Source organism: Genypterus blacodes, unplaced genomic scaffold (genome assembly GCF_046128005.1).
Source record: "Genypterus blacodes isolate CSIRO-AG114 ecotype Tasmania unplaced genomic scaffold, CSIRO-AGI_Gbla_v1 ptg000022l_1, whole genome shotgun sequence".
Classification (NCBI taxonomy): Eukaryota; Metazoa; Chordata; class Actinopteri; order Ophidiiformes; family Ophidiidae; genus Genypterus; species Genypterus blacodes.
Genome location: NW_027466835.1, coordinates 4,450,067 through 4,584,593, shown reverse-complemented (window position 1 = coordinate 4,584,593; position 134,527 = coordinate 4,450,067). Strand labels below are relative to the sequence as shown.

The 134,527-nt window shown below is 44.7% G+C and overlaps 17 protein-coding genes and 1 non-coding gene across 28 annotated transcripts in view; 6 read left to right on the top strand and 12 right to left on the bottom strand.

Moving 5' to 3' along the window:
- The window catches only part of LOC142992355 (uncharacterized), a 5,547-nt gene extending 5,106 nt beyond the window's left edge, over window positions 1-441 (top strand). Inside the window, exon 12 of the mRNA XM_076142740.1 lies at window positions 1-441. This exon is cut by the window's left edge and continues 897 nt beyond it. The gene's annotated coding sequence lies outside the window, so the exon portion shown is untranslated.
- Window positions 442-1,159: 718 nt separating this feature from the next.
- atxn2l (ataxin 2-like) lies at window positions 1,160-11,411 on the bottom strand. The gene is made up of 23 exons (XM_076142709.1): window positions 11,294-11,411; window positions 10,847-10,889; window positions 10,319-10,375; window positions 10,160-10,231; window positions 9,875-10,076; window positions 9,507-9,625; window positions 8,863-8,954; window positions 8,472-8,678; window positions 6,880-7,187; window positions 6,505-6,588; window positions 6,140-6,280; window positions 5,824-5,901; window positions 5,637-5,698; window positions 5,234-5,547; window positions 5,006-5,075; window positions 4,731-4,877; window positions 4,537-4,600; window positions 3,942-4,108; window positions 3,542-3,662; window positions 3,317-3,432; window positions 2,654-2,836; window positions 2,396-2,564; window positions 1,160-1,941 (listed from the first exon to the last, which is right to left on the bottom strand). Exons 1-23 carry the CDS (start codon window positions 11,308-11,310, stop codon window positions 1,883-1,885), a joined length of 2,892 nt encoding a protein of 963 aa, XP_075998824.1. The 5' UTR covers window positions 11,311-11,411; the 3' UTR covers window positions 1,160-1,882.
- Window positions 11,412-16,232: 4,821 nt separating this feature from the next.
- Window positions 16,233-23,616, bottom strand: sh2b1 (SH2B adaptor protein 1). 2 transcript variants are annotated; one of them, XM_076142710.1, is made up of 10 exons: window positions 23,435-23,616; window positions 20,525-22,665; window positions 19,851-19,952; window positions 19,510-19,598; window positions 19,024-19,106; window positions 18,710-18,865; window positions 18,191-18,402; window positions 17,936-18,110; window positions 17,086-17,176; window positions 16,233-16,380 (listed from the first exon to the last, which is right to left on the bottom strand). In XM_076142710.1, exons 2-10 carry the CDS (start codon window positions 22,244-22,246, stop codon window positions 16,359-16,361), a joined length of 2,652 nt encoding a protein of 883 aa, XP_075998825.1. In that variant the 5' UTR covers window positions 22,247-22,665; window positions 23,435-23,616; the 3' UTR covers window positions 16,233-16,358. The 2 variants fall into 2 exon arrangements, with proteins under 2 accessions (XP_075998825.1, XP_075998826.1); XM_076142711.1 differs by lacking the exon at window positions 23,435-23,616 and adding an exon at window positions 23,200-23,368.
- Window positions 23,617-24,964: 1,348 nt separating this feature from the next.
- On the bottom strand, window positions 24,965-28,361 carry tlcd3ba (TLC domain containing 3Ba). The gene is made up of 6 exons (XM_076142735.1): window positions 28,183-28,361; window positions 27,529-27,612; window positions 26,620-26,845; window positions 26,189-26,284; window positions 25,685-25,794; window positions 24,965-25,580 (listed from the first exon to the last, which is right to left on the bottom strand). Exons 1-6 carry the CDS (start codon window positions 28,299-28,301, stop codon window positions 25,340-25,342), a joined length of 876 nt encoding a protein of 291 aa, XP_075998850.1. The 5' UTR covers window positions 28,302-28,361; the 3' UTR covers window positions 24,965-25,339.
- Window positions 28,362-29,830: 1,469 nt separating this feature from the next.
- Window positions 29,831-37,602, bottom strand: nlk1 (nemo-like kinase, type 1). The gene is made up of 11 exons (XM_076142722.1): window positions 36,275-37,602; window positions 35,434-35,563; window positions 35,260-35,315; window positions 34,741-34,847; window positions 34,291-34,376; window positions 33,907-34,116; window positions 33,652-33,753; window positions 33,395-33,481; window positions 32,981-33,179; window positions 32,675-32,768; window positions 29,831-32,543 (listed from the first exon to the last, which is right to left on the bottom strand). The coding sequence occupies exons 1-11, from the start codon at window positions 36,580-36,582 to the stop codon at window positions 32,495-32,497; spliced, it is 1,428 nt and encodes a 475-aa protein (XP_075998837.1). The 5' UTR covers window positions 36,583-37,602; the 3' UTR covers window positions 29,831-32,494.
- Window positions 37,603-39,683: 2,081 nt separating this feature from the next.
- Window positions 39,684-44,740, bottom strand: maza (MYC-associated zinc finger protein a (purine-binding transcription factor)). 2 transcript variants are annotated; one of them, XM_076142721.1, is made up of 7 exons: window positions 43,746-44,740; window positions 42,093-42,243; window positions 41,511-41,899; window positions 41,170-41,426; window positions 40,955-41,018; window positions 40,205-40,376; window positions 39,684-40,037 (listed from the first exon to the last, which is right to left on the bottom strand). In XM_076142721.1, exons 1-7 carry the CDS (start codon window positions 43,776-43,778, stop codon window positions 39,712-39,714), a joined length of 1,392 nt encoding a protein of 463 aa, XP_075998836.1. In that variant the 5' UTR covers window positions 43,779-44,740; the 3' UTR covers window positions 39,684-39,711. The 2 variants fall into 2 exon arrangements, with proteins under 2 accessions (XP_075998836.1, XP_075998835.1); XM_076142720.1 differs by having other exon boundaries at window positions 41,170-41,899.
- A 2,551-nt stretch (window positions 44,741-47,291) lies between these two features.
- On the bottom strand, window positions 47,292-49,257 carry cdipt (CDP-diacylglycerol--inositol 3-phosphatidyltransferase (phosphatidylinositol synthase)). The gene is made up of 6 exons (XM_076142669.1): window positions 49,020-49,257; window positions 48,334-48,468; window positions 48,067-48,220; window positions 47,867-47,948; window positions 47,695-47,776; window positions 47,292-47,614 (listed from the first exon to the last, which is right to left on the bottom strand). Exons 1-6 carry the CDS (start codon window positions 49,060-49,062, stop codon window positions 47,466-47,468), a joined length of 645 nt encoding a protein of 214 aa, XP_075998784.1. The 5' UTR covers window positions 49,063-49,257; the 3' UTR covers window positions 47,292-47,465.
- A 1,136-nt stretch (window positions 49,258-50,393) lies between these two features.
- On the bottom strand, window positions 50,394-64,842 carry taok2a (TAO kinase 2a). 2 transcript variants are annotated; one of them, XM_076142667.1, is made up of 20 exons: window positions 64,373-64,842; window positions 60,688-60,828; window positions 59,430-59,501; window positions 59,233-59,334; window positions 59,093-59,138; window positions 58,868-58,964; window positions 58,660-58,773; window positions 58,464-58,555; window positions 58,284-58,377; window positions 58,100-58,181; window positions 57,818-57,988; window positions 57,508-57,717; window positions 57,209-57,337; window positions 56,840-57,076; window positions 56,486-56,614; window positions 56,151-56,354; window positions 55,793-56,032; window positions 55,371-55,592; window positions 54,838-55,020; window positions 50,394-54,715 (listed from the first exon to the last, which is right to left on the bottom strand). In XM_076142667.1, the coding sequence occupies exons 2-20, from the start codon at window positions 60,817-60,819 to the stop codon at window positions 53,822-53,824; spliced, it is 3,450 nt and encodes a 1,149-aa protein (XP_075998782.1). In that variant the 5' UTR covers window positions 60,820-60,828; window positions 64,373-64,842; the 3' UTR covers window positions 50,394-53,821. The 2 variants fall into 2 exon arrangements, with proteins under 2 accessions (XP_075998782.1, XP_075998783.1); XM_076142668.1 differs by having other exon boundaries at window positions 55,380-55,592.
- A 2,375-nt stretch (window positions 64,843-67,217) lies between these two features.
- Window positions 67,218-78,035, top strand: LOC142992606 (transmembrane protease serine 9-like). Its single transcript, XM_076143093.1, has 13 exons — window positions 67,218-67,291; window positions 68,436-68,456; window positions 68,912-69,074; window positions 69,422-69,687; window positions 70,546-70,694; window positions 70,793-71,071; window positions 73,103-73,207; window positions 73,370-73,511; window positions 74,379-74,399; window positions 74,884-75,046; window positions 75,352-75,620; window positions 76,865-77,013; window positions 77,112-78,035. The coding sequence occupies exons 1-13, from the start codon at window positions 67,240-67,242 to the stop codon at window positions 77,397-77,399; spliced, it is 2,067 nt and encodes a 688-aa protein (XP_075999208.1). The 5' UTR covers window positions 67,218-67,239; the 3' UTR covers window positions 77,400-78,035.
- A 1,723-nt stretch (window positions 78,036-79,758) lies between these two features.
- On the top strand, window positions 79,759-84,238 carry LOC142992658 (trypsin-2-like). The gene is made up of 6 exons (XM_076143159.1): window positions 79,759-79,913; window positions 80,781-80,801; window positions 81,286-81,448; window positions 81,754-82,022; window positions 83,066-83,214; window positions 83,313-84,238. Exons 1-6 carry the CDS (start codon window positions 79,862-79,864, stop codon window positions 83,598-83,600), a joined length of 942 nt encoding a protein of 313 aa, XP_075999274.1. The 5' UTR covers window positions 79,759-79,861; the 3' UTR covers window positions 83,601-84,238.
- A 140-nt stretch (window positions 84,239-84,378) lies between these two features.
- Window positions 84,379-88,038, top strand: jmjd8 (jumonji domain containing 8). The gene is made up of 9 exons (XM_076143160.1): window positions 84,379-85,023; window positions 85,407-85,502; window positions 85,631-85,679; window positions 86,088-86,184; window positions 86,267-86,335; window positions 86,427-86,546; window positions 87,019-87,086; window positions 87,447-87,581; window positions 87,690-88,038. The coding sequence occupies exons 1-9, from the start codon at window positions 84,920-84,922 to the stop codon at window positions 87,768-87,770; spliced, it is 819 nt and encodes a 272-aa protein (XP_075999275.1). The 5' UTR covers window positions 84,379-84,919; the 3' UTR covers window positions 87,771-88,038.
- Window positions 88,039-88,277: 239 nt separating this feature from the next.
- LOC142992646 (E3 ubiquitin-protein ligase CHIP-like) lies at window positions 88,278-92,572 on the bottom strand. 6 transcript variants are annotated; one of them, XM_076143143.1, is made up of 10 exons: window positions 92,309-92,572; window positions 91,986-92,022; window positions 91,788-91,841; window positions 91,443-91,656; window positions 91,157-91,355; window positions 90,745-90,914; window positions 90,558-90,641; window positions 90,421-90,477; window positions 90,213-90,329; window positions 88,278-90,125 (listed from the first exon to the last, which is right to left on the bottom strand). In XM_076143143.1, exons 3-10 carry the CDS (start codon window positions 91,790-91,792, stop codon window positions 90,000-90,002), a joined length of 972 nt encoding a protein of 323 aa, XP_075999258.1. In that variant the 5' UTR covers window positions 91,793-91,841; window positions 91,986-92,022; window positions 92,309-92,572; the 3' UTR covers window positions 88,278-89,999. The 6 variants fall into 6 exon arrangements, with proteins under 6 accessions (XP_075999258.1, XP_075999261.1, XP_075999257.1 ...); XM_076143146.1 differs by having other exon boundaries at window positions 91,982-92,022; window positions 92,423-92,572; XM_076143142.1 differs by having other exon boundaries at window positions 92,423-92,572.
- Window positions 92,573-93,049: 477 nt separating this feature from the next.
- LOC142992571 (calpain-15-like) lies at window positions 93,050-101,011 on the bottom strand. The gene is made up of 13 exons (XM_076143052.1): window positions 100,802-101,011; window positions 98,687-98,992; window positions 97,882-98,641; window positions 97,529-97,737; window positions 97,191-97,374; window positions 96,787-97,010; window positions 96,583-96,708; window positions 96,266-96,418; window positions 95,982-96,143; window positions 95,325-95,545; window positions 94,985-95,130; window positions 94,490-94,668; window positions 93,050-94,282 (listed from the first exon to the last, which is right to left on the bottom strand). The coding sequence occupies exons 1-13, from the start codon at window positions 100,960-100,962 to the stop codon at window positions 94,105-94,107; spliced, it is 3,009 nt and encodes a 1,002-aa protein (XP_075999167.1). The 5' UTR covers window positions 100,963-101,011; the 3' UTR covers window positions 93,050-94,104.
- Window positions 101,012-103,900: 2,889 nt separating this feature from the next.
- On the bottom strand, window positions 103,901-109,269 carry amdhd2 (amidohydrolase domain containing 2). The gene is made up of 11 exons (XM_076143168.1): window positions 107,864-109,269; window positions 107,578-107,714; window positions 107,303-107,442; window positions 106,904-106,958; window positions 106,523-106,735; window positions 106,109-106,197; window positions 105,521-105,665; window positions 105,150-105,257; window positions 104,776-104,844; window positions 104,567-104,668; window positions 103,901-104,472 (listed from the first exon to the last, which is right to left on the bottom strand). Exons 1-11 carry the CDS (start codon window positions 107,944-107,946, stop codon window positions 104,393-104,395), a joined length of 1,221 nt encoding a protein of 406 aa, XP_075999283.1. The 5' UTR covers window positions 107,947-109,269; the 3' UTR covers window positions 103,901-104,392.
- A 589-nt stretch (window positions 109,270-109,858) lies between these two features.
- Window positions 109,859-111,694, top strand: LOC142992290 (C-reactive protein-like). Of its 2 annotated transcripts, none has more exons than XM_076142655.1 (4): window positions 109,859-109,962; window positions 110,099-110,164; window positions 110,722-110,923; window positions 111,169-111,694. In XM_076142655.1, the coding sequence occupies exons 2-4, from the start codon at window positions 110,104-110,106 to the stop codon at window positions 111,569-111,571; spliced, it is 666 nt and encodes a 221-aa protein (XP_075998770.1). In that variant the 5' UTR covers window positions 109,859-109,962; window positions 110,099-110,103; the 3' UTR covers window positions 111,572-111,694. The 2 variants fall into 2 exon arrangements, with proteins under 2 accessions (XP_075998770.1, XP_075998771.1); XM_076142656.1 differs by having other exon boundaries at window positions 109,919-109,958.
- Window positions 111,695-112,249: 555 nt separating this feature from the next.
- On the bottom strand, window positions 112,250-112,321 carry trnat-cgu (transfer RNA threonine (anticodon CGU)). The gene has a single exon. It is a non-coding gene; the product is annotated as a tRNA-Thr (tRNA).
- A 329-nt stretch (window positions 112,322-112,650) lies between these two features.
- On the top strand, window positions 112,651-123,508 carry LOC142992364 (polycomb protein suz12-B-like). 2 transcript variants are annotated; one of them, XM_076142755.1, is made up of 18 exons: window positions 112,651-112,994; window positions 113,613-114,796; window positions 115,588-115,744; window positions 116,816-116,862; window positions 116,957-117,021; window positions 117,869-117,937; window positions 118,084-118,133; window positions 118,228-118,313; window positions 118,400-118,670; window positions 118,824-118,926; window positions 119,019-119,124; window positions 119,218-119,392; window positions 119,629-119,717; window positions 119,855-119,998; window positions 120,114-120,271; window positions 120,390-120,588; window positions 120,714-120,793; window positions 120,872-123,508. In XM_076142755.1, the coding sequence occupies exons 3-18, from the start codon at window positions 115,615-115,617 to the stop codon at window positions 121,389-121,391; spliced, it is 2,292 nt and encodes a 763-aa protein (XP_075998870.1). In that variant the 5' UTR covers window positions 112,651-112,994; window positions 113,613-114,796; window positions 115,588-115,614; the 3' UTR covers window positions 121,392-123,508. The 2 variants fall into 2 exon arrangements, with proteins under 2 accessions (XP_075998870.1, XP_075998869.1); XM_076142754.1 differs by lacking the exons at window positions 112,651-112,994; window positions 113,613-114,796 and having other exon boundaries at window positions 114,982-115,744.
- Window positions 123,509-123,574: 66 nt separating this feature from the next.
- crlf3 (cytokine receptor-like factor 3) lies at window positions 123,575-133,762 on the bottom strand. The gene is made up of 9 exons (XM_076142756.1): window positions 133,654-133,762; window positions 129,771-129,891; window positions 128,215-128,422; window positions 127,634-127,721; window positions 127,349-127,526; window positions 126,927-127,164; window positions 126,654-126,792; window positions 126,438-126,550; window positions 123,575-126,020 (listed from the first exon to the last, which is right to left on the bottom strand). Exons 2-9 carry the CDS (start codon window positions 129,885-129,887, stop codon window positions 125,755-125,757), a joined length of 1,347 nt encoding a protein of 448 aa, XP_075998871.1. The 5' UTR covers window positions 129,888-129,891; window positions 133,654-133,762; the 3' UTR covers window positions 123,575-125,754.
- Between the last annotated feature and the right edge of the window lie 765 nt (window positions 133,763-134,527).

Sequence of the window (134,527 nt, the reverse complement as noted above, 5' to 3'; positions counted from 1 at the left end):
TGTTTATGTCATCTTGGCTGACAGTCAAGACTTGAGTCAAATCTGTATTTCAAGTAAGATGTCTTTACTTTGAAAAGTGCACAACAATGTTTTTTTTTTATTGAAGTTAAGACGACAGTGTTTGTATGCTTTTTGTTTCTTACGTTGGTTGACCTTGTTCCCCACAGTGCACGTCTGATATCGCCGGGTATTTTCACGATACGGTTACCAAGGGTTACTGATGGTGTGTAATTGGGATGAATACATATGAGCTTTAGTTTGATTTGCTGACACTCCTGAGAACGTCTGATTTCACAACTTTTTCTGGTTTTATTTATGTGCTGTTACCACGTTAGCATCGTCTTGGATTAATACTGAACTGCATGTTAATTGTAATTATTTGATGTTTTTCAGCCATTACGATTCAATAAAGTGGAAACACGCCTCCTGCCTTTTACCTCACTCCTGTTTTCGTTTGTTTCCCAGCATGCTTTAGTGTTTCCTTTACATTTCTACATAGTTTTTACCATTTGGCCTCTTACCTTAATTCATCTTCACTACTTTAAAAATGTGCACAGACCTGAAAATTGCTCCACAGCGTGATTTCTGCTGGTTTAATCCTGGAGATTACTTTCAGTTCAGGAATGAATTTAAATACGCAAAATCATAAGCACTGACACTTAACATGACTGTAGAAACGTGTCATTAATATAATTAAGAATTATAAAAGCCTTGTGAGTGCTGAGTGATCTGATCTGACCTCAGTGAGATTAAAGGTGATATTTGCCGCAACAGCATCATCTGTTCATAGTCTGGTTGTTATCTGTATCATCGGCTCCTCTCCTCCTCCTTCATCCTGGTCTCTCGGGGGAAAGTAAACTGTGCATAAAGGACGACTTAAGAAGTAGAACAACGAAGAGAGGTTCAGTGCTGATTTTCACTCAAATATGCCTGGATTGTCTATTTTTAAAGCATATTTCAGCTTTGAGTGACTTTCTCCAATTTTTAGAGGGTACCTAAGAGATGCACCCATCTCAGCAGCTGCAATGAAAGTAAACACCCCCACACCCCATCCAAATATAAAGGCAGCTCAGAATTTACTTCCTGTGATAAAAAAGACAAACCTGAATAGGAAATGTAAACAGGTGGAAATCAATAATAATAATAATAATAATAAAGGTGTGTTTCTGTTCCATTTATTTTCTTTGATTTAATATTTGAAAAACATTAAAAAAGGATGGAAATAGACCCTGTAGTTTGCACATTAGAGGGAGGAAGCGGTTCAGTGGCGCCCTCTGGCAGGTCAGACGTGGTACTGAAATCAAACCTAACTTCCTTTGTTGTCTTGTTATCTACAGCAACTGGATCAGTTGTTGTTGTTGTTGTCAGCACAGCACCATCAAACGTTCAGAATATCAGATAAAAGTGTCAAAGTGTTAAAAGAACCAACTTCCAGGACACTTCTTAAGAGAGAGAATGTTTAAGTTTAGTTTTTCAATTGTTTTATTAATAATGAAGTGGTTTCGTCTGTAAAAGGAAAGGGGGAAAGAACAGGGGGAGAGGACAATGTTCCCATTGTCTTCAGTCCAGAAGTTTCCACCAATAAGTCCTGCTACATCTGCTTCATGTCCACGTGTGAACAGAGTCTGTACTTTAAAACCACCACCCTTTCGTCTGATCAAGGCAGTCCAAAACTCCTCATTTGAGACATTTCTAACTTTCCTTTGCATTACTAAGAGAAAGGGGCGTAAAAATTAATTAAATGTTAATTTGACGGCAAGAGGAGGGAATGTTGTGAGTGGGTGCAGTTTGTCGGTGTGTTTAGGGCGTTTTTAGGTCGTCACAGTAACGTTGCCTTCCTCATCCTTAAAGATCCGTCAGTGAGCCTGAAGCTGCGACGGTTTCAGTTCCCAGACGGGTGGAAGGAGAGCTGCTGGCTGGGATGAGCCTGAACCTGAACAGCTGAAAGACACAAACACAAAAGTCAAGTCAATCAACACTTTAATCCAGACACCCCCGCGCACTTTAGCAGGACTACACACACGCAAGACTACACACACGCAGGTACCACCATCATCTAGACGACATGGTGCCAATTCAATCAAGTACAAACAGTTGGGAGGCAGAGCTCCACCCAGTACAGTGCCACTGTTATTGAATTCTTAACTTATAAAGATTCATTCTACAGGTTTTCAAGGTCAAACAAGTCAGATTATACTGTAAAGTCTTCAAATGTAGAGATGTGTAGAGAGAAATGCAAGCTTTGGGTGCAAGTGCAAGAGAAACGTTTGGCGTTGTTGAAGGTTTGCTCTCTGGCCGCCTCCTTTTTCATTGCTACTCAGGTTCTGCGGGGGTTAATGAGTCGTTTTCCGCGGGATGCTGTAACCATGACATCGCACAGAAAAGGCCTATTCACCTTGGTGGGGTCCGATGTAGTAGTGCTGAGGTGCTCCCTGCTGCTGCCCGTGCCCGTGCTGAGGGTTGGCGCCTGCGCTCTGCTGTTGGGGGGCGTAGTGCAGCATGACGGGCGGCGGGCCGTGGCCGGCAGCGTGATGAGGCCCCGCCATTCCCCCGGCAACGTGAGCCTGCGGAGGGAAGACAAACAATCAAATGATCCAAAAACTCCTTGGGTCTGTCTCGTCTCTGTGTACATTCAGCATGTTGAGGGTCTCACCTGTGTGAGCTGACTGATGGAAGGGAAGCCGTGTGCCATGGCCTGGTGGGGGGGCAGACTGTAGCCCTGCATGGTATAGGAGGCCTGTGGGGAGCTGTGGCCCGGCACCATGTTTGGAGGAGTCTGCGCCGTCAGGCCCGCAGAGTGGAACATGGACTGAGGCTGAGGACCTCCCTGGCCCGCCTGTGAGGGGAGCGTCAGACAGAGGTAAGTAAGTGGAAACAGTCAGAACATGTCAATCATATTCACTGTCAAACTGCAGTGATGTTCACATTTTTGTATGTTTGACATTGTGTCATTTCTTCTCCACGTTTCATTGTTTTGTGTTTACGTTCAGTGTTGAACATTTGGCTTTGTGAGCTGGTGGGGTCATTTCATTCCACTATCCTGTTGGTTTAACTGTGCCGTGAAAAATCTAAATTGAGACTTGAAGATTGACATTGGAGCGTATGGCAGCATGACTGGCTTTATTTTCTACTGTTCAGACGATCGTTATGTGGAAATGCAATTGGGATGGTGTCTGGGTTTGAAGCGTTCAAGCTGCAACACGCAAACTACCACACAGCGACCTTTCCAAAATCTCTGCTGGGCATTTGTCCAAATTCCTGTGGTGCTTCTGCCGAGGTCTTTTTTTGGGTGCAGCAGGCAGTCAGAGGCACTGACCTGATTGTGTCCTGGGCTGGGCGCCGTGTGCTGGGGTTGGGGCTGATTCCCGGTCGGGGTGCTGGAAGGCTGCGGGTGGTGAAGGGCGCCCGAGTGGTGAGAGAAAGACTGAGGAGCTGAGTGGGAGAGAGAGATGGAGAGAGGGAAATTGCAACACTCAGATTCCGTTTCGATTGGATATGACCTAGTCCCACAGAGAGAGACGGAGTTCCTCTCTGTTCTCACCATAGATAGCCTGCTGTGGACCTTGTGGCCCCTCAGCCTGACCGCCATATTGAGGACCCATCTGCTGAGGAGCCCCAGACGTCAGCATCCTCGCACCTCCCTGCAACACTGAGTAAACTGGCTGCAATCACAACAGAGACACAACAGAGATTTGTTTAGTTTTTTAGGGTTTCTTTCAACATTTCAAGATTCTGAGGAGAAAATGTGTTTGTTTTATGTACAATGAAGAACAATCTGACTTTTTGATAAATTAATTCTGAAAATGTTTTTTTTATCTTAAGTAGCAACAAAAACAAGGTCACTGTCTTTGAAATGACTTAACTAGTTTGATTCCGCTTTGGATTACAGACTGCAGCTTTACGTTTAATGTGATGAAGAGCGAAGAGTGCGGTTGCCGTACCTGTCCATGGTAGTGCGGGGGCATGGCTTGGATGACCTGACCGTACTGCAGGTAGGATTGGGGGTACGGGGAGGCCACCAGTGGGGGTCCTGCCGCTGAGGCCGCCGCAGAGATCATGGGGGACGCTGGGGAGGCGTGATGCTCCGGACGAGAGCTGACCACTGGGCCTGCAACAGGAAAAACTGTTTATTTGACACGGCTTCATCTGGAACATAAGCGTAACCATGCACTTCAACATCCCGCAGCAACACCTGGTTATTATTGACAGCAAGGGCACTATCAGGACTATGAATGCACCTAAATGATCCAATCTGAACTCCTCTCATTTGTTTCGTCTTGTCAGAGTGTAAAACAAGCAGCTACGATGGTCTGTGTGTGTGTTTGGCAGAGTAGAACTATGAATTGCAAAATAAAGTTAATGATAGTAATTGAGAGTGTGAGAGTGTGAGAGTGTGAGTGTGTGTGTGTGTGTGTGTGTGTGTGTGTGTGTGTGTGTGTGTGTGTGTGTGTGTGTGTGTGTGTGCGTGTGCGTGTGCGTGTGCGTGCGCATGTGTGTGTGTGTGTGTGTGTGTCGTCCTACTCGTAAGATATCCACCTTTGGCTCTGGGGTATTTTCCCTGGTTGACTGTGGACATGGTGTACTGATACATCTGAGGAGCCTGAGAGCAGACCAAGAACACAAGAACATCACGTCACTTACTAGGTTTTAAAGAGTCACTTCTTTTCCCTGTTTTGGGAAGATAAAGTCATAAAACAAATAAATATTGAAACTTTTAGAGGGATGAGGACCTGAATGGGGATGGGTGAGACGTAGGACAGGTAGTGACTGGGGGGGCTGCTGTAGATGGCTCCGGCCCCGGGCTGTCCAGGAAGAGGCGGCAGCACCACTGGGCTGTGGGGCGTCAGACGCGGTGGGGTGGGCGTCGGCGCAGGTTTCTGTCACAGGGACGACAAAGAAACAACCAGGTTATGTGTGTTTGTGTTATGACATACAGTGCAGGGTGGAGTGTGTGTGTGTGCGTGTGTGTGTTTGTAATGGCTTCAACAAACAGACCTATACTCACCAACAGTATAGGTCCTTTGACAGGGAGAAACTCTTTTGCATTTGGATTCAGTGTTGAATTTTTCACGTGCCTGTAAAGAGAAAAACAAATACAGTAGATATATTAAAAAGTAATGAGAAATAGAGAAATAAATGATAAATCAAAGTCATCCCATAGCTCCATGAACACATTGGTATCCAGTGTGGAACTATGAATGGAACATCATCATCCCTAGTTTGCTGCACGTACACTGTGGCCAGGGGAACGCTCTCAGCTCGTTCACTACTTTCTGACGCCGGCTGCTCGCTGCCGTGGGCGGCGGCAGGCTGGGGCGCTCCAGGCTGCGGCCCCTCCAGACTGGCGGGTGCTGCGGGGGCAGGGTTTGGAACAGAGCCGTTTCCATCGTTGGTTTGCTGCAGGTCTTGGGCAGAAGAGGTGAGGGAGGGGCCCGGTTTGGGCGGGGCAGGGGAGGCGGAGGAAGACGACTCTGTGGGTGGGGCGGAGCTGTGCTGAGCAGGATCTGCTGAGGACGGTGTTGCACTCGGAGAGGAGCTGGGCTGCAACTAAGAGACAGAGATAAAGAGTGAGTGCTTTATCACTCTGTATGACCCCTGTACACGACACCGGGCTCAGAGAGTCAGGCTGCTCTTACCCGGAACTCTTTTCCGAATTTCCGAAGCTCTTCAAGCTGGTTTCTTTGCTGGACAGAGGGAACTGAAAAAGAGAGGAGTGGTAGAGGTGAATGGAGGTGAACATGATCAGACCTAATCCCTCAGTCTTGATATCAATCCTGAATTAAACTTATGTGAACAATTAGTAGAATGGATAAGGGGTTCTACCTTTGTTGCTCTTTGCGTCCTGTGGACCGGGCAGACTGTCAGTTCGCTCCTTGGCTGCTGTGCTGAGGATTTCATTCACTGTGGAGAGCAGAGAGAGGAGCATCCATCGTGAGTCGGCAAGCTTCTTCTCATTAAAAGTTACGCTTTCAAGTGTAGGTAAACACCAAAGCTGAACTATGCAAACGTACTAACAGGTCCATAGAGCAGTGAGGAGAAAAACAATCAATATTTTATTATCATATCAACAAATGGAGGTGAGACTAAATACGGATTTCTACATTTCTGATGATTTCATTCAGAATCCATAACTCCTCACCATCAACAGGGAAAAGAGGGGTGGGGCCAGAGGGTTTGGTGGTGGTTGCTGAGGTGACTGTGGACGGGGAGGGTTCCAGGTAGGCGGGGCCGACCAGAGGGAGGTCCTGGGGAGGGGCGTCCGGTTTCAGGTTGCGCGAGACTGAGAGGTACAAAGACAAATACAGAGTGAGATGGAGACGAGGTGAAGAGGACGGAGTGAGGAAAACATGAATGTGGACGTTTTAGGAAAACATGTTCAACAACTTCATGGGTAATTTCATGTAAAATCATAGCGTAATGCTGTGAAGTCCCATGTTTCTCGGTTTCTCCTTGTCATGATTTATCAGAAACATGTGTGTGTAGATCTGTGTGTCTCTTGTGTACCTGCGGGGGAGGACAGGGAATTTGGAGTGCGCAGGGTTCTGCTGCTCGGAAGTCTCTGGGATTTCGGAGAGGTTCTGGATGTGACTGAGATGGAGAGACAAAAAAGAAACTAGACAAAATCCTAAACACACACACAATTCCTCCCAAACTGAATTATAAATCTGGCTGAGTGAGGAAGACACAGATCTGCTGGACGAAGCTACACAGCTGCGCAGTGGTTAAAGTCATGCCATTCATCTTATTCTCTATGCACTCAGGTTCAGAAGCACCACTGTTTAAATGTAAGATCAGATGTGTTTTCTGGGAAATACTACAATCCAAGAACATTTGTATCAGCCTTCTAATAACATGGGTGTGATCCAGCTGCCTCCATACCTCCATTGACAGAGGAGCGCGTAGTGTCGGCCAAGGCCTGTGGATGTGAGAGGGAGTGAGGCAGGATGTGATTGGAGCAGGGAGGGCTGCTGGCTGCTGGCGGGCTGCCCTGGGATTGGTGGGGGGAATAGGCGGTTCTGACGGACAGCGGGCTGCTCCTATCAGAGGACGGTTTGGGAGAGGAGCCGGGCACAGGGTGCCTGGAGGAGCTCGGTGGTCCTGACCGACTGGACGCTCCGCCTCTCATGCTGTTGGCAGACATGCCGACCTCCCGGGCCCTCTGGGGGAGAGGAATGTATTTACCTTCCCTGGAAAACAAAATCCAGGAAAAAAGGGACGGAGTCAAGAGTCATTCTGGGACAGCGCTGCGCTGAATGAGCTGTTTTCAATCAGAGAGGAATTTCTGTGCAGATGACAGACCTCAGCACTGACATACAGACAAGTTCAGCAGAGCGGCCAGTATTCCACACACAGAGCTGAGGCAGTGCAACATGTTATGCTCTGGTAACTCTTTTATGTCTCAAGGACGCTTGGATTGATGCCGGCAACACCTGTGGAGTAATTTCAGGTTTCAGTATTAAGTTGGCTAAACCTGACAGAGGACGGGGATACTGGTGATGTTTCAAGGTTTAATTTTGTTTCTGTATCTGCAGTTTTTCTTTAGATTTGTTGTCGACCCGTTATAAATGTATGAGACTTTCATTTCTGTGCTGTGCCTTTAGTCTTCACACATTAAGATACAATACTCTTACACTTGTACATTCTTTGAACCAGCCTATTTTTTAAATGTTTAAATCTATGATACATTTATCACCGACACATCCAGACTTTATCCAACCGAAACCAAGGAAACGCAAGAGTACAAAATCATACATTACAAATCCAAACATAAATCAATACCTCACGCTCTCTGTGTTCTCCTTTAAAAAAATAAATGCCAGATCTCTTAGGTTGCGGATATGAAAATGTAAACGTGGGATCAAATGCTGCAGTGTATCAGCAGCTACTTTTAAAAGCTCCAATGTCTGCAAAGAATTCGAGGAATAGACGTTTCTTCTAGCATTCCAGGAGCTATGGGAATGCTGGGGATCCCCACCCAACCAAACCGCAAGAGTCTGAGCTAATACATGAGCCCAGTGTAGCAGGTCAACAAAGAGAACAAAGTGTTTGGCTGCAATGCGTTAAGATTCCAGCACACATCATGACATTAAAGTCATACGGATATTTGACCTTCACTTACGCGGTCCGTACACCTGTGGCAGGACTCCTATGGATACCTGGGCTATTACTACGGCAACAACACGCCAAAATAAAAGGTCAACGTGAGATTTAGATGCAGGGTCTCTCATTTTAGCACCTTATAAAATAAGAGATCATACAGGGTAATATGTCACAGGACAGACTGGCTGATATAACTGTAACAAACTAAATATAACTTCATGTCCAGGAGCTTTTAGAGGCTTTTCACCACAGGGATCTGTTCCATACCAACCTGCAAAGTGAAAAACAAATGCCTCTAGAATAACCTTGTTGACATAGAAATAAACTGTGAATCAACCAAATGGCCCTGGGGGAGGACAGAACCTTCCTACCTGCTGCTAGAGGTGAAACTGGGGCTGCCCCGGCCTTCCCGCTCTCTGATCACCGAGCTGTACTTGTCCTCTTCGCTCCTGCCTTCGTCGTTCTCTAGGGAAACTCGTCGGCGGTACTGCACGCTTCCCTCGATCTCTGTGGCCAGCCGGGCCGCTCGGGCCTCTCGCTGTCGGTAATTGTCGGTGTTCCCCTTCTCCAGAGGCACGCTGGAAGAACACAGACAGGAAACCAGGTTGCTGATACTGGCCTTTCGTCTGAACTGTACGCCAGCTAGGAGATTTCATCATGCTGTGTTGTTCTGATTTAAACTAAACTCAAAACGGTGCAGTACCTTACACGGATCACACACAAATCTCTGGCTAAAAGCATTAAAATGTTGGCAAGACTTACGTGTACATGGAGAGGCTGGAGTCATAGGTGGACTTCACACCGTATGCCTCCTCGTTAAACTTGAACATCTCATTGGCATCCCAGCCGTTTGACTGACGGGGAGAAAACAAAACGTAGAGAGTCAATAAGCCAAAATGTTCTGGAGTAGATGAACACCGATAACTGGACAACAGATAATCATACTTTAAAACTGAGTTGGAAAGGTAGAGATTGATGTCCAGGTTTTGGGGTGACAGATGTTTACAGAAGCACGGTGCGTTTTGTGTAGACCAAAGAAGAGGAGGAGATGTTCTTCAATTTAATTACAGAGGACATTACAGTACAGCTACGCCAGCCAGAGAGGAACGGCTCACCGTAAATTATTTATCTAGAGCTGCAAGAGGATATGTGTGCCGAAGGCTTTGACACACTGTGGCAGGTCTTACATTACAAATGGACACTCGGGCAAAGGCACTTAAACACAGACAGAATGGAGGATATAGTGATTATTGATTCCTGCAGAGCTACGAAATTGTGGAGAGCCCACCCTCTGATTTTAATATTGTGGGATGAGAATGTGGAGAAACTGCATCTGACACAATCAATCCTAGCAGACTGCATTCAGTGAAACTATTCTGGGTTAGAGTGTATTTGTGTGTCCTCACCGTGTCCATCTCCAGGTCGAAGTTTTCTCCATTTCCATCTCCATCCCACCTCTGCAGAACCTTCTCCCTGTGCTCCCCGTTCACTCGGGTGGAGCTGATGGCCGTATCTGTAAACGTGTCTATCACACACACACACACACACACACACACACACACACACACACACACACACACACACACACACACACACACACACACACACACACACACACACACACACACACACAAACACACTTCAATGGAAGCATTTATGCTGGCACCTGAATTGAACACACTCATCTCTAACGCTGTTCACATTTACATCCACAAACTATCGTGTGTGTGTGTGTGTGTGTGTGTGTGTGTGTGTGTGTGTGTGTGTGTGTTACCTCTGACAGCAAAGGTCAGGTCCACATCACGGCAAGTCATTGTTACCAGGTCACTGGGGCTGAAGATCATAGTATCAGTGATATCTTCAATCTTGGGGAGTGAGGGCTGGTTGCCTCCTCCTCCTCCTTCCTCGCCTCCCCCACCTCCATCTCCAGTAGCCCCTTCGCTCCTCTTATGCACAGCATCCACAGCAAGCTCACACTGACAGACAGAGCGAAATGTAAACAAAGTGCTGACAGAATAAATATCACACACACACAGAGCAGTGCAAACAGGCTTTTTACCTGTGAACTTAGAGTCTTGAATATTCCCTCATACACGGAGCCGTTTTTCACTCTGACATCACAGGTGGAACCCTGTGAACAACAACCACACTTGGGTCTTTTTGCAAATGATGCACACTCAGCCAGGTGTTTAAGTGAAGAGGACAGTCCACTACTCACCACTACTGCTGTGAGGAAATGAAGCATCCGGGCATTGTTGTACACGCCTTCAAATACCTGCAAAAAGCTTTCATGTAAGCCGATTGTTCACTGAGGGATGAATAGAATCCTTGTTGACAATTTCTCAGAAACTGAAACTGGAACCAAAATGGATATAAATAAAACCAATCATTTAAAATCCAAATAATATTTAAATCTAACGTGACAGCATAGTTCACTCAGTCAGTGCAGCCCTTTTAGCCCCTGTCTGTGTGAGCAGACATGGGACTTGTTGGGCTTTGTTGGCGGTATGTGCTCACTGAGTGCGTTCTAGTTCATCGTATGTCCTTAAGAGACCTTCGCAGAATCACAGTGTGACATGGCGGCGGGAACAAAGCGACTTTCTCTGCATTAACAAAACACTAAGTCTGTCCTTCTATCTGTCCGTGGTGGTGGAGAAACAGTGATCAAGGCAAAAGTTGCTCATTTCTGCACGCAACCATTACAAACACGACACATGCTAGGTAAAATAACCCGCAGTCTACTTACAAGAGATGACTGAGTCTGCGGTGGCTTCATTGTGTTCCTGGTCCTGAAAAGGTGAAAGTATTACCGCAGTTTTAAGGCAAAAGGCGTTGACAGAACACAAAGTAACGATGCTCCGTCTGCGAGAACAATAAATACGAGCCGAACAGACAACAAAGCAGCCTGACGTGCTAACTAGCGAGGGACCGAAAAGCTTGACATCGTTAAGTTAGGTAAAACGTGAATGTCCTGTACATATTAAGACCGTTGTTCTAACTGACAAACTCACAAAAGCGACCTTGATGTTTAGAAAGGTAACATTAGCTAGCCGAATTGGCTAGCATTAGCTAGCTCGGCGTAGACGTCGACTTTTAAGCGCTACCTAAACAGACACACTGGCGAGCGTTAGCAACTGAGCTAGGACCGCATTAAGAACTAAAAGGCGAACTAGTGTTGGCGTGTATCGTTTACTTTTTAGTCATGTGCATCCCTGTTATTCCAGTCTCGTCGTTCCAGTGGAAAAGTCAAACGGGTTGACAGGCCAAACACACGATACACCGCTGACAAAACAACAACAAAACACGGCAGCGGGGACGTTTGATTTGATGACAAAGGGCGGCCGCTGCACTAGTGCTAAGCTCTGCTCTGGCGGGCGGGGCGAGCACCGACGTTAAAACGTATATGGAATTAATTTTTTGGTACCTTGGGCTTATATGCCATATTAATTCACTATGTTTTGATATCAAACTGTTTCAATTAGACATCAAAAACATGGTAATGTTGCACAAAAAGGTTCCGTGTTATACAATCAAACGGGATGTGTGGGCAAACGTAACGAACGCACCCCTTCTTGGTCCGTCCCACGGATTTACAGTGAAATCTGATTGGACAAACATCCCGTCAATCCTCACGGATCCTCTTTCCTATTGGCTTGGTTTCGTGACAATTAGAAATCACGCGGAGTGACCTGAAGCCGGTCCTAGTTAAGGTCACGTCACATTAATAATTCATGTGGTTTGTTAGTGTGCAATACATTTCCAAATGACAAAACTACAGCGTCACACTTTCAGGCGCTCTTAATACTTCGTAAACACTGTTGTACTAGCTAAATGAAAAACATGCCTGACATTGGGCATGTTTTTATTGAAACACCAAATAAGCAATGTCTTCCAACCTACAGCAGAACCTTACTTTCACAACTTGGTGTGGTTTTAATATAGTTGTTTGTTTGTTTATTTGCAGATTTTCAACATTACAATTTCAATCTAAGAAACACTTGTATCCTCTATCAAATCTGAAGAATTGGCATCTGTTTTACTCAGTTAAATTGTTTTTTTTTGTATTTGTTGTGGAGCCTCAAGGAGACAAATAGTGCTTCTTCGTTGAGTCAGTCTGTTGTTTTTCCCATCTGGAGTTTGGAAATGCTGTAATGTTGCAACATATTAGTGAAACAGAATACTTTTCTTTTGTCAGAGGGGTACATGCGTCCTTTGTTTATTTCATCTGAAACATGGCCAAGATAGTGGAGTAAACAAGACTCAGCATGGATGGTTGCCCCCAGGTATGACCAGCTGGGGATTTTGAAGAGTAACTGAGGGCGTCTTGTTTGACATGATACCGGAAAATGTCCAGGAGTTAAACAGTGATTAATAAACATAAAAGATACCTTTGGGAGTGGAACGACATGGCTGCCAGGTTACTGCCATCACACAGTGAACTCAAAATATAATATTGGTGTTGGGGATACTTAAACTGCAGACTCAGGAAGTGTAAACCAAGCAGGAGATTGGAGAAGGAGCTGGTCATCATCATTTTCAGGACACCACCTTGAGACAAATATTTGGTAAAATGCGACATTATCCATCTTGAAATATCCATTTTAAAAAAGTAAGCAACTCCTGACCTTGTTTACACTTGAGCATTTAAAGCGTCATCTGGATCATATCTGGATTAGGTCAAGCCACATCAAAATGCAGATGTTAATGCAACCATGACAAAGCAAAGTTCCAACTTTACCACACTAGGTGTAAATGAATGAAAGTACAATCCAGATCCAGGTAGCATTGAAATAAGCAAGGCTAAACAAGGCACCATTGCACCACCACCCTTTACCTTTGACTTCAGATAGGATGGTTCCCTGTTTGGCCCCACAGTCAGACCCAAGCAAGTCTCACCAAATGTGACAGACTGGATTTGGACACATTAACAGTGTTCCAAGTTCACAATCTCAAAACCCACAAGCCTGAGCCACGGATTTCCTCATCAGTTCCAGTTCACATTTTTTCAACAGTATTTACACCCATTAATGCCTCAACTGTGATTTCTGATGTCAATTTTCGAATTCAGTTTTGCCATGTTGGGTACAGATCCCATTTGAAGTCTAAGTCTAAGTCTACATCAGAAAGCCTGTGAAGAAAATGAACTAGAAATCTTCTGAGGAGGGAAGCCAAGACTGGGCTGAACTAGAGTCTGGAGCAATTCAAGCACACAGGGAAACAAAATAACCACACTGCACCCGCTGTGTTTCACTATATTTATATTATATCATTATCATTAAATTCAATGTAGTACCTGAAACTAACCACACGGGGTAGACAACACTGTCTGCCCTCAACACACGGTCCCAGCAAAGAGAGAAACAGAGACAGAGAAAGGCACAAAGAGTTTTGGAACTGAGAAAAGGACACAGAACATGATGATTAGGGATAAAAGGTGCACATACAGCCGAATATATGACTCAGAGCAAGAAATAAAATAGAGACCGGTAGAAATGTCAACAACTGGCTGGGCATGAGGCGCGTAAAAGTAAAAAGGCAACCTTTTAGCTGAATGACAAACAAAGACAGAGCGACACAAATGCAGGCATAGGCTGATAACAGGACGACAGACACAGAAAGGCACAAGTAGAAAAAGTAGGTATTTTCATTGACATTTTTGTTTTTCTGCTATTTGAGTTTTTTTTTTTTTCCTTCCCATTGATGAATGGAGGTTTGGATGAGGTTGAGGAGGAGAAAGACAGCATGAAAGAGTGATGAGGGACAGGCCTTGAGAATGAGGCATTTATAGCAAGTTATTTTTTTCCTTCTTTTTTATCCCACAACTAAAAAGGCACAAAGATATTTCAACTGAATTACAGGTGGGGGAGGGGTGGGAACAAGTGTTACACGTACATGGGAGTAAGCATACAAAATAAAAAGGTATCTTTAAAAACAATAAAATTAATACTATTATTTTGACCGTCATTATTATTTCCATCAATATTATTGTTATTGGTATCAATAATTTCTCTCTGAAAGAAAATAAATCTCTCCCAGTTCAGCCTTTTTTTTTGTACCAGAGAAAGAGAAAGAGAGAGAGAGAGGGAGAGAGAGTGAGAGAGAGATAGAGAATGGGTGAGGGAGAGAGAGTGAGAGAGAGACATACGGAGTGAAGCTGCTGAGTGACTGAGGTAAATGTTTCCTGCCTGCTCTAGTTTATGTGCCATTTAGTCCCAATACACTGCCGTCTCTATAGTGTTGGAAAAACGCCAAATAAAGCTCCATTTAACATCTGATGGAACATGGACGTGCCATGGGGCCGCCATCTTTCAACTGGCACCCACCTGAACGTCACATGCTCGCATCTTGTGTGACCTAAACAACATCCTGGTGGGGCATGATGAGCCACCTAAACTCCACCAATCAGTTTATTGGTCTTGGGGATCGCTATTTAGCGTGTGAAAACGATTACATAATGTATTCCGTAGCTGTGGAGGGCACTGTGCAAAAACAAAGAGATTGAACCATATGACATCACATGGTTTACTTTACAGGAGGGGAGGGGCTGAATCTGAGTCATACGGGTCACTTTAACCCAAAGTTGCACATTGACCTCTACAATCTCAAAAGCCCTTACATGCAGTTTTCCCACGGCCGACAAACTGAATCTAATGTATAGAATTCAGGGCTCATGCATGGAAATCCTAGAAATGTCACGGAATTTAGAAATCTTGTTTTCCAGGCTTGGAAACATCATGGAGAAAAAAAAACAAAAAACATAAAGAGTTTTGGAAAAGAGATGGAATGTTGAAAGATATTGTTTTTGTATTTTTCAATGGGTAACCAGAGGAAGCATTTGGCATAATGCTTCTCACGTTGTTAAAAATTCACATTCTTTTCATCACACTGTAAACGGTGTCTGCCAACAAGAATGAACTGTTAATACCAGTTTCCTATTAGTAATTAAAAAGGGTATGCAAGCATTTTTTACATGCAACATGATTTTGGATTTCTCATATACTCCATAAAAAAAATCCATCCAGATCAAAAGTCCATGGTGTGAAATATCAAGATCATTTTGTTCACGGTTGGTTTTGCAATTCACATAATCAAGAACGCGGGCACGGAAGCGAGTTAACAATAATACTGTGTCGCAGCTAAAGCGGTGATTCTGTTCTCCTAGATCACAAAGTTAGCTGAAAGAGGAAATGTGACACAAAAAGTCACAGGATGCTGAATAATTATTGAAATGCTGTGGAAAATTGTTCAGTCAGTCAGTTTGATTTTAGCTGCAGTGATTGTCTACAGAGTGCTAATGTGCTGCTCATAGAGTCTTAAAATGGAGGCTGCTGCTGCGAGCCGCCCTCCGTACGAGTGAGACGGTAACGTATTGAGTCTATTTGCCACAGTATTAGTGTGTGTAGAAGTGTGTTTGGCCTCTGGCTAGCGTGTGCTGTCTTGGCAGGACCACTGTGAGGTATTGGGACTGCTGGCTTCACAGGGCTTAAGCTCTCACTACGGTTTATTTGCACATACAAGAGCCTGCTGTGAGGCGTACCGGCACAAAGCTTATCGGACTACAAAAAAAAAAAAAAACTAAACAAAAAAAGTACCGCTAGTTAGTGTTGTAAAGCTGCTCTCACTCGTCTCTCCCTCTGCTTAGTCGGCTCTCTCTCTCATTCAGTGTTAGTACTTAGTCCTTTTACACCTCATCCTCCACCTCTTCACCTCAACCTGGCTAACAAAATAAAAATACTGGTTATGAATGGCTATGATGTACGCCGCCACATCCATTCTCACATTCGCTCTCACGCACTCACACACTGGCAAACATACACACACACACGCACACACACACACACACACACACACAGGCACGCACACACACACACACTCTCTCCCCCTCCTGCCCTTCCCTTCATCAGAAGAAGGAGTACTGGTTATCGATGGCTCGGGGGGCCCTCGCTCCTTCCCTCTCTTCTCCCTCCACGGCTTCTAGTTGGCGGAGGGGGGTATCCCTGTCCCTCTCCTCCCAGTCCTCTACTGCTCCTCCACTACCACCGCCACTGCCGCCACTTCCTCCTCCCCCTCCTCCCCCTCCTCCTCCCCCCACTCCTCCTCCTCCTCCTCCTCCTCCTCCTCCTGCTGTTGCCGTTGTCGTCACTACTGCTGCTGCTCCACCTCCCGGCTCGTCTCTCATCTCGTTACCTCGCTCCTGAGGTGGGGTGGGGGGAGGCGGTCGGCCAGGTGGCAGGGGAGGAGGAGGAGGCTGCGGAGGGCTACGGGGTCTGCTGGTCAAGTCTGCATGGAGAAGGAACAGAGGAAATGGAGGCAAAGGGGGAAATGAGAGAAAAGTGTAAATAAAGGAAGGCAGAAGGGGGAGGAGGAAAGGAGGCCAAAAAGTGTAAGGGAGTGAATTGACAGCGTGGTTGTAGAACAGAGGAAGAGGAAGGAGGAAAGAAGACAAAATGTGAGTGAATACGTGGGTTAGATGGAAGAAGTCTGCAGTCATGGAGTCCATTGGAGTCATGGAAGCAGTCCAATTCATGGAACAAACACACTCACACAGCTCTACTCACAAAAACCATTTAGACACTGTCCAGCAAATGTGTGAGCTTGATCAGCCTAGTGTAAAATAGGTTTATATATAACCTTTGGTCAATTAATTACCATCATCAAGGGTCAAACAAATCTAAAATATTATCAACTGTGTGGTCTAGGTATTTAACAGAAAATGTACCTACTTACAGAGGCAGACAGGTGGTGCTGTTGAGCAGCTGTCTGGGCTCACACACACACACGGCTCCATCATGATCACATGTCCAGGATTTTTAGTTATCAGATCCGAATAAGAGTGTGGATATATTCTCTACGTCCAAGCTTCCACAATGTCTCTACCTGCTTCAATTCAGTTCCATCCAATTTGATTGCTTTTTTTCCTTTTTGTTCACCTCACACACTAACAAGCGCTCCCTCTTCCTCACACTTGAGCCCGGTCGCACTTACACACAGTCAGAGATGGGGGTTGATGGAGAGTCGGGATGGCGCGTGGTGATGACATCACAGACCGTAGGCCGGCTGCCTGCTCTGTCCCGGCCTGCAAGGGATGAGCCAACGGATACAACAGACAACAACAAGGACAGCCATGTCAGAACGACGGGTGCGATGGGTCAGTGGGTTGATGGAAAGCATTGGGCCATTATGTAGGTGAGCAGAGTTTGTCTTACCTTACTAAAATATTCATTTTAAATATTACATTATTAAAAACAACTCAAATGGTAAAGTGTTCAACGTGCCAGAGGAACACTGACAGTTCTCCTCCCGTTGAATGCAGACGACACAACTCATTTGTTTAAAGGGGGAACTTTGAGGAGGGGATAGCAGAGGATGTGGAGACCCCGGCGGGGGGGGGGGTCTCCACATGAAATGAAATGAAATGACTGATGAGCAAAGGTTTCCTGCATTCAAAGGGGTCCTATGTGTTCGAGGGGCGATTAAATGGCAGCATGCATGCCTTGGCAGTAGTGGACATCATGCAGAATCTACATTACAGCACACAGAAAGACGTGGCCAATGTGAACACACAGGCACCTGGCAGATTCAGGAGAAGCTCAACAACACACACACCCATTAATAATGACTTGGCTTTGTCAAACAAATACGTACAGGCTTGTTGACACAGGTAGGTAGGACATGCAGACTAAGTCACTTTTACAGTAACCCATTGGCGCCATTAGATTTGCCATATCCACTTACTGTATATACAAAGTGTTGAGAGCAACCATAAAGCAGCTAACCCTTATCTAATCTTGTCTCATCCTCCCTATACATGTAGCAAGAGTGTCACTCAGTATACCTGGCTGGCGAACAGCTGTAGCACCCACAAAGCTGATGAGTGTGACATCCGAGGCACCGCCGGACTCAAGGGGGATTGGGTGCACCCGGAAGTGCTCCAGCATGTCAAAGATGGACTGGAACCACAGGTGCTGCACGCGGCACTGGCCGTCCTCGTTCAGGGACAGCCGAAGGTGCTGTGGGCAAGCAAGCAAAGTCAGCTTGTGATCTCCCGTCAAACGGCATGCGAAAGCACAATTAGGATGTCACAACATACCTTGGCCTTGCCCTGGAAGTTAAAGGTGAGGACATATTCACCACGCCGTGTCTCACTCTGGCGCACCAGGAAGACACCGTGGCTCGCCGGGCCACCAGCCAACACCAGCTGGGCAGCCTTGAGGCGGGACAGGGTGCCGTGGAACCACTGGCACTCACTGAGTGGGTGCTCCACCGTCTCAGCAGCCGTCCCCTCTGAGAAGAGGAAGGAGCCTAAAGGGGTGAAAGAATGTAACACTTAACACACACCTTAGATTAGGCATAAAGTGTTTTTTTTGGCTTAGATCTTCTAGTTCTGTTATTACTTTTTATAAACGTACCGATTCTCTTTCTCAAATATGTTTGCATGGTGCAATCCTGTATTGTATAGTGACACTGAAGTTGACCTTGGGCTATGTTTACGTAGCCAATGCCAATAAACATATGGATAACCCCAGGAACAATTAGAAGCCCTTTGCTAAATAAAATAAAAACATTTTTATTCTTTTCAACAAGATCTGGGTCCTGTCACCATACTCACCTGTAGCATCGGGCGTCTCAGCAAAAGGTGTGCCCAGACTGGCCCCGCCTCCCCCAAGAACCCGGCCGTCTGGTTCATCCAGAGGGGCTCGAGGTGGCAACTCTGGCGGGAGCTGATCCATCAGAGGTGAAGACCCTCCAATACCTCCATAACACACTGAGACAAGAACAAGAGAGCCGTGTTAAGAAACACAACAGAGCTCACAGAGTCCAATCCATCTGAACAACACAACAACATTAATGCAGTATTTTTGGAGAAGCATGAACACGCCCACAACTTCCTCCAGATGCTGTGAATCACACACAGAGACTTACCTTGTGAAAGACGGTCAACAATCTCGGGCGTTCCACTAATATCTAGTGGCCCCCCGCACACACCTTCAGCATCTTCCTGCTCACTGTAGGAGAGAAGAGGGTGGTTATAAACCAGAAACACACACACACACCTGCTGGAGATCCTACATGACATAGTTCCAGTTCGCCACCTGAGGGTTTCTTACTCACATCTGTCTTCAAAATTTGGCTTAAGGCACTTATCCAAACACAAGCAATGGATACTGGAAGTCTTACGGTAGCTGCTGTGTTATGGTTAAAACAGCAAACCAACACAGAAACTTACACACCAATCTCTCCCTTCTTCATTATACTGAAAGGTGCTTCTAATATTCTGACCAATCTGAACACATAAATGAGAGAGAACACAATGCAGTCTTCGCCTCTCTGACACAATGTCAACACAAACGTCATCAGCGTCACACAGCGAGGCTTTGACACTGCTGGTGACCCCGTGACCCCCGTTACCTGAGACAGATGCCGTTCCTGATGTCCCTCAGCCAGGCTCTCATCTGTACAGCATCGCGCGTCTCAATCACGTACTGCACCGACTCCAGCTGAGCAGAGGAGAGGAGCTTTAACCCTACGTGTTCACCTCTTTGTACCCAACATTAATGAATTCAATTCCTTGGAACTTGAGCTAAGCGTCATCATCACTTCATGTGTTTATATTAATATATCAGCAAACGCATACAAGCCTCAGTCCAGACTCTAGTTTGCCCTTAGTCCCTTTTGTTAAGCCAGCTATGCTTTTATAGTTGAATAAAGAGAAAAACAGAAAGCCTGAGGTGATGGAGAGCAGCGGTTACCTGCAGCAGAAATGTGTTCTCCTTGTCAGGCACCTCCAAAGCTGTGGTGCTCCTCACATCCACAATAGAGCAGCATGGGACAGTCAGCCTGGGCTTGGACGACTAAAGACACAAACAAAAACAAATACTTTAATCAAGAACTGACAACGTACTATTCATGCTCTTTATTTACACATCTCTGTTGAGGGGTTTGTAGTATGTTAATAACATTCTGAAGAGCTAGTTTTCCTTATACGTACTGTAAACATTGCAGATATTACAGGCTAACCCAATTAAAGAAGAAAGGCTGCTTCATCCCCATTTCATTTGACTGCAGGAGCATCCTGCTGAGGTTTGCACACTGCTGAGGATGAACTGTGATTACTGCTCAGCATATTGAATCTTGCCTCTGCATTAATGTGAAACTGCCATCTCATATTGACAATGTTATCAATCGTTCCGAAATGTCATCATTGACTTCATTGCAGCAATGACGGCAGGACGATGTAGGTTTGATGTTTGTGTTGTTTGGTATTGTTTCCGTCCCATTTGAAGATGAGTGGAAAACAATCAGAGTTGGAGGGGTTTTTTAATGCATAAACACATCACATCATGCTGGAAAGGTCCATTACAAGAAAATCCATGGCTAACAAGAGTCATCATGTTTTAATCATTTGCAGGAGGGGAAAACTTACTTTAGGTGGAATGAAGAATTCCAGATAGTACTCCTCTCCTCGCTCAGCACCTTCTTTGTCCCTGTCCCTAAGGACCAGACGACACTTGTGCCAGCGGCTTCCTCTCCAGGGCACGTTGCCGCCGCTTGCCAGAGGCTGCACTGGTCCTGCCTGAGCGGCAGAGGCAGCGTTGTTGTTGTCCGTACCGTGATGTAGCAAACCGAACGAGAACCCAGAAAAGCCGTGGCTCCCGCTTAACTCGTCGTTGGATGAACTCACGCTCACTCCGCCCTCCCGCACAAGCCGACCCACCTTCCTCGGAGGTCCCACAGCTGCGGCAGCTGCACTGCTAGGAGGCAGTGAGGAAGAGGTGGAGTGCGAGCCGATGGTTGCTGAGGTGAGGACGGGTGGAGGGGATCGAGACAGCCTGAGCTTCTCCAGGCGCTGGCTCCATTTCTCCTTCTCCCCGCTCTCACCGTTGCTCCGCCGACGATCCCGAGCAGCCTCAGAAAGGGAAAGAGAGGTGGCACTGCTTGAAGACGAGGGAGGCAAGGAGGAGGAGGAGGAGTGGGGCAGGGAGAGAGGCATGGACAAGGAGACGGGCATGGAGGAGGTGGGTGTTGGCGGCTGTGTTCCAGAGTTCCTCTTGGAGGTTGAAGCCAAAGTGGCATCCTGCACACCCATAGTGTAGCTGTAGCTAGAGGGCAGCTGGCTCTGGCTCTGAGCCGAGTCACTGGAGGAGCTTCTCCAGTGGAGGATGCCCCGGACGCTGCCACGCACACTGCGACCTACGCTCCGCAGGGAGAACCGCTTCTTCAGTTTGTTTTTAGAGTTAGGTGTACCGCTGCCCTTAGAGCCAGGTGGAGGAGTGACAGAGGAGGAAGGTGAAAACTGTGGAGTGTGGGAGGGGTCTGTACCTTCCACGCAGACCTCTGTGGACTCTGATTCCCCATCTTCTGGCTCAACATCTTCTCCCACAGCCGCCACTCCGAGCCAGCTGTCCTCCTCCTCCTCGACTGGTGCCTCCCCATTTCCAGGAGCAATCATGGCCCCCCTCTCTTCGCGTCTTCCATTGTTCCCTCCTACTGAGGAGCAGCATGACGATGATGAAGATGGAGGCAACATTTGGCTGTGGGCATAAGAATCTTGAAACCTCTCCCCACTGCGGTTGTCCAACACTAGCCGTGTTGGAGCAGGTTTGGCTGAGGCTCGTGTTGCGTTAGTCGGGGCACACGGGAGGACGGCTCCTCCAGACGCCGACAGTGGAGAAACCGCCTCCTCCTCCAGGGAAGTAGCATCTGACTGGGGAGCCCAGCTCACCATCTCCTCTCTCCCAGTAGCACAGCTTGGCGGGAGCGCACACTCCAGCTCATTCTGGAAGTGACGAACAAAGCGGTCTGTGAAACGGCGGCAGAAAGCGGCTGCTGAATCCGGGGAATAATGGGGGTTTTCCAAGAGAAACGCCCGAAAATGACGCGCAAAGTCTCCGGCTGCCACACGGGCGTGCAGTTCACAGAATTCGGTCCAGCTCAGGCAAGGGGAGGGAGAAGGTGTGGGGGTGTCTGACAGCGAGGACGGGTGAGCCTGGGGCGGAGGGCTCACTAGAGGCGGTAGAGGGGGGGGCCGCGTGGACAGGGGCAGCAGAGATGGGGACGGCGGGGATGGAGACGGGGATGGTGAGGGAGGTAGAGGGGAGGAATTTGCCGCCCGTGGGCTGGGCGGGGTTAAGAGAGAGCCATTCATTCTCCTGAATGGCCAGGGGGGCAGATTGACTTATTTTCTATCAAATCACTTCAAACCTACAACAAAGCCTGAAGCGATTGCACAGCTGGGGCGACTGACGGGGGGCAAACACAGCACATTGGTCTAATAATTTACAAATAGGTGTGAACTTAAGTGTGGTGCCCGGCCCCATCCAGAGGGAACAGTTAAAAAGACAACGCACCAAACCCATACGTGACAGGGTCAGAGGTCAAATATCACCAAGGAGAAGCTCTTTGCTACATTCTTTTATAAGATTAAGCAATTTGTAACATTTCAATAAAAAGGAAGGTGGTGGAGGGGCAAACAGAGGGATGAAGGAGGAGGTTAGATGTGTGAGATTGGTGAGGTCCGTCCCTTCTTCATCGTCTATCATGCACCCAGAGAAGAGTGGCCGTATCCTGGAAAACAACAAAATAAGACAAAAACACATTTTAAACATGAGGATATCAGCTCACCTTCACCTCCACCTGCACCTCCAAGGCTGCAGACACTGAAGATGAGGAGGATGGAATCAATCAACTCCATCAGTAATCAGGCCAATATCTGCTTGATCATTACATACTTGTGTTTGATCTAAATATCGATCTGGACCGGTTGTCTACGAGAGGAAAAGTGGGTTGGGAAGCTTGTGATAGCTTTACATGACGCATCGTTAAAGCTACACGCTACACTCATGAAATCACTACTCGACAAGTAGCTAAACATAACAAACTAAACATCACAACCCTCCGCTCACCATCACTCACCCAGATCCGTTTAAGTGAAGTAAACACTGCGTTAGACATCCACTCATCCATCCGCTAGCTTGCTAGCGTGAATTAGCGAGCAGTGTAAGTCTTCGGGCTCATTCAGCTCTTAAAAGACGTGTAACATTAGCTAGCTAACAATTGCTACCTAACGCTACCTTGCCTACGGGCCTGTCACATATTTACCTCCATATCTGAAGATGGTGGTTAGATTAGAGGGCTTTGTTATTGCTTCTGTCTCCTGCCGTTACTCGGCTCCGCAGATGAGCTCATATTGAACCTCCTCGCTACCATGAAAGATTCTTCACGAGCTAAGCTAATGTTGCTACCGCTAGCCAGTCAGCTAGCTATTAATAAACCTGCTAGCTAGCTAGCTAGCCGTCAATATCACTTCTCCACAGTGTGTTATCGTTTTCTCTACCTGTATTTCACATTCCAACGTTTCCATCCGCGTCCCCTTGTGATTCTAGGTTACACTTCAATTTTCTTCCATTCCAGCCAGCGAGACAATCATTTTGTAATGGTTGTTGTTGTTGTTGTTGTTGCTAAATATGAATATTGCTATGCCTTGCCTCTACACGATCTTCTCGTACTAGCCCGACTCTCGCGATAACAGCCAGAGAGCGCAGTGTTCGTCCGTGATGCCTTCGTTGAGAGTAGTTGTGCTGCTGTTGCATTCTAAACATAATTTAGATCGGTTTGACCGAATAATAGAAAATGTAATAACATATATGCGATGAATTTTCCAGATTGTTCAAAGAAAATAATTTTTTACTGGAGATCATTAATTGATTATATAACCGGAGAAAAAAAACCTGAATACCGCCCAAGTGTTTACAGTAAATATATATTAGTTTGTTTGGTTTATTTTGAAATCCCAAATTCTTCTTTGAATGTTGTGATTTCTTTATCATTTTTATAAGGGGCCCAATGTGAAGCTTTACAACAGAGGTGTCTCACAGTAGGAGGGTGACAGTTCCATGTGAGATGCTCTTTGTCCATTTTTTATTTTTTTAACTTTACTATCGTACATTTCACGATGCAAAGCAATCTTTCATGTTGTTTCCTTTTTATCGTCAGCCATGCTCATAATGTTTCTCAGATAGAATTCTGTTGGTTAACTTTTTCTGAAATCAAGGAACACGTGTATGGAATATACAGTTATGTCAGCTGAATGGAAGGATGTTGGTCAAAATGTCTCTGTTGAGTCTGATTTAGCCAATAGATGGAGACAAACAGCCATCAATGGTACAAATAAACATCAGTGAATGACAGCTGCCAGAGACTTTGACCAAACAACAGGGTTGAGAGCTGAAGATTTACTTATTAGTAACAAAGGGGTTGGAATCTATCAATAAAAAGTAAAACCAATAATGTATTAAATTCATGAGGATTCATAAAAGTTAATATAAATAAACATGTATAGAATTGAATTTAAAAAATAGAAAAAGTCTACAAAACTATACTGTGCTGCTTTTAAATGGGTGAGTAAAGTGTTTAAAGGCAAAACAAATCAGTCCCCCTCAATTATAATTTCAGAAACGTACTGAATGTTACATAAAAGCTTTCAATCATTCATAACTGGCTAGTCATTTCAACAGAAATAGCCAAATACTACAACAATCAATGAAACGTTAAATTGTGACTCTATGTCAAACTGGTGAAATATAACAGGAAATATTTCACCACTAAATACAAATTTGTTTTAAACAAATATGACCCAGCAGATACATAGTTTTTTTGTTGTTTTTTTACAAAAGGTGTAAGATGTAGAAATCCTTTACACGACAAAGTGTTCAAAAATTAGTGTAAAATGTTGAAACGTTTTATTGCAAAGTCAATCGAACAGCCCCCATGAATGTTCAAGCTTTAACCTGTACATTAAGGAATCTATGGATCTTTGTGACTTTGACTCTTACATGCATAATGACATTGACTGTTTTTTCCCAGTCCTTGATGTGAGACAGCTATTTGCATTTTCCCCTTTGATCTTCTTGCATCACAACACACCAACTCACATTTACAGCCTCTCTCTCTCTGGATTTTCATGCTCTTGGTCGTATGAATTATTCAGCAGTTCCTTGATGTTTTCTCCTCTCCCATCCATCAGGGCTTTTGAGGCCTGCATTCTGGCTCTTCTCCCTGCATTTAAAATTATAATGCACTGCTTCCACTCATTTATTTGGATTTGAATATAAAATGAGGAGAAATGTTTTTTTTCCGCTTTCAACTTGCAGCGTCACTAAATGCTTTCCTCCATTTTGCTTTGCCTCATGTTTCCTCTGGGCAGAATTTGCATCCTGTCTTCTTTCTCTCCATCTTCTGGTCAGTGGCTGTTATTCTCTCTGTCCATCTGATGGGATGTGCAACCATTTGTCAGGGTCAGGCAGCAGACTGGGTCCCCTTTACTAGATGCTGGAGGTTTCAAATGTCTTGTGAAAAGTCGGAAAGCACCCCTACAGATCAGCGCAAACCAGTAGAGCTGGAGGGCCCAAAGGAGAGCGGCCCCCACGTTACACAGCCACGGTGCCACCAGAGGCACTTCGTAGATGGGGATGGATGCATACCTGCAACACAGGCCAGCAATTGTGCCATTTATATACAGTTGAATGGGGGTGCTATTTACTATTTACTTAACCTATATGAAGACGGGGGAGATACAGTACAGTACCTGCTGTAGGCGTAATAGAGGTAAGGGAAGAGCAACACACGACAGCAGAAAAAGCTGACCAGCATGAGCACGCCGTTCACTTTGTGCAGGAGACTTTGCTGCTTCTTGTACTGATGGGGTCAAACGCAGACAAAGAGAAGAGAGAAAAATGAAGAAATACACAAGCTTAAAAACTTACGTCGGAACAAATTTCTATGTGTATATCCATATATGTATATCTTTGTCACCACAGAATGTTTCCTATAGTTTTTCTGTGTTTTGTGTAAATCTGACCTTTATTGCTGAAGTTCTAATGATTTCTTGCAAGCATAGTAGAGCAGACTTGTCTTATTTCAGGAAACCTGGAAGTCCCCTTAATCATTTAGTTTACATTGTTTATACTGTATATGTATGTATATTTTTATGTATATTCTGTTTAAAACGTTTTAGATTTTAGACCCATGGCAACAAGCAGCATTAGAGCAACATCAGGCCTGGTGGACGGGTGGATGCAGGGTGGATTACCTGGATCAGGACTTTCCCTAGAGAGACAGACGGCGTGCTGATCTCAGCCAGAAACAAGACGCCCTGGAAGTAATCCCCCCTCCCCTGCCTCCAGAGCTGAGGCAGACAGGCAGGCGGACAGGAAGGAAGGAAGAGCAAAAACTTTGAAATCAAAAATAAGTTTGTGGTGAAGCTCTTTGCTATTAAGCTTGTGGTAAAGATGTTTGTAGAAGTTGCAGGGTGTCACTTCTTTGATTTTATGTTTTTGCCCTTCCAACGCCTGAATTTTCTGGCCACATTTGTTCTGAACATGGCACTAGAACAATCATATCCAAAACACAACACTAGGTTAAGGCAAGGCAATCAGTGTTCTGCACAAGCGTATGTTTTGCCCACAAGGTGGCGCTAGGGATACATAAGCAATTGCCCTGGTCCTGTGTTGTCATAGTTACCACTGAGGCAGGGAAGCAGACAGCCACCATGAAGATATGATGAAGCACCATGAGGACCTCACGTCGCAGGTAGCTCACCACGGCAGCGCCCATCGACGTTGACCTTGCGCCCTCCTCCTCGTGACCTTTAACCTGCAGCTTGTGCCAGTGACACAGGAACATGGCGTAGATATCGTAGGCAAAGTAAGGCGCAGCGAAGAGAATGTAGGTGTTTGTCAGCCAGTGCCTGAGGAAAGAAACGCGATGAGGCCACCAACAATCTTAACTCACGCAAACCTGAAGAGAGCAGGCGTGCGCGCTAACGTTCTGTGTTAACATTGCATACCGACTCTGGTTTGTTGGGTCAGTACGGCAGCATTACAGCCAGACAAGGCTCCTGTGATTCAAAGTGCTGCTGGTAGGCTGACGTAGGGTCAAAGCTCTTGTTACCCAGGGTTGATTTGGTAAACAAATGGGGCTCAACCGACAGAAACTCCACACTCCACTTTGACTGGGAAATAAACCTTCCACCAACCATCCACCTCATCCACCCTTTCTTTCCCCACTCCTTCCTCTTCATTCCTTGGTTGCCTGTCCTCCTCAGCATGGCAGATTAGTGATCTCTGCTAGAGTCTTAGCAGGACTGAAATAGATCTGCCACTGCTGATGAGGGGGCTAATAAGGCTGAGGTCGTAATGAGATTATTTAAGGCTGAAATTTGAGGTATTGTCCACACAATGGACATGTGGATGTGTGTTATCAATATTGTCATGTCAGAGGTGAGAGGAGCAGGTTACAGTTGAGTTTCAGTCATCTAATGAACTGTTGAGCACAACCGCAAAACAGGATTGTGAAGAACAGTGAATTTATGTGCAAGTAGAAGTCAAAACCATGCAAAACAGCATTTGGCACGCAGTCAAACATACTCACTGGTCCTCCATGACGTCCTGGCAAGAGGAGATGATAATACAGCCGACTGAGGACGCCATGATGGCCTGTACGGACGACACCACCCTGGGACACCAGGCAGAAACATGTTGTCAGCAACTATTCAGTCTGTCACTTATACTGAATGTTCTACTCTCATTCGTTTGCCTTTGTTTTCTATTCATTCTAATAAAATGTTTTGATTCTTGTGGTCCTTTAAAGGTACAATCTGTGATTCTGATGTAAACACAAGGGTCGGCCCTATCATCAATAACCACAACACAGGATGGCGTCCCTGCTGTCATTAACATGAGATGATGAATTAAATGTTTGTGTGTTAATGCTGTTTAAGGTTCATTTACATCAGTAGTGTCAGTAAACACATACTTGTATCACATGTTTATCATTTATCTTATTTGCTGTTCCTTGCTAATGTCATTGCTAATTTTTGCTTTATCATTGAGATGCACTCTTCAGTTATTTATGCAACTGCATCAAAATGTGTGTGTGTGTGTGTGTGTGTGTGTGTGTGTGTGTGTGTGTGTGTGTGTGTGTGTGTGTGTGTGTGTGTGTGTGTGTGTGTGTGTGTGTGTGTGTGTGTGTGTGTGTGTGTGTGTGTGTGTGTGTGTGTGTGTGTGTGTGTGTGTGTGTTCTTACCGTGTAGAGAGGATGGCAGCGTCTGCTTCGCTCCATCCCAGCACCCGTCTCAGACCCCGTTTGGACAGCAGGAAGAGGCCGGGGAAGAAGACAGAGCCTGCAGACACCAGAGACAACATGGCTCCTGAGCTGCAGGGTCTGATCGACTGATTGTGTCTGTGTGTGTCTGTGTGTGTGTGTGTGTGTGTGTGTGTGTTTGCTCTCACACACTTGGACATGCAGGGAGCTTTAAGTGAGGACAGGTTGAGCCGAGTGTCTGGGAGGAGTGTCCTGTCGGGGGGGGGGGGGGTGTGGCTAGTGGCTTCATGTTGAACTGCAGCTGAATCTCAATGTTATGTACATTTGTGATTTTGACTCGTGGGATATTAACACAGATTATTCAAATGAACTTGAACTGAATTCATAATTTCAAATGCATGTAATCAAATGAATGTCTGGGAAATCAGAAAATTGAAATCCTCTCCAATGCTGTTTTCACTCTTGTTGCAGCTCCACCGTGCACACTGATGGCAGCCCCCCAATACCATCATTGTTAAACTTCATTTTCCAGAACTTCCATGGGCGTAGAAAGCCGGTGTAGTAAAGTAAAGGACTCATTAAACAAACTGCATGAATATTATCCAGTGTCCGTTTATTTATTCATCATTCACTACTTTAACTCTAAACATTTTTTCTTAAGAAATTCAAGTATTTGTTGGGAACACAAGTCAAAAAACAAACAAAAACTTCAGCTAAAAATGAAGACAAAACTGAATTTTTTTTTAATATTCATAATAATAAACACATCAAGTTTATCTTTATATAAGAAAACGTCTCTATAGATGACCAGGTGTGTGTCCGCCCTGCGCTGTTCTACACACACACACACGCACACGCATCAAACTATTATTGGCAAAAACTGAAGAGACACGAGCTGAAAACGGATTCTAAACACGGCCGTCAGCTAACGTTTGGATGAGTGCAGGGGACGAGCACCACACGAGGCCAAGCGACGCCAAATAAAAGCAACACAACTGTCCTCTCTACTAACACAACAACAGAAAAACAAAGAAAATAGAACTGGGATCACAACCAACAGAAAGAACTCCATAATAATAAAATCACTTCCTAAAGATGAATTAAATAAAAATTACCACAACAAAAAAAAAAAAAATGTAGGTCTTTTTTTTTTCCTCAATGTTGACAACTCAACCATTGCACAGCATTCAAACCCAAACGCTCTCCGTGGGATAGTAATAAATATACACATGCAGATATACAAAGGTACGCATTCTGGCTGACCCTGCACCCGGCACCTCGCAGGGACCTTCTCTATGTTCCTACTTTTTGAGGTTTGAGCGTTTTAATGAATCGGGAGTCCAGGGTCCGGGAGGGTCCCAGAGCCCCCCCCCCTCCTCCGCCAAGCCCGAAAACGCTCAGTGGTCTTTCCTGCCTGAGCTCTAGGGTCACTGCACTTGGACCCTTTCTAGATCTCTGCTCCAGGAGCCGCGGCCCCTGGTCTAGGTGTGGAGATGTCTAACAGTCTAGTTTAAAAGTGACGGGATAAATCTGGTTGAAATTATTTTTTCAGAAGGATCATACTGCATGTGACTTTGACAAAGAAACGCTTCAACCAAATGAATTCTGGATGGGTTTTTTGGGGGGGGAAGTGGCCTCAAGATGTTACGTCAATGGTTTGCATTAGGCTGGAATTATTTGGATGTGTTAATTAACGACAACATCCCACGGGAGACCAAAACAAACCATGAATTCATCCCACAGACAAGATGTGTGAATGATGCAGCAAATGACATATTAGTCATCAGCCTTGTGAATAGATTCATGGCTGGTTTCTCGTCTCTTCGTGGGACACGGCGATCACAAACCACTGCTTATTTCCCTCAACACTCTTGAGTTCCCCTCAGGTTGGTGTTCAAACGGCACTAAAGTGAAGAGACACACTAGCTGTCCGGAGAGCAGAACATCAACCTGAACGTGGGAACCTTGCAGTGTAGGAGAATACTCAGCAGTGATATAAATACAAATTTTTAATAAAAACGCCTCTAAGGATCGGAGCTTTCACTGCACGACAGTAGAAATAATGGCGAGTTTAACCCGCTGGCTTCATATCATCACGCAATGGTAGTTTGGGATCGATGACATGCAAATGTTTGAGACTCGCGTCCACTAAATCCACCCGTGTGTTATCACTGGACAAAAGAATCTCAAAATATAATCATAGTACACCACAAGAGAGCAGTAGCGGTCGTCTAAGACCTCCTACGTGTCTGACATCTTACATTGTATATAGAATATCTGATACCTTTCTTTTTTTAAGGTTTTTTAACCAGGTGGGATCAGCCTGATATTCCATAGCAGGATAAATACTGGTGCATCCTTATGTGGGTTTATACAATTTACAGTCTGCAATGGGACACCTGAGCCTTAAACCGAATCAGAACCAATACGACAAATCAAAGAAACAAAAAAGGAACAACACAACAAAACAGCAGCATTTCACAAACAAGCTCCCTATCAGCTCTGAAATGCTTCACAGCAGGATGAGAGACGAGGAGTGAGCGAGAGGTAAAAGAAGAAGAGTCCGTGAGTCTGGAGGAATGATGGCAACATCCACCTACACAGTGTGGAGGATTTCAGTTTACAGACGTGCACGCACGCACGCACGCACGCACACACAAACACACAAACACGTCCCATCCTGGGGTTCACAACCTTCTCGTACCCCCCCCACCCCCACTGGGTTTGAGGTAACGAGACCGCCCCGGGCACAAAAGGGGGGGGGGGGGGGCGCACGTTTCCCACTTTGAACAAAAAAAGAAACACCGGGTGAAGACACACACACACACACACACACACTCTTCCAACAAACACTCAATAAATTAAGAACTTTAAAACAAAATTGTAAGAGGTTTCCCTTGTTACTTTGTGACAGCGCGGCACGGCTGAGGAGGTTAGAGTCAGAGGTGTGTTCAGCAGGGAAAACAACAAGAACACTCGGTGAATGTGAGGCGAGTCAGCGTGGAGCCGCTCTCTGCCACCGCACCAAAGCCGGCCATCACTCAAACTCAAACCAAGCAGCCACCAGGAGCTTCTGGCGTTGGCATCTTTCCAGTAGAGAGTCGCGGTTTAGACAACACAACTAAGCACTAAAAGCCGTTACACTATCCTATCCCTGTCAGCATAAAAAAGGGGTTCCACAAATTCTTACCATTACACAATCTGACACCAAACCAGCTTAAAATCAGGAGCAGGGAGTTAAGACTTTCTTCCTATTTTGCTTCAATGAAACAAGTCTTTCGCCTCTACATCTTCCAGCATCACGCCCTGCGGTGTGTGGCCAACGCCTGGGGATGGCGGTTAAGCAAACACTGACAATATCTAAACAACCTCGCTGGAAAAGAAGGAAAACAAAAAAAAGGGGGACACGCAGGGAGAAGACGCTCCCTTTACGTTTTGCCCAGAAACGTTGACAGCCTGCGGTGAAAACTGCTACATCTCTGTAAAAGTGATCGTCATGTTTAGTCAAAGGCAGAGCGATGAAAACACAGTGATCAGATGCAGTTCTGGCTGCGCAGGGAAACCAAAACAAAAGTTGGCGGTGTTTGGCGGTGAGGGTCAGGGGGGTCAAGAGGGAGGGAGGAGAAGTTCATGACACGACCAGCCGGTGGGTTGTCTCTTTGTCTGAATGGCTGGTTGGCAAGCGAGCGTGCCGACTGAGCCGCCTGCCTTTTAGCCCGACGCGTTTAATCGGTGTATTATCAAACCATATTGCACAGAGCTGGAATGACTTCAAAAGAAAACTAAATAAAACTAAGCCTCAATTCTACCAAACAATTAAAATCATTAATCCTTAACGTCTCTTACACAGCTGGACAAACTCATTCTAGTACCAAGTTCAGTTTCTCTGGTCACAGCCCTGATAGCAGGGTTATGACACACACTCACACACAAACACACACACAAGCACTTCCTCATCCATCCAAAAGAACTTCAGCAGCACTTATTGATGATTCAGCACCAGAAATGGCTGTAGCATCAGCGGTTTGGGTCTGATTTTCTGTTTTTAAGCGTAGTTTTGCTTGTATTGGAGGTGGGTTGGGGGGATCTATGGGTGGGAGGGGTATGGGCAGACAGGGATTGTCAGAAGGAGCACTGGCCACTGTTTATCCCTCTGGTTTTGGCGCGTTTTCCTCCTCCGCATCTCGCCAGTCAAAAAACAGACCCAACAAATTCAGTATTTTGTGACGCTGCAGCCAAAGGGATCCCTTATGGTACTGCTGCTGCTGCTCCTCCCTGCGGAGAGGAGGACGCTTCATCTCTCCTCCTTCCTGGACACCTTGGACGAGTGCCAAGCAGTGGACCTGAGGAAAGAAGCACAGAAGACAAGAAGGTCATACTGGAGGCCCGGTGCAGAGAAGAGAAACTGAAAGTGTGGGCCGTTATCCCCGTTTGTAATCGTCTTGACCGGTGGTTCTACCATCCTCCCCCTCACCTGATGAAGGTCTTGAAGGCAGCACTCTGAGGGTTGATACACAGTGGCACTCGCTTGCCCTGCTGATGCTCCGTTATGAAGCGATGGATTAATTCTGACGATGGGACAAAGAAGGAAAAACATTAGACGCTATTGTGCTACATCTTCTACTTCTGTTCCCCAAGTACTTGATGGCGATAGATTGTTCCCTGAGATCAGATTCAGTATGAACAAAATGTGAATTCTGTCATCAAATAATAAATGGAAGCTTTGCTGTTCCGTTTACATTTGGTTTCATAAACACAGGAACTGATCGGTGCACTGTACCTTTGCCCTGCCACACGGAGAGCAGGCTGTTCTCGTAGCTGTGGCTGAACGGCCGCTCTGCCACCGGCTCAAAGTCCCGGGTGTAAACTCGGCCACTGGGAACCGAGTAACAACACTGACACATGCAGGTGTGGTAGCGCAGGCGGCCCTCGTCCAGGTAGGGATGGGAGAGGGCGTCGCTACCAGAAATACGTTTAGCCTGAACAAACAACAACATAGAGATAAAGTCAAGACGGGGTTAAAAAAGGATTTATGATATAAGAGAGAAAAAAACAGTAGATAGTCACAATTGACATAAATGCATTAAATTGATTGAAAATGTTTTGTCTCGATTTTCCCACAATGAGAGACGACTTTGCTGTGTGGGAGTAAACATGATGGGAACATTACCGAGACCAAATCATCTCTACTCACCGGATCAAAGACCAACATCCGACAGAGCAGATGCACGGCTTCGTGTGTGGCTCCATCAGAGAGCATGTAGAGCACCGACAGCGACGGCTGAGGAGCACAAAACAAAGGACTGATTGGTTAGCAGGCACACGTGGACAATGCACAGATGAAGTGATGAGTTAAAACCACTGTGAGGTACGAGTGACTGCTGGCCTGAAAATGCCCCGAGTGGAGCATCCCTGAGACGATCATGTGAGCAGACCACGTGTGTTACGTACTGGTTTGTGAGGCCCCCTCAGGATGTGGGCTCTGGCCCCCTCACAGGCTGAAGACAGGGCAGAGAGAGGAGGAGTTCCCAGCAGGTCTGTGATCAGATCCAACTGAAACAGAAGACAAACTGATTTATATTGAGGTCCGATTTATTTATCTGAAGGGAAAGGGTGGCTCTATGCACAAGGAACATACATGAATATGGTGGATGTATGGATGTTTGACTCTTAACATCATCAAGAATCTTCAGGAACAGTTCTCACCTGCTGAATGGGGCTCTGGGCCTGGAAAAGGATGCGTCGTCCCAGCAGCTCAGCAAAGATGCAACCGACTGACCAGACGTCGATGGCTGAGCCGTAATGCCGACAGCCCATCAGAACCTCGGGTGCTCTGTAGTACTGCGTCACCACCTCCTGGGTCATGTGGCGTGAGGGGTCGGGCTCCTCCACACGTGCCAAACCAAAATCACAAATCTAACCAAGAGAATTGCATTTTAAAAGTTGCGCGTGAGCAGAAGTGAAGAAGAGCCCAAGAGGCCTTTTGGATGAATAGCAAAACATTGTCACTCTAACTATAGCACAGCCCAGTGACCGCACTTCAATGCAGACGACTTTGTTCCAATTTGGTGAAAGCACAAACTGGGTTACCTTGAGCAAGCAGTTGCTGTTGACAAGCAGATTTCCAGGTTTTATGTCTCTGTGCAGGATCCCAGCAGAGTGAAGATACTTCAGACCTGATCAAAGAACACAACAATTACAATCCTCCTCCTCTTCCTGTATCCACATCTACATATTGACTGATTCTCAGTATAGTGTGTCCACATAAAAGAGAAAAATAAGAAGGCTGAGCAGATGGATCCACAACAACAACATATGCTGACTGAACTGTTCAATATGCTTATTATTCTATATATTCCAAGCATACTGAAGCTTTGATGAAATCAGAACTACGTCCCGTTAGAATCTTCAAAGGGATGAAGATCACAAGAGAAACTTCTGTAGTATAGTTTACAGTCCCATGACGTGTTTTGCAGGCTGGACTGTAGCCATCTACGTCATCTCAGCTGACAATCGGTTCCCGGCAAACCAGCTACTCACCTCGAAGGATCTGATAAAGGAAGACCTTGATGTGGTCAGTGGTGAGGGGCTGAGGAGACACGATCACTTTGTGGAGGTCGCTCTGCATCAGCTCTGTTATCACGTAGCTGTGGAGCATCAGCTGTCAAGGAGAAACTCTGACATACATGACTGACCATCCTGCCTACATAAACACGGCCAAGTGCACCGCTCTAGGTCAGTGAGTGACTGTGTTTTTAAAATTGAGTTTGAGACACTAAACACACAAAAAGTTCCATTGTTCAAGGTACCTACTTCACATACCTGACATCTACAGTGATGAACTGGATTTAGAGACAAGTAGCTATATAAAGTGGAAGGAATAAAAAGGAGGACATGACAGGGACAACTAATGGAGCGAAATTGGGACATAAGCTTTGAGAAAAGTAAATGGATGTGATGGAGGTGTGCCAGAAATACATCTACTAAAAATACAAAACAGATAAGCCTCACAGTTACGACTAAATGGCGATCACTTGTTGCTATGCAGGTCAAGGATACATTTCCTCAAAGCAGTCGATTTGTGGAGGCTGTAAAATGTCCAAAGCTGACAGAACCTGCATAAAAAGAAAAACAAACACGCACACAATCAATTATCGATCTTTCCTTACCAACCGTGACCATGTTTGATCCCATCTATGCCAATTCTACCCCCCACTTCCCCTCAGTCATTACATTGTCATGCTTGAAGTAACACAGCATCCTCAGCTCTCTGAAGACCCTCTTACAGGAGACCAGGTTCTGGAAGACATTAGGCATCTTCTTCAAAGCCACCTTTCGACCATCACGAGGATCTGTGACTGACCTACAAAAAATGGAAAATCACATTATTTCAAGCAAGTCATCTTTAAGTGCCTGCAAGTTTAAGTATTTACCAAAGGGCTAAACTAGGCCAATTCAAAGTCCTGAGCAAGCAGGCTAGTTTGGTGAAATAATTGATCCCATAGGGTGATCTGATTATGGATACACTCACAACATGCACAACATAATTACAGCACAAAACAGGTGGTAAAAGTAATGTATAGCTAAATAGCTGATTATGCTGATGTGGTGCACAAGATTGCTGAATTGTGTTTTTCAAGCTCCATGCAAGGAGTGATCACCATTATATTCAGTAGTCTATCTAACTCAAGTTCTGATCAATGGTTTTGGATCTAGGAGTTGTAACAGTGACACAGTGTGTGCTATTATAGTAAACCAGCGACTACTTCAGATTAAAGCTTGGTTTACCACGCGAAGTACAAACTGTACAGAGATGAAAGGAAAACAAATGTCTGCCTGGAAAGTGAATTGAAGAGAGCAATGTAAATCACTTTCGGTAAGAATCAATTTTAGATTGCAAACCACAGTACATAAGTGTCTTCTAACTTTCTTTGCGAAACAAGCCCTATAGCTGGTGAAGCTAAAGCACTTTGCTCAGCAGGAATGTGAAGTATTCGTGATGCATCATAGGATGTTAAATAGGTTAACACGTGTAAACCCTCTGGTGAGCTCCAGCCAGTGGATGTCTGCTTACCAAACAACGCCAAATGCGCCATAGCCGATGGGCCTGTCTGGCTCCATCTCTGCCGGGCTGGGCACCTCGCTGGCCGGGTTGCTGTAAGGTTGAGGAACCGCCGCTCCGCCGCCGGTGCTTCCTCCGAGGGCTGTGGGGTGTCGGGGCGTCCCTGCAGGGGCAGTGGGCCCAGTCAAGCACGGTGTTGCGCTGAGGCCCGTCGAGGGGGCTCCGCAGGAGGAGTTGACACAGAAATACTTGTGGCCCAAGTCAGAGCCCGGAAACAAGTCACCACAAACGGTTTGTCGGCCTGCACCGTGAAATGCCATACTCCTCACCAAATCTCCGACAGAAGCCTCGTTAAAGAGGCGAACCGAGCTACTGTAACCCCGCTAGGCGCAGAGAGAACGCGGCCCTGCGACGATCATCAGCTCCCGATGCTTATAAACGAGGAAGGGTCTGCCGAGCATGATACACAGCCACACCGATGTAAACAAGCGAACACTGCCCCCAAAGTGAAGCCAGGGATGCCACTGACCCAGCGGCCAGGATGGGGCTCTAACGCCGAGTTTAGTACGATGGAGAACGCAGACAAATCGGAATCGTGTTCGCTTAGGCGCAGAAACCCATGAAACCCCGACTGTGGCGTAAACACAGCAGATAAACTCCAAACACTTTAGTCAGCGAGCTAAGTTACCTTTGTTTGCCGATAGCTGGTTTAAGGAGCGAAGTTGTTCCGATTAACTAAAGTTAACAATATCCGACTTGCAACAAAAAAATCAACCAGATATGCGTCACAATTTTAAAATCAAATATTAAGCCCGTTGAACAGAAATCCCTAATAATTAAACCTCTGCTATCGGGGCTATCAGCTAGCTGTCGTGCTAACCAGCTGTTCCAGCTAATAACCAATGATGTCTGTGACCCATATAGCTATCGCTGGCCGGGTACCGTGACCTACATATTTCAGAAACAAATATTTCCCCTGACAACTTATTGCAGGCAACAAAACACTCGAGATTAGTTAAAATGGCAGTAGCATGTCCCGAAAAAAGACGGAGAGAGTCAAAGTAAATCCCCTTAGACGCTGAAAAGCTCCCGCTGCTAACCGGATTGTTAGCTAGCTGGATTGTAGCTGACCACTTAGCTTCTTAGCGTTTGATAACGCGCGAGCTCGTTATGGTGGCGTGATATCCAAATGTGGAAACGTCTTGTAAAACTTCTCTCTGTTCTCTAAGTCGTCTCAGTTCGAATCCACTTGGGCGTGTGTGTTCTCAGTTTAATTTAAAGCCAGCGGTGTTCTGTGTCGCTCTGATGTAGCGACCCTCGGTGCTAGCTGGCTAGCCTGTCCGGAGGGGGAGGAGCTAATAGCAGAGCCGGCGGGGGGAGGGTCGTTGGTGTAAACAATGCTGGAGACCCCCGCGCGCAGGGGGCAGAGCAGAGATATAACAAAACAAAAGTGCAGATACAATCGACAGTCACTCAGAAACTCGTGTTGATTACGTTAACTTGAATCCACACATGCACTGTACTGCCTTTAATACAGTCGTAACGAAGCGCTATGCACTATGCATCAAATACAGCCACAGAAAATGTGTCACCAAGGTAGCAACGAATTACATGGCGATTAACCTGCCCAAGAATTACAAACCAGCATCCAGAGAAAGAACAAAGATCATATGAAGTAAAGAAGTTATGCACATTCAGTGTCTGAGGGGAACAGAGCCTGACCGATATGTCGATATGCACAAAGAAATACTAGATAAAGGTGTTTTTAATCAATCTATTCTATTCTTATTTTCTACATTCCGGTTATATTTCTATTTTTTCATTATCATCATTAATTTCAAATTAGTTTTGTGAATTTCATTGTTCAAAGTGTATTGTTCCTCATTACTAAAATATCCTGCATCAGAAGTACAGTTGTAACAAACAATACAAAACAAAACAACAATCCTAATATCAGTTGATTTTGTCATCAGATTTTTCTTTCTCGCTCATATATATATATATATAGGTTTTTTTTAATTAATATTGGCCTCAGAAATTCAGTCAGGCTCTTGAGGAAAATATACACAAACAATTATTAGTTTGCCTTTATCAGCTACATAAAATAGTATATACACAATGGCCCATCTAAAACAGCTGTTCCTATGTTATTGTAGGATGGTTCTCTGTTCTGCACAAAGCTGGACTTGAAAAGGGCAAACTGGAGACGGTTTTGTCATAAATTAGAGGAGAAACTGAGATAAACAGTGTTTAAGTGTTTAAGTCAATTTCCCCATCAGAAACAAACACTAATATCATGGAATAAAAATCATCTAAAAACACCAAAAGCCTTTACAAAATCATGAAAGCCTGCGTAGGCCAGTTTAAGTTGACAGTGAAATGATGTGGCAAATGGAAGTAGCTAACTGCAAAGCCATATGAATAAAAATACTCATTCATTTTCCTCTTAAATTCACGAGACGAGGTTCCCTTATTGTCTTATCCATGTTTTCCCACGGCTTTGACTCGTCTGGTGTGGATCAGAGTGTCACAAGATGACACATACAGTACGGGACACGTACTGTTGAGAGTGCACTCTCTCAGTATTAGCGACAAGTTTCCTATTTAACACACTGCTGATTGAGTTCACACAGAAGACAAATGTTCAAAAGGGACATGTCCTCATGAGACCACAAGCCAGGCTGAGCAGAGAAGAGGATTTCCTTGGCAGTCTCCCCTCGTCTGTGTCCACTTTTGGCAGTTGCGGAAGAAATTATCTGAAAAGTCGAGAGAGAGAGATGCGGACAGTCACTTTGGTTACATGCACTCAGCACTTTAAATGTTTGTCCACACTGCAATTAAGTCACAAACATAATCTATTATCATTATGCTATTATACTACTATAATTGGAGAGTGCATGTGTGGGTGTATTTGCCCAATCGCCTCCAAACACTGTTATGGGTTCCAGCATTTGCATTACGGTGAGTTAAATCTCATTTACATTTAGATTTAATTTGCATTACCAAATGATTACTTTTATTATACGATCTCCAGATTCATGAATTGTTTGGCTGAACGAGCAGGGTCTGACAAGGCGGATGGGGGTGTTGCAATAATGCATTTCATCCAGCAGGGGGCACAAATATCTCCAAAATAAGTTGATGGATGCACAGCCCTGACATGCTGTAGGTATAGCAACGTGTTGTGGGTAAACGCTGCCTACTGATGCACAATGAAGACTCACAGCTATATTATAAACATACTGGGATGTGTATGTGTGCCCCCCTCCCTTTAAGTCCAATAATACATTTGTTCACCAAACACTTAACTTAACTCTCTCTCACCTGGTTTGGCTGATGTCTTTCTGTCCTCTTCTCTGTGTGTCCTCTTTCTCAGGTACTCTGATTACACAAACCCACCCCCACTCCCGCCCATCCCACCCCGGCCTCCCCCCCAGCCCCACAGCATGCTAGCTGTGGGGCTGGGGGGCGATACTGGTACAGTCAGTGACCAGCAGTCCCACTGTGCTAGCACTGGACACTGTAACGGCCACGCTGGTGGTACCCACAGGACCTGCACTTGTTGGGTCAGTGGTGGGGTCACCCTGGTTGGCGTGGGTGCCCATGTGGCCCTGGAGCTGTGTGGCTGTCTTGCACTGCACTCCACAAAGCTGGCAGAGGAGCACTCCTCCAGCACCCGTCCCACCAAACCCACCCCGTGCACCGCCGCTCTCCTTCCACTCCTGACCGTGGTGCTTCTGAGCATGGACACGCAGGTAGGTGAGGGTGGTAAAACCTGGAAAACAGAAGCGACAAGAAAACTCAATACACCCACATTGAAAACAATGAAAAAGGTGTACAAGAGCATTAAGATGTGTTTTATTCTAACAACTATGTGTAAGATAGCTCAAATCAATCATTCAATTTAAAAAGTCAAAATTTCCCTAACTAAGTGCAACTTACTGCGGTTGCAGAGGTGGCAGGCGTGGTGCTGTGACTGGTTGTGGACCCTCATGTGGTCTGTGATGTAGGCAGCAGACAGCAGCTTCCCACATATGTGACACGGCACCTTCTCCTCATGCCGGATCAGATGAGCACGGAGACGATCCCGTGTGGCAAATGCAGACGTGCATGTCTGTGTAGGACATAAAGACGCGCATTGATCCATGTACAGACAAGGTCAAGAAATTGGCAACATTCCATCTTAGTTCTGTGGGTAGATATGGTTTGTTTACAGTACAATTGATCATCACTAAGGTAATGTTGATAACCTAGCCTTTAATGTGAACTGATTCTTAAGTTAACTGAGTGGATTGAAATTTAAGCCCCTTTCACATATGCACTCAGGAAAGGGACTGATTGGGAGATCAGGTAGCAGAAAATCAAATCAAATCATTTGTCAAATCAAAGGAACTGTTACAGTCTCAATGGTCTATGGCCAAATACCAGCAAAATTACAGTAAACATAGGGCATTTTGTGTCACGTCCACCCTTATTCACCCTCTACCTAGTTCTCAACGTATCAGATATTTGGAGAGAGGATCACACTCCCTGACTGAGCAGGAGGTTCAGGTGAATGTAACACTGGTGATTGCTGATGTTGAGAGTGAAAGTGTGAAAGAGGAAGTCAGGGAACATTCCAGCGACATCCTGCTTTGTTCTAGTATACATGTGTGGAAGGGGCCATGGTAGATGTGTGGATGTGGAAGTTACCGTGCATTTGAACGGTCTCTCTGTAGAGTGCACCTGTCGAACATGACTATTGAGATGGTCCGGCCTGAAAAAGTAAAGAAAACCGGCTGAAAGCTTTATCTCAGATTTCCGTACTGAATGAACGCCGTGACACACAATGTAGAGGCTGACAAGCTGCTACTCTCAAATCATGCATGTGGCAGCTGCAGTCTTTAGTTGAACTTTACGTTTCTTACCGCGAAAAGGCCTTGGCGCAGTGAGGACAGACATACGGTTTCTCCACTCCGCCTTGGTGCGAACGCACATGATAACTCATTCTGTCTTTCCTCTTGAAGCGCTGCTGGCAAATGGGGCAGGAGTAGGGCTTCTCATCTGAGTGGGACAGCCGGTGGCGGTTTAGGTGATAAACGTCTCTGAAGGCCTTTCCACAAGCTTCACAGGCGTGGTTCTTTCTCACCTGGTTGGAGTTAGGATTAGGATTGGGATTGGGATTCTGTGAAGCGGAAGCAGAGACGTCAAACATTTGTCTAAGTAAGCAAATGAAGGAAGGAAGGAAGTAAGGAAGGAAGGAACCCACCTGCTCCATGGAACCCACAACGACAACAGCAGCTTGGATGGGTTGAGGTTGCGCAGTCATGGTTACAGTTGCTGGGGCAATGGACACAGAGACCGGCTGGCTCTCTTGACTGAGCTGACCGGGTTGGGGGAGGATCTCCGGTGCGACCGGCGCAATCGGAGGAGGAGCCGGCTGGGGGGGCAGGGTGAGGTGGAGCAGGGACAGAGGGACCGTCTGCTTGTCCAGACGTGCTCCCTTCCCTCCGTCCTCCTTCTCGCGGGCGACTCTGTCCTTCATTTTGATGCCCGTGTGCACCGACTGGTGCCGCCGCAGGTTGTAGCTGTTTTTGAACTCCTTGTTGCATGTGGCACAGATGTGAGCTGGCCTGCTGGGTTTGGTGACCGCTTTGACTGGAAAACACAGCAAGAAGAAAAATGTAAACTTTCAAGTTCAAACGTTTACAACAAGAGTTCATTTTCTTTTGAGTACATTATTTTGTTCTATGAATATGAATACAATTCTACTGTCTATTTAATATCTAATATCTACTTGTTGGATCCCTATCCAACACAACATGAAACACTTGGAGACCCCCTCACTCACCGGGCAGAGGCTCCTCGCTCAGCGCCGCCGTGTCGACGGTGGACGGCGGCGGCACGAGCTGCTCTGCTGAGGGGCTCTGAGCGGCGCCTGTCAGGTCCGGCAGAAGTTCAGACTGAAGAGGTGTCTCTGGCTGGCCCTGAGTCGGCGGCGTCTGAGAGGGAAATTGTTTAAAGAGAGATGTTTCATTTCCCCTCAGTCAACATTAGTCTTGAAATGTTGGCCCTTTTCTCAAAACATTACAAATTTATGTCAACCTCTGTTTTTAGAAGTACTTCTCCATTCTCCAATGCTCTGTTGTAATGATCAGGTTTTGGGGTTTGACAGGGGATTTGACGAGACTGTGAACATGCCTTTAAATGCAGATGCTCACTGAGAGGTTTGGAATTATATCCATCAGTCCAAATGGGAAGAGGCCACCTTGAGTTACATTTTGTTATGACAGACAGTACAGACAGTCATATGGTAGTGTAACAGTAAGAGTCATTTGTATGTATATAGACTGATCAAATCCCCTTATTCCTTAATGTTTTCAGTGGAATGTTGTTAAAGCCGTGCTCTAAGCTTCCATGAGGGATTTGAACTTATCTTATAGTGTTGCATTTAAGCTCCACCTCCTGCAACAGTTTGTTTTAGGGTCTGGTTGACTTCTCTTCCTGCCTGACTTCATCCATTTTTGCTGAGTTCCACTCACAGAGCGGTGAGTAAAATTGTTTCCTCTGTAAATTACTTTAAAATCACACTTCATCTTACATTTCTGATCAACCGATCTGTCAAGGTGCATAACTGTTTAATGTATAATTTTCTGTGGCACACTGTTGTAAGTTCATTTCGGAGTAATAACATCATAAATGGTGATTTTGTCAGACTGAAGTGTCTGGTGTACCCTTGTAAATATCCACATTACTTTGAATTCATGTTGTTTAAGGTTTGCAGCAGTTTAAGGTCACTTTATATGGAGAGTTTATGCTTCTTTGTTTGGTTTTGTCAGAATTAAAAGCTAGAGTCTTGTCTGTCTCCTTGAACAAAACGAAGAGGCAGACCATCCACAATAAACTACTGTAGTAGTTGGCTAGAATTTGTAATTTCATTGCCACAAAATATACATTACTATAGCTATCATAACCTATTTGCGTTTTTTGCTGGACTGCGTTGCAGTATGTGGTGTTTTGGCCATGGATCAGGTCAGTGCTGACCTCTCAGATAATCCCTTACAAACAAATTTGGCTCATGCACGATCAAGTTTTGTCATTAGTGAACCTTAGCATGAATGGGGGCAGTTTAAAGGGAAAACCAAGGATGAAGAGGTGAGATGAACACTGAATGACTTAGGTAAAGGTTTTAAGACATGAACAGTACTAGCAGACTATACAGTAAGTATGATTTTACATCAATTTACTTGGTTAGGTTACAGTCTAACGTTGGAGTAGGTGAGCTGGCATGGGCGTCCACCTGTGAGAGGATAGAGGAAGCCAAGCCAAAAGACAACTTTCCCCTGACCCCTGTGTGACCTCCCCTGTCTCCTTCTCTCCCCCCCTCCCCACTTAACCCCCACAGAGAAATATCACACAGACAAACCCCCCCCACCCCATCCCATCCATCTCCTGCCCAGCCTCCAAAACCACAAAAGCAGCTTCACATCAATTCAACACTTACCTGAAAGAGGAAATTGCTCCAGGAGGCATCCATCCTCAACACGGAGAGGACTAAACCCGAAGGCTGGGACCCAAAGAGGGGAGGGAAGAGGGCAGCGAGCCCAGGAAGAAATGCACCAGCTGCTGCTATGAAAACAAAATCTGAGGCCTGTATCGCACCTCCCGTGTACCTGCTAGCTAATTGAGGAAAATGTACAATACTACGGGATATTTACATACACAGAGTTACGGTTAGCGGTGATTAAGCGCCTAGAGTGGTGAATTATTATGGCAACATACAGGCACTGGCGAGACGCTTTTGTAAATGCTACAGAATGGTTGTTATCATGCTTGCTTTAATGGTGCATTTTAATAGAATTTGCTTATGTCTACTGTAATAAAATTTGTTGAAGTGCATGCAAAATAAAGATTCTTTTTTATACAGAAGTAGCTGAGGAGGATGTAGTCGAAACGTAAAAAAATCATAGTCAGCAGCTGTTGAGGAGTCATTTATTTTCGATAGCTCCGAAAAGGCCCGAACGATGGATCCCAAGCCTCGGCGTTGCGTACAGCTCGTCCCATAACTAGAGCGCTCCTGGTCGGCCGCGGTCCATGGCTCCGCCTCGGTGTTTCAATCGACAGGATGACATCTTTCTCTTTTTTTCAAATCCTCTTCCTCTCTCTCGCCCTCCCTCCCTCTCGGTCTTTCTTCCTTTTCTTTTTTTATCTCGTCTTCACCCCCTCTGTCCCTCTCTGCTTTAAAGGGAAAGTATTTTGTGTATGCACCCTCCGCGCGGACCCCGTCTCCTCTCGCACCGTCCCTCTCGCCCCCGCCGCCGCTACTTGGTAGGCCGACAAATAATGAAATCCCACCGGTTACACCAGCGCCGCAGCCGTCAATTCCACATTTCACCGCGACGAAAAGCCCAGGAAGGAGCCGCCGACCGGTTCTGCGTTCGCTGGAGGCGGCAAACTCTTGGGTAAAATGGTGTCGGGTTTAGCTAAAACAATGCTTTATCCCCTCGGCATCTTAAAGGTAACGATACGCGCAAGTGCAACAGCTGGATCCCACAGTGGTAACGTCGGTACACGCAGTCGTAAGGCTGTAAAGACCCGAGACAAAGCCGCACCAAACTCTGTTCAAGAAACTGAAGGTTTGCACGTATCCTTAACATGCAAAACATGTAAACAAGATATCGCATTTAACAAATTCACCAGGAACTATGTGATGATTCGGCACTCACAGAAAACTCAACATAATACGTAATCGCCATAATATCACAACTGGTCTCCACTGATCCCTGTGGTTCGTTCCTATATAACTTTCAGACACGACAGTCCAGCAATTGGACTTAAGTCTAGAAATTAAGCAAAAAAAAAACTTGTATTACGTTAAGTTGTCACACGTGCACAATTCATAACAATAATAGCTGGGTTCCATTTAAGTGTTAGAAGCTCCACGTTGGTTTAGTGGCGTGAATGTAATGATGTAATCAAGTCAAAACGTAGTATCTTCTTGTTTGTTTCCTTTAAGTCATTATTGCAATTAAATGTTCAATTTGGAATTTTACATTAAATTTGAATTTTAAATGTAATCCTTCTGTCCTGTCCTGTCAGTTCCAGTTACTTATGAACCAACAGTTACAACCACAACTGAAGACTCATCGATTCCACCGGCCACCGAATCCACCAGTGTTTCAGGGGCTAATAATGGGGATAGAAAACCCGGCATCGGTTTAGCGCGCGCGGGCGCCGGGAACGTCACGGACAACACGTTTTTGCCTTTATATTATTTCCGGCCACCGGGACCAACGTCCGATGACACCAGTGGGTCTGGCCCCCCCTGTAACCAGAGGTTTCAGGGAGAGTTACAGGGGGGGTCGATATTTAACCCGGAACCAGTTTTGCGCACTTGATAATTCTTGCCATTGAAGGTCTTGAATTCCCATGATTGCTAGCTCAATTTATGTGTCTTTATTTTTGCAGTTCCTTTTGCACACTCACAGGCACTGCATGTAAATAAGCATAAAATATGTTTACAGTTACAAATATGACACTAGAATAAACTTACTGCTGCAGACATTTTGTCATACATTCATACAGTGACTCCTTACACCAAACACATCAGTAAGGAAGTAATATTTAGATTTCAACACATTCACCAATGAGCCTTTGCTTTACATGTCCTAAGGGCCTCAGTGTCACAGAGCACACAGAGCAAACTAATGATCAGTGACAGAAAATGCTTTTAAAATGTGAAACAAAACACCACAAATACTTAAATACTTAGTTGCTCTTCTTATGAGGTACAGTTTACTTCATGACCTCCACAAGGGTTTTCTTTTCTACTCTAAGTACAGTAGACTGGAACAACAACAAAAAAGCAAAAAGCAAATGCTCCCACAAACCAATAGAACAAACGCAGTGATATCAAACGTTTCAAAAAAAGCATTAAGTATTCAACATCAACACGTGTCGATTACCCATAAAGTCACATACATATCTGCAAAGGAATTTCTTTAAACGAAGAATGGCAGAATATGAGGCATGGCAGTCACAAACAAAAGCACCACGTCTTATCATGAGTAAATAAGGTTTTTCTTATCTTAACCCAGTTTGTGAAATTTTACCAAGTAGACAAGGATGTAAATGGTTTCAGCTCAGAGAAGGTGTTAGTGTGTCAGTCTGTGTCGTATCGATTTGAGATTTCATGAAATTGATTGGGGGAGAGACATAAGTTCATGACTAAAAAACCACAACAAAAAGTGGAACATCTCTAGAACTTCACAGACAATCTTACAAATGTGAAGTTAGTTACAAATAGTTCATTTCAAAGTCAAATTGTCCGTCCAGAGAATTTTGAAATGTGTCCGATAACATGAGCAGCGATCAGCAATTTGTGCTAGCTTAGGCAAGTTGAAAGCGGACATGAAAGCACACAACACCTGAAGGAAATGTTTAGTGGTGATAAGTGTGAGGCGTCAAGTTATGAAACAAATACTTGGTTTATTTTAGGTTTGGTTCTGTTTGCCTCCAAAAAAATGCTATGTATTATCTGCAGTGCCCACTGCCAGAATCAGCTCAGTAGAAAAAGGAATAATGGAGAAGAAGTGTTTTCTCTCCGGGCTGAGCTGGTTAATAGAACTGAAAGTTGCCTATGTCTGATAGTCTGGCACATGTAAGCACACTCGAGCCGCTAAGAAACAAAACTGTGGCGCTCAGGAAACACAGAATCACTGACTCACAACTTAGCTACAATATATTAACTTTTTGAGGAAAACTAATTCTTAACACCCTCTTTGTGTACTTTTTGTCAGCTTTTAAGGTTTATTATAGAATCTGAGCTGCAGAAATCAGTGCCACACAGGTCGCCACACGTTAAGACCAAACCTGCACTCATAATTTTCGAAACTTGAGAAAAAATAAATAAAGATCACGTTAAAAGGTCCGGGAAAATAAACCAGAAAAAATAAATACTTACAGCACAGAACAAGTCACCATAGAAACCACCTTTAACCTTACAAGGGCCTGGATTGGAATTGGAATTATGTATTATGTTTTGGTCATATCTTTCTTTCTTTCTTTCTTTCTTTCTCTCTCTCTCTGTCTGTCTGTCTGTCTGTCTGTCTGTCTGTCTGTCTGTCTGTCTGTCTGTCTTTCTTTCTGAGACTGAGAGGATGTGTGGGACAGACACGATAATGTGTGAGCACTGTGTTTCACTGAGGTTCTGAGGTTTGGTCTCTCATTGGGCTTTGGCCTTGGCCTTTGCCTCTCGCTCAGCCGTGTCCATGGCAGCCATGTTCTGGGAGGCGGTGATCAGGTGCACCAAGCTGATGACCGACTTGAGCAGGCAGATGATTCCGCTCAGAGCCAGCAGTCCGTACAGCCAGCCTGCAGCACAAACACACAGGTCACAATCCAGACCGACTGCACGTCTCACAGGAGATAGAATTTCCTTCAAGTCAACTTACCAGCAGGTTCTTCGACGAAATGGAGAACATAGAGCAGGCAGAAGAAGAGCTCGTTCCCCATACACATGACAAACAGAGCCAACTGCAAGAAACGATCAGACAGAAACAGCTCATTCATTTTCCACTCCACACTCTCTTGCTACAAAGTGTGTGTGTGAGTCAGACCCCTCACCCTGGATGTGTAGTAGAGGTGTAGGATGGGGTTCCCAGAGAGGTCGATGGCCTTGTGACTGGCTGATCCCTTAACTGTGGAGCTGAAGAACAAGAATGTTAACAGTGGTGAAGGAAGACAGAAACTGCAAGCTTGTCACTAAAGCCACAATTATGGAGTTTACAAAGACACGAAATGCTGTGCTGTTAAAGAGCAGGTACCTGTGCATGTGCAACCAATGACTGGCGATGTCCAGACACATGCTGACTTGGAAGAAGAAGGTATAAGACGGGTAGAGCAGCGACAGGTTCACCAGCAGACACATAGTGGCACAGCGGTCTGTCAGCATGTCCAGCATGGCACCAAACTTGGTACCTGAGCAAAACATCACAGAACAAAGGAAGTCAGAAAGGCCTCAGGAGGTTTCTATCATCTCCTCTAACCCTCATGTTCTCTCATCCCCAAACATACTGTAGGTGTTTATTTACTTTGATTGAGGGCCCGGGCAGCATGTCCGTCAAACGCGTCCAGCAGAGCACTGAGTAAGTAGCAGAAGACAGCAGGCCAGGGACTGAAGGGCATCAGGTAGAAGGAGAGCAGGGCCAGCACGATGCGGGCGTAACCTGCAGAGACGGGAAGAGATGAGACGGGACAAAGCTACAGCTGCTTCGTGGCTGCTTCACTTATTTCCACGTTTCACATCACAGCTTGGCTCAGAAGAGAATCTCACTCTTGGCTTTACAACTTTTATTCCTGACTTGGCCTGAGACTTTCTCCTTGAAAAGTCTGATTTTTGTTAGACTTTGCTCTTTTACTCCTTTACAGATAAAGGCTGACAGTGTTCAAATTCCTATTTCTGTATTCACCAATCTAATCTAGTAGAGTTAATCTGGAGTAAGAAGAAGAAAGCATGGGAGAAGCAGCAAATGTCGGTGTTTGATACAATATCAAGGGCAACGTGTTATAACAGCTGCTAATGGATCAACATATGGAATCGACTGCAGAAAAAGTTGTCATTTTCCGATTATTCAATCAAACGCAAAATAATAGATAGATAGATACATAGATAGATAGATAGATAGATAGATAGATAGATAGATAGATAGATAGATAGATAGATAGATAGGTAGATAGATAGATAGATAGGAGTTGTGTTGGCTAAATGACAGCTCACCGATTAGATTGGGGACGAAAAGAAAAATGTTTTCCTCCGCCATTTCTGTGGTTTGTTGTGTTTTTATTCGAAGCAATTCTTCTTCTTCGCCTGCAGTCGAGTAATTCGGTAACGCCGACAGAAAAGCTTCTCTTGAATAGATATAGGCCAACGTGCGATATAATTTGTTTCGTTTCTAACGAGTGATGACTTCCGGACGAGGAGCGGCGGATGTGTTTTGATAGTCAACATCTACAAAGGATTTCCGCCAATGACGAGCAGGAACGTGATTTCCGTTGTTAATCTTTCAAAGTAAAAGCACAGCAGTCGCGTCACTTCTTGTGCTCGCCAGCTAAACATCATGTCACAACCATGACTAGACTTTCCTTTAAATTTGTAATGAGAAAACACAAAATCAGGCTATTTTAAAGGCACATCTTTAAATAACCGTAAAGATACTTTCATCAAATAATAATCAAAGTTATGACGGTGTTGTCAGCCGAACACAGAACAATGATGTCATACTTATGCTTCACTAAATGTCCGCTTTGGCTCATTTTTACAGGGGTTTACAGCAATTGTGCTGTTTTATTTTGTCGGTGTTTCAGAAGGAGCAGCCCACTACCGTTGGGCCATTGCGTGACGTTACGTGACGCGGACCGCAGCCTCCGCTCATTTTTCTGAGAGAGATTAAAAGTTTATTTTTAGGCTCATCGCTCTATCCTTTTCCATGTGGAATGCTCCGTTGATCCTCCCAGTGGGTCTTTGCTGCTCCGCCTGCGCTCAATTAAGGAAACTGCGCCTCCGCATCCTGAGACTGAGCCAAGGTCACAGCAGCATGAGGACTCACCACCGCTGTAACCTCACAGGCTTCATGAATCTGAGTGACGCAGAATCAGAGATCAGCTTTGTGCTTCTCAAATGATCATAAAATGAAGTTCTTAACTGCCTTTTGTGTTGTAAAGAAGCCATAACAAGCACCAGAAAACAATAGATGTAATTGTTATGTAAGTAGCCCTATGTGTCCCATGTATGAAAAGCATCCTAATGTCATGCATTAAAGATGAGCACAAGTAGCCTAAAGTCATGGAAGTATCCTGAAACTACAATCAGATGAACAAATGACCATTACAATCTGAAAACTAACAGCTACATATTCACAATCCTTGCATTTCTTCCATGTCAGGTATGAAGTGACACTGAAAAATGGGGCATAAAACTGAAAATGCAGCAATGACTCTCATTTCATAAGCATTAAAAGAACAGATTTGCAAATGTAGGTGATGTAGTTTCAAAAAAGCACAAAGGAGCCATTGGTTCTTTTTTTTTTGTCAATTTATTTCTCCAAAATTACTTTTTGTTACGTTTCTGTACAACTCTTTTTTTCACGGCGCGCCTCCCACCGCCTTGCATTGAACCTGAACATTTGTAACCTGGCCTCCCTCTGTAAAAACTCGTTCTGTCTGTCAGACACACAACCCCCCCGCCCCAACTCTCCACATGTACACAGGCAGATTCTCACTCTTACAGTATTCATCTTCATCATTATCATCATCCTCACAGCTGCTCTCTCGGGGGGAGGGGGGGGGGGGGGGGGGGGGGGGGGTGGGGTTTGCTTGCCTTTTTTCTATAGAAGGCCGATAAAGTTAAAGCTGCACGAGGGAGTTTGTGAACCAAAATGGCAAGGAGAAGTTCCAATGTCTGAGAATTTGGGAATCTTGTTTTTGCCTCGAGCAGATTCAGATGTGAAGATTGGTACATTTACAGTTTATACATACAGTACAAAGCTCAAGCAAGACCTGGACAAACAAACCCGGAGAAATCTCCTCTTCGGCTTGTTTACAGTGGGACACAAACATACTGTATGCCCCCCGGTGCGATTCAGGTTTGTGTGTCTACAGGAGGAGGCGTTAAGAGGCAAAAACAATCGTTATAGCTCAGACAATAGGCGACTCCGCAGCCCCACCTACAGGTCTGCCGGGTGCATTTTTGAGCACATTTACCCGGTGCAGCTTTAAATTGGCAAAGAAACAACACCATGAAGGAATGGACAGCACTGGAAAATCATGCATTAATAAAAAACATGAAGGTTGGCAATGTAAAATCCCGTGGTTGGGCTGTTTTGGAGGCATTGGATTGGACGGGAAAAAGCCTCAAACCAGCGTGTTGATTCCACCCCCTTACACACACCTGCATCACTAAAACACTAAGTAAAACATCAGCTGACTCAATGGCACCAAACCTATAGTCTGTAACGTCTCCCCACTGATGAGGACACTGAAGGGGGAAGCACACAGAACAACCGGCTTCTATGAATTGCTCACTGAACACCGACACGGACGTTGACAGTTCGTATCTACTCGTTCACCTCTTAAAAGGTGAAAGACGCAGCTCGGTTGTAGATCCCCCCCCCCCAAAAAATAAAAAAAACAGGAAATTGTGTGATTGCCAGATAATCGCTTTGACAACATTTGCACAAATATGCGGGATGAAACAAACGTATTGTAGCGTGAGCCAGGTCTGCGTCCGACCCAAACATTCCCACCCAAACATTCTTTTACTATCAGTGCAAATGAGGTAGACATGACGACTAAAGACAGCATCGGATCACACCGACGTCGGCTTCCTCCAGGGGGGCCAGAACGCGACAGGAAGCGGATCAGTCTCGGTCCCGTCGCGACCAATGGCGCCATTGGAGAAGGCGAACATGTTGCGGATGATTTTCTACCCATTCGGACTGTGCAAAATGAAAGGATAAGGTGGTCGAGTAAGAAGAACAGTTTAGGTTACAGTGCTTTGGGAGTCTGCGGTAACGCCGCACTGAGAGTCCTTTGCACAGTGACTGAGAAGTGTGACATGAAAACAAAGATAAAAACAACATGGCACCAAATGTTCTGTATGAATCAAAGTCTGGTAATGCGTCTACTCAGCTAAACTGTGAATGGTCGCACTCACCATTTAATACTGGCTCAAGAAAAACAAAAAATTAAAAACAAAACCAAAACAAAAGGTAAAACGCGACCGAGCCCAGTGGCTCCGCCCCTCGGAGTGTGGCGGGAATGCTGGGAAAGGCAGTCAGTCCTTTTGTCCTCCTTAAAAACCGTAACAATATTTTTTTTTATAGCTCTATCACAGTAACATTGCGCTTATTCCCCACCTAGTGGTCAAAATTGGCAATACATTAAAAAAAAAGGGGAAAAAAAGAAACTTAAAAATTAGCGTACAACATAAATATTACAACCGCAGTAGTAGTAATAATAATGATAGCATCTATTTGTCTGCATCTATTACAAATCCGTATAACTCAAGTGACAAAATAATCATTATTATTACTCTAACACAGTTTCCAAAGTTAGTGCTTATATGTACACTCGTAAGTACAATGCGAGTCAAAAGTGTTTGGACAGTGAACAATCTTCAATATACCTGCTACATTTACACAGGTATCTTACATTTATATGCATTTATATAAATAGGTAGTGTGCATGTTATCCATACAAATGCCATCTGTACACATGTTCCATGCACTGAATTGAACTCATTTGTAATGCACATGTACATCTTATCTACAGATGCAGACAAAACGTGGGCCCGCGGGTGGGGGTGGGGGTGGGTGAGTGAGCGGGGGAGTTCTGGGCGTAGGCGAGGTGTTAGTCGCCGTACGCGCCTTTCAGCAAGTTTCGTTTGTTTTTGGGTTGTTTTTTTTTTTTTTACACTCAACAGAACTCTGTGGCAGCGTCCCTTTAAAGAGGCTTAAAGGGAAGTGGTAGAGTCGTCTCGCGTCGGCCCGACAACGACAAAAAGAAAAAGAAAAGATGGCAGTGTTTTTCTATTTGTCGTACTCAGAATCTTAAATCACTACAAAGCAGCTACAAATGACGCGCTCGCAAGGAATCTGTCCCCAGTGGCCAGCCCCGCCCCCAGCCCCAAGCCCCTCCCAATGGTATGAAACACTAAAAATGGAAAAACTTTACAATTTAGCGTTATTTACATAGTTACAGTGGTTCTTAAAAGCACCGCCGGCCTCAGAGGAGCTCCACGGCCCCTGGGCTCACTTCTCCGAAGAGGTCACTTTCCACATCTAAACACATCGCCGCGTCACCTGCCGCTCCCCTGCTACTTTTCTTTACACAACACTCTCTGCTCTACGCCGGAAGTCCTCTGGTCCGACCGGCTCACTTTTATCTCCTGCAGTTTCACCGTATCGCCAGAGAGTCAATACTGTGCAATGAAGTCAAAAGTGTTACAAAACCAACGAGTGCTTCCTCGGCGTTTGGACGTCGCGCGATCGGACTCGTTGGGTTTGCAGCACCTGGGGCTCGTTTCCACACCCTGACATGCCGGACGTGCCGCACTCTGCCTTTAGCCACGTTTCTTTTTTGGGATCGTTCTCTTTAAACACTGTTCCTGTGCAACGCCGTCCCACCACCTCAACCGGGGTGAGAGGTCAACTCCTCCCAGCAATAATGCAGGGGGTCACGTTTAGGGTCTTAATACTCATATTAATGTAAGTGTGCCTGAATCATAAGCACAAATGAGAAACTGGGCAGCTGCTCAATGTCATAAAAAGGCATTCCGGCATCCTATAGTTGTGCATCAAGGCCCAGCACACTTAATAGAAAGTTAACTGTATTCATATTTTTAAAGGGGGGGATTTGTGTTTTTCTATTCTGCTAAAAAGTAAAAAATAAACTAAAATCCACCCATCCTTCTCCGTCATGTGGGCTCCATTCTGCTTCTCTCCTCCTCACTAAAAACCTTTGAGCCGCGTTTGTTTCCACGCAGAGAAGCAGAACCGAGCTCACGAGCAGCTAGAGCAGCTCTCACGAGTAGGAGAGGTGGGAGCCATTGGAGATGTGGGAGGTGACAGACGTGCTCCGGCTGAGCCCGCCGTCGCTCCCGCCGCCCGGCCCCCCGGAGGCCGTCCTCCGCAGAGGCTGGGGGCTGTTCCTGAGGGCCATCAGACTGGGGCCCCGGGCGCCCAGGCCTCCGTAGCCTCCTTGAGAAGAGGAGGAAGAGGAGGCGGAGGAAGGAGGAGAGGAGGAGGAGAGGGAGATGGGTGGAGGCGGAGGTGGCGGTGGCAGGAGGGCCAGGGACTGGGAGGAGGCGTGGGTGGAGAGGTGGTGGTGGTGGTGGTGGCCCTGGGAGTGATGGGAGTAGTGGCCCCCGCCGCCGCCGCCGCCCACCCACTCCCTGGACCTGTCCCGGTCCCTGCTGTCGCGCTCATGGCTGTCACGGTAGAGCTGCGGCGTGCTCTGGTGGTGTTGGTAGTGCTGGGGGAGGTAGTGCTGCTGGTGATGGGTGGAAGAGGAGGATGTGGAGGACGATGAAGAGTGACCCCTGCTGCCCCTGTGCAGCTCACTGTCCCTCCCCATGACGTGGGAGGAGGCCATGGACTCGGCGCGGCTAAACCCTCCTCCACCGTGGTTTTGGCTGCGCCAGGAAGGCGGAGCCACAGAGTTCTGCACGCTGTGGCTCCAGTGGCTGCCTGAGCGGGGGACAGGACGGGACGGCCAGCCGCTGGAGCCCGAGGAGGGGCTGGGGGTCGGGTAGCCCTGGTTGTAGGCCTCGGCCGGGATGCCCGTGAGCGCCATGTTGCTGAAGCCGAGTCGCATGCTCTCCGAGTCGAAGGACTCGATCTCGTGAGCCTGGCGCTCCAGCAAAGTCCTGATTCGGTCCGACCGTTCGTTCTGCAGAGAGAGCATCTCCTCCTCGATCTGACAGGAGACAACAAAGTTTCAATATTACTGTTGGTTAGCGTTAAAACAAGTTGTGTGGTAGTTTATGATAGTATGTTAATATGAAGTGTGTATGTGCTGTGGTATACAGGTGTCCGTACCCTCTGCTCCAGCAGCGCTCTGCGAATGGAAACCCTCTGCTCCAGATCCTTGATCTCTCGTTCGTGCTGTGTGTCGGTGTGGATCTTGATTTTGCTCTGGTAGGCGTTCAGCAGCTCCAGCTCCTGCTGCAGCTGCATGCGGAGGACCTGATACTCCGCCTCCTGGGTTTCGTCCAGTCGCAGCTGTCGGGACAAACGGGAAAAACTTCGATATCAGTCGGGCGAAATCTGCAGGAGGCACTGAGGCGACGATTTGCCAATGCGGTATTGCGATTAAACAGCAGGTCTACATCTCGTTCACCGCTTACATCTTTATCAACATTGAAACGCACATTGTCTAAACATAGTTTACTATGTGTATACTGTCAAATTCAGAAAGGTTATTTTCTTGGTTTCCCAGTTTCCTTCATGGCAGTTAACCCTTTGCTGTGCAGCACTGATGCAGTTCTCCTGCTGTATTGAAGTGGATGTTGCGGTCATGAGTAAACACTTTTTCTGGGATCGGTGTGGAGGGTGCGCGGAGGTTTCCTTGCCTTACTCACAGCCTGTGTGGACAGCATGTCGTTGATGGAGTGGTCGTACTGCTCGGCCAGGATGGCCAGCTTACGTGTTTGCTCCTCTTTGATGCGTTTGAGGACGGCCTTGTGGTCGGATTTGGGAGTGCTCTCCAGCAGGTGGTTGCGCAGAGCTTTGTACTGACGAGTCTGGATTTTACAAGTTTCCTGGAACTGACGCTTGATCTGCAGCTCCTTGGACTGGAAAGGACATTTTAGTGTTAAACACGACAGTTTGAATGCTCCGTCTTGCAAAATCATTCAGGTTTCACTTCAGCATCATTATTAGTTTATCAAAACTATTTTAAGCCACATTTACATTTGATCTCATTACTTTAATATGCTTTGAATCTTTGATGAGTGGGCGGAATCAGCCGATTGTCTGTTTGGCCCCGTCTTACCTTGAGGCTCTTGGGCTGCTGCCGGACCTCCATGGCGTGTTTCTGCCGTAGCTCTTGCTCACGTCGCTTGTTGTACTCCATCTGATTGGTGAGTTCGGTCTGGTGCTGCGTGCGGATCAGGTCGGCCCGAGTTCTCTGCACTGAGCCCAGCTGCCTGAACTCCAGTTCCTGTGTGGACTCGTGATGGCGCAGCAGCATGGCGCACTCCAGATCCTTCTGGGTCTGCTTCTTGTTCAGGTCCTAGTGATGGAGGAGGAGGGACAGAGTGGAAAGGGCCGAGTGTAAATAAGTCCATTTGATCATAGAGAGTTTTAGGGTGGATGCCGGGCGGACTTAAACTCCTGGTGTGTGTCTGTACCTCTCTCAGTAGATCCTGCTCCAGACTGTGGCGAGCCAACAGCATCTTCCTCTTGTATTGGCGACACTGTAGCTCGTAGTATTGCCTCTGCCTTCTAAGCAGACTGGCCTCTTCCTCTGCCTGCATTTGCTGAAGACACTCCTTCTGACGGATCAACCACTCCTGCTTCTCCCGCTTTGGAGTAGACTGGTTCTCATTCAGCTCCTGTTAAGCAGAGGGAAACAGAAAAGGAGATGAGTGAAAATGTACACAAACATCAACATGCTGCATCTACAGGTAAACGGCTTCTATGTCTTTGGATGGAAAGGTCACAAGATTCTGAGTAAGTGTCTTGCCTCTTTCAGCTGGTCCTTGCGCTGGCGGTACTGGCGTTTCTGCGACTCCAATAGACTTGTCAGTTCTTTCTTCTGCTGGCCCAAAATGTGCTGCTGAAACTTCTTCTCTTCTGTCAGAACTCCTTTTGTCTGAAGGAAGACAAAGAAATGTTGGGGTCAAATTTAAAACAGGTAAATAAATGCACATGTATTTCTATGTATGCTTTGAAACCTGTCTGAGATTTCCTGTGTTACACATTCTACACCTGGATTAGAAATATAGATCTGCAGCTTTTCACAGACAGGGAACAAACTGTGAGAGATGTTCACATATTAGTGGTAGTTTGGTCACTAGAAGAAAATGTGAGTCCTCACCTCTTTGTCCAGGATGGCCAGGTGCCTCTTGGACTGCTTGTCGGCCTCTGTGGAGAAACTGTTTCTCTGGTTCTCCAGCTCCTTGTCCAGCTTCAGCTGGTGCTCGTCCATCTCTGCCTTCAGTTTGTTCTCCAGGCCCATCAGCTGCTTCTGGTGCTGCCGCCTCATTCGTTTGTATCCCGACATCTGCTCCCGCAGTGCCGAGCCCTGCTCATGCTCCTGGATCTGACGGGTCACCTGTAGGAGGAGAGGAAGTGGATGAGCTTTTATGTTTAGGAGTAGGACAATGTGTGAGCTACAGTGTCATTTGTTTAGACAGTGATGATAAAGGACAGAGTGTGGAATAAAAACAGAGCTGCTCTCACTCACCAAGGAAGCAGTTCGGATGGTGGCAAAGTGATCACGATTGCGGTAGTAGGCGCGACGTCGGCCGGCAGAGGGAGCCTGGGGTTGGTCCATCTCTGGCTGGTAAGGATCGTCATAGATGTTATCCTGACCCTGAGGAGGAAGTGTGGTGAGAAGAGTCAGAGACAAATAAAACTGAGATGAATTCAGAGTGTAGCAGAGAGCCTCAGCTGTTTGTTTTTTGATCTGATGTCAGCCACTCACAAATAAAGATGGCTTGGGATTACAGATACTGACAGAAATGAATCAAAAGCAGGAGTTACCGTGGGCCGGTGTACGATGGAGCTGTTGGAGGTGACCGTGTGCTCCCCCTCCTGCATCATGGCCATCTCACTGCTGCTGTCATCAGAGCCGTCTGCCAGGCTGTTGACTGAGCTGCTCTGGGAGCTGGCTGAGATGGACATACTGGGCACAGACTGGGAGCTCTCCATGCTGTTGACCGTGCCCGTCCTCAGGAGGTACTGCTCCACCTCCTGGCAAACACGAACACATGTAATTTCAGTTCCTGCAAGTTTGTACTATATCTCCTCTTTTTCAATCGTAACCTTTTTCCACCCCTCCTCCAGTGCCTACCTCCTCATCCTCCCCTCCCTCAGATACAGGGCCATTCTGTTGGGTCTCCTGGAAGAGAATCTTCTTCATTTTTCGGTACTGCAGGTTGTCCAACTCCCGCACTGCATCCTTGGTGCGTGCTATCAGGTCCATGATCACAGTCAGTGGACGCTCACGGCACAGGAACCGATGCTGAAGGGGGAAGGATGGAAAGATGGGTGTAAGGATGATGCCACTGCAGAGGGGTTTACCCAAGTGAGGTGGGACTGGATAAAACAGAAAAGCCAGGTTCTAGCCCCTCACATTCAGCAGTACATCCGAGGTAGGCCGGTCCTGGGGAATCTTCTGTAGGCAGGAGTCAACAAAGTTACGGAAGGAATCAGACCTGGCAGGAGAGATGAGGTGGTGTAAGCACAGAGAGAAGTCTCCAACATCTACACCAACCACTGATCCAAAGAGCTCAAACTAAAGAGTCAGAGTTTCTCACCAGTGATTGGACTGAAGAATGGGGCTCTCATTCTGAGCAATATGGTATAAGGCACTCATAGCGTTCATGTTGAACAGTGGAGGCTTCCTCTCCGCTGCAGAAAGAGCACAAGGCCATTAGTCGAATATAACTTCATATGTAGGTTTAACTTGAAGTACAGTCAGATTCCACAGTTCGTACCCAGCTCTATGGAGGTGATGCCCAAGGACCAGACATCCACTTTGCCATCATACTGGCCCTCGTCCATGGCCAAGATCACCTCTGGAGCCATCCTAGCAGAGGTCAGGAGCAACTAATTAGGAGGCTGGATTTCACTGCAGCGGTTTAGTTTAGACCAGAAGGAAAGAGCATTTTCAGCAGAAGGTTTTGAACTCACCAGTAAGGAGTCCCCACAAAGGAGTTAGCAGGGGCCACAATAGAAGCGGAGCCAAAGTCCCCCAGCTTGACCTGACCAGGCTCCGTCAGCAGGATGTTTCCAGCTTTCACGTCCCTGGAGCCAGGAATTAAACGGACGATGACGTTAAGATCTCTCTCTCATATTCACAGTTATGCTGAAGAGGCCGACACGATGGAGGAGCTGTTACCTGTGAATCATGTTGTGCGAGTGAAGATACGCCAGGCCCTCCAGTGCACCATGGGTAATAGCAGCTATTTCGATTTCCTGGAGAGGCTTTTTGTGAACTGAAAGTAGGAGAATAAAGAGACACCAGGGAGGGAGGGGGAGAGAGAGAGAGGTGAACGGATGAACAACAAATGTGCCAAACTAAAGTGTTGCACTGGCAGCAGTTAGCGTTTGGTGCTGAACAAACCTTCCAGGAGGTCTGAGGCAGAGCCGAGGCAGTACTCCATCACCAGCTGAGGGAGACACAAATTTAACAAGATTGCCGTCAGTAACTAATGCAGCGAGCAGACTTGAAGCATGCGCACACACACGGGGTACAATCCTCACCCATGCTGTGTGCTCTCTCAGGTAACATCCCCGATACTCGATGGTGTTGGGGTGGCGCAGTTTCTGTAGGAACTTTACCTCCTTGATGATGTCCTGCCATTTCTGACACAAAACAGAAACAGATTTAATGTCCGAACGCTCCACTATTTACCAACTTATAAAAGGAGACAAATTGTCTTGCAGCCACGTTTGCTTACCTCGTTAGTCTGTTTGCCACTGTAGGACATTTTCTTGATGGCCACCACCTCATTGTTTCGCACATCTCGGGCCTGTTGGATCATACATATTGTCAGAGTTGAAGCTTTTAGCAGCACTTTGCTTTAACAAATGTTGCCTTTGCCAAAACCCCGACGCAGCTTCATCACACTGAGTTCTTTACTGACAGGAATCTTTTCTGGGAGAGAGACTGGAAGTTCATTTTGAGACCATCGGGGGGAGCCAAAGCATTCATCCGACATATTCAATGACAAAGCCCCAAAGCAAAGACTGTAAACCGAAAATCGCCCACACACGGCATCGACCAAAGTATACATATCTGAACATCTCAGACCAGCTCACATTACAATGCAATGAGATGGCAGTGGCAGCATCGACGTGTCTACTACGACCCTGAACGCCTCGTAAGACTCATTCCTAACAGCACTAAAGTCTGAAATGAGGTGAAATCAACGAATGCAGCTGCTCACTTCATGACTAAACACAGTTATTTTAGGACTTGACTGTCTTTGTAAGTGGCCATTTAAAGACAAACCCCCCTCCCCCCTTATGCTCTGTTCCAAATACACTACAATGCCTGTAGCATATACGCACTCACACGCGCACCAAGTACACACACCGCTGTTCACACACATTATTAATAGCACTGGCACATTTGATACATTCGTGCACATCGTCTCTTTTGTGGCACATTTTGCCTTTTAAGGCTCGACGCAAATCAGATATTCAGTGTGGCAGTGGGCTCTGCTTTGAAGGTGTTAGTTACCACGTAGCTGGAGACATTTCTAAAAGGGAAGAGGAGATGTAGAGCTGCTGCGTAGATGTTACATTCCCACTGTTTTCCTAATTAGGTCGGGGAAATTTCATATTCACAGTTCAGTAGCTAATTAGCGAGGATTCGTGTTTGGGGAAAGCGTCTCTGCCAGTTTGACGCTAGTGACGTAACGCTGCGAGTTACTCCGGCCTCCTGGGCTCAGTGTGCATTTCTCAAGGAAACACGACAACTGGATTTAATTAAGGAATCACATCATGATACAACAATGCCATTTACCTCAGCAAACCCTTATCCATGAGCTGCAGTAATGCAACACAGGCTCCTGCGTTGCTTCATGTTCGTACACGCAAAACAGGTTTAGGGTGGCAGTGGATGCCAAGACACCAAACTTATGTGGCTGCCAAGAGACCAAACTTATGTCTGCGCCGGGAGTTACAAAATGTTCACTCTGGTGTCCTACTCACAAAATAGACGGCGCCGAAGCTGCCGTGGCCGATCTCACGGAGGTCAGCGAACAGCTTCTCCGGATCATCTTTGCAGAAGAGCTCCGCCACATCAGGGTCCTTCAGATTGCCCGCCCGTACACTCGCGGGCATGGCCAGCTCCTGGGAAACAACGCAAACACAGGTCAGTACAAGCGGGGACAGACTCCCAATACAACTACCATCAGAGCAATGCAAAATCATCATGACTTCAACTTCCTTACATCCACTTCCTACATTCATTCCTGGTCTAAAACATCTCTAAAGAATTCCGTGATCTTCCAGGATTTCAAAGTCGATCGTCTGTGCGGAGACAGAAGAATGATTTGGTGAATCTGAATCTGTTTGGGATGAACACATGACGGCTTCTGGCACAAGGGCGGTCAGCTGCGATAGAGGAAGTCGACGTGTTTAAAAGCTGTGAAAAATTCAGACGTCTCTTAAAAATAGCAAGGAGGAGACGGAGGAGTAACAAGGTAGGGAAAAAAACAAGACCAGCACAAAGCACATGGTGATGTGTGAGAGACAAAATGGCAGCTGGTTCTCTCACAAAGTGCTCTTCAACATGAACGCATTTCCAATTACTCACTGTTCAGCTGTTATGAGGAGAATTGTGATGTCAGTCATCAGCGCAGTGAAAGCCTCTCACCCTCCAAAATAAGAACCTGCTCCAACCAGGCGACGTTTCCAATTCAGTACTGAACACAAGTGCTGACATTCAGCGTTTCTCTTTGTACGCTCAGGGAACAAAACACTGACAAATGTGACAAAATCTGCCAAGGAAAGATGTTCGACGCTTGAGTGTAGTACTTGAGTAATATTTCTACTTAGGAGGTCTTGTTTAAAACACACACACACGTTGGTTTGTCTTTTTTTGTTCAAATCGACAGTAAAGTAGCTTTCACTTGTAACGCTTCTGCTGCTCCGTGAAGCTCATCAGCACAAAGGACGGCAGAATGTGCAGAAGAACAACACAAGATAAGATGATTGAGAGCAGTGAGAGCAGATGATGAAGGTGGACAGTGATGGGGCCTAACGATGAAGACATCACGTCTGAGTGATGCTGAAGCTCTTTGTGCATCACTGATCATGTAACTGTCCGTCTCCTCAGCAGAATAGAAGCAAATACCTCCATATAAACACACCTGAGACAAAAGTACTGATGATATGCGCGACAGTACTCAGTGGAGACGCCAACACACATTTGCATAAGAAATGTTTCTGAAAAGAGAACAAATGCCGAGTGAAACGCCACACAGCTCCTCACTGTGACCAATCACACTGAAACCAAAGCCCGGTAAAGAAAAAGATACAGCCATGAAAATCCAGAGCTGAGCTGATCCTAACACATCATCTGACTAAACTGGCTATTTGACATTAGTCTGGCCTGGTCTTTATTTAGCCACGGTTACTGACTAACGCAGCAACATTTGATAATAGAGTTATTGTAGCCGCTCGTCTTTGAGCTTCAGTTGGAGCCCGAGGAGAGCCGGCAACATAACCGGGCCTCTGTGACTCAGTGAATGCATGAAGAAACGGCCTGGGGCGTCTGTTAATGCACGGCTGCATGGGTTGTTCCCTTTAACGCGCCACTGTGATGTTAACGCGGTGGTAAATCTGTGCAACACAAGGAGACAGACCCCCTACAAGACATTCTTTCAAAACGCAGCAATTGACTCCGAAAGGGATTTGATGTGGCACTCTGGGACACGTGGTGTCAAAGCTAAGGCCCAAAACAAAGTAGCTAGTAAAAGCCAAAAAAGACCAAATGTGAAGTATCATAGTCAAATAGTGGTATAGAATTAGAAGTTAGTTTAGGGATGTTCAACCATGTGTCTGCAAACTGAATCATGATCAGAGCCCAAATGAATAATGCACTCATTGATTGTGGTGTTCATGAGTTATGACGCATATCGATGTTTTAAAGCACGTGGAGCTTAGTCAACTTTGTTGTCTATGATGTTTCTGTTCCTCAAACCGGTGTTGAGCTATGGAAACAAGTATGAGAGTAAGAGAACGATCAAAAAGCTTCAGAAATGGTTTAGTTGTGATGTAATGGCCGAATAGACTCAAGAGTTGAAAATGTGGATTTTGCACAGGAGAAGCTTATTGGTGGGAAGGACGGAGTAACTTTCACATGAGCAGGGAATAAAAGCTCCATTAGTGCCAGACCCATGTGATTCTTCAATATAAATAAAACCTTAACAGCTGGACCACACACACTTGCGCATACACAGACATGTAATGAACCTTTATGGCTCTGGTCTCAACATTAAAGACAACATATGGAAAGTCACATCTTTGATCCTGAGGGGAGCAGAGACTGAATGATAAGGACCTTCGTGTGAATGGAAACTCACCAGCAGCGAGTGTTTCAGGGATCAAACCAAGACTTTTAAATGAAGCTCCACACCCACAAACTGTGGCCTTTTAAAATCGCCTCTCCCCATTGAAATGAGATGTTATACCAAGACTGCATCTACATCATGCTGATAAAACATAAACCTTACACATCTGCATAGTGTTTGTAATAACACTGATATTACAATTGGCTAATAAGCACCTTTCCTGTGATATTTGACTTAAAACACATTTGCCTGGCTGTTCATATCTGCACTGGAGGCCTGATCAGGCTAAACAGCTCCGTCTTCTTCTCGCATTCTGTAAACAACATTCAGCGTTGTATCAATACCTGGCCGACAGATAAGCCAATATTATGTAACCATGGTGACACGACTTTCCCCAAACTTTGTGTGTTCATTAGATTTTCCAGGATGTTTCCCGGTCTGTGAAAAAATATCCGATGACTATTCCACAATTCCCATGATCATACGGACCTTTATTTGAAAAATAAAAACTCTATTGTGTGGTTTTGATGACAGAAAGATGGATTCTCTCCCCCTGATTAGATGACAAATCCCATAAAACAGACATCAGCGTTGCTTCAAATCAAAAAGAACACGAAGCAACCACATTAGTGGCCTCGATCTTCATTTCACGCCAACCTCATGTCAGGACATCGCGTCTCCTGTGTTGACTACTCGGCCTCGATAACCGACAAACAGGATCTCGCTGCTAAACCTGTGTGCTTCCCTGTAATGTTGCACTAAGATCACACTAAACATCGCCCGCCTGCATGTTAGTTTGTGTCTCTCCTAAATGTGACCAACACATTAGAAACGCCCGCGGTGTATTTAGCTGAAACGCACGATTCGTTCGAGAAATTTGTATTTAACAGAGGCGTTCGCTAGCTGTTAGCTCTGAAGCTAATGTTGATATCGGTAGAATGAAACCCAAATGGCTGGGGTTGCTGAATGATAACGGATTAATTTATTTGTTTCACAGCCGCCCGGTCACAAACACTCAAACAAAAGGCTTCCTCCTCCTCCTCACACATTAAGTCTCTTTACTGTCACTTATGTTTGACTGCACTCGCAGTGATTTATATCTGACGGGTTTAAACTCATTATTACTCTGGTTTCGGTCTTGTGTTTGAATGTTTTTTAGAATTAGATTAAGTTTTTATCTTCTTCGTTTAACTGAGAAGCTGAATCCATTGACAAGACCCCCGGGCGTCCGCAGACCCCAGACTGAAAACCGCTGGAACGGCTAACAGCGTTACCTAGCATCGGCGCTAGCTAGCTAACCTAAATAGAGCATCACTTACCGCAGCTTATTGTGGTTCCGCTCTGGAACGAAAAACAACTGTTAGCAGGCTAGCGACCCTCAATCCTCATAGCCCGAGTTTCTTCACAGCAGCGGATCAAAATGCGTGTCCCGTTTCCATCGACGCCCCTCTAGATTTAAGAGCGATGAACAAAAAATATTTATCTGTAAACGGTTCAGGTCGAAGCCCGCTGGTTCTCTTTACTGGGTTACTAGCCTCGGCTAATTGGCTAGCTTAGCTCAGCTAGCTTGCGAGCTAACATTAACGTTAGCTGTTCAGCGGGGTGTGGCTGGCGTTTCTCCGCTCTGTTTCACTTTGGAGCATTTTGTCCCGTTACACCACTCCGCTGTAAGCTAAAGCCTTTAATTGAGACAAAATGTCTGCGTCCCGTGCCCGGGCGCGACTTGTTCCTTAAACCGTTTTTGTTCTTGCTAAAGACAAGATGGCACAGTCTACTGAGGCGGGACTCAAGTGTGTTCACCGGAACATGATTGATTCTATTTCCGGCGAGGTTCGGTTTCACAAATAAAAGAGTATAATTTTATCGACCAAGATAATATTAGTAATTCCTCGAAGGCTTTAGTTAATCGTTATTTTTTTGCAATACACCACATCTGTTGGCCATGTTTCATAAAGTCGAGCCTGCTGAAGTCTGTGAACTGCAGGGGGACTGTGACGTCAAGCGTGGAAAAATATTTAAATATTGGGCTCAGGATAACTAAACCATATGAAACGAAACTACGTGCAGCAGGCATTCTGCTTTTCAATACTTTCTTTATACAGAACAGAACATTTCACATTGGCTAAACCCGTCAAATAATAAAAGTACAAATTTAGGCAATAAAAAAATTGGGTTTCTATATAGCACTTAAACACTTTATTTTATCATTTTAATTCTCTCATATAGATTTATGTCAACCTAGTCAAACGACATTTAAATTAAAATTGATGAATCTTCTTTAGTGGCTTACAGTGGTAAACTAATGGGCTAAATTAAAATATTTAGAAGGGAACATAAACATATTTACAAGGAAACATAAAACCTTTACTCTGAACCCAATAAATCTTTCCTGGCTTTGTCTGCGTTGATTCCAATAAGGAAGCAAGAACACTTCTTGACATGTCACCCATGAGATTGGCAGCCTGAACAACAGCACCATAAACCTGTAACCTGAAGTTCTTTTATCTACCTATGTTGAACGCACTTATTGGAAGTTGCTTTGGATAAAAGCCTCTGCTAAATGACTGTAATGTGTGTAATGTAATGTAATGTAAACCAAAGCCTCATCTGGTTTGTTCAGCCCCCTGCTGTAGAAGAAATTAATGTTATTCGCTATTAGTTAAATCGTGAATCTACAAAGATGAAAACTACAACAAGAAAAAGTCCATGTCCCTGTTTCTTGAAATGTCGAGCTTTGAATACTTAAACAATATGCGTTCATGCAACAACGTCTGGTAACGGTATAGTTGTGAATTAAACAGGAATAATATTCAGGCGACAAATACTTTGTTAGCTTTTAAATGTGTTCTCCACTGTGTTAAGATAAATTACATTACATTACATTACGACCATTTGGCAGACGCTTTTATCCAAAGCGACTTACATATCATTACCACCCTTCGCAGAGGGGGGAGCCATTGAGGGTTCGGTGCCTTGCTCAGGGGCACCTCGGCAGGGGCTCAAACCGGCGACCCTCCGGTTCCCAAGCGGAAGCACTACCCACTGAGCCACTGCCTCACCCTACCATATAAATAGAACAGATAATCAAACACACCGGCACACAAAGACAAACACACCCGCGCACAACCACACTGTTCTGGGAAGGAGGTTAAACATCTCTTGAACTGATAAGGAGAGTTTGTGGCAACGGACGTCACACTAATTCATGTGCAGTTTCTTTTATGATGTTGAACGTTAGATTTTGCCCTGACCAGCATGTGATTAACATGTATTGCTTTATTGTTGACTTGACGTGACATTTAATCAATAGGAAAAACTCAGCCGCCTTGATGCCACTCTGTCACAGGTTAAACACACTCGCACCAGAGGGACATTCAGACCAGCACGTGTTTGGACACCTGGAGTAAACCGGAATGTGGCCGGGGGTGAAAAGATACCCCAGCAAAAATCATTTAACTATTGATTCATTTTACTTAAATATCAAAATAGTTTCTGTAGATTATAAATGTTCTGAGGGATTAAATGTAAAATCGTTCATCGCAGAAGCATTGTGACTTTATTCTGATTAATATTTTGGCATATTTCTTGATCCATTATTCGATTCACTGTTGTATTTCACAAGAGTAGTACACACACACACACACAAGGGCAAAAGTATGGATTAAGTAAGTAAAGGTAATTATGTGCAAAAAATATAAATACCATGCTTAAGAACAAAAGCTCGCAAAAGCTAATTAAGTACAGCAGTTACCTGCAAACAGTCTCTCATCACAGCATTGTCTCACTTCTTTCCTGCTTAAGCGGCAGAAAGCCTATGATAGGTGTTGGCGTCTCTCCTCAGATTGGCAGGCACTTTAACACATACTGAACCATAGTTATATAAGATTATTAAACTGTATTTGATATGTCAAACTCCTTGTTCTGTGTTTCCCATCTGAAAGTTGCATAACAACGATGCCCTATTTAAAGTAAGAACTGTTTCAGCCTCATCTCACACCATCATTTACCTGTTTTTCACTTTGTTTCTCTGATTGGTAACAAAGTGGGCTGTATTATAAACTTCAACTCAGTATAATAAAACAATCCTATATGGTCAGGGATGGAGTTCCGGAGGGCACACCTACTTCTACACAGAGACGACTCACCTGCCCCACCGATGAGAGGACGCAGTCAGCAGAGTAACGTTATGGAGCTCAGTCTGTTTGCTTGTGTAACACTGGCGGCCTTTATGGTCACAGGTGAGTGCTGTTAAAAATCCTCTTTTTCTGTAGAAGGACAACTTTGTCACAGGAAAGTCCAAGTTTTAATAATTTAATTCATATAGACGCTAAGTAAGAGAAATTTGCTAAATTATTTCAGTGTTTGTCTACTAGTAAGGATTACTTCATTGTTAATGATTTTTTATTCCAACTTTATGGTCAACAGTGTATGTATATACTGTTGTCCATAAGGTTGGAATCAACCAACTCACAATTTGTAATTTTGTGTATAACCAAGCGAGATATACGGTTTAGATTTAAGCTTCAGACAACAATTTCATTTTTCTATTTCATTGTGTTTGTCTACTGATGAGGACATTCATGAATCATTGACTTTTACTAAGATATCATTTATTTTATCATTTTATTTATATGCCTGGATAAAATGGGGGCATACTTACAATCACAATCAAATAAGAGTTAAATAAATAGTCCAAAATCATATACATAGTTTCAAATCTGTTGTATCTAACGCACATGGAAGACGTACAAGTTCTGCAACTGAGTACTCACCCCTATGATAGGACTTTTGTTTTACCATGAGAAGGGCCAGTTTGGGTTCAGTAATTGCTTATGGCTGCGGACCTAAAGAAATACAGCTAATTCACACAACTAAGGTTGAAACTGCTTATTATTGTTTCTGTTTGTCATTCCAAGGGCTATGCGTCACGCTCTGTTTCTCTGGCCTCATGCCAAACCAGCCAGATGGTTTAGTATGGTAATAAAGTGAATGATGCTCTTAAACAAGAGCAACAACCTTTTGTTTGTTCTCTTTGAATCAACTAATGTATTGCAACTTGAAATGGAAATATGCCCATCGAAACCATGTCAACCTGGAAACCATGGACTGACGGCACAGATAGATAGCACATCATTATCCTTAATCCTTATCTAGGGTCAAATAAACACGACACAATGATTAACTGACGGATAATCCTGACAGGTAGAAGCTTGATGAAAGTATAATGCCTGAGGTCTTCAAGCAAATAAGCTGCATTAAGTTGTTTTCCGTAATTACAATGAAGAAGTTGAGAACGAACCCAAGGCTCACACAACAGAGAAAAATCGGTACATTGTTTTGGTCATGCTTTCCTGAGCTAACGGTCATTATGTCTCCCTGCAGGTACCAAGGCACAGCTAGATGGTAAGATATTCATTCATTCAGCTGCCTTGCTGTGGGTGAGCGAGTGAGCGAGGAGATGGCGAGAAAGCAAATGAGAGCGTGAGCAAGCGAGTGACTGGATGGGTGATTGAGTCAGGAAATGAGTGTATAAATGAGTGTGTGAATGAGTGAATGGGTGTGTGAGAATGGATGAATGAATAGATGATGGAGTGTGTTACTGGATGGGAGAGTGAGTAACAATGTGAACGAATGCATGGGTGAGGGAATGGTAGATTAACTCTGTGAGTGAGTCAGAATGTGAGTGACTGAAATGCAAGGCCTCTGTATATTCTAGCAAATATACAGATCTAAATCCAAATATAAATATTTCTGGTTCAGTTTCCAAAGATTTTCGAACATGACTTTCCTGAGACGTTTTGCAAGCTTTCATGTTTTCAGGGTCAAAATGAGAATGAGTTCTGTATTCCTCCCTGCAGTTTGTGGCAATGCGACGCTGAACACAAAGATCGTAGGTGGAGAAGACGCTGCTGCAGGCGCGTGGCCATGGCAGGTCAGCCTGCAGAGGTTTGGGAGACATTTCTGTGGAGGCTCCCTGATAAACAATGAATGGATCCTGACTGCTGCTCACTGTTTCCCCAGGTGAGATTGATTACACACTGAACAAGCAGCACAAAGAGGAAACAAAATGCAGCTATAATGTAATATTAAAGTGATAGAATAAAGCATGAATACAGAATTTCATACAGGTAAAAAGCAAGTCAATTAATTGATAAATAAAATATTTAGCTGTATCGAAATTTTTTAAAAATATGAAAATGTTAATAAATGTGTTGTAATTGCTCATAATTTCACTTATTTACTCTTCATCACACAGAAATAACCCACCTTGGAGAGAATTTTTTTTTTTAATTGTATTTGAATTTTGATAATGAGCTGCAAATGGAGCTCACACATTGCCATCACTCACTCGTTGTGTTTTTCTTCAGCTCCAACATATCTGGGTTGAATGTTTCCCTTGGACGTGAAAACCTATTTCGCTCAGATGCTAACGAGTCCAAATCAGTGAGCCAGATCATCAAACATCCTCTCTACAATAGCGATACCAACGACAACGACATGGCCTTGTTGAAACTGGGCTCACCTGTTTCATTCAACGATTTCATCAAACCTGTGTGTCTGATGGCGGAGGGCGGTGACCTCGGGTCCGGGACGATTACTTGGATCACTGGCTGGGGGGCAACTCAAACGGATGGTAAGACTTGTTTACAACTCTTTACAAAAACGTTTTCTATGAAGACAGCGCAATGGAATGCATTCCAAAATGCACTGAGATGCTTCGAGTGAATCAGCCAATCAGAGTGCAGTCTGAGGTGAAGGGAGGGAGGATTGGGTCAGGTTCAGCATGGTGCATCACTGTCAAACAGAGATGGGAATAACAGTACAACATGTACAGACGAGTCCAAAAAGATGCATAAGGTCGATACTGTTCTAGTTACTTTCCTTGTGACTCCAACATGTTTGTGAGCATTTTTGTTTTTACATTTTTGAACCAGAAGAATATCCCACTGAACAACAAATTAGCACAATGAATCTTTTTAACAGATCTGCTTTCAAGGTAAAACTGATAAAAGCCTGGCTTGATATTGGCTGTGCTGCTGTTTTTCTGTGTCTTTCCATAGAAAAGGTGCCAGGACTACCCTGGTACCTTTATAAGACACACACCAGGTTTCCACAAGTTTGAGGGTTTGGACAATTGACAGGAGGTTGACGCTCTTTGTCTAAATTATCCTAGGTTTTTCCCTCTATGAACCCATTCCTAAATATGTGGTTGTCAAAGTTCTTTTGCCACATGTGGATTTAGGCTCACAAACAAACTCAAGTGCTGTTTGATGCATTTTGCATGCCTTAGCCCCTGACTTCACAGGTTCCTTCACACTAGACCAGCAGCCTCTTTGCTGTGGAAATTCATGCCCCATGTCTATGGAAAAGCACTTTGAGTAACCTTTAGCAAACAGATGTTATTATGTTCAAACCTAGTTTGAGTATTTCAAACTTAATGAATCCTTATCAGTGTAACTTAACCTAGGAGATTCCCTCTTTCCTTTTTCAGTTGGCTTACCATTTCCAGAGAAGCTGCAGGAAGTGGATGTTCCTATCACAACCAACAGTCAGTGTGCTACATCGTATGAGGGAGTCACTACAATCACAAGTAACATGATCTGTGCCGGCTTAGAACAGGGAGGAAAGGACTCCTGTCAGGTAAGCTAGTAATAACTGATCACCTAGTGATCATCTCTTTAAATCTCTAGACTATGAGATGTTACCTACAGCTGTACGTTACCTGGTTACCTGTGCAGGGGGATTCCGGCGGTCCCCTGGTGGTCAAGGAAGGTGATCGGTGGATAGAGGCTGGAGTTGTGAGTTTCGGCTTAGGTTGTGCTAAGCCTGGTTTCCCGGGAGTCTATGCCAGAGTGTCCATGTATGAGACCTGGATCAAGAGCCAGATCATCACCAACCAACCGGGCTTTGTCTTTGTTACGCCTCAAGGAATTCCCTCAACTGGAACCTCTCATCAGCTGGCCTGTTCCATTCCTCTGCTGGTATCCATTTTACATGTTCTGTTCTCTCTGTATATTCTCTCATGAGAACCTTAATAATGCTGCAGTGCAGGAGAATGAATCAAACCAACACTTCAGTTTAGCAGCCATTTGATGCCAGATTCAGTCTTTCTGTGCTATTTTTATGAAGCAAACATTATCCTCCAATGGGTGAAATAATTGCACCTGTCGGAGTGAAATTTGGTGTTTCTTAAATTCTCTGGTAATGGGGGTGAAAAGTCAGTCAGATTGTTTCACAATAATCAAGAAGATGACTCTCTGTTAATTGTGCATGATTTCCCCACACTTTAACAGTGAAAATGACACAATAAGATGAAGGCTTGTTCATATGACCTCTTATGAACATTTGATTTAAACTTAAGAATCTTGAAGCTGTGATGCAGCAGGAGCGATGCGTTCACATGTATGACGCACACCACCCAGAACAAAAAATGTCAAAATCTGTTGAGCTTACATATTTTATACAAGTAAATATATATATATATATATATATGAAGGATGTTGGTGTTTTTATGAGGGAAATGGCTCAAATCTGCTAACATGTTTTTGCACTGATGTTGAGGCATGGCTTTGCCATTAAACATAGCCAGATATGTAATAAAATGTAAATCTGACTACTTGTTTTTCTTCCCGACTATCTGGAGTTCTGGTGGTATGATGTTAAATTACGATTCTCTCTGAACAGAGTTAACGTGACGTAAAATAAAAAAGGGAAAAGAAGGTACAATCTGTATTCTAGGTTTGAATAAGAGCCTCGCAGATCATAAAAACAAAATTTGCTAATTCTTGAAATGGTCTGAAAAATGTGTGTTTTCTGGTGTTGTTAAAAGTTTGTTTACATCAGTAAAGACAGAAGTAAAATATTTGTGAGGACAGCAGTGAGAGATATTTTCAATTCTGATCAACTGACAAAAACAGGAAAATTACTGTTACCATTATTTCTTTTACCATAAAAATGGATTGAATTGTTTCTTTCTAAATATAGAAACATTATTTCTGCTCATTGCTTAGACTTGATCAAACGTCGCAATCTCACATTGGGGCAGAGTCTGTCCATTTAATCCTGCATATTGTGATGAAATTATAAACTTCAACAAACCTTTCATACATATTCCTATATATCATGAACGCACCACGGTCAGTGGGCGGGCCGGATTAATGTGGTCGTTTCTGATTGGATGATGATATTTTACAGGAAGCAAAAGGCGATTCTTGCCATATGTGGCCGTGAGGGATACCGGCGATAATTTGTCCTAAATCAAATTACAGTTACGTTACATTACATTGATACGATTTTGAATGGAAAATAAAGCTGCTGTGTTACTTGATGCATACATTGGCTTTGTTTTGATATGCGTCGCCGTGCTGAAGGCGGAGGAGCTGCCAGGTGATGGAGGCGGATGGTGAGTATCGAACCCTGATTGAACTGATCTGCTGAGTTTATAATGACTTTAGACACAATGTGTCGCTGCTTGTTGGGTTAGTTTTTATTTTTTTCCTAAAATAAAATAAAATAAATAAAGCCTAAAATACTTAAAGGCATCAAACAAGCAATTGACATCATACAGAACATTTCCCAATGCGTCGAATGTAAATTAATGCAAAGTAAACTAATAAACCCTCAGAAGGGTTACAGCATAACATGAAGGGGTTCTGGATCAATCCTAGCCAGACATTAATGTATTCTATTTAAACTGCTAGGAGATCATTCATGTCTCTGCAAATGCTTTGTTGTTCTCACTACAAACTATACATTGTTGCATCTTTATTTGGTCTTAATTTTGAGTGTGGGTGCTGTGTTCAGCTCATCAGGTTCAGGCTTCACATCACAGGATGAAGGTCCCTGTAATATTGATATCGTGGACGGCTCTTCTCTCTCACATCACCTGTTCATTGAGCGGTAAGTAAGAAGAATAAAGTTCTCTCTTTTTACTTCCTTGAGATATTTGTTGTTTTAAATTCCACAGGTCACATTACATTACATTACAATCATTTAGCAGACGCTTTTATCCAAAGCGACTTACATTACATTACCACCCATTACAGAGGGGGGAGCAATTGAGGGTTCGGTGCCTTGCTCAGGGGCACCTCGGCAGTGACTCGAACTGGCGACCCTCCGGTTCCCAAGCGGAAGCTCTACAGCTACTGCCTCCCGTAAGCATGTTATGCCACCATCATTTCCCTGTTTTTCACTTTGTTACTCTAATTGGTAACAAAGTGGGCTGTATTATAAACTACAACTCAGTATAATAAAACAATCCTATATGGTTTGGTAAGAAAGTCAGTGTGATCTCAGCATTAACCTCTGTGACTCAGGAATGGAGTTTCGTGAGGGCACACCTACTTCTACACAGAGACGACTCACCTGCCTCACCTGTTAGAGGACGCAGTCAGCAGAGTAACGTTATGGAGCTCAGTCTGTTTGCTTGTGTAACACTGACGGCCTTTATGGTCACAGGTGAGTGCTGTTAAAAATCCTCTTTTTCTGTAGAAGGACAACTTTGTCACAGGAAAATCCATGTTTTAATAATTTAATTCATATAGACGTTAAGTAAGGGAAATTTGCTAAATTAACAGATGTTTCTATTTCAGTGTTTGTCTACTAGTAAGGATTACTTCAATGTTAATGATTTTTTATTCCAAATTTATGGTCAACAGTGTATGTATATACTGTTGTCCATAAGGTTGGAATCATTGTTTATACCAACTCACAATTTGTAATTTTGTGTATACCCGAGCGAGATATACGGTTTAGATTTTAGCTTGAGACAACAATTTGACTTTTCTATTTCATTGTGTTTGTCTACTGATGAGGACATTCATGAATCATTGACTTTTACTAAGATATCATTTATTTTATCCTTTTATTTATATGCCTGGATAAAATGGGGCATACTTACAAGTTTCTAATCTGTTGTATCTAACGCACAAGGAAGACAAACAAGTTCTGCAACTAAGTACTCACCCCTTTGATAGGACTTTTGTTTTAACATGAAATTCCTTATCTAGGGTCAAATTAACACGACACAATGATTAACTGACGGATAATCCTGACAGGTAGCTTGATGAAAGTATAATGCCTGAGGTCTTCAAGCAAATTAGCTGCACTAAGTTGTTTTCAGTAATTATAATGAACAAGTTGAGCAGGATCTCAAGGCTATAGATAGAAGCAGAACAGGTGTATTAAGCAGAAGTGACAGAGTGACAGAGTGACAGAGTGAATGTTACCTGTTGCATCCCATAGCCACCATTGTTAACACAGAAAACCGGTTGCATTGTTTTGGTCATGCATTCCTGAGCTAACAGTCATTATGTCTCCCTGCAGGTACCAAGGCACAGCTAGATGGTAAGATATTCATTCATTCAGCTGCCTTGCTGTGGGTGAGCGAGTGAGCGAGGAGATGGCGAGAAAGCAAATGAGAGCGTGAGCAAGCGAGTGACTGGATGGGTGATTGAGTCAGGAAATGAGTGTATAAATGAGTGTGTGAATGAGTGAATGGGTGTGTGAGAATGGATGAATGAATAGATGATGTAGTGTGTTACTGGATGGGAGAGTGAGTAACAATGTGAACGAATGAATGGGTGAGGGAATGGTAGATTAACTCTGTGAGTGAGTCAGAATGTGAGTGACTGAGTGAGTGACCCGACCTTGAATGCAACGCCTCTGTATATTCTAGCAAATAAACAGATTTAAATCCAAATATAAATCTTTCTGGTTCAGTTTCCAAAGATTTTCAAACATGACTTTCCTGAGACGTTTTGCAAGCTTTCATGTTTTCAGGGTCAAACTGAGAATGAGATTCCAGTATGTTCTGTATTCCTCCCAACAGTTTGTGGCAAAGCACCGCTGAACACAAAGATCGTGGGTGGAGTAGACGCTGCTGCAGGCGCGTGGCCCTGGCAGGTCAGCCTGCAGAAGTCTGGGAGACATTTCTGTGGAGGCTCCCTGATAAACAATGAGTGGATCCTGACTGCTGCTCACTGTTTCCCCCGGTGAGATTGATTACACACTGAACAAGCAGCACAAAGAGGAAACAAAATGCAGCTATAAAGCAAGTCATTTAATTGATAAATATAAATATTTTGCTGTATCGAAATTTTAAAAAAGGAAATAAAAATATGAAAATGTTAATAAATGTGTTGTAATTGCTCATAATTTCACTTATTTACTCCTCATCACACAGAAATAACCCACCTTGGAGAGAAAAAAACATTTTTCGATTGTATTTGAATTTTGATAATGAGCTGCAAATGGAGCTCACACATTGCCATCACTCACTCGTTGTGTTTTTCTTCAGCTCCAGCATATCTGGGTTGACTGTTTCCCTTGGACGTGAAAACCTATTTGGCACAAATACTAACGAGGTGTCCAAATCAGTGAGCCAGCTCGTCAGACATCCTCTCTTCAAAAGCAATACCAACGACAACGACATGGCCTTGTTGAAACTGAGCTCACCTGTTACATTCAACGATTTCATCAAACCTGTGTGTCTGATGGCGGAGGGCGGTGACCTCGGGTCCGGGACGATTACTTGGATCACTGGCTGGGGGGCAACTCAAACGGGTGGTGAGACTTGTTTACAACTCTTTACAAAAACTTTTTCTATGAAGACAGCGCATTGGCTTGTACCTGTACCTGCTCATTGACAATAAAGTTGAATCTAATCTAATCTAATCTAATCAATGGAATGCATTCCAAAATGCACTGAGATGCTTCAAGTTAATCAGCCAATCAGAGTGCAGTCTGAGGTGAAGGGAGGGAGGATTGGGTCAGGTTCAGCATGGTGCATCACTGTCAAACAGAGATGGGAATAACAGTACAACATGTACAGACGAGTCCAAAAAGATGCATAAGGTCGATACTGTTCTAGTTACTTTCCTTGTGACTCCAACATGTTTGTGAGCATTTTTTTTTTTACATTTTTGGATAAAGAACCAGAAGAATATCCCACTAAACAATGAATTAGCACAATGAATTCAGGTAGGCAGTGGCTCAGTGGGTAGAGCTTCCGCTTGGGAACCGGAGGGTTGCCGGTTCGAGCCCCTGCCGAGGTGCCCCTGAGCAAGGCACCGAACCCTCAATTGCTCCCCCCTCTGCGAAGGGTGGTAATGTAATGTAAGTCGCTTTGGATAAAAGCGTCTGCCAAATGATGGTAATGTAATGTAAATGTAATGAATCTTTTTAACAGATCAAGGTAAAACTGATAAAATCCTGGCTTGATATTGGCTGTGCTGCTGTTTTTCTGTGTCTTTCCATAGAAAAGGTGCCAGTACTACCCTGGTACCTTTATAAGACACACACCAGGTTTCCACAAGTTTGAGGGTTTGGACAATTGACAGGAGGTTGACGCTCTTTGTCTAAATTATCCTGGATTTCCCTCTATGAAACCATTCCCAAATATGTGTTTGTCTCCTCTGCAGATTACTGACCGTCAGTTTGGCTGAATTCTGTCATTTTGTTATATTTGTAAAGAGAAGACCACAAGTGGAAAGTTCTTTTGCCACATGTGGATTTAGGCTAACAAACAAACTCAAGTGCTGTTTGATGCATTTTGCATGCCTCAGCCCCTGACTTCACAGGTTCCTTCACACTAGACCAGCAGCCTCCTGGGGCATAAACAGGCCTCACTTTTCTGGCCATGACCCAGGCTCTTTGCTCTGGAAATCCATTCCAAATGTCTATGGAAAAGCACTTTGAGTAACCTTTAGCAAACAGATGTTATTATGTTCAAACCTAGTTTGAGTATTTCAAACTTAATGAATCCTTATCAGTGTAACTTAACCTAGGAGATTCCCTCTTTCCTCTTTCAGTTAACTTACCATTTCCAGGGAAGCTGCAGGAAGTGGATGTTCCTATCACAACCAACAGTCAGTGTGCTACATCGTATGAGGGAGTCTTTACAATCACAAGTAACATGATCTGTGCCGGCTTAGAACAGGGAGGAAAGGACTCCTGTCAGGTAAGCTAGTAATAACTGATCACCTAGTGATCATCTCTTTAAATCTCTAGACTATGAGATGTTACCTACAGCTGTACGTTACCTCGTTACCTGTGCAGGGGGATTCCGGCGGTCCCCTGGTGGTCAAGGAAGGTGATCGGTGGATAGAGGCTGGAGTTGTGAGTTTCGGCTTAGATTGTGCTAAGCCTGGTTTCCCGGGAGTCTATGCCAGAGTGTCCATGTATGAGACCTGGATCAAGAGCCAGATCATCACCAACCAACCGGGCTTTGTCTTTGTTACGCCTCAAGGAATTCCCTCAACTGGAACCTCTCATCAGCTGGCCTGTTCCATTCCTCTGCTGGTATCCATTTTACATGTTCTGTTCTCTCTGTATATTCTCTCATGAGAACCTTAATAATGCTGCAGTGCAGGAGAATGAATCAAACCAACACTTCAGTTTAGCAGCCATTTGATGCCAGATTCAGTCTTTCTGTCCTATTTTTATGAAGCAAACATTATCCTCCAATGGGTGAAATAATTGCACATGTCGGAGTGAAATTTGGTGTTTCTTAAATTCTCTGGTAATGGGGGTGAAAAGTCAGTCAGATTGTTTCACAATAATCAAGAAGATGACTCTCTGTTAATTGTGCATGATTTCCCCACACTTTAACAGTGAAAATGACACAATAAGATGAAGGCTTGTTCATATGACCTCTTATGAACATTTGATTTAAACTTTAGAATCTTGAAGCTGTGATGCAGCAGGAGCGATGCGTTCACATGTATGAAGCACACCACCCAGAACAAAACTGTCTTGAAATTCTTACATGTAGCACCTGTGATTGAGATGTATCTGTTGAGCGTACATATTTTATACAAGTAAATATATATATATATATATATATATATATATATATATATGAAGGATGTTGGTGTTTTTATGAGGGAAAGCGCTCAAATCTGCTAACATGTTTTTGCACTGATGTTGAGGCATGGCTTTGCCATTAAACATAGCCAGATATGTAATAAAATGTAAATCTGACTACTTGTTTTTCTTCCCGACTATCTGGAGTTCTGGTGGTATGATGTTAAATTACGATTCTCTCTGAACAGAGTTAACGTGACGTAAAATAAAAAAGGGAAAAGAAGGTACAATCTGTATTCTAGGTTTGAATAAAAGCCTCGCACATCATAAAAACAAAATTTGCTAATTCTTAAAAAAATCTGAAAAATTGATGTTTTCTGGTTTTGTCAGTTAAGACAGAAGTAAAAATATTTGTGAGGACAGCATTTAAGAGATATTTTCAATTCTGATCAACCGACAAAAACAGGAAAATGACTGTTACCATTATTTCTTTTACCATCATAATGGATTGAATTGTTACTTTCTAAATATAAAAACATTATTTCTGCTCATTGCTTAGACTTGATCGAACGTCGCAATCTCACATTGGGGCAGAGTCTGTCCATTTAATCCTGCATATTGTGATGAATAATAATAATAATAATAAACTTTAACAAACCTTTCATACATATTCCTATATATCATGAACGCACCACGGTCAGTGGGCGGGCCGGATTAATGTGGTCGTTTCTGATTGGATGATGATATTTTACAGGAAGCAAAAGGCGATTCTTGCCATATGTGGCCGTGAGGGATACCGGCGATAATTTGTCCTAAATCAAATTACAGTTACGTTACATTACATTGATACGATTTTGAATGGAAAATAAAGCTGCTGTGTTACTTGATGCATACATTGGCTTTGTTTTGATATGCGTCGCCGTGCTGAAGGCGGAGGAGCTGCCAGGTGATGGAGGCGGATGGTGAGTATCGAACCCTGATTGAACTGATCTGCTGAGTTTATAATGACTTTAGACACAATGTGTCGCTGCTTGTTGGGTTAGTTTTTATTTTTTTCCTTAATAAAGCCTTAAATACTTAAAGGCATCAAACAAGCAATTGACATCATACAGAGCATTTCCCAATGCGTCGAATGTAAATTAATGCAAAGTAAACTAATAAACCCTCAGAAGGGTTACAGCATAACATGAAGGGGTTCTGGATCAATCCTAGCCAGACATTAATGTATTCTATTTAAACTGCTAGGAGATCATTCATGTCTCTGCAAATGCTTTGTTGTTCTCACTACAAACTATACATTGTTGCATCTTTATTTGGTCTTAATTTTGAGTGTGGGTGCTGTGTTCAGCTCATCAGGTTCAGGCTTCACATCACAGGATGAAGGTCCCTGTAATATTGATATCGTGGACGGCTCTTCTCTCTCACATCACTTGTTCATTGAGCGGTAAGTAAGAAGAATAACGTTCTCTCTTTTTACTTCCTTGAGATATTTGTTGTTTTAAATTCCACAGGTCACATTACATTACATTACAATCATTTAGCAGACGCTTTTATCCAAAGCGACTTACATCACATTACCACCCATTACAGAGGGGGGAGCAATTGAGGGTTTGGTGCCTTGCTCAGGGGCACCTCGGCAGTGACTCGAACTGGCGACCCTCCGGTTCCCAAGCGGAAGCTCTACAGCTACTGCCTCCCGTAAGCATGTTATGCCACCATCATTTCCCTGTTTTTCACTTTGTTACTCTAATTGGTAACAAAGTGGGCTGTATTATAAACTACAACTCAGTATAATAAAACAATCCTATATGGTTTGGTAAGAAAGTCAGTGTGATCTCAGCATTAACCTCTGTGACTCAGGAATGGAGTTTCGTGAGGGCACACCTACTTCTACACAGAGACGACTCACCTGCCTCACCTGTGAGAGGACGCAGTCAGCAGAGTAACGTTATGGAGCTCAGTCTGTCTCACCTGTGAGAGGACGCAGTCAGCAGAGTAACGTTATGGAGCTCAGTCTGTTTGCTTGTGTAACACTGACGGCCTTTATGGTCACAGGTGAGTGCTGTTAAAAATCCTCTTTTTCTGTAGAAGGACAACTTTGTCACAGGAAAATCCATGTTTTAATAATTTAATTCATATAGACGTTAAGTAAGGGAAATTTGCTAAATTAACAGATGTTTCTATTCCAATGTTTGTCTACTAGTAAGGATTACTTCAATGTTAATGTTTTTTTATTCCAAATTTATGGTCAACAGTGTATGTATATACTGTTGTCCATAAGGTTGGAATCATTGTTTATACCAACTCACAATTTGTAATTTTGTGTATACCCGAGCGAGATATACGGTTTAGATTTTAGCTTGAGACAACAATTTGACTTTTCTATTTCATTGTGTTTGTCTACTGATGAGGACATTCATGAATCATTGACTTTTACTGAGATATCATTTATTTTATCCTTTTATTTATATGCCTGGATAAAATGGGGCATACTTACAAGTTTCTAATCTGTTGTATCTAACGCACAAGGAAGACAAACAAGTTCTGCAACTAAGTACTCACCCCTTTGATAGGACTTTTGTTTTAACATGAAATTCCTTATCTAGGGTCAAATTAACACGACACAATGATTAACTGAGGGATAATCCTGACAGGTAGCTTGATGAAAGTATAATGCCTGAGGTCTTCAAGCAAATAAGCTGCACTAAGTTGTTTTCAGTAGTTATAATGAACAAGTTGAGCAGGAACTCAAGGCTATAGATAGAAGCAGAACAGGTGCATAAAGCAGAAGTGACAGAGTGACAGAGTGACAGAGTGAATGTTACCTGTTGCATCCCATAGCCACCATTGTTAACACAGAAAACCGGTTGCATTGTTTTGGTCATGCATTCCTGAGCTAACAGTCATTATGTCTCCCTGCAGGTACCAAGGCACAGCTAGATGGTAAGATATTCATTCATTCAGCTGCCTTGCTGTGGGTGAGCGAGTGAGCGAGGAGATGGCGAGAAAGCAAATGAGAGCGTGAGCAAGCGAGTGACTGGATGGGTGATTGAGTCAGGAAATGAGTGTATAAATGAGTGTGTGAATGAGTGAATGGGTGTGTGAGAATGGATGAATGAATAGATGATGGAGTGTGTTACTGGATGGGAGAGTGAGTAACAATGTGAACGAATGAATGGGTGAGGGAATGGTAGATTAACTCTGTGAGTGAGTCAGAATGTGAGTGACTGAGTGAGTGAGCCGACCTTGAATGCAACGCCTCTGTATATTCTAGCAAATATACAGATTTAAATCCAAATATAAATCTTTCTGGTTCAGTTTCCAAAGATTTTCAAACATGACTTTCCTGAGACGTTTTGCAAGCTTTCATGTTTTCAGGGTCAAAATGAGAATGAGATTCCAGTATGTTCTGTATTCCTCCCAACAGTTTGTGGCAAAGCACCGCTGAACACAAAGATCGTAGGTGGAGTAGACGCTGCTGCAGGCGCGTGGCCCTGGCAGGTCAGCCTGCAGAAGTCTGGGAGACATTTCTGTGGAGGCTCCCTGATAAACAATGAGTGGATCCTGACTGCTGCTCACTGTTTCCCCCGGTGAGATTGATTACACACTGAACAAGCAGCACAAAGAGGAAACAAAATGCAGCTATAAAGCAAGTCATTTAATTGATAAATATAAATATTTTGCTGTATCGAAATTTTAAAAAAGGAAATAAAAATATGAAAATGTTAATAAATGTGTTGTAATTGCTCATAATTTCACTTATTTACTCCTCATCACACAGAAATAACCCACCTTGGAGAGAAAAAAACATTTTTCGATTGTATTTGAATTTTGATAATGAGCTGCAAATGGAGCTCACACATTGCCATCACTCACTCGTTGTGTTTTTCTTCAGCTCCAGCATATCTGGGTTGACTGTTTCCCTTGGACGTGAAAACCTATTTGGCACAAATACTAACGAGGTGTCCAAATCAGTGAGCCAGCTCGTCAGACATCCTCTCTACAATAGCGAAACCAACGACAACGACATGGCCTTGTTGAAACTGAGCTCACCTGTTACATTCAACGATTTCATCAAACCTGTGTGTCTGATGGCGGAGGGCGGTGACCTCGGGTCCGGGACGATTACTTGGATCACTGGCTGGGGGGCAACTCAAACGGGTGGTGAGACTTGTTTACAACTCTTTACAAAAACTTTTTCTATGAAGACAGCGCATTGGCTTGTACCTGTACCTGCTCATTGACAATAAAGTTGAATCTAATCTAATCTAATCTAATCAATGGAATGCATTCCAAAATGCACTGAGATGCTTCAAGTTAATCAGCCAATCAGAGTGCAGTCTGAGGTGAAGGGAGGGAGGATTGGGTCAGGTTCAGCATGGTGCATCACTGTCAAACAGAGATGGGAATAACAGTACAACATGTACAGACGAGTCCAAAAAGATGCATAAGGTCGATACTGTTCTAGTTACTTTCCTTGTGACTCCAACATGTTTGTGAGCATTTTTGTTTTTACATTTTTGAACCAGAAGAATATCCCACTGAACAACAAATTAGCACAATGAATCTTTTTAACAGATCTGCTTTCAAGGTAAAACTGATAAAAGCCTGGCTTGATATTGGCTGTGCTGCTGTTTTTCTGTGTCTTTCCATAGAAAAGGTGCCAGTACTACCCTGGTACCTTTATAAGACACACACCAGGTTTCCACAAGTTTGAGGGTTTGGACAATTGACAGGAGGTTGACGCTCTTTGTCTAAATTATCCTGGATTTCCCTCTATGAAACCATTCCCAAATATGTGTTTGTCTCCTCTGCAGATTACTGACCGTCAGTTTGGCTGAATTCTGTCATTTTGTTATATTTGTAAAGAGAAGACCACAAGTGGAAAGTTCTTTTGCCACATGTGGATTTAGGCTAACAAACAAACTCAAGTGCTGTTTGATGCATTTTGCATGCCTCAGCCCCTGACTTCACAGGTTCCTTCACACTAGACCAGCAGCCTCCTGGGGCATAAACAGGCCTCACTTTTCTGGCCATGACCCAGGCTCTTTGCTCTGGAAATCCATTCCAAATGTCTATGGAAAAGCACTTTGAGTAACCTTTAGCAAACAGATGTTATTATGTTCAAACCTAGTTTGAGTATTTCAAACTTAATGAATCCTTATCAGTGTAACTTAACCTAGGAGATTCCCTCTTTCCTCTTTCAGTTAACTTACCATTTCCAGGGAAGCTGCAGGAAGTGGATGTTCCTATCACAACCAACAGTCAGTGTGCTACATCGTATGAGGGAGTCTCTACAATCACAAGTAACATGATCTGTGCCGGCTTAGAACAGGGAGGAAAGGACTCCTGTCAGGTAAGCTAGTAATAACTGATCACCTAGTGATCATCTCTTTAAATCTCTAGACTATGAGATGTTACCTACAGCTGTACGTTACCTCGTTACCTGTGCAGGGGGATTCCGGCGGTCCCCTGGTGGTCAAGGAAGGTGATCGGTGGATAGAGGCTGGAGTTGTGAGTTTCGGCTTAGATTGTGCTAAGCCTGGTTTCCCGGGAGTCTATGCCAGAGTGTCCATGTATGAGACCTGGATCAAGAGCCAGATCATCACCAACCAACCGGGCTTTGTCTTTGTTACGCCTCAAGGAATTCCCTCAACTGGAACCTCTCATCAGCTGGCCTGTTCCATTCCTCTGCTGGTATCCATTTTACATGTTCTGTTCTCTCTGTATATTCTCTCATGAGAACCTTAATAATGCTGCAGTGCAGGAGAATGAATCAAACCAACACTTCAGTTTAGCAGCCATTTGATGCCAGATTCAGTCTTTCTGTCCTATTTTTATGAAGCAAACATTATCCTCCAATGGGTGAAATAATTGCACATGTCGGAGTGAAATTTGGTGTTTCTTAAATTCTCTGGTAATGGGGGTGAAAAGTCAGTCAGATTGTTTCACAATAATCAAGAAGATGACTCTCTGTTAATTGTGCATGATTTCCCCACACTTTAACAGTGAAAATGACACAATAAGATGAAGGCTTGTTCATATGACCTCTTATGAACATTTGATTTAAACTTAAGAATCTTGAAGCTGTGATGCAGCAGGAGCGATGCGTTCACATGTATGACGCACACCACCCAGAACAAAACTGTCTTGAAATTCTTACATGTAGCACCTGTGATTGAGATGTATCTGTTGAGCGTACATATTTTATACAAGTAAATATATATATATATATATATATATATATATATATATATATGAAGGATGTTGGTGTTTTTATGAGGGAAAGCGCTCAAATCTGCTAACATGTTTTTGCACTGATGTTGAGGCATGGCTTTGCCATTAAACATAGCCAGATATGTAATAAAATGTAAATCTGACTACTTGTTTTTCTTCCCGACTATCTGGAGTTCTGGTGGTATGATGTTAAATTACGATTCTCTCTGAACAGAGTTAACGTGACGTAAAATAAAAAAGGGAAAAGAAGGTACAATCTGTATTCTAGGTTTGAATAAAAGCCTCGCCCATCATAAAAACAAAATTTGCTAATTCTTAAAAAAATCTGAAAAATTGATGTTTTCTGGTTTTGTCAGTTAAGACAGAAGTAAAAATATTTGTGAGGACAGCATTTAAGAGATATTTTCAATTCTGATCAACCGACAAAAACAGGAAAATGACTGTTACCATTATTTCTTTTACCATCATAATGGATTGAATTGTTACTTTCTAAATATAAAAACATTATTTCTGCTCATTGCTTAGACTTGATCGAACGTCGCAATCTCACATTGGGGCAGAGTCTGTCCATTTAATCCTGCATATTGTGATGAATAATAATAATAATAATAAACTTTAACAAACCTTTCATACATATTCCTATATATCATGAACGCACCACGGTCAGTGGGCGGGCCGGATTAATGTGGTCGTTTCTGATTGGATGATGATATTTTACAGGAAGCAAAAGGCGATTCTTGCCATATGTGGCCGTGAGGGATACCGGCGATAATTTGTCCTAAATCAAATTACAGTTACGTTACATTACATTGATACGATTTTGAATGGAAAATAAAGCTGCTGTGTTACTTGATGCATACATTGGCTTTGTTTTGATATGCGTCGCCGTGCTGAAGGCGGAGGAGCTGCCAGGTGATGGAGGCGGATGGTGAGTATCGAACCCTGATTGAACTGATCTGCTGAGTTTATAATGACTTTAGACACAATGTGTCTCTGCTTGTTCGGTTAGTTTTATTTTTTTCCTTAATAAAGCCTGACATACTTAAAGGCATCAAACATGCAATAACATCATACAGAACATTTCCCAATGCGTCGAATGTAAATTAATGCAAGTAAACTAATAAACCCTCAGAAGGGTTACAGCATAACATGAAGGGGTTCTGGATCAATCCTAGCCAGACATTAATGTATTCTATTTAAACTGCTAGGAGATCATTCACGTCTCTACAAATGCTTTGTTGTTCTCACTACAAACTATACTTTGTTGCATCTTTATTTGGTCTTAATTTTGAGTGTGGGTGCTGTGTTCAGGTCATCAGGTTCAGGCTTCACATCACAGGATGAAGGTCCCTGTAATATTGATATCGTGGACGGCTCTTCTCTCTCACATCACTTGTTCATTGAGCGGTAAGTAAGAAGAATAACGTTCTCTCTTTTTACTTCCTTGAGATATTTGTTGTCGTTTTAAATTCCACAGGTCACATAAGTCTCATCAAATGATTCTCATGAAGTTATTTTATTTTGTTCTTCACCAGATATGCATACACAAAACCAGTCATTGTCAGAGGTCTGACTGATAACACGGTATGTGTTTAAGCTTCACCCATTTCAGACTCAAGCATGTTGATAAATCACCCATTCTTTTCATGATAAATGTGTTTACACAAGGCACCTATGTACATAGTGATGCTGCTTTGTATGAAGGGGAAACTCCTTAGACTTACCAAAAATACCTGATTTACTCTACAGTGATACCTGCATGTACACATTCAAAAATATCAAACCACTACAGCTGCTACATTCACTGCTGACTGAGATTCAGCAACAAACAGCTGATTGAGCTGCACAGAGGAAGATATAAGGACATGCTCCTCTAAATTTAAACTATGAAGAAATGCATCATCAATAATAACAAAAGCAAAAGTGCTATAGGGGCGTCCTGCATGCACGTTGCATTGAGTTATTGACTCAATACTTTTTATTTTTTGGTAGAAATTCAGGTTGTTGTGCTCCAAGTCGAGCTTACTGGATGAATACGGGGCCCGGAAAGTGAGGCTGAGCACAGCCAACACCTTCTCTTATAGGAAAGGTAGGAATGCCCAGCACTCAACATACTTATAACCTGCACATCATCCTACACGTGTCCTAATTCATTGTGGTCATTGTTGCAGTGGACGTCCCATTCCAACAGTATGTGGACATGTTACTGAAGCCTCAGTCTGTGGACGCCCTTGGCAGCGGTGAGTCCAGGCACTGATGCGCCAAATTCAGGTGTTTATTATCCCACATGGGAACATTGTCGATAGAATGAATGTCTCCCTCTTCCAACAGACACGCTGTATTTCTTCGGAGACAACAACTTCACCGAGTGGCAGAGTTTGTTTGATCATTACAAGTCTCCGCCGTACGCTCTCCCTCACACCACCGGAGCCTACAGCTTCGGCATCGCAGGTCAGTGTGTTTGGAAGGCCGAATATCAAAGTAAGGCCGAGGCCTTAAAGAGGGGAAATGACATGATGTCTTCAAAAGTGAAATGAAACATAATTGGGGTGTGGCTCTAATATACGACTGAAGAAGGAAGAAGGGAAGAATCTGGTTTTACTGTAAGCCCTCAGGTTTACTTGCCGCTCCCAGAACTAAACTACGCAGCAGAGCGGCTTTGAGTGTTTGAGCGCCGCACCTCTGGAAACAAACATATGAGCTTGTTCAAACCAAAGCTGAAAATCTTGTTTGCTGCAGCATTTTGTAAATGATAGGTTTGTTATTCATTCATTGCACGGTTAACCTTTTCTATGTTTGTGGTGTGTTTTGTTTGATTCATTCTGACTTATGCTGCCCTTCTTTCCCAGTCTTTGATCTGTCTTTATGCCCTTGTGGAGAACTCCTTTGTGTGCTGAATAAATAACCTTGCCTTGCCTTCAAGGCCCTGGGACAGGTGTTCCCTTCCACTGGCACGGCCCTGGATACTCTGAAGTCATCTACGGCAGAAAGGTTAAAGTAACAAGAATTCCCCTTGCTGCCTGTTATGTCGTCCTGTCTGTAGTCCACATAATGAAGCCTTTCAGATACCTGAAAAACCTGAAAATCCCCAAATGGCTTTTAGTACCGGTGCATAAGCATTCAAGCACGTTAAGCTGATTCCTCTTCCTATACATTAAATATCTTATCTTGTCCTTGTAGATTTCTATTACATCGTCCTCATGTAAAGCAGACTGAGGAGCACTCAGCATCATTTCTTTAAGATGTCAAGCAAATTAAAAAAGTTATTGGATTTGCCACCTTAACTCTAACGTATAAAGTTAAAACTATGAAACCGTTATGTGACCCGACGCCTGACCTCTTATTGTACAGCGCTGGTTCCTCTACCCACCTGATAAAGAACCTCATTTCCACCCCAACCGGACCACCCTGTCCTGGGTCACAGAGACGTACCCCAACCTGCCCGAGGAAGAGGCGCCGCTGGAGTGCACCATCAGACCCGGAGAGGTAAGAGGACAACACAGTGTCAGCAAAAGATGTATTATACTTGATGCTGACTGCCAAAATGAGCTCAGCTGAATAAGAAATATGCATAATTCTTTTTTCCTCCAACAGGTGCTGTACTTTCCGAACCTCTGGTGGCACGCGACCCTCAACTTGGACACCAGCGTCTTCATCTCCACCTTTCTGGGCTGAACTTTGTGACTCACCGGGCCTGACTTTGATCTCTCAGATGAAGGATTGTGTTTATTGAGAGATTGGATAAAAACTCCACGGCAACATTTCAGCTGAACAAGCGAAGCCCTCGGTGTTGTGACTGCTGTCCTGACTGAGTGCACTTTGTTTTTTTTTTTGACTGACAGAAATGACTGAGATGAGGTTGATCCTCTGTAAGTGATAAAAATGTTTTGAGCTTCTATGTTAAATAAAAACAGTGATATATCTGTATCCACTGGAGTCATTACGCAGATTTCTCGTGTGTGTTTTCATCGACAAATGGGCTCCTGCCTCCTTCATCACTTTAATGTAAAGACACATCACCAAATTCAACCACTTACTATATACTATATCAGACTGGATACAAAACCCTTTTCCCCTGCACTCATTACCTGATATTAATAAGAATTGTGCACTCCTCATGTTGTGATTGGACAATTTCTCTGTACAGCCAAAAGTTGTCAACAGGGAACAAGAAAACAGTAATAAGTCAAAAACTGATGTTTATTATCTTCTCTTCTTACATGGGCACATTAAATGGATTTAAGGTCACAATGTGATCAACCAAAACAAGTAACAGGATCATTTTATGGAGAAACTTAAAAAACAACTCCCTCCTCCTCCTCCCAGCAGCTTTTCCTACACACCTGCATCGTACAGTGCGCACACGCACACACACACACACACACACACACACACACACACACACACACACACACACACACACACACACACACACACACACACACACACACACACACACACACACACACACACACACACACACACACACACACACACACACCCCCCCCTCTTTCCGCCAGCAAACGATTATCAGCATCATAGGTGATCCGACTACTTTTCGAAAATGAGAGTAATCTGATTGTAGTTGACACTTTCTTGATTCTCAAGGCTGAGCTGCTTCAAAGTGACAGAAATCAGCATGTCATCACTCACAGACATGAATTGTAATCAAACTGCACTCTCACATTGACCTGTACACTGACCTCAGCACGGGATTCAGTCACAAAGAGACAGCAGACATGTATGATCATGAGACGCTCCCATAAGAATCAGTCACCAGCTCATCGTTTCATCAAACAGATGAATCTTCAGCTGATCTTCAGGGTGTCGACCTCATCACTCACATGTAAACAGCACACATCCAGCTGCAGTTTGGATCACATTCACTTCATCTGATGCGCTCGAGTGATTACATTAATGCATGTCAAAATAAAATGCATGTTAAAAGTCTGTTACTTCTCCGAACACGTTTTGAATATTGTGGGCATTTCTGCTGAACTTGTAAACAACAAACAGCGCGTCGCTCCGACCGATGGAGGCAGTAAAGGACCTTTGGGTTCATCTCATCTCACTGGAGACAATTCAACCTCAGCAAGTGTTTGCCACACACTCCTGCTATACTATGTCAGAAAAAAACAAAACAACAAAAAAAGGAATATACAGTATACCAATAACTTCACTCGGGAACAGCGCCCTCTAGTGGCAGTGGAATGATTTCTACAGAACACCAGTTTAGCACAAACAAAACTAAACCACTCATTCCACTACTGCTGTGTACTAAAGACGGGGAAAGTAGGAAGATGACCGGACAATTTGTACATCTGCTTGCAGTGGATAAATATTTGTTCAATAAAATAAAAAGGCAGTAGAACGCCTTTGCCCGAATGAATCAAACTAACGTAGACTGAGCGACGCCATGTCCAGACTGATTCCCGACGTTTACATGGCATGAAAGCAGCAGGCATCAGTGGAATGTGGATCGTCCAGGACATCAAAACTTCCCTGAATCTCATCTATGATTAAAACATATTATATTCATGTATATATATATATATATATATATATATATATTACATATCAGACAGGAAACAGAACCACAGGATACTTAAGGAATCAATAGAAGAGTCTAAAGCAGCGTTACAGACTAACTAAATCAAGAAATGTCATATGTGAAATGTGATAAAGGGGAACACAAATAATCTTGACTTAATTGGACAGATGCCACAGTCGAGTTTGAGAGTGTGTGTGACTTTTGAAGCACAGCACGAGTTTACATTTAAACTCTGAGGTGCTGCGAGTCCATCTCAGGCAGACGTGACAGGACACAGACTTGTCTTCGTCCATGTTCGACCTTTCCCCATCTCAAAACGACTTCCTTCCTACCGTCGCACTCGGGGCCGCTGCTCAGTAGTCCTCCACCCAGCCGTTCTCCAAAATAAAAGCGTCGATGACCTCCTTCATCGCCAGGTTGGGGATGAGTTGATCTTGGGTCAATGGCGTTCGTGTTACTGGATCAAAATGGCCGACTCGCTGTGGAAGAAGAACACACTCTGTTATTGACTGATTGATTCCTTGGTGGTGGTGGTTTCAAGCGCTGAATGAAGGAAATGTGTTTGCCTGTAAGTGCTCTTCGATGTCTTTTCGGTCGTAGGTGATGCCGCTGGGAGTGATGCACGGCTCTCTCATCAACTCAAAGCTGATCTTCCCGCACAGAAAGTCTGGGATCTCGCGTTTCTGTCAAACACAAACAAGCGGGATCCATTAAGTGTAGTAGTTTGCTTCATCTGCGGCAAAACTCAACACAATTGCCGTTACCGACACCAACCTTCCTCTTCTCGTCGACTTGACAGAACAGCTCCTCCATGTCGGACAGATACTTGTCCTGTGGGGACAAAAAGGACTATTTTTAGATGAGAAATGTGAGAAAGTAACCCTGAACTCTACCTGGACAAGAACACGTACATGTTTGGACTGGATCCCACTGAGGTTGTGCTGACCGCTGCCATCTTCTGCCTTGTCCTCTCGCTTCTGTCGGCAGCCCTCCAGCTCCCTGTGGACCACAGCACGAATGCAACACCAACATAAATACATCTCTTAAACTGAATTTCCTCCTTGACACCATCTTGACCTACGACATCATTGTGCCCACTCGCCTCTTTTTCTCGGCGAGGATGAGTCTGGTGAGATAGGCGTGCAGCTTGTTCTCCTGGTTGATCCGCTTCTCCTCCATGCTGCTCCAGCGTTTTTTCTTGGCTATCCGCAGAGCGCTGGGAATGTCGTCGCCGAAGTTCAGCCGCTGCTCTTTTGCCAAGTTATACGCTGGAAAATACACAGGGCACTTTGTTGTTATTGTGTTTTTTTCATAGCTGGTGTGGCAGCTTTGTTATTGTCCCTTTGCCAGACTTGATCAGCTTTCAGACCATATAGGAAAAAAGCTCACCACAAACAAACAATAGATAAACAACAATGGGAATGACTCAATGAAGATTTCAAGCCAGTGGGCCCAAGTGAATTTATTTGCATCCAGTCTGCTTGGTATTGAGCAGTAAAGGCCTTCTCACCTCTCTGCAGGTTACCGATGGCCTCGTCGTAGTTTTCCATCTCGAGGTGACACTGGCCCATGAAGAAGTGAGCCTTCACTGACTGGCCGTCCAGCTCCAGCGCGTGCCTGCAGTCTGCCAGGGCTTTGTCGTACTGCTGCAGCTTCACGTAGCACAGAGCCCTGTTAGTGTAATACGCCGGGACAGAGGGGCAGTGCGTCTGTTGACACACAAAATAAGGTCAACAAAGGTCAACGTAGTAGTTTCAGATACTCAGACCCCACCAACGCCCCCTGTGAGTTCTTACTATGGCTTTGCTGTAGCAGGCAGCAGCTTCCAGGTACTTGCGGTTCAGAAAGAGCCGGTTCCCTTGCTCCTTCAGCTCCTGGGCCGACACCGACACGCTTTTTTCCGGGCTCTCTGCCATCTTGTCCACCAGGCTGGCTGCACCGGCGGCAGCTGCCTCCGCGCTTTGCTTCCCTATCCTGGCTCTCAGCTGCGACCGACGGCAGGACCGGAGACTATGAGAGGGGAGAGAGGTTAGAGAGAGGTTACAGAGGCGTCTCCACAAGGTGAGCAAAGTGCAAATGAGGTTGCAGTTGCCAACATCTAAGGAAACAGTCTGAGTCAGTGCATCATCGTCTCATATCACCTCATATTTCTCCCAAATTCAGTCAGTGAAATCTGTCCATCACTGCTGTGGTCACTGACAAGGATAAGATAAGCTCAGGTGTCACAAAAAGACAAGGAAAGGGAAATGAAATACAGAGAACAAAATGATATTAATGATACAATAAATATAAATTTAAGAGTTAATAAAGTGAAGTAAATAGATTGTGTACAGACTGACTTTGTGAATTGTGTGAAGTCAAGAATCCACTGGTATACTATAGAAAACACAATGAATCAAATAATTTAAACAGGTCCAATATCTGAATTCTTTGATCTCTTAATGTTGAATATTGGCGTCTCGTTATCTTTCTGTGTTTCAATGCAGTTATTGTTACAGTTTGTTTGACATATAAAACATTCTTTGTCGTCTTTCACCGTGTTTTCGTTAAAGATTGATTTGACGTTAATATGGTGTGTATCTTTAGCAAAGTCGCAGTTTATATTGTTTATCTCGGTTGTTTGTGTTTTGCTATAGAAGCTAACGAGGCTAATGCATCTTACCTGTAAACACAGCGGTCGTTAGCTAGCGCTAAAGCTTACAGCTGCACTGAATTCTCCGAGCAGGGCGAAAGAAACGCTACAATAACGGTTTTACGGTCATTTATGGAGACAAACCTGTTGAGCTGCAGTTGTAAATCCCGCCAACCTCTTACACTGACTGTTTATGTGGAGCGTGTATGTGACACATTCGGCAGTACGTGGTAGTTTAGCTGAGCTAGCTCGGTGGCTAGCTGGCAGAAGTTGTGTGCTTGTGAGCCAACAGATGTTTTGGTTTTGGCTGTGACGTCATTACAACCTACGCCCACTTCACGACTACAGGAACATCTGAGCTGGAAATATTTACAAGATGACATTGCATTTATGTTTATAATGAAAATAGTAATTATAATAATGTAGAAACAGCTAAAAATAGATGGGTACAAGGGTGGCACTGCCAGTTTACCCGTGCACACACACTGTACTCCAATTACAACACAATTATGAGATACTAAGTCATAATTATGAACAATCTTACAAATCTCAAAATATTACATCAAATGTATGGTGTATTATCTAATAATTATGAAATTTCAGCAATTACCCTCGGGATAAGAAAGACAACAACAACAAGCGCATAATCAATCAGTTTATTTGATGATTTGATTTTGTAACAAAAGGTTTATGAAGCATATACACATGCTGGTTGGCTCAGCAGCTGTACCTAATAAAGTGGACACTTGGGCATTCATACAGCATAGTAAAGTCGCACTTGTCAAAAATATAACTTAATTAACAAAATAAAATGCATAAAACCCTATCTTCACCACACAAGTCCGTGAGAGAATAGAATATGAATACAGCCATTAGCAGAGATGGAGAAACGTTTCAACATGTTGAACATGTTACCATACATGTTCAATAAATGAATCATCATAACAGCTTTCAACACTTGCATAGTTATTCTGCTTTATCGAACAATCATGGTTGTTTTCAATTCATACACACAAAACATTTTTCTCCACTGTGCAATCTTAGAACGGCTCCTTTTTCAGTAAAACTCCAGCATGGATTCAATTCCTAAAGTGCTTTTGCAATTGCACAGTGGTTTTCTCAGATACTGAAATATATTTGTGATACTAAAACAATGTACTTAACCCTGTTTAATATGTTACATTGATAAGTATTAAGACTGCAATACGACTGACTAACACTGAGGTGAACCAACTGTGTTCAGACACAGTTAACTAAGCTACTAAATCTCTCATCTATTACCAGTGCAATTAAGACAGTACTTCCAAAATATAAAGTACAGTACCTCATAATTTGGAAAATATAAAGTGCATCACGAGTCACAAGGCTTCTTAAAATATTATCCTTCCACAACCTCTCCTTGTGGATTGGAGCCTTAGGCAGAGTTGCGTAGAGGAAAGGTCCATAAAAGTACGTCAGGTTTTATAACGCTGTATTAAATGAAATCAGCTGAAATCCTTATTACTGTAGCACCTCCTACTGGTGGAATCTGACTTGGCTTGACTTGACTTTTAAGCTCCCAAAATACCACCGTTGACCTCAGGTGGAATCAATGAAACGATTCCACCTTCTCCACAGACACGTTACAGACGATTGTTTTCAGGGCCATTTCGCCAATTATTATTAAAAATCAACCCGAACTGTATCCTTTTAAAGTGGTGTGGTCATGTGGGTTTGATAAAGATCGTTATGGCTGTTTTACTCCAAAACTCATCTCCCTCATTTCTGCATCATCGCTAAATCGGCCTTCCAGTCCCCCTGGCTGAAGGCAGCAGGTCAGCTGTCAGTCAGAGGGGTCGAGGCTGGTGCAGACCTGCTGTCTCTGGGCTGAGAGCTGGACTATGCGTTGCCTTGCTGGGACTCCAGTTTCCAAGGGAAGCCTGGGAAGCCTTGCGGTGAGCCAGCCTGTGTGTGATGGAGAAGCCAGCATTTCCCTCCAGCTGTGACAGCACCACAAGCACCTGCCTGAAGGAGAAAGCATGAGTCATTCACAGATTCAACCTCTAACTGGTGAGGGGAGTACATTTGTTTGCTTTATTTTAGATGTTGTGTAGAGGAATGTTTGGCCTTGGCGGTCTAACTAGATATTTTCATGACCCTTGACCTGACACCTCACATGCTTGTAAAAATTGTCCCTGTTCAGTGGAGTCATGTGAAGAATGTAAGTCAAACCTGTGAAGTGGCGGGATGCTGTCTATGGTCTTCAGGCTGCTGCGTGTTGACACCACGTTAAAGCTGTCACTGCAGTCACAGGACACGTGCAGATGGTGTCTCGGGTGTCTGTTTTCCACCATGACGATCAGCCCTGCCCACCCGTGGGTCAGGTAGTAACACGTCATCCCCTCTCGACCCTGCAAAGCCACAATTTAGACAGATATGTTGTTTTAAGCTCAGCTCCTCCCTGATGCCTCGACCCCCGATGGTGTTTTTCAAAATCAGAAAACCTGCTGCTGCTGTTTGGATGCTGTGCAGAGGAATGTTGTGTTACAAGACTTGGCGAGACGAGCAGGTCCTGAATGCTTCTCTACCATAACGTGTGTAATCACATGTCATTATCCATGAGCACTTTCAACACTTCTTTAAATGTAGCTGAAACCTCTTTTTTTCCAGTTCATGTTGTGTATTTACAGCTGACAGATGGAGGGGAGCAGCCCAACTCTGCATTACCTCGTGCCTCTCCCCTTTGGTTTCAGTCAGTTGGATGATGGCGTCTGCTATGGTGGTGTTACAGGCTGTTACCTGCTCCACCATCACTAGTCTGGAGCTGTAGACAGCCAAGATGAAACCAGGAGGCTCTGATCTGTAACAACCTGCTGAGAATACACAGATGTGTCAATAAACATGTTATGGAGGTAAATCACTGGATACGTAGTTTTAGGTGTTCTAGTTCTAGTTTTTCCAGAAATGCGTTGCGTTTGAGGGTAAAAAACAAAAAGTAGCTCACGGCCCCTTTAAAGAGGAATGCTGATGCCGTCTCAGTGAAGCAGCCTGACGCTACAGATCTCACCCGTCTCCTCTGCGATGTTGCTGCTCCAGTGGTTAAAAGCACAGCTGAGCACAGCATATTCGCCCGGCTCCAGCATGATGTCACAGCCCACAAATCTCCTCACTGATCGCCTGCTGTGGGCCAACAGGCGACCCAGCGTCAAAGCCCCGCTGCTGTCGTAGACGGCCCGAAACACCAGCACGCACAAATCCAACAGGTGGCTCTCTGCCGTGTCCCATCTCCTGAGGAAACAGGTGGACATCAGGGAGAAGCTCAGAGCAGAACTGCTGCTCCTTCACACTGAAAAGAGCCAACAGTGGGGTTTTCCGGAATCTTATCAGGATTCCCGCTGAATGCATAGAAAGGTGTGACAGGCATGTAGACCCTGGAATACGCTGAAGGGATTATCTATTCCATCTGGCCTGGGGACATCTTGAGCTCCCCCAGGAAGAGCTGCAGAATCAGACCATGGAGAGGAACATCTGGGCTACTTAGCTTAGTGTGCTGCCTCTGCATCTCAGAATCAGATAAGCAGAAGGAAATGGACGGCAGTATATATTGATCTGTGTGCATCCATTTACTCCTTTAGCAGCATCTCTCAGACAAACTATGTTATATATAGCTCTTCATTACCACTAAAAGCTCCTCAGATGTGTGGATCTGTAGTGTTGTGTGTACCTGCTGCCCTGCTGGAATAAAGCCAACTCCACTGAGGTTCTCTCCAGCACTGTGATGGACACCACCGTCACCGGGACGTCAGCTCCTCGAGGGAACACACCCTGAACCCGAACCTCCTGCCAGTCTGAGTGAATCTTACAGATATCTACTGAGTCAAAGTACCTGCCAGAGTCAAACACAGACTCATAAATTGAATCTCTTTGCATCAGAAAGGGTGAGGAAATCACACAACACACCGCCGTCTGTTTCCAGATTCATCGCTCACTTCACTCACACCTCGTTACCTGATGAAATCCCAGAAGTCCATCCAGAAGAGACCGTCTTCAGCCCGCTGGGTGCAGAGTTCCCTCTTCAGGTGGAGAGGCCAGTCTGGCCAGCCGTCCGCCCAGGGCCCCGTCCAGGAGAAACGACCCCACGGGTTCCTCAGCTGCAGCAGCCTAAGACAAGAGGCAGCTGTTAAACAAAATCAGTCTTAAGTCGAGTTGTTCCCCGACATCGATCACCTCCATTCTCCAGATCCCTTTGGTCTCTACTGTCTAACATATACAACCCACAGATGTTCTCAAGCACAAATCAACAAAAAGAGACTCGAACACCTCACCTGTGACTTTCTACATCACGTACGTCAAGCACAGAGTAAGCGTGTCTGGGACGTAAACCCAGTGACTCGTACTCTGTGTCATCCACCTTCATGTTACCGCCTCCACACGACGCCCCCATCAGGAAACTAAACCGCACAGAGAGAGTCCTGATTACTTCAATTTGATCAACTGATTGAATGATGTAGATGGAACTGAGCTCTCACCCTGCTTCTTTGGAGCTCAGCATTTTGGCCCAGATGAGATCTGTATCGATGGGCTCTTCTTTGGGGTTTGTGGTGCTGACCTGCAGGGCCAGAGATTCGCAGGGGGCCCCGGTCAGCGTTGACAGACCCTCAATGGCACGACCGGCCTGCAAGGCAAAGTAGGAGCCGTGGAGCTTGGCCAGGGCCTTTTCAATGAGCGCCACCCAAAGCTGCTTCCGCTGGGCCTGGTGAACGGCGGGAAGGCAACATTCAGAAAGACAACAAAGAAGAACTGTTTGAGTCTCAGAGAGGAAACACTTCTCTTTAGGTGGCTTTAGGTTTCCCCTACAATTGAGCTTTAAGTAAGACAGTTTCTTATATTGACAGTAGGTGCTTGCATTGATCGCTGTATGCGGATGCTTCACCTGAGAGAAGAGCAAGTGGCCGCTTTCGTCACATGGTAGCATGTCGTCCACTAACACGGTGGTCCAGGAGCCGTCCTTACACAGACGCACCTGGTAGGCTCCTTCCGAGCACAGCGAGCGCGTCACCATCACTTTCTCCACCAGCTCGGGACGTTCAGCCAGGACAGCCAAGGCACTCAGGAACCTGAAAACATCCAGACAGAGCAGTGACTTGGCTGCTCTGGATCCACCTAGAGTTCATTTGTGAATTAGGAATGGAGTCGAGAAGAATCTGCAAATTGTCTGTGAATCTACATCAGATACATCATCCTGTGGAACGCCTTTCAGTCTCGGCTCACCAGCAGTTACCCAGAAGTCCCTGCAGGATATCAGATGGCCGGAGTGTGCGGAAAATAGACCACTTCACCCCACGGTCTCTGAAGTTGCAGCAGTTGATTTCATGTGGGCGGAGCCACTGTTTGACCCGCTGCTGGACGCTGTCCTCCAAGGGGAAGCCGACAGACTTTGGGCCTGGAGGGAAGCTGTCATCAACAAACGTCACCGAATTCTGAGAGAAGAGTTTAAGAGCCAACAGGATCAAATGGACTTTAAGTGTAATGGCCAATATTACTCATTAAAAATGTGAAAATTGTGTAACCTAACAATAAATGTTTCCCTGTAGGTGTGGGGCGATCAATCCTCATGAACAAACCTGTCTACAGAAGCTGATGATGTTCTCCCACAGCTCTTTGGCCTCTCCTTCATCATTCTGCCTCAGGGCCTCCACCAACATGCTCTCCTTCCTCTTCAGGGACAAGTCTGGTTTGAGCTGCGTGGAGCACTGCTGAGGGGTGTGACAGGCCAAGCAGTGTTTGGACCGGCCCTGGTTGATGAGAGTACAGGCCGGACACGACCACTCCTCTGTCCTGTTGAGAGGAACTGCAGAGGGTGGAAACGACACAGAGGCGTCTGATCCAGCAGGAGAGAGTGGAGACATTTCCTCTTTAAGGATGCTGAGACGCCTACTCGGCAGGATGTCCTGCAGGGTGGACAGATGTGAAACAGCGACCGTGGAAGACGATGGACTTAAGCTGTGTGCTTGGCTGAGGCAGGCTTGAGGAGGTGGCACTTCACGCCGACTGCAGGGAACCGGATTATTATGTCCTGAAGACGCTGTGGTGAGAACTGAGGAGTTTGTGTGCAGATATGAGGCTTCCACTGGCAAAGATTCTCCTCTGGTTGATATAGAAAGTGACAATGCCCCTGCTGGAGGTTCCGGTTGGTGTTCTCCAGTTTGATCACAGGCCTCAGGCATGAGCAAGGAATCATCAGGGATCTGGGGTAGAGACAGTTTGCGTGGCCCACCACAAGCCGAGCAGGACATGGAGGTCGGGGTGTTCCTGAGAGTGCACCTCGAACAATCCCAAGCCAGATCGTCTTCATCTGCGTCCCCTGACTGTTTTCTGTTTTGGCTGTCTGTCCCCTGCCCACAGGCCTCTGCGGACAGGATGTGAGACTGTCTGAGGGGCCCAGAGCAGCTGCTGGAGCGATGAGGTCTGGGTTGGTTGTCAGATGAGTCCTGGAGGGGTCCATTATAGCCGCAGAGGGAGCAGGCCACTTTGCCAGGGGAATTGGCAAACGTACACCGTGGACAGGACCAGCGATGGTCCTCCCTGCCCGTCCCAGGCCACATCAACCGGGTGTCGGATCTTCGCCGAGGGGCTTCACAGATTGAGCATCGAGGGGCACCAGCTGCGTTTAGAAAAGTGCAGCAGCCACATGCCCACTGGCTTCTCTGCAATGGCACTGAACCAGAAGAGAAACTGCAGGGAAACACAAGACACATCTTAGCATCCAAGATTGTATTTAATTTTGACCGCAGCAGTTTGAGTTCAACACTCTCTGATAGGATGACTGCATGCTTCATTGCTGGTCTCTACTTTGTATTCATTTATAAACATATGAGTCACACTCGTCGTTGTTCATTGAAGGCAGAAATTTAAACCAGATCCAGATTAGCTGTGGCAGAGATTTAGACAGGAGGGGCTGCTGGGACATCTGTGCAGAGGCTGCCCCACATATCCATTTGCACAGTAAGAAGCTTGGCATTAAGCCTGAAACTTCCAGCAGAGATCTACCTGGAGAGGTTACTGCAGTGCAATCTAGCTGAAATATGCAGGTGGTCCTTTAATGCACAACTCAGCTATTACATCTTGCCAGCAGTGTAAAGGACTTTATTTATCTCTCTGACAACTTCCACTTCCACCGGAGAACATTTTCAGCATGAAATCCATACTTTCGTTCCATTACAATTAGCGGGGAAAGCCTCATCAGGACAAATTTAATCTGTCCTACTCACTGAATTACTTTTGTGTGTGGAAATCTGTGGAATCTGGATATTTAGGGCTAATTGCCGACAGCCTCTTGTTGACACTGGTCCCAGTAACAAACATCTAAAGTCACCTCTGCTCCTCGTCCTTCACCCAGATGATGCTGAGAAAATACCAATTAGAATATTCACTGTGCTCTGAATTTATTATCAGCGTTTGGCATGAGGAGAATCCACAGACCCAGAATGCAAAGAATGTGATGTCGGGCTCTGCACACCGGGAATGCTCCCTGTCGTTTGGTTTTAATTCCCCTCTCCACAGATGATGCATTGTCTTGTGGTGCGTTTTCGTTCCGGGGCATCATTAACAATTGATAAATATCCTTTTGATGACGAAGCCAAATGAAATGTAATGTAGAACAGTCTGCAGACTCTGATCATCTCATGTTTGCTCTGCCAAACCACAGTCTACACTTTTCACAGGGAAGGAATCATCAGGGATTCCTCAGTGGCATTACATTTCCTGTCAGTGAGTAACTCGACTCCCGCTGGCACCGGCTCGGATACAGCTGGGACAATGTGGCAGCAGTGTGGACGTATACTGGGCAGAGTATAGACAGTATATTAGACAGTCATGCAGTAATAATTAATAAGTGGGGGATTTGCCCGGGACAATTACAGACTGGGGTTTACTTTACATCGACTTTATATCATGAAAAATTCATGACCACATTGCAGGCCCTGGACATGCTCGCACTGTGTTACCGCTGTCGAATATAAATTAACTAGCCAGACTATTCAGTTATCTTGCCACATTAAAAGTGCAATGTGTAGCACTACATCATCAATAAATCGTTATCTTCATTCATTTTAACACGGTGTAAACACAAACACTGGGAAGGAAGGTCGCTGTGGCCTCACGCTGTGTTTGATACCGGGTGTAACTGGGTCAGATTCAGATTTTGGACTCCAGGAAGATGGTGCCGTTAGCCGGTCAGTAAGTGAACCCTAATATTCTATAAAAAGATGTATTCAAGCATGTAAACATCACAGACAGAGTAAAAGTAAGATACCTCCACATGCATTTCATCAGATTTGATCCAGGTTAAACGTCACATTTTGTCCTTAATTGAAGTACAGACAAAAAAGATTATTATGGATCTTGATGGTGATATGAAGTGACGTACATTAACATAAAGGGAAGGGGACCTATCATTGAACCCTGTGGAACTCCTCTGTTGATGCTCAGATGTTCTATCCTGCGTCTGTTTGTAGTATGTCGTGTGATGCATCTGGGGCTCACCTGCGCTCTCTGTGCCTGGCTGGTCTGGGAAGCTGTCGAGGAATGAAGGAGCTCTGGCTGCTCCTCAGACACCCCATAATGGGTGAGGGAGGCAGGGCAGCACCCCGGGGTGTAGTACAACCTTCACCTTCTTCAACAAAGGAGGAGGTAGAGCTTCCCATAATGCCGCTGGCTCAAGTGGAAGAGTTCTATTTTCTGGAAGAAACAGGAAGACAGTGAAGGTGTCAGACACTGGAATTGAATTTCCTTAGTAATAGAAAACCCAGACTCATATCCGACGAGTGAAGTATGAAGCATTACGCACATCACACAGTTGGTCATTTTTTACTTCAAATGTGATTTTGAAAAAAGAATCCAAATAATAACAGTGTGATGTCATGATTTATGATTGAAATGACTTTTGGAAGCACGCATATAAAGGATATTACATTGATTTGTGAGGTCTTGGTGGTGGCAAAATATGTTAATAAATATCCGATGGGTTTAAGACATTCGTGGTCCCCAGAGGATGAATCCTACAAATATGCTCTGTATTTTCCTCTGGTGCCACTCTGTGATTATTAGCAACAATATCTATATTTAATTGTGCTCCCTGAAGGACAAAGCATGATATTTATGGAACATGCCCTTCTTTCTGGCACCACCTTTAAACAAAACTTGACATTTATGCTTCACTAGTGGAAATGCTGAAACAGAACAGCTTTAAATTGAATCCTTATTGATCTCTGGTGGCCGTGGCTGTAGGTTTTGTCTTGTTGTAACAATCCTAACAAATTGCCCAATCAGGTTTGTAATATTGATCACTGCAACTATGCCTCTACAACCACACTGTCGTATCAAGTATGATAAGATGAATACAGCGAAAACTGATATTTTAGGACTCATGGTGCAGGCAGAGGCACAGTTTTGATGAAAGTGATCCTCCTGACCTCAAGCTGAGCATTTATATCTGCACTGCTCACTCAAATAAAGCACATTTTAAACACAATCATAATCGTCAGTCGCAGCATACAGAGCAGAATTAGAGGGTGGCATTATTCTGGATACTAATTTGACTTTTGTTATATAAGAAACAGATTAGAGAATATTTGCTGCATTGTTTATTTTGCTTCTCCTGTCCCTTCCTTCCATTTCTGCAGTTTTGCCCTTGAACAAGGACTTAAACATCAGCAGGGGGTTAAAACAAGAGCAGCAGCTGGAGATGGAGATGATGGAGATAAGGACACACTGATCGGGAAAATGATTTCACTCAGAGCCGTTCGCACAAAGCCTTGGATCCACACAAAACCACGATCATAGCCCTTTGTCTCCTATACTGAGTCTGATCCGCAGTGAATTTGTTGTCTGTAACTTAACTGAAAATAAACATGAATGAACAAATGAACATCTGTTTGTGGAGGAATGCAAAAGGATTCCTCTGTTCCTCAATGCAGATGCGCCCTCGCTGCTCCTGAAGTTCACATGGACTCTAAGTAGCCTGGTGCACCTGCAGTACAGCTGGTGGCTGAATGAGGACCTGCATGAGGACCTGCATGAGGACAGCGACGGAGCAGCTAGAGTGAGCTGTGCACTGACCTGAGCGCAGGGAGGCAGTCTGAGGGAAGAGAGGGACGAGTGTTCCTAGCAGCTGTTCGGTATTTCCATGCATCCTCCTTGGTTGAAGCGCAGGATCTGCACAGTCACCACTCGTCCCCTCGCCGCTGTATCAAGACAACAGGAATCTAAAAATGGAGCGCCTTCAACACCTTCAAAATAAAAGCCCCATTAATTAAAGTGTTTCGTGAATGTCGGGACTGACTTCCCATGTAAAAAAAATAAAGAACACGTATGTCACACGAGTCAAAACCTCCACTTGGCATTATATGAGATTCCCCCGTGCTTCTCATTACTACAACACTTGCAAATTGTGATGCATACATGCATTGAATATAAACGATCTTCAAAAGAAATACAACATAGCTTTTACAAATAAACACAATATAAAATGGTTCCAATGCTGAGGAGGATATAGAAAATGGTTTGGTTTGACACGTTTCTTTTCCAGTCTTCCTCGTTAAACCACTTCGTCTTCCTGACAATTCATGTGTGCAGACACAACAGGAAACATTATCCTGTGACATCACTGGAGCACTATGACCTCTGGTTTTTAGAGAAGCGGTGAATTATGTTTGATGTATCAGTTACGGGGAATCAGGATTCAGCGATTGATCTGTCCATACAAACAGACACACTCAACCACATCTACTATACATTCAGGGACCATTTTAACCTACACACTGTCTGGGTGAGGGAGTAGTGGGCTTGTTTAATACTTACACCATTTATGACGTTTAGTATTGCCTTTGCATCTATGAATATACAGTATAGTAAGTACTGTATGAATTATTAATATTGTGATTTCGCGTTTCCTCTCTTGCTCTTGAGTGAAGGGCAACGCTAAAAGCCTTTATTTTGAAGGCCGCTGCTCTCTGTTTTTGCCCTTATTGTGTCCACCTCGACTCCCTCGCTCGCCTTTAGGTCCCCGGCTGACTCCTCCGGGGATCCTGTCAGGACACCGGGCAGCAGTCAACTATCGACCCCCAATTCCGGTTAACATCAGGATCTGCTTCCTTGTGCGCGGCCACGTTAAGGTTTGGATCAAAACATCATTACAAATATGTTTAATCAGACTTCTGTATCAATCTATTTAAAAAAAAAACACAATTATTAGTTATTATTGTTCTTATTAGTGCGGAGATTAGACATAAAGCCATATTATCCACCCTGTAGAAGCCCACTGATGATAGAAAAAGATGCAATAAAACAAAACGAAACATCGAACTGCACATTTAACTAACTAACATAAAAGATTCACTAAGTAGTTTAATCATTTTGACTTAATAAATCCAGATTCTGACTTTCTAACCCAAAATTGTAACTTCCAAGTGAGAGACCTCGATTCTGTGATTGGAAATAGATTTATTCAGGTCTTATTCACATTTTGTGCCTAAATCACAGAGCAGACAGATCATTGGAGTGCATGGAAATGTAGTTAGTGTCTTCAGTCAAAATCAAACAGGATCTCTTCATATTTGTAGCTGCTGTCTTTATATAAAACTCTTTTGCTTTCAATCACAGCATTGCAACAGGGTGAGGCATGTTCTGATTGGCCAGCGTCTGAATATGGGCTCAGGAAATTGCATTCATTTCCAGTATAAAGCCTCCAGTTTCATTCCCTCATGTCATCTATGTAACACAAGAGAATGTTCAGACAGTGCTGTGAACTCGGGGTAGAATGATTTAAACATTATGTTACTACTGACATGAAAGACACTGAGTATAAAAAGAGTACACTGTAAAATACCCACATCTCATAATACTCAATCAAGCCTTAACCCTCATCTGAACTGGCAAAATCAGAGAGAGGAAAAAAAGCAAAAATCGTGTTAAACTACTGAATGATCTACAGTCATTCAGTGTTTTTCTGATGAATCTACACGTTCAACAGAGTCTGGAATTTTTCCTGCAGGACCTGTGGGAAGCAGCAGCAGCAGCGCCCCCTGCTGGTGTGTAGGCCGCTTGTGGATGGTCTTTTGGGGCAGGATTCCTTTTCTAAGATCCTTTTCTCCAAACCTCCGCTCCAGAAATGTAGGTGGCTTTGATGTTAAGGGCGTCGTCGAGCAAGACAAAATCTGCAACAAAGGTGTGTGTGGTTGGGTAGATATTAAATAGATGACTCGAGTAAATCGACAATGTCACCGTCTCTAACCAAATGTCTGTGCTGACCTGCGTCTAAGCCGTAGTCCAGATTTCCCTTCTTGTGGCTGATTCCCAAGAGCTGAGCCGGATGGAGCGACGCGGCTTCGAGAGCTTCCTCTACACTGCAGCCTGTTCGAACACACACACACATGCGCACACACACACACGATTAAAACCTCCTTTCTACCTGCTGTTGTGTGTTTGTATGCGTCATGTGTCTCTCACACACAACTCACCTGAAGCCTGTTTGAAGTGTCGCACGCACATATCCAAAGTGGCGATGCTGCCACAGAGCGTCTTGGTTCCTGACACACACAAGTGGAATCATACTTCTGAATTTTATGATTGAATACAATATTTAGGAAAAAAACACCGACACTCCTTTGCTGCAGCACCATGTGCACACTGAGCGACAACCCAACGTTGCTCTCCTCTGCGTGGGTTTCTAGGAAGACTTAATAGCCTCTAACCAAAAACCAATCGTCTACGTTCGAGACATTCTCCCTGCTTTGTTACACTAATCTGACAGAAACACGTCCCCCCGTAGGTTCTCACACTGTTTACTTGTCCGTGACCACTGTCCCCTTTATTTAGAAAGACGCTCACACACCTGCTACGTAAGCGTGAAGACCTTGAATCTCGATGACCTGCTGGCCCAGAGTGTGACGCCCAGGGGGAAGGCCCATCGCTGCGATGGCGTCTGTCACCAACACCAAACCTGGAAGGACAAACCAGCAAATATCAGCAAATGCTCATTGTGCTCGCTCTTGATCATCCTCAGCATGTGGCACCGCTGATTGAATGACAACACAAGGGCAGTTTTGGTGCCTAAGTTCTGATTGGAAAGGCAAAACAAAGGCAAAACTGTAAACATTTGGGGAATAATCTCCTTTAAGCAAACTGAGAAAACAACTGATGAGCTTCCAACTGAGCCTCTAAAGTAGAAAAGCAGCAAAACCAAAGTTCAGTTCCCATTCTGACCTGAAGGGTGCGCTCTGTGAGCAATGCGCAGAGCGGCGGGGTTGGTGTGAATCCCATCAGCGATCATTCCATAGTAAACTCTCCTGCCTGCAGGAGTGCGGTCACTGGTCAGCAGGCCCACGATCCCTGGATCACGATGGTGGAACTAAACCGGAGAGTTTCAGTCTTTTAGGTCCCAGATGTCAGCAGATAAATCGATTAGAAGTCAAAGGGGATATATTGATCACATTTACATGTTATCTGAAATGATTGGTTCATTTAGAAACCTTGTAAACATTCATTCACACACACACACACACACACACACACACTAGCTTGCTGGCCTCACACTTCTTTGCAGACCATGTTGCAGCGTGTGGAGAGACTGAAAAATAATTATGTGCACCCCTGGGAATAGAAACCTGCTGAAACTGTATCTAATCAAAGTTATCTTAATCCTGATTGGCACGTTCTGGCAGCGTAGATAAAAGTCTATTTCCAGATGTGTGTGTGTGTGTGTGTGTGTGTGTGTGTGTGTGTGTGTGTGTGTGTGTGTGTGTGACCCCGTTATTAGACACTCAGGCTAAAGGACGAGCAGATGGGACTCACAGGCAGCATGGCGTTGAAGAGGTGTGTGATGAAGGAGGCGCCGTGCTGAACTGCCTCCTCAGCTTGGCACAGGTTTGCCACCGAGTGACCTACATAAAGAAAAGGGTCAACTTTGTAAATATCATCTTTTGACTGAGAAAGCAAAGATTGTGACAGCTGATAAGGGTTCATCCCAACAGGACACCTGATGGTCTGTGTGTCCACTGTCTTACATAATTAACAGTTGGTAACAATTCACTTTAACTGGTCATTTTAGGTGAAAATACAAGATAAAACGACCATTCGTTATCCACAGCGCCTGCAGACTGACAGCTGCTCTGATTGCACACTGGCGGTTTTTCCGCTCTCATTGTTTCATCTTTTCAAACCTAAAGGTCACGCCTGAAGATAACAGACATCGCAGAGGAATCTCACCTAAGGACACAGTGATGCCCCTCTGGCAGAGCTCTTTTATCACCGATTGGCTGCTGGCCAGCTCGGGAGCGATTGTCACTATGGCAACGTTATCTAGGCTCCCATAGGCCTCCAAAAGGTCCTTCATCCCTCTATGCTCGAAGGTTCGAAGATATCGCTCTGGGTGGGCTCCTTTCTTCTCCACACTGATGAATGGACCCTCCAGATGAAAACCTATAGAGGAAACAAAGAAGAGAGTAAAATGCACATAATTATAAGGACAACAAATGGAGGGCGTAAACAATACACAATTAAACACATACAGTACATAAAGGAGAAAATATAGAGAGTAATTATAAGATCTACAAACGCAAATTTCCTTTTGCAAATGTCGGCTCTTACCAAGGACTCCAGCGCCGTGCCTTCCTCCATTGTGAACTTTGACCTGATGCAACACCTGAAACGACACACAGATGAGGTAAATAGTTGTTGATAGCAAAATAAGAGCGACAGCATGAACAGATCTACACATGTAGCAGATTTCCTTTTGGATCATTAAAGATATTTTACTGAAAGCCAATGAGCCGCATGAAAAGTGGCAGCAATACAAAATTGCACAAATCCACAAGTGACCCCTAGTGGCTGCAATTAAACAAAACCCTAAATACCAAACAAGAAGAAATCGATCTGGTATTCGGGGGCCTAAATCTATAGAATTAAGATTACAAAGGACCTTATGGACTGATTCATGACCTGCTGTCTCTCTGCATGTCCTGTAGGAAGGGGAGTTAAGGGTGTTACCTTATGGTAAACATCAGGGGGAGACGTGACCAGAGTGGGACAGAAAGACGTCACGCCGTGCTCCAGGATTTTTTTGGCCACGATAGAAAGTCCAGTGCCGACGTCTTCAGAGGCCTGAGAGAAGTCTATGCCGTAACCGCCTGCAGAAGAAGAAACACACGCGTTTAAATTGCTCTAAGCCGAATTATTAGACACACTACTGGCGTGTGTGTGTGTGTGTGTGTGTGTGTGTGTGTGTGTGTGTGTGTGTGTGTGTGTGTGTGTGTGTGTGTCACCATTGATCTGAACGTCTATAAAACCAGGAGCGATGATGCTGCCTTCACAGTCCACGTGTATATCTGCGTATCCCTTCTCATCGAAGAAAAGCTTCTCTGGGTTTAAAATCTTTCCTTCTCTGACCCACAGGTCCTCTCTGAACGCCAGCAAGGGAAAGTGACAAAGGACATTTCCTCAGGCACCCTTCAATTAAATTTGTTTTTAACTTTTTCATTGCTTTGTTTGTCCAGCATAAGAGCTGATCTACAGAGGGTTGTTGGGTCTACACAGGTCTTTGTGTCGTACCTCTGCAGCTTGTGATCTCTCAGAATCCTGCAGTTGACAAACTGGGTGATGGGAGCGTCGGACACAGATTTATTTGACGGCATTTTCCTCCAGAGTCCAGTTTTCCTTCAGAGGAGCGAAGGCAAACCCACTCGCAGCAGACTGAAAGACACAGCAGAGTATAAACACAACACTGGCCTACGTTACAGGGCCAGAACATGGACACATATGTGATAGTGACGCTCCTGAAGTTTGTGTCAGTGATGTTTTTGTCTGGATGCACACACACACTTGTAACTCCACTCACACTGAAAGAGGGACGCATGCGGATTTTTCACCTCAGCCATTCACTAAAGCAGAATTTAGAACAATGCCGGGGTTTGCCTCGGCACCATGCCAGGTTACAGAGACGGGTTTGCAAAACAGGCTGACGACAGATATCTATTCAGTGTGTTTGTATGTCAGCAAGATAACTCAAAGGGTTACTGAGAGATTTTTATGGAATTTTGTGAGAAGCTGGGTAATGGCAGGGCAACAAATACGCAACTCCCACCATCATCTAGTTGAGATGGAGCAGATACAGTAAACAGTTTGAATGCATCTTCAATAGCAATAGAACGAGTGAATTATTGATTTTCATTAAAAAGATTCATTTAAGTTACTATAGGGAGGTTTTTCCAGGTGAATGAGTCAGATTATATAAGGAAAAAGTAAACAGAAATGCAGGTTTTGGGTTTCATGGCAACGTAGAGAGACATGTTGGCAGAGGTTTGACCTGCCAACCTGAGATGCCCCAGTATGATAGATATCTTATCACACTGGGGTGTAGCTGCTGACTTTGACCCCACATCTGAATGATATGAATGACGTTGCCATGAGATGATTATGTAAACACACCCATACTCAGATTTATACATATAATGCGTCACCTAGTTGCCTTTGAAACGCTATTAATACCTTTATGTTCAGCTCAGGCTTTTAGATCAAATGAAGTGAATTTTCCACAGTGTGGGGGAAACATGACGCCAAACTCGCTTCAGAAAACAATCAATATTAGGTCGAAGGAGCAGAGGGCATATTGACAACCTCGACGGATCGACGGAGAAAACAAAGACACTTTAGACTTGTTACATTACACTCTTGAATTCGGCACAGGAAGAATTAACAAAGCAATAAGTAATTTAACAACATCTACACTTTCATGCTTGTTTGGTCGTTACTCTTCTAAGAAAATACAACGCAGGAAGACGACATTAAAGCAAGTTCAGCACAGAAGGTGAAGCAGACTTAGGGGTGTCTCGGTTTGTTTGATTTACGGTCAGCAGGTTATTGTTTTATCGACTTAAAGAGGTCCATTAAAGCTGATACTTGCCCCATAAAGAGTTGAGCGGCGGAGTCTGACGAAGAAGAAAACAGAGGAAACGGATGGAGTCACGTGACAGAGCGGAGGCGCTGGTCAGCTGATCAAACACGAGCACGCGCACGTTCCTAAAAAGAGTAGAAGAGGAAGTAAAAAAAAAGAAAAAAAAAAAGATAGAATTAAACAATTAAACTGGTCAATGGCAATAATGTTTAAATTGACCAAGAAAAATAAAAGAATAAACAGGAAAATTCAAAAAATAAAATGCAATAATAAGAATGAGTATTAATAAAGGATATGATACGACGAACATCCTTTGACATGCAGCTTCAGTTAAAAAAAACTGTATAAATAAATATACATAAGTATAAATATAAGTATAAATGTAGTTACTGATCAGTGAATTTTGTTTTCCTGTTTTAATGAATGCTCAATACACATGGAGGCTTATTTCAGGGTCCAACTGATTTGCTCGGACTTTGGGGGTTGTCAATTCGGGTGATAGTTGTTTTAAAGAAGTTCAGTAACCTGTGGTTCGTTGTCTGTCTTCTATCTGACCTATGGTTTCTGAGCAGTGAGCTGTTACATAAGCACTAAATTTTTTTTCTTTCGTCCAAACACATTTCACAGGAAGAAAAAGTATTATTGACATAGAGACGTTTTGCACGTATCACTGTTTTGTAATGGTAAAGTCTGAGGATTGCAGCTTAAAAGCCACCGCTCATTCTGATCTCCTGTAGCAGAACCTACACACCCGTTGGTATACGGCTTATTTCTTTTCCTGTTTGCAACTGTTTAAGTACCTCGATGCTGCTTACAATGTTATCATCAAATCTGCCATCAATGCCATTCATAATTTGACTGATTTATCCAAATTTTTTTTCCAGTTTCTTCAGACAAAATGAGGACGTCATCGCTTGTTCTTGCCAGTGCCATCCTGCTCCTCTCCGTGACTTTGGGAGGTATATATATCCATTATATCGCTGCATATAACTTATAAAACTGCATACAATGGCCTACAGAAATAAGATTGATAAGTTTTGAGTCTAGCCTACAAGTGTGATATTTTTAAACTCCTACTCACTACTCGTTGGCTTATGTACAATCTCTCAATGAATTTACCACAAATAACACACAGACATAAAAAATATAAATAGTGAACACTACTTATCATTCTCAAAGTACAGATAAAGATGACAATATAAAGAAATAAAGATTTATAAATACAGTGTGACTGTAAAATGGCCCTTACAGCCTAGTTTCTCTGGGCCTCAAATCAATATAATCCATCTTTAACACCTAAAGCATTGTACTACCTGCACAACATTGTAACCACTGCTTGCTTCCTTAGGTGTCAGGTTCAAAACGTATTAATCATTGCTTGTGAGATCGAACGAAACAGGTTTACAAATTTCAACAGGTGTTTTTATTTTGAGATCCATTTTGAAGCATTACTGCCTTTCAATAATGTTTTCTTGTTGCTTGTTCAGCTCATAGTTTTCTTTCGCTGGTCTTTCAGGGAGTGTGAGGTCTCTGATTTTTGGCAGAGAGACCAGTACCAGCTATGCAGAGATGGTTCCAGAGAAGAGCATGAACCTGAGGGCCTTCACCCTGTGTATGAGTGTGGCCACAGAGATCAGGGGGGAGAGGGAGATCATCCTGTTTGCATACCGCACACAACACTTCGATGAGCTGAACGTGTGGCGTGAACTGGACGGCAGGTAAGGACACATACAGAGAGGTGAGTGTGTTGGAAATCAAATGGTCATTATCCAACATGCTGCTGACTCAGCATACTGAGTATACTCTGTCCATTCATATACTGTATAATATTACCATTGTTACTACTTCTAATAATAATAATGTATTACTATTACCACTGTTGTGTGTGTGTGTGTGTGTGTGTGTGTGTGTGTGTGTGTGTGTGTGTGTGCGTGTGCGTGTGTGTGTGTGTGGTCACATTTAGACTCTCCTTCTACCTGAGTGGAGAAGCTGTTATGTTCGATGTCCCTCAGTTTGGAGCCCTTCACACCCACATGTGTGTCAGATGGGACTCCAAGACTGGTGCTGCTGCTGTCTTCATGGACGGGAGGAGAAGCATGATTAAGAGCTACAAGAAGGGTCACACTATGGGCCAAGGAGGAAAAGTTATCCTGGGACAAGATCCAGACAGATTTCTGGGAGATTTTGATGCCAAACAGAGTTTTATTGGAGAAATCACTGAAGTAAACATGTGGGACTCTGCCCTCCCAGACAGGGTGATCCAAGACATTTACGCTGGCAAACGAGTATCCAGAGGCAATGTTTTTGACTGGGAGTCTGTGCAGCTTCAACTCCATGGGGATGTGGAGGTGATTCATCACGAATAGAAAGAGAGCTGTTTTGTGAAATAGTCAACATTTTATGTGGGAATCTGCATAGAAACAAAGAAAAATCCTGCATTTAATGTTACTCCAGTGAATGTACACGCACTTGCAATAAAACATACACAACATCTTGAAAACGCTTGATCTCATTTAGTCTGTAGAACAATTCTTATTCCAACTTGCTTCTGCTTGTTCCAACACATGCTCTCATCAGATGGAATAATGTAAGATTTCCCACAGCCAGATTTTCCCAGAGTTTTAGGATTTCCTAACTATATCATGATATACTGAGTGAAAAAGCCAACCAAGCATGAGACATTGTAAATTAAGCAGTGAGTCATTAAAAATATTTTAAAGTTTAAATGAGCTATGTATGAAAAACTATGAAAAACAGCCAAAGCTTCTTATTGAAAACTCAAGTGAAACTGGTAGGTGTGTTGCACTTGCGCACTCTAGTGGAATTTTACAGAACGTTTTAGATGTGAAAATAAATATATGTTGCCTTTTGTAATTGTGTGACGTTCGTATAGTACATTTCTTTCTGTACAGCATACATTAATCTTTGTGTCGTGTTGGTGGTGACAGAAGAATTGCCATGTTACGATCACGGACAACATAAAAGGGCATTCAAGTTAACGTTTGCAAAAAAAGCATGAAGGGGCACAGCGCACCTGTGATTCGAGGCACGGACGGGGTTCGAACCCGCGATCTTCGGTTTACGAGACCGACGCCTTACCACTTGGCCACCGCGCCTGATGTCACTTTCATGATGTCATATGCTAAATTGTAGACAAATATATCACCTGGGGCGCGCAAAAAGTTTGCTAATTTGGAACATTTTCTTCCAGATTTCACTCTGGAATGTTCCACCTTCTCGTGCAGGGGGATTCCATTCAGGAATTACCACGGATCAAACCAACAATCAAACCGACTTATTACAACCAATAACACATTATAACAAAGTACTCTCTTGATTTCATTAAGCAATTATGTGATTCGGAACCACCAAAAACGCAGAACAACACACGATTCAATGACAGGTCAACTTTTAGTGCCGGGTCGCGTAGTTTCTTCCTCTCACCGGTTACGTAATGTCAACAAACCGTATGAACCGACTAAAGCTAAACATTTGTTGAAAAAAAAAGACTTGATGGGTTTATTTCCCCCTACACCTTTAAAGTTATATATTTGCCAAAAAAGCGCTTAATAACGACACGGAGCTTTGTGATGCAGGAACGTCCCGGACAAACCCGGAAGTGCAGTGCAGTGGATGATGATAGCAAATGGATTTGACTCAGTGTGGCTGTGAAGTATGATGCTTTTGAATCGTGGCTGCACATGTAACCGCATCTAGTGGATTCATTTCGGATGAGGGGAACTCCGAGAGGCTTTGGGCTCCTTCTGTCTTTCACAACATGCTCCTGTGGTAAGCGACAATAAATGCAGGAAGCTGTGCTAGCTAGATGAAGCTTAAGCTAAATAGTGAGCTTGCTAGCAGGGTTGCTGCATTTCAAGTTTGTTTTGTTAATTACAATTTCACTGAATCCATGGTGATAATCAAGCATTTATTCACGTATACTGTTACTTTAAACGGTCAGAGCTTCTTATGAGCCATTCTTCACTTCGGCATACAGAATGAATATAGAATGTTGATAATTTACATTAAAGGTCGAATACATACATTGGAGCTCATAATCCTTAATGTCCCTAATATTCAATGTGCTGTGAAATTGAAAGGTTTATCAGACGAACAGGGGGAAAATATGATCTAAAATATATTGAAAATAAGTCATATATTATAAATTTAGGTAGATCTGTGTATGAAATGTAACGAAATATATTAGATCACAGTGTCGATCACTAGTTTTGTCAAAAATCATGCTCAGCCATTATCAGATGTTTCAGCATCAATACATTTCTTGAAACTTTAATTTTCTAGAATCTTCTGAACTAAAATGGTTTTATTTCATTCAAACTGCTGCATTGTTGCCTAACTGACCAGAGCATGTTGGAACTCATAACGTGTCTCGTCTCTCCATGCCAGTCTTTGACAGAACCTCCAGCGTCACAGACAGACCCTGTCCCTGACCGTGTCCCTGTCTGCGCCACCATGCCGCTTATTTTAGACGCTGTGTGGGCAGTGTGGAGCATAGCGGCCGGGGTCTATGACTACTTTCATACCAGTGCCATGGAGGAGAGGATCCACACGCTGGAGAACGTCCTCACTATTCACCAGTGTTTCATTGCAGCTCTGTCCGCAGGCCTCATCCTGCTCTTGACTTACATACTGTGGAGAAAACACTGACCCAAAGGGGTGAGACATGGGACAACTGTGTTTTTTTAGCCCTGCAAATCATGGCCCGCATTCACTTAAAATGATGAAATGCTCATGATATGATTTTGCGCTTCAGCAGCCACACTTGGCAGCTGCAGACTATTGCTCTATGTTTTGTCATGTTTGAAGGCCTACACTGCGCTGGAATCCTGTCAAACTGGTGTTTTTTTCCTGTGGTTTCTCACTTTGGTTGTTATTAATGTTGTTGTGCTGCTACAGTTAAGGTTCTAATTCATACATAGACCTAAACACCTACACATGATTTTGACTGTTTAGGCACTGAGAAGTTAATTCAATTATTTTCTTGTTGAAGGGAAGGTGTTAATATATAATTGTTCAGATTGTTAATTTAGCTATCTCTAACTTATTTTTATTGTAAAAAAGGTTATGGGAGACTTTGCTTTTAAATGCTAGTTTGTTATTCGTCATCTACTGTCTTCTCCTTACTAAAACCAACATTAAGGATTTCTAGGGTTTGTTACAGCGTTTATATAAAGGGAACATAACGTGCTTGAATTATACATCCTAATTGAATTCTAACATTTGTTTGTCGTATTAATAAATGAATTTTGTTTCTTTGAGATCGTCACTTTATCTTAAATTAAATGTATTTACTTTGACACAGTAATTTGAACTTCATCTTTAGCGATGAAGTTGACCGCGCTCGGCAGGCGGCAAATGTGCCTCCTGCTTTCCGTTCAGTGAAACCGGCCAACGTCTCATCCAATGAGAACGTTCTCTCTCACAAACAAGCCATGTGGTTGGACAGGACTGCTTGAAGGCGGGTTCTTTCAACAGAAACGAGAGCGGAGACTGCCAAACTACATCCGTCAAGTTGTTGTACTTAGTCTAAATGAGACGAAATTAAGGCTGCATTTGCCTTCATAATAAAGGTATGTGTAGGCACTGTACACATTGTGTGAAACATTTTGAGAAAGCTGTTGACTCTATTGAACAGTTTTTGTAAATATATGATACATTTATATATATACAGTATATTGGTGTTTTGTGCAAAACGGAAAACTATGAGTATGTGTATTTAGGTAACTAATAATTTGAAATTTTCAGCCGGATACTTTCTCTGATAGTTGGGTATACTTAATATTGTCTACAATCGAAGTTAACTTACAAACGGGCGTTTTGCTATTAAAAATATGGAATATTTTGGGACATATATTGTATAAATACGACTAAAACGCACACTTTCCGTGTGTGACCAGTTGTCTATTGTCAGCTGTGCCCGAGCCTTTTGTCAGTGAAGTGAAAACGCTTAACCGGACCGGACAATGCTAACCGGTTAGCTTGGAGTTGATGCTAACTGGCTAAGGAAGTGTTAGCCAACTAGCTAGCAAGCCGCGGTCGCTTGCCGGAGGCTGTTCTCTTGTTCCGCGCATTTCAAGCTTGTTCGGCGACCTCTGTTGCCGTTAAACTCTTACATAAAGGAAAACCCCAGACTGTTACCGTTTATATGGCAAATATGAAACGCTAAAACATCCACAAAGCGCTTTTAAAATGAAGCGCCTACACTATTTCTTCTGAGCGGCATATTTTCAGTAAATCGCTGCTCTTTTGTTTTGACAAAGGAAGGGGACGTGAGTTTGTTCTCCTCTCCCCAGCTGCTTCTACACTTTCTTTGGCTCTTTTTTTAATTATTATTTCGTTTGTGGGAATGGCTCCCCATAAGCACGGCTCTTCTGGTGGAAGTCACCCGATGGGTTTAGGTTCTGGAGGTAAAGCCAACGGAGTGTACCAGCCGTCCTCTACTGCGATGGCTGTAGCCAAGAAGCCCAACATGCAGCTCATCCAAGCCGACCACGAGTTGTTCCTGCAGGCCTTCGAAAGTGAGTTCTGCTGTCATCGGGTCTCTCGTGTCCGCTCGTCAGTTTAAGAGTTTGATTTCAGCTCAGGGGCTTCACTGTAAACGTGTTTACGGTGATGTGAGACGGAGAAACTCGTGTTTTAGCGGCTAAATAGTTAATTTCATCCGTGCTGCCCTTGTTAATACTCTTCTCCTCTCTTCTAGTCACCAGTATCTATACATCAAACATACACGTGTAATGATACCGATACAATTCAGATGCACATCATCTATGAGTGTAGAACTTGTGTGTAGTTTACCGACGTGATGAACAGTTTGGACCCTGGCAGACTATGATCATGTATCTGTTGCTGCTGATCAGCCACTTGTTTGTGTTTCTCCTAAACACCGTTAGTGAGACTGCAGCCCGATGTTTACATGTTTAAATATCTACATGTTACAATGAAAAAGACCCGAGTCTGTCAATGGGAAGTTTCCGATCCTCACATTTGATCAATTGTAACCAGATTTATGTAGTCATTTTATTGTTTATTATTATTATAGTTTAAATGATTGTGTTCATTGAGGGTATAAATACCAAAAAGTTAAAGATCCCAGAATGATGAGATTTTTTTCTATAGTTTGTCTGATTTGACTCTTAAAAGTATTGCTCTGCATTCACTCGATGTATTCGTCAAAGTTGACCTTTGCCAATTCACTCGCTTGCTATATTCCTCCTTTAAAAGTGAACTGTGAATTATGTCAAAATATGTAAAAAAAAAAACTTCTGTTTACAGTTTGTTGTTGTTGTTCCCTTATTATTGCAGAAAAAGGTCATTATTAGCTCGAATGTAATGGGAATACCCAAGAGTCCATCCTCATCCAAAGCTTTAGGATATTTGTGAAGAGATGTCAGAGACTCATTTTCCAGTTATTGAACATAAAAGTAGCAAATCGCTGAAAATCTAAAAGTCAGAGATCTTCCTTAAGTGCAGATGGTGAATAGAAATATCAACCCTTTGTATATGAATCAGAGAACCCAGTGAGTTTGCATTCAGAGAGCTCTCACCTCCTGTTAACTCCTCTCATGATGCCACTTGTGCTTCATTCACAGAACCGACGCAGATCTACAGGTTCCTCCGCACCAGGAACTTGATAGCTGTGAGTTTCCTTCTCTCTAATACACACTTTATACACTTTGAATAAGAGGAAACTTGTAAACACTTGTGTTTTCTGTCTCTCTGTCACCTCTCAGCCTATATTCTTGAATCGGACCCTCACCTACATGTCCCACAGAAACTCCAGGAATAATGCCATAAGGTAACGTGTGTGTGTGTGTTATCTGTGTTATCTGCAGTGAAAGCTAACTGACACGCCGGCTGCTGTGCGTGTGCGTGGGGGCTGATCCACTTAAAACTGCGATAGGAGAGACATGTCAGTTAAGCCGAGCGACATCACTCATGGCCATCATCGTCTCAGCTTCACATTGGTGGCAGTCAGAGGCTTGTAGTCTTTAGAACCTACAGAGACTCGGCACATGTGATGGTATATTTCACAGCAGTAGATCCGGCTGGATGGCAGATGAATCTGTCTCTATCTATGTGATGTTTCTCTGCCGCAGGGCGCAGTTTCACTTCCTTTTATGAGTCGCATGAATCAGTCACTACGTTTACATGCACCAAATACTTTTCAGTATACGTCTGTCCCTGCCAAATACACACGTTATGGTGTTTACTGCACACGATGTTTGGAAAAGAAAAGATGTATAGCCGTAATCCAGTTCAAGTCTAATTGAAGCTTTAACATGCAGATCAAAGTTTACCTTGAAAACCATAGAATTCGGCTAAAACATAAACCAGTTGTTCAGTAAACATTAAACTGCTGCTGGTGGGAAACCCTGCAGCGTTCCACATAAAGGCACAAGGAGATTTAACGCTGACAAACTGCTGCCTCCCACAGCACAGCCTCCTGCCTAACATACAGTGTGTCTGTCAGAATGCTGCAACTCAATACGCTGACCCAGAAACCATGGGCTGCAGGTCAGAGGGATGTATGGATCCGGCCTGGAAGTCTCCCCTCTGTGTGGCCAATCTGTTGCCGCGGTAGTCGGTCAGCGTCGGCCCGCTTGTTTGCGAGTCTAACTCCTGCCGTTTGTCCGCATGTGCAGGAAAAGCTCCAAGGTCGACCATCTGCTGTTCAAAGTGGAGAAGATGAGGGGCGACCAAGAGACTCACAGGTAAACACTCACAGTCATGTTGGTGTGAGTGTGGTTTGGAAAGCTTTTCTACCTTTAATAATACCAAACCCAGCGTGTGTGTATGTGTGTGTGTGTGTGGATAGAGCGACATGAGTAAACCTGTCGCTCCTTCTGTCCCTCTACAGCCTGACCTCTAACCTGCAGCTCACCTTCACTGGCTTCTTTCATAAAGCCGGTAAGTTTGTCCTTCTGCTTAGGGTTAATCCTTTATTTTGCCGCTTCTCCTCTGATTTCCATGCGACTTCAAGAACGTCTGGTGTTGTTTTTAGGGAAACCGTCTCAGGACAGTGAGAACGAGCAGAACTCTGTATCCCTGGAGGTGCTGCTGGTCAAACTCTGCCACAAGAAGAGGAAGGTGAGTGTGTGTGACGCGGATGTTATGTCACTGGCTCCGAGTGTCCCGCCTTAAGGTTTCACTTCATTCTCTCCTCTGCTGTCCAGGATGTCAGCTGTCCCGTGAAGCAGGTCCCTACCGGCAAGAAGCAGGTTCCTCTGAACCCAGACACCAGCACCGGGGGCCTGGCCAAGCCGGGCTCCTTCCCCTCCCTGCTGGTTCCCAGCAGCGAGTTTGAACCCAGTAACTCCCACATGGTCAAGTCCTACTCGCTCCTCTTCAGAGTATCCAGACCGACCACCGGCTGCCCCTCCAGCCCCGGGTACCCCCGCACGCAGATCAACGGCCTGGCCAACGGGGAGAGTCACCACAACAGAGGTGAGCACAGGTCTACAGCTGCTGTACCCCAGGACAGAACCAGGACATCAATGAGTTCAGCAGTCACCACCACAGTGTGTCACCAGGAATGCACTCCTCTCTTCTTCTCCTCCTTTAATCCTGTGCCCTCAGACACGTTTCATTTTGTGTCAGATTTTACAGAGGAAGTGGTAAACAGGAAGAGGAGGAGCTCATCTCTCAGAGAGGAGGGAGAAACCACATTTGTGGCCCAGATGACTGTTTTTGATAAAAACAGGTGAGTGTGTACGTTCACACAGCAGACACACAGGAAGCCCTGTTGTTAATGTGAGGAAGGTTCTGAAGGTGCAACGCTGTGTTTGTGTGCAGGCGTCTGCAGCTGCTGGATGGGGAGTACGAGGTGTCCATGCAGGAGATGGAGGAGTGTGCGGTTAGTAAGAAGAGAGCCACCTGGGAGACCATCCTGGATGGAAAGGTGTGTGTGTGGAAAAAAGTTCTGATGGATCATGAAGTGGACATCAGCCACTCAGTGAAATGACCTTGGTCTCCTTTGTCTCCTCCTCTGCAGTGTCTCCCTCCATTTGAGAACTTCTCCCAGGGTCCCACCCTGCAGTTCACCCTGCGCTGGACCGGCGACACCTCTGACCGCTCCACTGCGCCCGTGGCTAAACCGCTGGCTACCCGCAACTCAGACACCAACCAGGACACCAGACCCAGCACCCTCAGAGCCACACACACACTAGGTGAGCCACACACACACACACACACACACACACACACACACACACACACACACACACACACACACACACACACACACGCACACACTAGGTGAGCCGATGTCACATATCCACCATAATGCAACAGTTCTAAATGATTTATTCTGGGTTTATGCATCAATACAAACGTCTTTGCGACCCAACACGGTGAATCCATTTGAGAGTGACAGTCTTTGTCTGTGTGTCCTTCATTACCACAGCTGTGAAAGAATCAATCAGCACCGACCTACAAACCCGACGAGAGCACATGCCACCTGAGCCTCGACAGAAACTACGGATCTTCTACCAGGTCAGAGTCAAGATCCTTCCTGTCCACGTCTCTCTCTTCCTGTCCACGTCTCTCTCTTCCTGTCCACGTCTCTCTCTGTCTGTCCACGTCTCACACTTTCTGTCCACGTCTCACACTTTCTGTCCACGTCTCTGCAGTTCCAGTACAACCACAACACTCGGCAGCAGACGGAGGCCCGGGACGACCTGCACTGTCCCTGGTGTACCCTGAACTGCAGGAAACTCTACAGTTTAGTGAAGCACCTCAAACTGTCCCACTCACGCTTCATCTTTAACTACGTGGTGAGAGAGAGTGACACACACAGACACACACACACACACACGCACACGCAGGCACACACACACACCTACCTGCTTATTGCTGATGGTTTGGATTGGTTGTGTTCCATCTTGGCAGCCCCACCCTAAAGGAGCGAAGATTGAGGTTTCCATAAACGACTGCTATGACGGTTCATACGCGGGGAATCCTCAGGACATCCACAGCCAGCCGGGCTTTGCCTTCAGCAGGAACGGCCCCGTGAAGCGGACCGCCGTCACCCACGTCCTCGTCTGCAGGTGAAACCACACACTGTTTCCCCACCGACTCGTTTGTCCAATCCGCAGCCTCGTTTCTCAGCGTCAAACTCTCCGACGTAACGCCTTCATCTACTTCCTCTCCGGTCTCTCTCTGCAGACCCAAGCGGACGAAGCCGAGTCTGTCCGAGTTCCTGGAGTCGGAGGATGGCGACCGGGAGCAGCAGAGGACGTACATCAGCGGGCACAACCGCCTTTACTTCCAGAGCGACTGCTGCCTGCCGCTCCGGCCTCAGGAGATGGAAGTGGACAGCGAGGACGAGAGAGACCCCGACTGGCTCAGAGAGAAGACCGCCAAGGTTGGTCACAGCGTCGGGGATCATTGACCGTTTTGGAAAACTCCCGAGTTGCTCGTTCAACTTGATTTGTTTGGTTTGACAAGCGGGTTGGGTCTTAAAGTCTGAGCTTTGTGTTTCCACTGCAGCAAATCGAGGAGTTCACTGATGTCAACGAGGGAGAGAAAGAGATCATGAAGCTGTGGAACCTTCACGTCATGAAGCACGGGTGTGTACATGGCACAGCGCTGACTTTGTCTACATCTCATTCAATCCATTACCAATAATCCATCTCTCCTCCCTCCAGTTTCATAGCAGACAACCAGATGAACCAGGCCTGTCTGGTGTTTGCCGAGATCCACGGCGACCACATTGTCAAGCAAAACCTCTGCCGCAACTTCCTGCTGCACCTGATCAGCATGCACGACTTCAACCTGGTCAGCACGCTCACCATCGACCAGGCCATGGCCCGACTCCGCCTCCTCCGGACTCAGGTTGCCCGGAGAGACCGACACATGGAGGAGGAGGAGGAGGAGGAGGAGGAGGAGGAGGAAGGCTGGGAAACAGCCATGGAGTCCCAGCCGGAGCTCGATACGGAGCCCGAGCCCAATCCAGAGCCCGAGCCCGAGCCAAATCCAGAGCCCTTGCTTGATCCAGAGCCCGAGCCCGATCAGGAGCCTGAGCCTGATCCCAAGCCTGATCCAAAGCCTGAACCCGACCCCTCCGATTACAAATCCAGTAGTGACGAGAAGAGCAACGGCTGCCAGGAGAATGGGAATCAACCGGGGGAGGAGCAGGAACTCTTGGCGTCTGCGGCGTCAAACTGAGCGACATTTGGATCCACGGGAAGTCACAGCGAGCCTAAAATCCCGACAGACACACACATCATAGCGGGGATTCTGTTTCCAAGGATGGCAGAGGCGTCGCTTCAGTGGAAAACTCACACCAACTTTTGAAAATCCGACTTTTCTTTCCAGTTTTGACACGTTTCTGTCTTGGAGGCGAGGGCACGAAACATTCAGAAAACTTGAAGCCGCACATCACATGGTTGACCTTTTTGCTTTACAGTGTTTCCGGGTCTTACTAAGCGCCGAGCTTAGTCTGACTCTGTCCTCGCCATTTCCTCCGGCTTCTCTGGACTTGAGAACTCGAGGAGACGGTTGCTGGCGCGTTTCCTGTCTTCTTCTCCAGTGAGGCCCCTCCCCCCTCTTACATCTCGTCCACCAAAGCTTTTTCTGATATGTTTTTTTTTTTCAGTACAGTTTCTTCTCCTGGTGCTAGAACTTTTTTCCTTCCTCAGAAAAATCTCAGCCGGCGCTGGAGTGCGTCTCTGATGTCAGTGGTCTGCTAACCACCTCAGCGTTTCACAACTGCCAAGCACGGGTGTGGGCCGAGAGGTGATTCAGTCGGTGCTTTTTGATCAATCAGCTCCGTGAGCCCCAGGGTGACCGATAGAAATGTAAAGCGTCTGTCATTTCAGGAGCCGCCTCCTCCTGAGGGACCAAGTCACTGCCCACCGCTCCTCCTGATGCTCTCCACCTCTGGACAAACGTTCAGGACACCAGTCTGTGCATTCTGTGCTGTCCTGAGCTTGCTTTCAGGAAATACCCAAATTTCACTGATACATACTGACATTTTCTAGGATTCACTCAAAATCTTATCACACACACACACACACACAGACACACACACACACACACACACAAACACATCGGAAAGGTCCTGCTAGAAGAAAACAGTCTACCTTGGTTGTTAGTGAAGAGAACAAGCTGCTGCTGCTGCTGCTCCTCCTGCTCCAGTGCTGCAGGAATCAGATTTTTCACCTGGACTTTAGTGGTACTGTTGTTTTTGTATCCTCCATGTTTTTTCAGTGAACTATAAACAGAAGTCAGAGTCCCATCGGTGTCAGAGAATCCCTCGCTTCTAAGCGCGAGAAGTTTCGATGACGCCAGCCCCGGGTGGATTAATTTGGGCCGAGGTGCAATCAGGTGGTCAGAGACGCCAGGGGCCGAGTCCTTCACTGAACCGTGATTGGCTGAGGCTTTGAGAGGGGGCGGAGCCTGAAATGTGACATTAAGTGTTCCTAAACAGGTGGCTGTTTATCTGGTGGTTGTGATTCTTGTTTTGTCTGTGGTTTCTTTTCCTGTTGTTGCTGCACGCGGCCCAGTGCACCACTGAATATGTACATAAGATGAAGTGAGACGTATAATGAAATGCTTTGGGATTAAATATATAATATGTTGGGCTCATTTTGAAACCTAAATGCCAACAAGGTTTTTTTAGTCTTAGTTTATCGACCAAAGGGAGCGACTTTCAGATTCGTCTCGCTTTTTATGGATTTATTGTGGCGTTCAGCCGCACTGAGGCCCAACGCCACTTTGTTACTCCCAACTCGCCGTCGACCCGGCTCAGCATTTAGCAGTTTGAAGTCCAGATGCTGAATTTTCTTTTTCACGTTTTAAGTCATTGAATGTTGTCGACGTCGTCTTCAGACTTTAGAGATTAAAGCTCAAACACATCGGCATATGTAAGAGTTCAAGAATTCCATCGGACAACTTGGAATTCTCCTGCAACGTCTGATATTGTGCTCCTGCTCTCTATAAGCTTTACCTTAATCCATTTAGTTTGCCCACAAGTCTGCATGGATCTGGGTTACGTACAGTGTTTGTTTGGTTCCAGTGTCATTGGCCTGAAATCTGAGGACCAAGCCGAGCACTTTGGGTTTAAGACGTCGGACAAGTTTTGACAAAATAACAGCATTTTGCTTTTCACTGGGTTGCTTTTGTTCAATTCACACAAGACCAGCAGAATTTTGCACAAGATGGGAGGAGCCATGACAAGAATACAAGACTTTTCTTCAAAACCAATGTAAAACCAGCTTGAAGTTGTGAACTTTTAAGTTGAGGAGTTGATGAATGATTTTCTATTAAAAGAGACAATTTTGTACCGTTGTTAACCTCGTGGTCTGTTTTACTAAAATCCCCACAGGTCCAAATAATCCAAACAAAAGTCCTTTCTCTCACTTTTATTGAATGACGCCTCCCCCGTCCCTCAGACAGGAGGACAGGCACAGACAGAATGAGATGGCGTACATTGGATCCATCAAACATCCAGTCACAGTAGATGAATAGGAGGGGATTGATGACTGTTGCTGCTGGAGAAACTGTACCATCAGCTGGATCCATCCAGCAAAAGGCCACAGACAAGGCAACTTTCATCCAAAAAAGGCGACACAAACCCACCCGAGACCATCACGCAAAAAACAAACCAAAAGAAAAACCTTTTACAGCCATCAGAAAACAGCTCAGAAACATCTGGTGGTCCAAAACAAGTTTCCAAAATATTAAATTAGCGATTCTAAATGTGTCCCATGAGAGTCCACAATCCCTGAACTCCCCGAGGTCGAGGCGCTTTAAGGATTCCTGCTATTCCCCTGCCTCAGGTTTTAGTAGTTTAATTCTGCAACTGTATAACTTTAAAGAATCTTGTGGCTGTAGGTGGCGCTGTGCAAAGCTCAGACTTGACATAAGCAAACGGGCCAACGGTTCTGCTAGACATCAAGCGTACAAAGGAGCACAGACTAAAGATCTCGCTGAGTTTTTGGATGGATCACCAGCAGAGGCAGGGTTTGTTAATAGAACACAAAATAATGAGAGAGAAATACACATAAATAACTAAAGTCATATTTGTATTATAAGATCGTTTTAGTTTTTACTCTGAGGAAGCGTTCAAGTCTTTAAAGGCTGGATTCCAAGTCGATGAAGTCGGCGGTGTTGGTGGAGTTGCAAGCCTTTTATGGATTGTTTAAAAAGTTACAATAACCGATAACCAACGATTCCATCTGCAGCTAAACACAGATTTGCCTCCCACTAAAACTAGGTAACATTCTGGTAAATACTGTTAGGATTGTCGTTGCAAAATGCTAAAACAAAAATAAACAAGTAGAAATAACTGAACTGACATCTCACACAAAAACAGCATTCCATTCTTTAAACTGCAGCACCCATCCATGAATGGAAGTGTGAGACAAACTGGAAGGGAAACCTACAGCCGCAAACATTTCTCTCACAGCACAAAGATCCGACTCTGTGGTCCAACAAACTGGTTTGTTGTGTTTACCGGATGGACTGTCCCTTGAAACTTCTGATCAAAGCATTTGGGACTTAAAGATAAATACAAAGGAAGCGGCGGCGTTCACAGTGGCTGTGTGCTTTTGTGACCAGCGGGTTTTGTGTACAAACCCCTTTGATGAGGCAGCAGCGCTTCTCCCTGCCACGCCCCACATATAATACAGAGAAAACAAAACACTTGTCACACAAACATCATCTACAGGCTACTATGTGTGTGTGTGTGTGTGTGTGTGTGTGTGTGTGTGTGTGTGTGTGTGTGTGTGTGTGTGTGTGGTAAACTAGTATACTGTTCAAACGTTACGATAACTAACTTAAGACAATGTCGCACGTTAACGGGGAAACCATATGAACACAAACTAGATGTAAACAGTGAACGCAATGAAAAGGCTAAACGTTGGGTATCAACTCCCTAATCCACCTTCTCTCCTCCTGGAGGATTTGAGGAGATCCGGATCGTTCTGCCGGTTTCTGCTGCTCTTTCACATCCACAGCTAAGCGGCAAAACCGGGAAGCAAAACCTACAGGGGCTCCAAAAAGTCTGAAATCATCAGGACCGGGCTAAATCCAGCAACTCAGCGATCAAATATAAACCACAATGCTTCACTTCACATCATTGACAGCTCCTTTTTAACACTTGAAGCACATTTATGACACAGATCTGATTGGCTCAATCGATTGCCGCTGAATGTTTCCCAGCCTTGGCTCTTGCTTTGACAGACGATCTTCCATCGGCCAAGAAACCTCAAAGGTCAAATATTCTGATCCCAGACGGACGGATGTGAAATGTCTCGGCTTTAATTCCCAGGGTTTCTTCATAAAACAAGGACGCAAAGCTGAAACACATCTGGAAGCATCTGTGGTGATGAGGACGTGTTGCTAAAGATTGAATCCCTTTGATTCCTGGGTTTGTGGCCACCCTGTAGGTGTTTAAGAGAAATGGGAGATTTCTTCAACCCGACTCTGCCGGGTTGAAGACCTTCTAACTCCGGCAGGTGAAGGGATGGACTCTTGCTTTGACTGTTTAAAAGTGCTGGATGGCGCTGCGACGGCCCAGGAGCCTTTAAAACACCAGCACCTTCCAGCCCGAGTGGACGAAGGAGCAGCCGAAGTAGAGGCAGTCCACCGCCTTGTCCACCAGCCAATCAAACACTACCTCGCGGTTCCCTGAGCCGATGGTCACTCTCAGCTTGAAGTTGCCGCCGTCGTTCGCGTTATTGTTCCAGATGGGGAACATGCTGACCACTTCCATGTCAAAGGTCACGGCGGAGCCCAGTTGGATGGCCGGCAGCTGATTGGTCATCTCTTTACCGTTGACGAACACAGCGCCTGGAAGCGAGGAGAAACATCTCAAATGTGCGGCCATTTTGTGTCAATAGCGCCAGAACTTGAGGTTTGAGGTGTCTGCGGTTCACACTATGTGGGTTTTGACAGATCGGGCCAATCAGAATAAAGCAGGCTTTTAGAGGTGGGGCCTTAAAGAGACAGCACCCGGAATTGGCGAGCCAGAGTGATTAGGAGTTCTGTTATGATTTGATGATGATTGATCTACAATCACTTTTTGAACAGTTACGTAAAAAGCTATTTTTTTCTTGGCTATTCAACTTGATTTAGCTGCTGATACATAATCTGTGGTCGACACGGGTGCGTTTGTTTTGCAGCTAAATGTGTGTAAACATGTAAAGAACTTAAAAGCATGTGGAGAAGACGTGCAGTCAGACACGTGTCCAGTCTGTGCCGGCGTACCATTGGTGGAAATGCAGACGGCCTGGTCTCTTTGGAGAGACTCCGCCCCCCTCACGCTCGACACACAAACACCCAGACTGTCCCGCCGATCCATCTGTCCTGCTGCTGAGATCCTACACACACACACACACACATTTCATTCCTACTACTCCCCAGATGATTCAGATAACGATTAACATGAAAACATAGTAAGTGTGTGTGTGTGTGCGTGCATACCTGAAGGTGAGCGTTTGGCCACAGAAGTATGTGGGTGCGTTGGAGTACAGGGTGGGGCAGCGCGCAGGGATGGAGTCATTACGCATCGCAATGTTCTTCCTGCTGCTCAGGATGTAACCCTCAGTACCTGGGCACCACTCTGCACACACACACACACACACACACACACACACACACACACACACACACAGTTATACATGGAGGTAGCTGTGGTGAGAGAGGTCGACGTGTTGCTCCAGCAGCAGAGGAAGTTCTGAGTGAGTCTCCACCCACCGTGCGGTGCCAGTGTGGTGTATCCGGTCTGGGGGATGCTCCAGGGGCTCCACTCGGTGCGGCCCTCCCCGCGGGCGCACACCTTGAACAGGTGGTTCGTGTGGGGGTCCAGGTGGAGGACCAGGAACTCGCTGTCCCGACCGATGTAAGCGTCCTCATACTGGGTGCCACCGCTGCCACCAATGTCACACCGCCGGTACTGCAGCCGATACTCCACCGCTGCAAAGTCCTCATCCACCTGACGTACACACACACACACACACACACACACACACACACACACGTATGACATTACACTGCTTGAATGTCAGTACTATGAGAATTCTTCTCTACTCCACTCTACTGGCTCTCATGCCAGTGGAGAGACATTCTCTGGGTATTGACACTAACTAGCCCCCTTTACTCAGTGGACAGTCTCTCACCTTGCACCAGCGGGCGAGGACGCCTCCGGGCCTCTCCTGCAACTCGTCAATTTGGACGGGCGGGTGTGAGGAGACGGAGCCGTGGCGAGACACTCGGTCCCTCAGCAGCCCCAGCAGAGAGTCGTCCAGCTGGGCCGACACACAGGGCACGTCCACCAACACCGGGACCTCTGGCAGGCTGCAAACACACGGATACGGTTAGAAAACACACCAGAGTGACAAAATACTGATGTTGAACTCATGTATGACGTCTGTCTGTCTGTCTGTCTGTCTGTCTGTCCTCACCTGTCCAGTTGGATGTGCAGGGCCTTCTTAGTGAAGCTGCCCAGTTTGTCTTCTTTCTCCCCGAGACCACAACGCAGAGCTGCTTCTCCTGGAGAGGGAGAGGCTGCGGTTAAAACTGTGTCTTTGATGAGACACTTTGACCCTTAGAAGTGTGTGAAGCTGCTCTATTCTGGGCTCCAGTTCAGAGTTCAGAACCACAGAAAGTCCCGCTAGACGTCTCTACAGTTGTTCCGCAGTCCAGTTTGTTTTTATTTTTCCTCCTCCTACCTCCTATGTGTCTCTTGTACAGAGGAGGCGGTGGTTAGAGTGCGTGACAGTGCCATCACATTTAATGGAACCACGGACTGACGCAAACAACTTAATGATGCCCAAAGGCAGAGAGAGAGAGAGAGAGAGAGAGAGAGAGAGAGAGAGAGAGAGAGAGAGAGAGAGAGAGAGAGAGAGAGAGAGAGAGAAAGCGTGAGAGAGAGATAAAGAGAGAGTTCACTTCATAATGCCATCACTGTGTTGCTACTTCCTGATCATAAACTGCGATGCATTCATGGCGTCTGTAGAGCAACGTTGTTGTTTGAAGGACCCACCCTCTCTGAGCAGCTCATCTGCCTGGCCCACTCCGTGCTCGATGAGCGCCTGGCAGTCGTCCAGCGGCTTGACGCTGTCGGTCTCGATGGTGTCCACCTCGGCCAGCAGGGTGGTGAGCCGGTCGTTCAGCAGGCGAGTTGTGGCCGCCTGCAGCTCCACAAAGTGCCTCCGGAGGGCCTCGCGGGCCTGACCTGAGCTGCCCCGGACCTGCAGCCCGGAGGAGAAGGGTAAAATGGAGGTGAGGTCAGGAAGTGACGCTGTGACGGGCAGCAGGGTCAACAAGCAAGAGCCATGTGCTGGACAACCATCTCTGTATCTAGGCAACTATTGGTGGTCCCAATAGTTCAAGTACAGCTTGAATCAGGGCCCGGCTGGCACATAACACAATGTTTGCAACTTCGGGCGACTGTAAAGATCCGTAGAGATTTAAACATTCCATCATAACGAAGGAGGGGATGGAACACAGAGCTGCTGTTTAATGTCAGCAACGACCAGAGGAGCCTCGCAAACTGCCTGCTAGTCAGGAAGTTTGGTGGTTTGTCAGTAGAGGTGCATGCACATGTTTCAGTTCCTCTTACCAAACACACACTTTCACAATGTGTGTGTGTGAGTGGGCAGAGAGAACCATAGGGGAGATATCAGGAAACGGAAAGTTGATCGACAGCCGCAGCCCTGATAACACAGGGACGGTGTAACTCTGTGGATTGTGGCAGAATCCTGTGTGTTTTCCATTCCCATAGTTCTACTGTGTGTGTGTGTGTGTGTGAGTGTGTGTACGTGTGTGTTGGTGCTGGCTGAGCAGACGCAGGAAGTTCCTTCTGGAGACAACGCATCGTTTCCTGACAGCAATCAGTATGGAACAGATAATAAAGCATCAATATTTGTGGTCAGTAGAACAAAAGTCAAAATAAAAATACGAGAGAGAGAGAGAGCGAGAGCGAGAGAGAGAGAGAGAGAGAGAGACAGAGAGAGAGAGGGGGGGGGGGCAGTAAAGGACCAATGAGAAGTGAATCTAAGGGTTGGTCATGAGTTTGTCTGACTGGAGGGATTCAGCTCATAAACACAAACTCACAGCTACATTAGACTGGAAACTCAACCAAGAGTAGAATCATAACGCTCTTAGGAATCTTAAGTGCTCTGTGAGGTTTTATATTGAAGTGTTGCCATCGTGCAGTGTCGGGCTCCTTCTCTCTCCGTCTGTCCCCGAGGTTTGCTGTCTGATTAAAGCCACAGGAAATAGCAGCATTGTTTACTGTAAGCAGCTAGAGGGGACAAATCCTGACAGCAGGAGGAAGGAAGAGATAGGAGAGAGAGAGAGAGGGGGGGGGAGAGAGAGAGGGAGAGAGAGAGAGAGAGAGGGAGAGAGAGAGAGAGAGATAGAGAGAGAGAGAGAGAGAGAGAATCCTGGCCATGGACTCTGGTCAGTCAGAGTCGAACACACTTCTGAGGTCGTACACAATTACAGCTCTATGCTTGGTAGATCTGTACACAATAATAGAAGCAACTGTCCAGCTGATCTATGCTGCTCAGATCTATGTCCTGTAGCTCTGTGCACCTGTTTGCGGGCCTGGTTGAGGCCATTCAGGCGCTGCTGCAGCTCACTGCGGTAGTTCTGCGCCGCCTCGATGCTTTCCTTGGCCTCCTGCAGCAGAGCGTCCACCTCCACAGACATCCTCCTGAGAAACACACACACACACACACACACACACACACACACACACACACACACACACAGAAATACCCATTAGTTATGTGCGTCTTTAAAAGTAACAGACTGGTCTCAGAGCGAGGACAGTACCAGAGGCCCCCTGTCCTCTCCTGCTCCTTCAGATCACCAGAGACAAACAGCTCATGCAGATCTCCGTCTCATACACTCTAGAGGATGTGGGGCAATGTGTAAACCACTTCCCACCAGCCACTGCTGCGTACGATATTGAAAGCAGGCGACTACGAGAAAACACGCGGGCGAGCGCGAGAGAAAGAGCGACGTGACTGAACTTTAAATGAGACCAAAACTCATCACAAGAGGAAAACAATGGATGACAAAAGAAAAGGTGGACTCCCTTCATTCAGTGGTGTTGCAGTAAAGGTCACCTTGGCTGTCTTGTGTTTTGTTACGCCCCCTTGACAGGATACACACACTCTCACACACTCTCACACGCGTAGGCCAAACAAATAACAAATATTATGTTAAGACGACTGAATTTAGACGCCTAAACCCAGAATGCACTTGGTCAGCAGAAACCTAAGCAGAGTCTAATAAACCGGCCTGAGTTTCCACTTCCTGCGACCACAGGCTCAGATAAGTGAAGCAGCGCTGCGGCTCTGACGCTTGATTATTTTGGCTGAGCGTTAAGGTTAATGCGGCTCTCTGATAGCACGGGACAAAGTAACATTAGTGTTCATGCTGAGGTCAGCGATGACATCATTTCTGGCAACGAGATCATGAAGAGGACTAGACGCTCGGGTGACTCAGATAAGGAGTCATATATTCAAGAATAGATGAGCAGAGGCCCCTGATATCACGGGCTACTGGAATACTGACGCCCGACTGAAGGTTACCGCCATCATCGCTCCACACCGAACATCACAAATAGCCTCAATTCCACAAAACTCTGTGTTTAATCGCTAATTCTGCTTTGACGGCTGGATTCCAGGATCCACAGAGGACAGCATCTGATGACGGATGAGGAGAAGAAGTCCTATGTAGTCGCACTCATGCAGACGGGGGGACAGAGGAAACAAACTAACGGAGACAAAACCTTGGCAGTTACCATGACATCACTCCTGCTAGTTTAAACATCGCTGCTGTTTCTTAGACGACTTCCTTTCCGTGTTCATCTTCCTCTTTTGTTGTGCACAAATCTCAACATGCAAACCCAGCATGCACGGCAGCCGCCGTCTTTACAGCATGTAAATATGCCCGCTCTGAGGCCAACGGTTCATTGCGGCGAGGCGTGACCCTGACCTGATTCTGTCCCGGACAAACAAGACGCTGCACTGACGGGGGATCGACTGACGAAGCTGCAAAGCGACATGCAGCCTCTGTCGAAGCAAAAACCACATCTGCTGAGGTCTTTAGCTCCGGCTGAAGCTGATGGGTTCAGCAGCTTCATCAGGCCAGAGCCAAACTGGCTGGACTCGTTTTCATATGTGAGACAGGAGAGCAGCAATGAGTGGGGGGGACAAAACCTGCAGAGACTCTGACTGATGGACCTCTGCCAAAAGCTCATTCCAAGCAAATTAATGAAGCAATGATTCTGACAGAAGTGAAAGCTTTGACTGCTAGGTTCATGAAAACACGACGTGTTGAGATCATATATTCAGTCTGTGTGTGATGTATGTTTAAAGGAGCATCGTAACACCTTGAGGAAGAGCAGGGAGGCCATTGATTTTTCCTCAGCAAGACGATGAAGACGAAGAGAATTGTGATTTCTAACTGTATACACTTTTTCTCTCTACTCTCTTTGATCACTGAATGAGTTTGCCACTTTACAGTTTGCTTTACAGTAAATGTCCATAAGCAGGCCGGGGCAGAGGATACTGGCTGGTCGGGCTCTAACGTTACAAAGATGCAGTGAAGCTTGACTTGATTGCTAACCACACGTTTGTTCTTGGACGAGTGTAAGATGATTCTCATTCAACATTGCAATCAGATCCCAAACAAGCAACAAGCCCACTGATGAAAGCGGGGCTGAGCTACAGGCCTCCCTACACACTGCCACCAATGACAATACACACATTACTGCCATCACACACACAGGATCACACAGGATCACACAGACGTGTATTCACATGCACTGCCTCTCTCCCGTCTCCTTCTGTTGCCAAAAAGGCCTCAAACGCTACAACCATTACATATCCGGGCCATCGCAGCATTCTTTTGTTTTTAAACCTCTAAACAGGGTGTTGTCTCTCTCTCTTGCTCTCTCCCCCTCTCTCTCTTAATCCCAAAGACTACATGTAATCCCTCTTTTCTCTCCCAAATCTCCAAAGCGTTCCACACGTTCAGACATATGGGTGCAGTGACAAAACAAATCCCCCGTCTTTATTTCATTCCTGCATTTGACGAGCAGTAAACATGCACACAGGGATGTAGCCAGACTGTGTGTCCTGCTGTCCCACTGAAGTCTGTCAGGCTGTCCAAACACTCTGAAATAAGGCGCCACAAGTCCAACCAGAGGGGAGAAGTGTGTGATAAAGTTTCGTCGTCAACATGGAGCCATAATGGGAGGACTGTGGTGTCTTGATGAACATGTGATCGTCTATTTCCTCACATTTCTATTCCTTGAACTTGAACTGACCCATGATATACAATCATTTGAAATACAGCTGAAACTCCATATTTATAGATATACACAATTGGAACATAGACATAAGTGAAACAAGTAATGTTATTACACAATGCAGCATTGAGGCCATGGTTGATTATTTATGAAGATGGACATAATAAAGCCCACGATGCAAGAATGTCTGCGGCTTCTTCACATTCATAAAACTTCAATGAAATTTGGCTGAAACGGTTTTGAAGGATTTATTTTGCACATTTCATCTCTGGCCTGCAGGAATGTGTCTTCTCCCAGCCATGACGTCACTGCGAAGGATTTGACTGACGGCAAAGTTATGAGAGGAACTCCGGCGAAAACAGACATAACTGCTTTTTATTATTAGAGCAACAAGACAAGAAGCCGCAGACATGTTCACACTTGCACACACACACACACACACACACACACACACACACACACACAACTTCCGTATTTAACTCTTATATTCATCAAAAACCTTCCGCCCCATCAGCGAAGAAGAAGAATAGAACCCAAGTATTTCTAACGTGCAGGCTACAGACTCATAACTCATTATTGTTGGAATGTCACGAGTAGTCGTCCCAACAACTGCCCTTTACGAATTCGGCACTGTGTTAGGTTTGCACAAATTTTAGCATATAACCTACATCAAATAACGTTTTAAGAGTTCATACGCAATTGATACTCTATACTGATAAATTCGGCGTAATAAACAATCAACAACCAACGACTTTTATCTACTAAATATCGATTTTAAGTGCGGATTCGCCCCGTTTTCTTCAGTTGTCAACGGTAGATTTTGGTCCGGCAAATGCATGATAGCCGTGGATAGCGATACTGTCAATAAGCGCTGATCGATACTGGAGCAGCTTGTTACGCAGCGGATACCAATGACTCAGAGAAAGCCGCGTATGTTTGCAAGCTACGAGCCGAAAAGCAGGACAACATTGAGTTAGCGGAGTTTTAATGCAGTTTCTTCGTTCCGTTCTGTCTTATTTGTAACACGGCCAAAGACAATGGAAGAGTCGCCGCTCCACTTTCATTAGCTACGAAAGCAAACAGCGACTGAAAGAAACGGCTACATTCAGGGTTTTGTAGGTTAGTTGGTCCATAGTTAGTTTTCACTCGTACCTTTTTAGTGCTTATTGTTGGCCATTTCGTTCTGGAAGTTGTGAATCAACTCTCCGCCGCCGCCGCCTCTTGGTATGATGAAGTTTCGCTCAAGTCCAAAAATGACATTTCCGAGGTTTTAAGTGCGACAGCCAATCACAAGTAAGGGAGATTTGATTGACAGGAAAAACAACAAATTGAGTGAAAGTATGTGTTCTGCCCCGCCCCAATTGCCGCCCATATGGATTATAGTGGGACTGATGACACAGTCCATACAAAACACATTAACGTCATAATTCAAATATAAAAGACGGATATGTTTATCTGATTGGTGTACAAACAAATAAAAGAGATGACAAAATGAGCGACCAATGTACACTTTTTCTTTTACGCTCGTGTATATTCTTATGCTGGCATTTTTTGTACATTGCCTTTTTCTTAATTTAAAGTATATAGTCAGACCAGTTATCAGCACTGATGCATGTAATGGTCCACTCATCCAAATATGAATCATCTTCATTCCTATCTGCGTGTTTGTTCCACCAAATCGGTAAAAGACAGACTAAGTGATATTTCTCCATCTAGTGTTCATGGCACAGAACTGAAGCTTTTCAGCGGTTGCAGCACAGATGAGTCCAGCTAGAATTCATCAGATTAGCTGTACAGTTTTACACATACTGGATTGAATGAAAACATACACATAATTACCAGTTTATAGGTCTTTTAGTGCAACTATAGTATAATCCAATAGTCCTTGCTGTAATTATAAATGTATGATGGTAGTTACATTGTAAAAGATGAATGATTCAGGGCTTGAAGTAAATAACCACTTGGTGCTAAAGCAACCCATTATAAACAGTGTTGCAGCTTTCTGTATGCACTCTGCTGAGAATAC

What these genes read in the sequence shown, in the direction of transcription:
- atxn2l (XM_076142709.1), bottom strand. An exon ending in CGCAGACTCAGTCATCTCTT is followed by an intron (nt 10,376 to 10,846) that starts GTAAGTAGACTG and finishes AGCTTTTTGCAG; the next exon opens with GTATTTGAAGGCGTGTACAA. An exon ending in AAAATACCCCAGAGCCAAAG is followed by an intron (nt 4,109 to 4,536) that starts GTGGATATCTTA and finishes TTCCTGTTGCAG; the next exon opens with GCCCAGTGGTCAGCTCTCGT.
- sh2b1 (XM_076142710.1), bottom strand. Translation starts at nt 22,246, where the DNA reads ATGAATGGCTCTCTCTTAACCCCGCCCAGCCCACGGGCGGCAAATTCC. An exon ending in TGAGACGCCCGATGCTACAG is followed by an intron (nt 18,403 to 18,709) that starts GTGAGTATGGTG and finishes TCACCCCTTTAG; the next exon opens with GCTCCTTCCTCTTCTCAGAG. An exon ending in ACCCCCATCTCTGACTGTGT is followed by an intron (nt 16,381 to 17,085) that starts GTAAGTGCGACC and finishes TTCTCCATGCAG; the next exon opens with ACTTGACCAGCAGACCCCGT.
- tlcd3ba (XM_076142735.1), bottom strand. Translation starts at nt 28,301, where the DNA reads ATGTTGTCTCTGGTGTCTGCAGGCTCTGTCTTCTTCCCCGGCCTCTTC. An exon ending in TAGGGAAAGTCCTGATCCAG is followed by an intron (nt 25,795 to 26,188) that starts GTAATCCACCCT and finishes TGACCCCATCAG; the next exon opens with TACAAGAAGCAGCAAAGTCT. An exon ending in CTCTATTACGCCTACAGCAG is followed by an intron (nt 25,581 to 25,684) that starts GTACTGTACTGT and finishes CCTGTGTTGCAG; the next exon opens with GTATGCATCCATCCCCATCT.
- nlk1 (XM_076142722.1), bottom strand. Translation starts at nt 36,582, where the DNA reads ATGGCATTTCACGGTGCAGGCCGACAAACCGTTTGTGGTGACTTGTTT. An exon ending in GGCGCATTTGGCGTTGTTTG is followed by an intron (nt 35,564 to 36,274) that starts GTAAGCAGACAT and finishes CATTTTTTGTAG; the next exon opens with GTCAGTCACAGATCCTCGTG. An exon ending in GTTACTTCAAGCATGACAAT is followed by an intron (nt 35,316 to 35,433) that starts GTAATGACTGAG and finishes CTTTTTATGCAG; the next exon opens with GTTCTGTCAGCTTTGGACAT.
- maza (XM_076142720.1), bottom strand. Translation starts at nt 43,778, where the DNA reads ATGGATGCCTCCTGGAGCAATTTCCTCTTTCAG. An exon ending in GGAGCAATTTCCTCTTTCAG is followed by an intron (nt 42,244 to 43,745) that starts GTAAGTGTTGAA and finishes TTTCCCTCTCAG; the next exon opens with ACGCCGCCGACTCAGGGCCA. An exon ending in GAGCGAGGAGCCTCTGCCCG is followed by an intron (nt 41,900 to 42,092) that starts GTGAGTGAGGGG and finishes TGTGTTTTCCAG; the next exon opens with TCAAAGCGGTCACCAAACCC.
- cdipt (XM_076142669.1), bottom strand. Translation starts at nt 49,062, where the DNA reads ATGGCGGAGGAAAACATTTTTCTTTTCGTCCCCAATCTAATCG. An exon ending in TGCCCGGGCCCTCAATCAAA is followed by an intron (nt 48,221 to 48,333) that starts GTAAATAAACAC and finishes TGTTTTGCTCAG; the next exon opens with GTACCAAGTTTGGTGCCATG. An exon ending in TTTCGTCGAAGAACCTGCTG is followed by an intron (nt 47,615 to 47,694) that starts GTAAGTTGACTT and finishes TTTGTGCTGCAG; the next exon opens with GCTGGCTGTACGGACTGCTG.
- taok2a (XM_076142667.1), bottom strand. Translation starts at nt 60,819, where the DNA reads ATGCCCGCGAGTGTACGGGCGGGCAATCTGAAGGACCCTGATGTGGCG. An exon ending in TGCCTCAGACCTCCTGGAAG is followed by an intron (nt 58,965 to 59,092) that starts GTTTGTTCAGCA and finishes TCCTACTTTCAG; the next exon opens with TTCACAAAAAGCCTCTCCAG. An exon ending in GAGCGCTGCTGGAGCAGAGG is followed by an intron (nt 54,716 to 54,837) that starts GTACGGACACCT and finishes GTCTCCTGTCAG; the next exon opens with ATCGAGGAGGAGATGCTCTC.
- LOC142992606 (XM_076143093.1), top strand. Translation starts at nt 67,240, where the DNA reads ATGGAGCTCAGTCTGTTTGCTTGTGTAACACTGGCGGCCTTTATGGTC. An exon ending in GGCGGCCTTTATGGTCACAG is followed by an intron (nt 67,292 to 68,435) that starts GTGAGTGCTGTT and finishes GTCTCCCTGCAG; the next exon opens with GTACCAAGGCACAGCTAGAT. An exon ending in GGGGGCAACTCAAACGGGTG is followed by an intron (nt 75,621 to 76,864) that starts GTGAGACTTGTT and finishes TTCCTCTTTCAG; the next exon opens with TTAACTTACCATTTCCAGGG.
- LOC142992658 (XM_076143159.1), top strand. Translation starts at nt 79,862, where the DNA reads ATGGAGCTCAGTCTGTTTGCTTGTGTAACACTGACGGCCTTTATGGTC. An exon ending in TACCAAGGCACAGCTAGATG is followed by an intron (nt 80,802 to 81,285) that starts GTAAGATATTCA and finishes TCCTCCCAACAG; the next exon opens with TTTGTGGCAAAGCACCGCTG. An exon ending in GAGGAAAGGACTCCTGTCAG is followed by an intron (nt 83,215 to 83,312) that starts GTAAGCTAGTAA and finishes TTACCTGTGCAG; the next exon opens with GGGGATTCCGGCGGTCCCCT.
- jmjd8 (XM_076143160.1), top strand. Translation starts at nt 84,920, where the DNA reads ATGGAAAATAAAGCTGCTGTGTTACTTGATGCATACATTGGCTTTGTT. An exon ending in TGTGGACGCCCTTGGCAGCG is followed by an intron (nt 86,336 to 86,426) that starts GTGAGTCCAGGC and finishes CTCTTCCAACAG; the next exon opens with ACACGCTGTATTTCTTCGGA. An exon ending in CTACAGCTTCGGCATCGCAG is followed by an intron (nt 86,547 to 87,018) that starts GTCAGTGTGTTT and finishes CTTGCCTTCAAG; the next exon opens with GCCCTGGGACAGGTGTTCCC.
- LOC142992646 (XM_076143143.1), bottom strand. An exon ending in GTGGGATCCAGTCCAAACAT is followed by an intron (nt 90,478 to 90,557) that starts GTACGTGTTCTT and finishes TTGTCCCCACAG; the next exon opens with GACAAGTATCTGTCCGACAT. An exon ending in ACATCGAAGAGCACTTACAG is followed by an intron (nt 90,126 to 90,212) that starts GCAAACACATTT and finishes CTTCTTCCACAG; the next exon opens with CGAGTCGGCCATTTTGATCC.
- LOC142992571 (XM_076143052.1), bottom strand. Translation starts at nt 100,962, where the DNA reads ATGGGAAGCTCTACCTCCTCCTTTGTTGAAGAAGGTGAAGGTTGTACT. An exon ending in GACTTCTGGGATTTCATCAG is followed by an intron (nt 96,144 to 96,265) that starts GTAACGAGGTGT and finishes TGACTCTGGCAG; the next exon opens with GTACTTTGACTCAGTAGATA. An exon ending in CAACATCGCAGAGGAGACGG is followed by an intron (nt 95,131 to 95,324) that starts GTGAGATCTGTA and finishes GTGTATTCTCAG; the next exon opens with CAGGTTGTTACAGATCAGAG.
- amdhd2 (XM_076143168.1), bottom strand. Translation starts at nt 107,946, where the DNA reads ATGCCGTCAAATAAATCTGTGTCCGACGCTCCCATCACCCAGTTTGTC. An exon ending in TCTTCAACGCCATGCTGCCT is followed by an intron (nt 105,666 to 106,108) that starts GTGAGTCCCATC and finishes TCTCCGGTTTAG; the next exon opens with TTCCACCATCGTGATCCAGG. An exon ending in GGACTACGGCTTAGACGCAG is followed by an intron (nt 104,473 to 104,566) that starts GTCAGCACAGAC and finishes CCTTTGTTGCAG; the next exon opens with ATTTTGTCTTGCTCGACGAC.
- LOC142992290 (XM_076142655.1), top strand. Translation starts at nt 110,104, where the DNA reads ATGAGGACGTCATCGCTTGTTCTTGCCAGTGCCATCCTGCTCCTCTCC. An exon ending in CCTCTCCGTGACTTTGGGAG is followed by an intron (nt 110,165 to 110,721) that starts GTATATATATCC and finishes CTGGTCTTTCAG; the next exon opens with GGAGTGTGAGGTCTCTGATT. An exon ending in TGGCGTGAACTGGACGGCAG is followed by an intron (nt 110,924 to 111,168) that starts GTAAGGACACAT and finishes GGTCACATTTAG; the next exon opens with ACTCTCCTTCTACCTGAGTG.
- LOC142992364 (XM_076142754.1), top strand. Translation starts at nt 115,573, where the DNA reads ATGGCTCCCCATAAGCACGGCTCTTCTGGTGGAAGTCACCCGATGGGT. An exon ending in GGAGAGTCACCACAACAGAG is followed by an intron (nt 118,671 to 118,823) that starts GTGAGCACAGGT and finishes ATTTTGTGTCAG; the next exon opens with ATTTTACAGAGGAAGTGGTA. An exon ending in ACTGTTTTTGATAAAAACAG is followed by an intron (nt 118,927 to 119,018) that starts GTGAGTGTGTAC and finishes GTTTGTGTGCAG; the next exon opens with GCGTCTGCAGCTGCTGGATG.
- crlf3 (XM_076142756.1), bottom strand. Translation starts at nt 129,887, where the DNA reads ATGTCTGTGGAGGTGGACGCTCTGCTGCAGGAGGCCAAGGAAAGCATC. An exon ending in CTGCACATCCAACTGGACAG is followed by an intron (nt 127,527 to 127,633) that starts GTGAGGACAGAC and finishes GTGTGTTTGCAG; the next exon opens with CCTGCCAGAGGTCCCGGTGT. An exon ending in GGCCAAACGCTCACCTTCAG is followed by an intron (nt 126,551 to 126,653) that starts GTATGCACGCAC and finishes GTGTGTGTGTAG; the next exon opens with GATCTCAGCAGCAGGACAGA.